General features: G+C 43.6%; 9 protein-coding genes, 1 long non-coding RNA gene and 2 pseudogenes across 10 annotated transcripts; 5 read left to right on the plus strand and 7 right to left on the minus strand.

Moving 5' to 3' along the window:
- The first annotated feature begins 11,526 nt into the window (after window positions 1–11,526).
- On the plus strand, window positions 11,527–13,444 carry LOC127763257 (uncharacterized). Its single transcript, XM_052287907.1, has one exon. It carries the CDS (start codon window positions 11,546–11,548, stop codon window positions 13,283–13,285), a length of 1,740 nt encoding a protein of 579 aa, XP_052143867.1. The 5' UTR covers window positions 11,527–11,545; the 3' UTR covers window positions 13,286–13,444.
- Window positions 13,445–17,477: 4,033 nt separating this feature from the next.
- Window positions 17,478–21,912, minus strand: LOC127763255 (70 kDa peptidyl-prolyl isomerase-like). Its single transcript, XM_052287905.1, has 12 exons — window positions 21,448–21,912; window positions 21,228–21,314; window positions 20,125–20,385; window positions 19,961–20,035; window positions 19,798–19,878; window positions 19,525–19,719; window positions 19,154–19,419; window positions 18,941–19,066; window positions 18,709–18,855; window positions 18,502–18,629; window positions 18,022–18,142; window positions 17,478–17,917 (listed from the first exon to the last, which is right to left on the minus strand). The coding sequence occupies exons 1-12, from the start codon at window positions 21,797–21,799 to the stop codon at window positions 17,708–17,710; spliced, it is 2,049 nt and encodes a 682-aa protein (XP_052143865.1). The 5' UTR covers window positions 21,800–21,912; the 3' UTR covers window positions 17,478–17,707.
- A 4,163-nt stretch (window positions 21,913–26,075) lies between these two features.
- Window positions 26,076–27,010, minus strand: LOC127763262 (putative germin-like protein 2-1; annotated as a pseudogene).
- Window positions 27,011–28,376: 1,366 nt separating this feature from the next.
- On the plus strand, window positions 28,377–29,137 carry LOC127763261 (putative germin-like protein 2-2). The gene is made up of 2 exons (XM_052287909.1): window positions 28,377–28,512; window positions 28,602–29,137. The coding sequence occupies exons 1-2, from the start codon at window positions 28,377–28,379 to the stop codon at window positions 29,135–29,137; spliced, it is 672 nt and encodes a 223-aa protein (XP_052143869.1).
- A 6,935-nt stretch (window positions 29,138–36,072) lies between these two features.
- On the plus strand, window positions 36,073–37,769 carry LOC127762082 (putative germin-like protein 2-3). The gene is given in 2 exon segments (XM_052286438.1): window positions 36,073–36,525; window positions 36,527–37,769. Coding segments are annotated over 2 exon segments (672 nt in total). The 3' UTR covers window positions 36,746–37,769.
- A 109-nt stretch (window positions 37,770–37,878) lies between these two features.
- LOC127762081 (uncharacterized) lies at window positions 37,879–51,513 on the minus strand. Its single transcript, XM_052286437.1, has 9 exons — window positions 51,241–51,513; window positions 50,964–51,137; window positions 50,661–50,792; window positions 50,132–50,271; window positions 42,704–42,853; window positions 39,063–39,164; window positions 38,647–38,817; window positions 38,461–38,540; window positions 37,879–38,195 (listed from the first exon to the last, which is right to left on the minus strand). Exons 1-9 carry the CDS (start codon window positions 51,440–51,442, stop codon window positions 38,138–38,140), a joined length of 1,209 nt encoding a protein of 402 aa, XP_052142397.1. The 5' UTR covers window positions 51,443–51,513; the 3' UTR covers window positions 37,879–38,137.
- A 5,296-nt stretch (window positions 51,514–56,809) lies between these two features.
- On the minus strand, window positions 56,810–59,236 carry LOC127762083 (uncharacterized). Its single transcript, XR_008015361.1, has 3 exons — window positions 58,644–59,236; window positions 57,863–57,929; window positions 56,810–57,781 (listed from the first exon to the last, which is right to left on the minus strand). It is a non-coding gene; the product is annotated as an uncharacterized LOC127762083 (long non-coding RNA).
- A 5,349-nt stretch (window positions 59,237–64,585) lies between these two features.
- Window positions 64,586–74,509, minus strand: LOC127762080 (uncharacterized). Its single transcript, XM_052286436.1, is given in 13 exon segments — window positions 64,586–64,835; window positions 65,123–65,202; window positions 65,290–65,460; window positions 66,245–66,346; window positions 67,803–67,946; window positions 70,118–70,240; window positions 70,397–70,483; window positions 71,608–71,747; window positions 73,023–73,079; window positions 73,082–73,153; window positions 74,018–74,188; window positions 74,326–74,391; window positions 74,471–74,509. Coding segments are annotated over 13 exon segments (1,275 nt in total). The 5' UTR covers window positions 74,493–74,509; the 3' UTR covers window positions 64,586–64,795.
- Window positions 74,510–81,492: 6,983 nt separating this feature from the next.
- LOC127762547 (putative cyclin-dependent kinase F-2) lies at window positions 81,493–92,110 on the plus strand (annotated as a pseudogene).
- Window positions 92,111–92,734: 624 nt separating this feature from the next.
- Window positions 92,735–96,427, plus strand: LOC127762075 (uncharacterized). The gene is made up of 2 exons (XM_052286429.1): window positions 92,735–94,050; window positions 96,177–96,427. The coding sequence occupies exons 1-2, from the start codon at window positions 92,735–92,737 to the stop codon at window positions 96,238–96,240; spliced, it is 1,380 nt and encodes a 459-aa protein (XP_052142389.1). The 3' UTR covers window positions 96,241–96,427.
- A 1,481-nt stretch (window positions 96,428–97,908) lies between these two features.
- LOC127762548 (heat shock protein sti1 homolog) lies at window positions 97,909–99,057 on the minus strand. Its single transcript, XM_052287050.1, has 5 exons — window positions 99,052–99,057; window positions 98,747–98,848; window positions 98,345–98,515; window positions 98,186–98,265; window positions 97,909–97,966 (listed from the first exon to the last, which is right to left on the minus strand). The coding sequence occupies exons 1-5, from the start codon at window positions 99,055–99,057 to the stop codon at window positions 97,909–97,911; spliced, it is 417 nt and encodes a 138-aa protein (XP_052143010.1).
- A 5,442-nt stretch (window positions 99,058–104,499) lies between these two features.
- Window positions 104,500–105,438, minus strand: LOC127762549 (uncharacterized). The gene is made up of 3 exons (XM_052287051.1): window positions 105,264–105,438; window positions 104,977–105,108; window positions 104,500–104,715 (listed from the first exon to the last, which is right to left on the minus strand). The coding sequence occupies exons 1-3, from the start codon at window positions 105,436–105,438 to the stop codon at window positions 104,705–104,707; spliced, it is 318 nt and encodes a 105-aa protein (XP_052143011.1). The 3' UTR covers window positions 104,500–104,704.
- Window positions 105,439–111,604: the final 6,166 nt, after the last annotated feature.

The following is a 111,604-nucleotide window of genomic DNA, read 5'->3' on the forward strand; positions in this document are numbered from 1 at the left end:
CCGGGGCGGCGACGGCGGCGCAAGGCGAGGCGACGCTCAGCGTGGCACACGGCGCGGCGCGACGGCACCGAGGGCGGCGGCGCGGCGGCACGAAGGCGGCGGCGTGGTGGCACGAGAGCGGCGGCGCGGTGGAGAGGAAAGAGGGGAGGAAGAGTGAAATGGAGTGGGGGAGAATGGAGAGGGGTGGGGTCTTTATAGGGGAGAGGGGGAAAGAAAGAGAGGGGAGAGGTGACCAGCTTAATGGCGACGTGACGGCGACGGCGGAGCGGGGCTCGAGGCGACGGCGACGCGCGCGGCGCGGCAGCGGCGCGGGGCGCGAGGCGGCGACGGTGACAGCGACGACGGCGACAGCGACGGCGAGGAGACGGCAACGACGACGGCGCGGCAGCGGCGGCATGGGTCTCGAAGCGGCAACGGGACGCGATCGAACACCTAGCGGGCAATGAATAGTGACCTCTCCTATTTATCCCTATTCTAGCTTGTTCTCTATATAAATTTTATTCTATAAATCGTAATTTTTGCACAAATAAAGTTTACCCAATATTTGTGTTATTTCAACCAATGGATTTACTCTAGATTAATTTTACCCATATTTTATTTTTATATATAATTTTCTTGAATTTAATTAGAGTTAATTCTTATTCCATAGCACTTAAATTTAATTGATACAAACATGGTCACAATAATATTTTATTCATTTCTATCCTCACCAAATCTGTATTTTAAATTATATTTTAATTGTTTATTTTTCCCATTTAATTTTAGGGTTTATTCCTAATGAATTATTCCTGTTTGCGACCTATGAACTCCGAAATCAAAATCCAATGAAATAGGCGAATAAAATCGGCATGATGCAATTTATTTTAAAAGTTTTTGAAGACCCATAATTTTAGAGTTTTGATTTTGTTGGTCGGATTTTCAGGGTGTTACACTTCGGGACCCTTGCTCGAGGATGATTCGACCTCCATAGCTTCGATTCGCCATCAAAGAAGCACAAAGCCACCAGCTCCCATCGCCGCCGCCGACGAGGACCAGAACACCAGACACCAACATGGGAGGCAACACTAGCCAAACCCTAGGACACCAGACTAACTAGAGAAATAGGACAAACCTGACTATGAACTACTAGGGGAAGGTGGCCGGACCCCTCGTCCAACCCTCGCCGACGGCGAACCGCCGGAATCGAAGGGGAAGAGGGGCCGGAGGGGAGAAAATTTGGGGAGGTTACTGTAGAGGAGGAGGGGAACGAAGGGGGTCAACTCAACAGAGAGTTATAACCCGAGAGAAATAGTTCGTCCGCCTCCTCGTCTCCGTGTATGTGCTCATCGGGTTCATATGGGGAGGTGGCCTGTCACGCCCAGAAATTTAGCCCAAATTTCCAGACTATTTTGTGTATTAAATCCCTGTCCAGGACCAGCCAGGGTACACAAAACGACAAGTAATATACAGTTCCAAACGTAAATAAAGCATAAAATACTTACAGAAGAGGCACTTAGTCCTCACACCAAAACAAAAGCAGCAGCAGCGGAAAAAGGCGATCCTAGCGGGGCTTCAGCTCCACTCCACAGGCAAAACTCAACTGGGGTCTGAGCCTTGGTCTTCTAACTTCGTCTTCAGCTCAGAAGCACTACACTTCTGAAAAGGGGGAAATAATAGCAAGGCTGAGTACAACTACCGTACTCAGCAAGCCACACCAACGATGCAGACGTGCAAGGGGATACAAGGATGGTTTGTGGCTATTTGCATAAAGGCGGTTGTAAAACATTTTATTGAGCAAAACAGTAAAACTCTTGAGTAATTAAAGTAACATTAAATCTCCACTGATCAACGCTACACCACGTTGAACAGGCCCAACCAACCCACCTGAACTACAGTGTATTGGGTCGATTTACTAAGTGTGAGACTAATCACGGTGAATCTGGTCGACCGCCCATAACCGCGGGCACGGCTATTCGAATAGTTTTACTCTGATCAGAGGTGTACAACTGTACCCACAAGACACAGCCCCACGACACGTTTCCGTGCGCCGACATGCCACCACGACATACCGGAAAGAGGCCGTGACAGGATCCTTCGCATAACCCCCTCTAGCCAAGCACACCACACCTCAGGTTTCACCCCCGTCCCCAGCGGGCAACGGGCAGTCCCCTCTCGTGCCTAGGTGAATCCGGAAGCGACAGAGGCCGTCGCAGGGCCCGCCCCGCTCCATCACGCCCACCCTTGCCTGGATGCGTCGACTAGAGGAAAGCTACACTACAAGCCCAGTCGTTGCCCACGCTGGCTTGTGGTAAGTACGATAAGTTCTTCTAGGGCATCCCGTGAACCGGTCCTTAACTGCCACGGGTGCGACCAGCAAAACCATGCACCCACAGCCCACCATTCAGTCGCATTTTAGTTGGATAATTACGACCATGAAGCATGGCCAGATGTCTCGAGCACGCAGCTCATTCTGATACTAAAAAGGTCTAATACTGTAATTATCCCATCAACTGAGCTAGTGGTAATTAAGCATGGCTAAGCATATAGTTCTAGCTAGGTCACATAAGTAACATGAGCTAGTCGATTTATTACCCAAACTTGACAAAGGACAGATATCAAGTAAACATGGCACAAGCGAGCAGATAGGTAAAACCCTGACCCCATGTAATTAGCAAAACATGCATATTTATTTGCAAACAGTAAAACATTTATAAATTGGGATCAACATGCTCAAGGGGAATGTGTGACTTGCCTTGCTTCTTCAAAACGATCTTCCGAACTCTTTTCCTCGCGACCGCGGACTTCCGAAACGACGGATTCTACACGCTGGCACGTAAAACGAGGAAAAACTCTAATAAAAACCAAGAAAACAGTACATAAAAAGTAAACAAACATGTAGAGCTCAATTTTAGATGAATTTTGCAAGTTGAATGGCCCAATTTGGAGTTCGTATGAATTAGATATGAATTTTAGAAGTTTTGAGCCATTTAAATGAATTTCTAGAATTAAACTCGATTTATTGCGCAATTATTATTTATTTTTACCAAGGAAATGGACCTCGCTGACGTCAGCAAGGGGTGAGGCGCGGACCACGTCCACAAAGGGGGCAGGCCCCACACGTCAGCGGCACGGCCCACCGTGGACTGAGTCCACGGTGGCGATCGGCCACGCGGCCGCGCACCCGACGGTCCAGATCGACCAAGGCCGATCGGACGGCTAGGGACGGCCGGGCGGCGCGCCCTGGCCAGCGCGCACACAAGGCTGGCGGCGGCGGCGGCCGAGACCAAAGCGACGGCGGCACACGGGTCGGGCGACGCAGGGAGCGGCGGCGCGCAGCGCGGGAAGCGGCGAGAGGAAACGGAGGCAGTGAGGGAGAGGGAGGTGGCGGAGCTCACCGAGGGGCACGGCGATGGCGAGAGCAGCCGGTGGAGGGAGGCGGCGGCGCTCCACAGGTCGACAATGAGGAGGGGCTCCCAGCGGCGGAAGGCGGCGACCGGGCGGCGGACGGGGAAGAGCGGGACGCGGCGAAGGAGGCGATACGGCCGGCGCGTCGCCGCGACAGCCGGGGTGATGGCGAACGGCGACCGGAGACGGAAAAAAAGTGGCCGGTAGGGTGGCGTGGTGGGGAGGTGGTTCTGGTGGTGGAGGGGAAAAAGGATGGGCGGCCGGGCTTGCCCTCATGGTGGTGGATCTAACAGAGGCAGTGGCGCGGCTTGAGGTGGTTGAGGATGGCGGCTAGAGGTGGCCGGAGGCGGTAGGCGGTGGTGCACGAGGCGGCGGTGTTCTGGAGGCGGAGAGGGGAAATGGAGTAGAGGCCGGGTTGCGGCACGGCGCCGCGAAGCCGACGGTGGTGGCGGATTGGCGCGGCGGTGGGTGGAGCAGCGGTGGCGGGCGGCCGGAGCTCGCCGGAAAACGGCGGTGCACGGGAGCGGCGTGGGGAGGGAGAGCGAGAGCGCGGCTGGCTCGGGTGAGGAGGGGAAAAGAGAGAGTATGCTCCGGGGTTCATTTTTATAGGGTCGAAGCGGCGGAAACGGGGCCGAGAGGGGCGGCAACCGGCGGGGAAGTGGGCCGCCGACGTGGGGTGGTGGCGGCTCGGCCGGCGCCGGTTTTTGTGGGACGAGCGGGGGAAATGGTGGAGGACATGGAGAGGATCGTGCCCACGTCGTTGGATGCGAGCTCGGGTGCGGGAGGGCGCCGGATTTTGCGGCGACGTGGGCGGCAATGGCGGTTGGGGTTGGCCGGCGAGAGGTAGGAGGAGGAGCTGACAGGTGGGGCCCACGGTCCCACCTGTCGGCCGGATGGAGAGAGAGGAGGGAAACCGGGGGACGTAAAGCAGACTTTCGCAAGGCGCGGGCCGGCCGAGAGAGGGAGGAGGCGCGCGGCCCACGGGAGAGGAGGGGAAGGCTTGGGCCAAGCCCAAAAGGGAGGGGAGGGGATTTTATTTGTTTTCTTTTTTTTAATTGATTAAATGAACTTTGTGCTATTAAAATTATTTCTTGAGCTCCTAAAATTCACGGGAAATTTCAGAGAGTATTTTAGGGCACAAAGAATATTGCAAAATATTCCCGGCCAATGATTTTTAAGGGAAAATTTTAATTCTCCCATTAATTCACTCGAATAAATTGCTTTAACTTTTAATATAATTTCTTGAAATGCATTATTAAATGATTTTTAAACCCGAACGAAAATCGGGGCGTTACATGGCCTATAAGAGCAAGTTTAATAGTATAGCCAATTACTGGCTCCAAATCGTCTATAGTCAATTTAATAGCCAATTTTCCCCGCAAAAAAAATTTAATAGCCAATTCATTCATTATCTAAAAAAGCTAATTTATACAATAGTTACATATAAACATAAACTACAGAATTAATACCTGGTCCCGCCTGTCATGCACACATATTTTGTAGTCTGTGCTGCAGCTGGCTATAAATCTGTAGTCCGCTTCTTTTCTCTCTCCTCTTTTATCTCCTCGAAATAAATGTGTTTATAGCTGGCTTATAGTTTGCTATTGTACCTGCTTTAACTTGTCGGTGAGCTAGTAGAGACGAGGGGGATGGAAGAAAGCCCTCAGTAATATGGGTCCCATGGTTATTTTTAATTTTTTTTAAGTAAAACAACCATGTAATGTAAGCTCCACGTCATTATGGGTAGACAAAGTTAACACGCCACATCAGACAAAACCGTTGTATAAACCGGCAAAGGAGATGATTTGATATGGGTTTTGAAGTTGAAGGTGGCTTCCCACGTGGTTTTGCGGCAGAAGGATGAAAATTAAACTCGGTCTATAGTTGAGGGAGGAGGTGACATTGACTTATTCAAAAAATCTTAAAACGGTTCAGCTATCCATCGGCATGCGGCCGTAGGCCGTGTCACGAGATGGCCTGGCCCAGGTGCTTTTGCCGATCGAGCTGCTAGCTAGTAGCTATCCCGCTAAGGCGCCTCATATAGGTAAGGAATAAGTCTAAACCGGATATTTTATCCGCTAAGGAATATTTTGTCTCGGTAAACTATTGTCTTTGATCGAATCACATCTCTCAACCATAAAACCGGGTATGTTTTATCCTCCAACTTCAAAAACCGATACCAATCAACTTCTTTGATGGTTTGTTAAGGGGTTTTTGGTAACGTAGCAGGTTTACTCATTAAGTGAGCGTAGACTACTATGAATCCACATGTTAGAGCAAGTTCAATAGTATAGCCAACTACTAGATCTAATTTATCTATAGCTAATCTAATAGCCCATTCATACAATAGTTACATACTACACTATTAATACCTGATCCCACCTGTCATACACACACTGTGTCTTAGAGTCCGTCCTACAGCTGGCTACAAATCTGTAGCCCGCTACACTTCTCTCTCCTTATTTATTTCCTTAAAATATATTTGCAGCTGGTTTATAGCCTGCTATTGTACCTGCTCTTGGTACCCATTCTTCTCTACCCTTTTCTATATTTTCTCTCTCTATTTTTTTTCAACCAAACCGGCAGTGCAGGGGTGGCTGACTGGCTGGCGAGCCCCTCCGAGCATGTTTGCCCGTCCATCGTCCCCGTAGCTCCGAGAGGCCGCCGCGCGCACGGTAGGTCGACTGATTAGGGACGGAGAGGCACTTGCACTTGTTCATTGTCAAAAGAGGCCATAGGCACGGATGGCGTGCCCATCGATGTTCATGTGAGGTTGTGGTTCAGACACCGTACGTCCGCCCTGACCCCTGACACCATCATGGGAGGGAGCAAGGATCTTGAAGAGACCTCAGTTGCAGATCATGGCGCGGCCACCAATCACGAGGTTGTGGGCTTGGGTGCCGCCCTCCGCGACGCCATCTTGGGAGAGGGCAAGGAGCTTGACGAGGTCACGAGTGCGGGACGACACAGCCAACGACGTTCATGAGGGCTCTGAGTCAAGGTCACCGCTGCCTGCTGCTCACTAGACCTCGGCCATCTCATCGCCTGCCAAGAGAAACAAGGAAATAAGAGGGAGAGCTGAGGTGGAGCTGTTTTTTTTTTCCCTTTTGCATGTGACTTATGTGAGCCCCATGGTTTTTCTATTTTTGTTTTCTGGGTAGAATTGCCACGCAAGCACCACATCAATATGTATGAATTAAGTCACACAAAACCACTTAGGAAGTCAATTTATTACACCAGTTTTGATAGTTTGGGGATGTTTTATACCCGGTTTTTATAGTTAAAGGATGTGAAGCAATCTCGGCCTATAGTTGACAGAGACAAAATAGATTTATTCCCATCGACAACACAGCCCACCGTATCCCATCGACCGAGCCCAGCCACGCCAGCCAGTGCACGCCGCACACGCATCATCGACCCGTAGGGATGGCAACGGGGCGGGGCGGGGCCGGGTTGGGCTGGAACGCCCCTGCACCCGACCCCCGACTTCACCCCCGCCCCCAGCCCCGACCACTCATGCGAGTCAAAAACAGAACCTGCAACTGACCCCTTGGGGCCCCGCAACCTGACCGAGGCCCCGTATTGGGTAACATCTCCATCCAATCAGCGCAAAAATACAACACAATCATTCACAAATCACAAATCACAATATAGAGGCAGCAGTAACGGGCACCGTTTCATTCACAAATCACAAATACATCTCAGTCTCTGTGAATTGCCGCCTGTGCGTAGGTGAAGCTCGTCGTGAATCGCTGGCCACCATCACGCCTGTCCCCTCGCCGGCCGCTGCAACCTTACCGCACCCTTGCCTGTCTCGCCGGCCGCCGCACTCTGTGCGCCGCCGCCGCCCCTTGCTGACTCCAGAGGGAGAGGTGGAGCCGTGGAGGGGACGAGACTCGTGATGCCGGCGCCGGACGCTAGAGGGGAGATTAGAGAGGATGGGAGGGGAGAGGGTGGCTGGCGAGGCGGCGACGCCCTGCACCGCCACCTGTTTGTCTCACTCATGGGAGGGAGGGGATATGGGGAGAGACTGAGAGATAAGGCCGAGCTAAGGTTTAGTTTTTATTATATATCTCAAATTTTTTGGTGGGTTAGGCTTTTTGGCCTTCTATGGGCTATATTTTGAGGGTTTATATACACCCCTAGGCCCCGCGGGTCACCCACGGGTGAAATATGTCCCCATCCTCTCCCCGCCCAAATGCGGGGCCCCATCCCCGACGCCTCCGTGGGTCGAAAATCACACCCATCCCTGCTCCTGTAGGGGCGGGTCCCCGCGGGGGAAATTGCTATCCCTATCGATCCGGCACCCCGCAGCCGGCTGGCGGAACGACACTAACTGAGTGGGGAATCTCAATGGCGTAATTGACCCCGTGATTTCCGCGGATGGTGCAGCTGCTGCCACGGAAGAGCAGGAGGGTAAACAAACCTCCATAATGATAACTTTTGCTTGCGTTTTACTACACCATTTTTTACGACCTGTTAACTCTCTCATAAAAGGTTTGATAACATTTTTTATTTAAAAATTTAGTATAAATATGTAAAAGTATAAACCAAAAGTTTTCAAAGAAATATTAAATTTTTATTTAATGACAAAACAAGTCAAAAACAAAAGAAATGGCATATTTCAAATCGGTGGTTTCGCCATATGATCGCGGGACATACAGCCACACACTTCTATCTCTACCCGTTGGATGAATTGATCCATGGCTGAGAAAAGAGAGGGAAATTTCAAATTTCAGTGTACGTTTTTCTGGGTGCACTTAAGAAAGAAGTGAACTGTTGCTTTTTATATTAGTATAGATAATCTCTTCTGGAATAAATCACACATATGGTTGCTAAACTTATGTAAATGTATCATCTACTAGGTTTCTAAACTTTCACAATATATTTTTTTATCTTCGAATTTATCTTGTATGTCATAAAGGTCCAAACAGGCTCCAACCTATTCAGTAGGCTAACATGGCATGACATGGTGGCACATACATGTTGGTGTCGCATCAACGTGCATGGAGTGGGTTGGAGCCCGTTTAGTCCTATATGATACCCAGGATAAATTCGAAAACCCGAAATGTATTTTAAGAGTTTAGAAACTTATATATGACACACCCACACAAGTTCACACAAGTTTAGAAAATTGTCAGTGCACTTCACTCATTATTTTGGGTGCTATGGCGCGCTATATATATATATATATATATATATATATATATATATATATATATATATATATATATATATATATATTTATTTATTTATATACCAGCTATATTAGTTTTTTTTTCCAATTACATGGCAACACACTGCTATGCACACAATAACACACTCACATTCCCACGAATGTGCCCCCACTCTCTAACGCATGTTTAAAAAGATAAAACCCAACATACATTTTTGATCTTACTAAAATACAGTCGAAAACTCACGTGCATGCGCCTAATATAATTTTAACACAAGATTAGAGATCGACAACTTAACCCTGTACGGCTATACCAGCTATATATTAGTTTTGATACTTAATGGAATGGGTAAAGTCCAATTTTGGCTCGTAACCTTTTGTTAGAGTTCGCTTCTTAACGCTGGATCAAAAGCTGATTATTGTTTATTCTCTACTTTCAAACCCGAATAAAGAGCTTAAAGTCAAGTTCATATGGTCTTTACCACTACCAGAAAAATCGTTTTTCCAGGCAGCCAAAAATCATTTTTTTCAGGTGGGAGGAAGGCCCACCTGTACGTATAAGCCTACGAAAATAGTTGATTTTCGCAAGCGGCCCAACAGCTTGCCTGCGAAAATCTTTTTGTAGGCGGCACCTTCATCTTTGCAGGCGTCGTATCCACCGCTGTGAAAATATTTTTGGCGAATAAAAAAAATGCCACTCCACCCCCCCCCCCCCCGCCCTACCCACGTCCAGCCGCGCCGCCACCGTCGCCCCTCCCTCCTCCGGCCATATCTGGGAGGAAGGGAAGGGATCCACCGCCGGGAATCGCTAGCGCCTGGAACCGCGCAGCCACTGCCGGGAGGGAGGGAGCGGAGGGAAACCGACGCCGCCTCCTCCACCAGATCTGGGAGGAAGCCGATGCCTCCTCCACCCCTCTACGTCATCACAGCCGGTAGCCACCACCGCCCTCCCCCCTCACGGCGGAGCCGCCAACGCCTCCTCCACCCTCCGCGCCGCCACCACCTAGAACCGCCGCCACCACCGCCCTCTGGCTAGCTAGATCCCACGGCGGGAGAGGAGAGGTGAGGTGAGGTGAGAGGGGAGGGAGAGGTGAGGGAGAGGTGTGAGGGCAGCGTGCTCTGACTTAGCATTTTGGTGGGTAGGTGGTGTTTTTAACATGTTTAACCTTTTCGCAGACAGACCTCTTAAGGTATCGTCTGTGAAAATCGGACCACTTACAAGGGCCATCTGCAAAAATAAAGGTATTTTGCTGGGGTCCGCCTGCAAAAGTAGATTTTCGTACGCGGACAACGATCTCGCCACACGATTGTCATTTTCACAGGCGGCCATTTAGCTCCGAGAGGCATACTCGCATGGGAAAAATGTCATCGTCTCGAAAAATGGTTTTTTAGTAGAGTACGTCGTGGGTAGTTTTGACAAGGGATAACATGATGGCCAAGCGCAATTGGCAAGTAAACATTGTTGGTTTTTTCACAAAGATGGGACAATATTATATTTGTTTTATGAGTGCAGATTTGCCCGTTTTGTGTGGTGCATTATACAAGTAGCTACAGGGCTTTTTCCGCCTCGTGGTGTATCCAATATGTTTGGTAATTGGCTACAGGGAATTAGGAAAGACTTGAAGTCGCTTATCCTGTTAGGGGTAGCCACTATTTGTTGGACAATATGGCTTTGCAGGAATAATATGGTATTTGATAAAAGAAAAATCTCTTCTCATTTACATATTATTTTTTTAACTTTCTACTTCCTTCGTACCTGGGCAATCCTTCAAAGACTGGTTTGCGGATTTGGTTGCAGCATAGTGTTAGCACTTGAAGCATGTGATTAGGGAGTGTTTTACCCAGGGACATGGATGGCGGTATAGCCTTAAGATTGATGCTCCCTAATTTTTACTGCTTTCTTTCTCTTGTTACAAACTTTTTTTGTGGGCATGTGTATGCTTTGGTTGTGTGCATTTTAATTATGCAGAGGCTAGGAGTTTTCTTAGTATCGTTCGATCAACTTGATATAATCATCTCAGATTAATAAAAGCTTTCTTTATTAAAAACATGATCGTAGTTTTTTTTCCGCTAGTAACTAGAGAGTTTCATTTACATGTAAGTAAGTGATGTCAATGGTAATAATCATGCGTAATACTCCTTCCGTTTTATATTATATAAGTCGTTTGACTTTTTTTAAAAGATTTTCTAGGTTTGATCAAGTTTAATTTATAAAAAGAAATAGCAACATATACTACAGTAAATTGGTTCATTAAATTTAATATTGAATATATTTTAATACAATATTTGATTTGTATTGAAATTGTTACTATCTTTTGCTACAAACTTGATCAAACTAAAAAAATTTGACCAAGTCAAATTAATTATAATATAAAAAGGAGGGAGTACGAACTACGAAGCTTTAGCGAAAATCAAGGTCATTTCAGACATAACCACGGTAAGATAGGGTCGAAGGTGTTATGAAACATAACCATAGTCAGCTATTTAAACATAACCATAGTTAGTTTTGAAAGTTGGGTTGAGAAAAAGGCATCGGGAATTTGGGATAAGTTTAAAGGCAAATATAGAGTTGATAACCTTATCACACACCATTTCCCCTTCATGTTCGTATAGTAATTTGCCAACAATTCGTCCCTGAATACACCTGGTTCACGGATTACCTGCGGGCTGCGGTCTAATAATCGTCCACACCAGTTGGCTCACCAAAGGCAGCGTCCACGCACAACACCCAACCTCCTCTGCTGCAGAATTGCAGGGTTGATACGGAAGATTCCGGGGTCCCCACCTGTCAGCCTCAGCACCAGGGCTGACGCAGCGAGCAAGGCAAAGCAACCTCGCATTCCTTGCCGCGGAGGTGGGGCCCACCTTGCCACTTGCCCGCCGTTCAGGCCGGCCAGCTATAAATACCCGCCGCCTCCGCCTGCGCCTTCGTCTTCCTCTCCCCAAGCCATTCGGCAAAAGCACTCTCGAGGGAAGCGCGCATCCATGGCGCTCCTCTTCCGCATCTCGCTCCTCCTCCTCCTCGTCCCACTCATCCCCACCGCCGCCGCGTCCCACCACCACTCGCCGGCGGGAGGAGGAGGAGCGGCGGTGCCGCTTCACCCGCGCCGCCACCACCGCTCCGTCGCGAACACGGCCACGGCGCTGTTCTACCCCGCCCCTTCCATGCACCAGAACCACATCGAGGCGGAGGAGGGCCAGTCGCTGCACGTGCTCGCCGACCCCTTCGCCGCCGCGCCCGCCGCTGCCGAGGCTCCGTCCGGGGAGACCGCCATCGCCGCGGTGGGAGCGGCGGCGGAGGAGGCGACCCCTACGCTGATCGACGACTCCCCGCAGCAAGCAGCGGCCGCATCACCACCACCACCACCACCACCTCCTCCTCCTCCTCCTCCTCTCTTCGCCAAGCCGGATCTGGACTCCACGGCGCCACCGCAGCCGAAGGAGGAGGGCGTGGACGGGTACGGGTCGACGACGGCGACGGCGACGGTGACAGCGGCTCCGCCACTCGACGAACCTGCTGCGGCCACGGCCACGACCACGACGACGCTTCCGCTACCGAGGTACAGCCACGTAGCGAGCCCTCCTCCGCCTCCAGTCCACGCCGGGGTCGCGGGCTTGGGCGACGAGCAGCGCCTGGAGCAGCTGGTGAGGGTGCTCTCCTCGCTGGGGTACAACGAGATGGCCTCGGCGGCGCTGCTCCTCGCCAACTCGGCGTTGCTCGCGGCGTGGCCAGGGTCGATCACCGTCTTCGCGGCTCCCGACGTCTTCCTCCGCGCCTCTTGCCCCATGTGCTCGCGCCGCCATGTCCTACTGGAGCACATCGCCCTGGGCTACTTCCCCTACACCGAGCTCGCCGCCGCCTCCACCGCCAAGCTCCCCTCGGCTTCCCCGGGCTTGTGCCTCAACCTCGCCTCCGACCACGGGCCGTTCGCCATCCACCACGTCAGGCTCTACGTCGACGGCGTCGAGGTCTCGCACCCGGAGCTCTACAACGACGGGCGCTACGTCGTGCACGGCCTCCACGGCTTCCTGCCGCCGCTCTCCCACGGCTCGTGCTCCCACGGCTCGAATCATCGCCACCACTACCACTACCAGTACCACCACCACCACCACCACATCATCGCCAGTTCGGCCGCGTCGTCCGCCGCGACCGCCGCCTCCGTGGTGCGCATCATGATCCGGGAGGCCATCGCCCGCCTCCGCGACAGCGGCTACGGCTTCGTGGCGCTGGCCATGCGCGTCAAGTTCGCCGAGCTCGAGAGGTTGGCGAACATGACGGTGTTCGCGCTCGACGACCAGGCAATCTTCGTCGGCGGAGGCCACGACTACGTCTCGGCGGTCCGCTTCCACGTCGTCCCCGGGCACCGCCTCACCCACGCCGACCTCCAGGGCCTCCACCCGGGCACGATGCTCCCCACGCTGGCCGGCGAGGGCCAGAACCTCGTCGTCACCCAGGGCGCGTCCGGCTCCGGCTCCGGCCCCAGAGACGTGCGCATCAACTACATCCCCATCAAGGACCCCGACGTGGTGATCAACTCGCGCATCGCCTTGCACGGCGTCTACGTGCCGTTCCCGCGCCTCCACCTCGCCAACCTCGCCGCCGCGGTCGCCCTCGCCTCCTCCAACCAGATCAACGCAACCTGCGGCGTCTTCGGCGACTGCGCCTCCGCCGCGGCGACCTCTACCACTGTTCCGGCTGCTCACCGCTACGGCGAAGGGCAGTGATCGCGTGAGTGCGTCTCTTTCGTCCTCTGCTTCTAACTAGCTAGGATTTAGCACCTGCCGGTTTTGTCTGTCTCTGATTAGGATGAGTAATGTGCTGTGATGACATGTCGTGCTACTGCCTGTACGGTTCTCGGTTCATGCCATGGATCAGCAACTGCTTGAAATGAATGAGATCTTGAAAGAATTTTCAGCGGCCATGCTGATTTCGTTTGAGCATTTACAGAATCTCATTTCTCTCTGCTGATCTGGTTGCTCTGTTTTTATCTGCTACTCTGCTACTTCTGCTTGCGCTGTTTCGTTTTGAAGCTGCTTGCTAAAATTTGTCTCCTGATGTGCTATGCTAACTTAGTTTCATGCATCATCACTGCATTCCCCTTAGCACATGTGGTTTACGAAGTGGTTCTAGTTGTTTGTCTATAGCTTTTCTGACATCCTCTGCCCTGTTGGAACCGTGATGCTTAATCTAGGAAGTCTGAATGTTCTGTTAAAGATGCGAATAGAATTCTTGATCGACTGGTCAGGCTATATCAAATTCTGCAATTGTAAACTAGACCAACTGTTCAATTGTCTATCACTTGCTCTGTTTCGGTGATGAAATTGGTAAGTGGTTGCATGCATTTTTGCGCTAGGCAAATGTGCAACCTGCACATAGCGTGTTTAGTTCATATGAAATTTTGGCAATCCGTGTGAGTTGTTGGTTTCTTATCTTATCTGTGCAAGAAATGTGCAAATTCATTAGGTAGTATTTTCTGAAGCTGTGTTGAATGGTGTAGCTTCATTTCCCCTTTGTTTAATATCAGCTGATCTGGTTGACGTGTCATGAGTTCGTGAATTGCGATCATGCTTAGTGCATAGCACACATGGATTAATGTGTATAAATGTTTAGTGAACGTACTGATACTGATACATGAATCGTTTTACGTGCTGTGTTGAATTTGTGTTCTCCTGATGAGTTATTCTAGCTTCCTTTCTGCACCACTTGATCATCACTTGTGAAGTGTTGCAAATAGCTTGCAGTTTGTCCGTTTATGTGTAGTTGAATTTGCAGGATCTTGGCGAGTTTTGACATTTTAATGTTCAGTACAGTTTCTGATTGGCCAGGTTCTATTAACTTCTGAAATAATTAACCTTTTGAGGCCTTTAGTATGTTCTGGTTTCGATCATTTTATCATAGCTTCGTTGAACAGTTGGGTGTATGTGCAGCAGGCAATGTGCAACCTGTACATGCTTGTAGGCAACTATGTTTGTGTTTAGTTCAGCGCAAAGTTTGGATTTTGGTTGAAATTAGAGATGATGTGACTGAAAAGTTGTGTATGTATGACAGATTGATGTGATGGAAAAGGACTGAAGTTTGGATCCAAACTTTGGATCTAAACACAGCCTTTGGATCGTGCTGATTAAATTGGATGCAGTAGTAAATGTCATTTTGTCTTTCATCTGTTTAAGAAGTAATAATATGCTTCAGGCTTGAGCTATACCATGCTCCGTAACTTTGCAAACTTCATTTATGTTCCGTAATATGATTTGCTTTTCAACTTTTTAGTCATGTACTAACAATTTAGTCCAACATTTTAGATCATGGACGTGCTTAGCTGAATAGATGGTGGTTTTGAGGCAGAGTTTCAATCAGTAACCAGTGCCTAGCTAGTAGCTACTCTTCTTAGGTCCTCTTTACAATAGTATACATCAAGCGTCCTCTCTTAATCCTCTACGAATTTGAGCATGCTCTATTGCCTTTCTATGCCATGCGTCGTTGATCGGTTGTACTGTCACTATATCGGAGGGAAACTGTTTTAAACACTCGGATGAACGTCTATCCGTTTCTTACATGTCATCTAAATGGTTATGAAAAATTTTCAAAAAAATTAAAAAATTGGCATGATATGTTAAGGGAGAATAGCCACTATGGTCCTTGAAGTTTCACTATGAGATTGTTTTAGTCCCTGACCTTTCAAATTGTCCAAGCAAGCCCTTAAACTTTATCATGTGGGCATATACAGTCCTTGGCCCATCGAAAATTGCCACGTGGGCATGTCATGTCATCTTCCAATGCAAATATATGATGAAATACCCAATTTACCCTTACACCTATCATCATAGGGAAAAGGGAGATAAAGAAAAGGAGAAAAATAGTAATAAAAAAGAAGTAGGTGATCATGCATATTAAATATCCGTTAGAGTTTTAACATTGAAATGCAGCTACTTACATGAAAATTATTTGGCATGATAATTATATAATATTTAGTGGTTGTAGCTAATTTAACTTTGTATTAGCATAATCCAGTGAAAAAAGTTTGGCATATATCCAGTCACATTGAATAAAGTTTGTAAATTCATTTCATTATTTTTGTATGGTACATGGAAGGGTAAATTGGATATTTCACCATATATTTTACATGAGAGCATAACATGGCATGCTCATGTGGCAATTTAAGTGGGTCCAAGGACTATATTAGTCCACATGACAAATTATAAGCACTCGTTTGGACAATACAAAAGGTTAGAGACCAAACTGATCCTGGAGCAAAACTTCAAGGATCATGTTGGCTATTCTTCCATAGGTTAATATGTAATATATCATCTCACAAACATGTAAGTTCAAATTCAACTTCTACAAGTTGTAACAAAAATAACAAATTTAACTGTGAACATACGTATACTAGTTAGAGTTTAATTTGTTATTTTTGTTTTAACTTGTAGAAGTCGAATTTGAACTTGTATGTTTGTGAAGTGATGTATTACATATTAACCTATCTAATAATTTTTTTAAAAAAGTTTCATAATCATTTAGGTGGCATGCAAAAACGGGTGGACGTCCATTTGAGATATTAGAATCCATCTTGATATATTGGAAGGGTAAATAAATACTCTCTCAACTGTATGTGTTCTACCCAGTTTCTGATCAAGCATCTGCTTGAATGGATGTTTTGATCAGTGATTTGGGGGCGTATACTTTCTACGGTGATTAAATTTATTTTTTAGTCTGTTATAGGATAGAAAATAGAGTCCGGGCGCACGGTCAGAGACTTCGATCGTGACAGGATTTACCTTTCCGAAGAAAACCGTGAAATTTAACAAACCGACGCGGGACGAAAGATTTTGGTAGATTTTATTCAAATTCAATTTTGAAATGAAAAACCATGAAAAAAACTCAGGAAAATTCCTATATATACTATGATATTACTAGTACATATGGCATAATTGTTTTTTTTCAAAGAATATTGAATTTATGTGAACTTTTTTTTATGGATTTACGTAGGGGTGGCAGTTTCCCATCGGGCCGAGGATCTAGCGGGACCCGCCCCTACAGGGGTGGGAGCGAAGGAGAATTCTCACCCGTGGGTGAGTGAGGATGGGGCCCCGCAAAATTCCGGGGATGGGAGCGGGGATTGGAATTAACCCGTGGGTGATCTAGAGGGGCCCCAGTTTAGACCCGGATGTGAGTTACTTCTCTGAAAGTAGCTCATTGCAATAATATGGACTCACCAAGCTCATTCAAAATTGACATATAAAAACTCAACACCCTAGTTCCTCTCAACCGTAATCCCTTTCCTTTCTTCAACCAATCCACATCACCGGGGTATTGAAATTTCATCATAATATTATTCAGTGTATTGCAATATTTTTATAAAGTATTAGCTTTATCCCGGTGATGCGTGGCCCCGGTCACCCACCGGGTCCTCTGTGGGGGCGGAGACGAGTGATGTTTTTCACCCGACTTCCTTTGCGGGGCCGGGCCAGGGCTAGGGATACCCGCATGAGGACGGGGGCGGGGGCATTCCAACCCAACCCAGCCCCGCCCCGTTGCCACCTCTAGATTTACGTGAACTTGTAGAACGGGCAGAATGGGGAAATTTGAAAAAGAAAAAAAAAAGGCCTCAACTTGCGAACGAATTCAGTTCTCTATTCTTTTTTATATCACTCATAAATGAATTCAGTTTTGCTAGAAATTCGAAAGTCTCAGTCACCTAACCAAGAAGAGAGAAACGCTTGCCCATCAAAAGAGAAACGCTTGAGAAATGAGATGACCAGTAGCTGGAGGATGTGAATCGCTAGATGCTGATCGGAGGGCTGACTGGCTGAGGACACAAATCGACTGAGCTATAGCCGTCCCCAAAAGAATTTTAGTATTTTGTTAAGTACATAATGGTTGAAGCGAACTTTCAGTAACTTCTAGTATCATACACGAGAATAGTTGAACTTTCAGTATCATTTTTTCCTTTGTATGTTTCAATCACTCGAACGTGTCTAGCTCACAGGTGCAGCTGATGCAATGCTTGCCTGTCCTCTATACATATTGAACACAACAGCAGCCACGGAAATAACTTACCGTGAACAGTAGTAGTCGACTCCGATTGTGAAGCACAGCTGGCAGACGGACCTCTACAGCCGGATGTAAAGTAGACGACAATATACAAGAATTTAACAGTCGATGCAGTCTACTTCAGGAGGTCCGCTGCGCATGTAGAAAGCCACACAGACCGCCACCAGCAGCACCACCGGAATGAGCAGCCTCAGCACCAGCCACAGCATCGACTCCTTGCTACCGTCACTCCTCGTGAACAGCCTTCTCAGCAGCGCAGTGAGTGGCCATAGGCCATGCTTCTTGCTTGGCGCCTGAGTTGTGCCTCCCTTCAAGCAGCAAACCAGCAACAAACAGGGACCAATGGTCAAATTCGGTGGATGAGGTAGTAGCGCAGGCACAAGATGGCAGGGTGCCAGAGGAGGGAGCTTACTTCGGTTTCCGAGTCTTCAAGCTTGCTTAGCTTCGAAATCATGTTGCCGTACAATTTCGTTTCCTTCCTCTTCTGCTCCTTGACCTTCTCCTTCAGCCTCCTGTACCCCATCTTCACATCCCTGGGAAAATGATCCAGCGCAAACTTTTTTATGCATAAATAACATAATGTTATCGATGTAAGGAACATGTGATTTCTGCATGGAATTGCATCATGTAATAGAATATTGCTTTGGCTTGATGGGAATGAGATATAATAGCCCACTCCATATGAACCATATCCAGGGATTAAATGAGATGTGAGGTCATCATATGACAGATTCACAATCCAGTCATATACGACTCCAACAAACAGGCAAAGGAATAAAAGTAATTAGATCATCCTAAGAAAATGGCCTTTTTAAAGATAACGTCAGTATGGCATATGGTTCTTCAGGCTTCAGAGTAACATTGATCAAAGCCAACTGGACCAGGGTATTACCTGTTGTCTGGATCTATTTCTAGTGCTTTCTTGATATCCAGTTCTGCCAAATCAAAGTCAACAAGATACATGTGTGCCTGTGCCCTTCTGTAAAAAGCCTTCACATTCATGCTGTCAAGCTCCAGGACCTGAGCACCAACGTATGGTCAGTCAGCTTATTCTTGTTAAAATTATGTGAGATGGTCATCATGTTTTTATTCATAGTACCTCAGTACACAGTTCCTTTGCTTCCTTGTAGTCTTTAAGCTTCAGCTTACATGCAGCATTGTTGAGCTTGCAACTCACCTTGAGTGGTTTGGACAGCTGCTTCTCTTCTTCACTGAAGGAGCTGTCATACTCGATGAAGTTTAAAGCCTGATATAGAGCAAATCATACTTGCATCAGTACAGTGTAAAACAGGTTTAAGTCTTTCTTTTAAACAAAAAGCCTGATGTGTGACCTTTCCATATCTCTTAGAAGCCCTGGCATACTTTTCCATCTTAAACCAAGCATTCCCTTCATCTTTCTTCTTTGCAGCCGCTTCAATCTTCTCAGTATTCTCCTTCATGTCCCATGATTCTTTCTCCTGCACAAAAACAGCATATGAGGTTTAGATTTTCATTAGCAATCAGTAGATGTTAAGTCAGAGATACTGAAATTAAAGGTTAGTTACCTTATCGAAGGACACAAGCTCCACCTCATAATAAACAGTTGAATTAGGAGGGACAACAGACAAATCTTGTCTTGTCTCATCAGATCCAAACGCATACTCTGGTGGAATAGTCACCAATGCAACTTCTCCTTTCTTCATGCTAAGTACTGCTTTGTCAAGCCCTTCAACCACTTGTTCTTCATCAGTCTTAAACTCGAATGGCTCGTCACCATCATGACCTCTTGTGACAAATATGGTACCATCCTCTAACTTTCCAATAAGTTTCACTGCAGAGTACGAACAATATCATTTTTTAACAAAATATCATTAACAGTGGTTTCACTCAAAGATTATCATGTAATAGAAAGAGCTCAACACATGAGACCACATACCTCTGACAAGTGTGCAATCACTGGGACGCTCATAGCCTTCACCCTCATGGAGGATCTTCTTGAGGATTTTCTTATCATTACCAATCTCAGTGACTGCCTTCCAGGACACCAATTCAAGATTAATGTGCAATGTAGCATTAGGGGGTATTGCAGCTTCATCTCTAGCGGCTGGCCTGCCTTGCTCACCGAAGCCATCTATTCACCACAAAAAATGAGACACTATTGCTGCATTGGACCAAAGAAGTCTTAGCCATATTAGTTCTGAAAACTCACATTGTGGTTTGACTGTGAGGAGGGCCTTCTCATTCTTCTTCATAGTCTTCACAGCCTTGGATATGGCAGGACAGAAATGCCCTAAAAGGAAAACATTCCTATGTGAGAAACTGACCTTTCAAAACTTTATAATACAAATGTTCAAAAATGGACAGGATCGTACCATCTTTCACGGTGAACTCGACACCATCAGATTCTGCTACAACAGTCCCATCCTCAAGCCTCACCTCATACTTAACTGTACCAAGCAAAGGAATACACATATAGCATATTTTGTCCCTAAAAAACGCACTTTGCCACAACACGGGAGAAACATGAATACTGTACCAAAAACTTCATCGCGGTCTCTTGGGTTCTCCCACTTCGTGCCTTCAGCTAGTACCTTCTTCAAGATGCCACCGTCCTTGCAAATGTCCTTGACACTTTCCCAGGAGATAAGCTCGACATCAAACTGCAGCGTGGCATTTGGAGGGATAACTGGAGGGGAGCCATCCTCACCATATGCAAGCTCTGGTGGAATGGTGAAAATAGCATTCTCACCTTTCTTCATGGTCTTAATGCCCAAATCCCATCCCTTAATAACTTGGCCTGTAATTAGAGAGTAACATCATCATTTACCTTATAATATACTGTTTGCTAAATACTCCCTCCTCTCATAATTATATGATGTTGTTGGTGGTTATATTGCAACATTAAGATGGAAAATACAAAATCATGAGCCAGTGGCCTCCTACATGAAACTAACTTAAAAGGGAAAATTTTCCTTGTACAAGGAAGCTTAAATATACAAGAAGAAATTCAAGCAGCTAGATTTGTAAGGAAAAAGAATAAGCCACATCTAGTGATTTACAAATAAAAGTTGCAATCATCTAATGCTCTCCTGTCACACTAATGAAGAGATCACCTCATATATCTTTTCAGCACCATTGGAAGGGTCATCTAATGTCTGATCAGTCATCCATGCAACTTCGTTATGTGAGCTATTTGAAGATAATCTGGTATCCTAGTAACTTGTAAAATTTTTACAACCAGTCCATGATACTACTGTTTCGGAAATCAGCACAGTAACGATCTGATCTACTACAGCTGCTTCTCATTTATGTTACTGTTATATACCCTAGACCATTCATGTAGTGATGAAATACACTACATGTTAAACCTAGTCTTGGTAATTAACAGTCAAGATCAAACTCCTGAAGACGAAACACGCAACAATCACAGGCCGAGCAGAGTATTGTAAGTGAGTATGCCAGTTTTTTCTGCCAGCCTGCATCCTACTTGGTAGGTAGGAGTAGTAGCAACTAGCAAAGAAAATTCCACTTTTCAACAAGAACAATTGCGAGATTTGAGTGCTACTAGTAGTAGAAGAAAGGGTCGCTTTGATCCTAGCTTGCAAGACGAAATGGGATCCGATCGGATCGATTTGTTACCTTGGCCCAGGGTGAACTTGAACGGAGCATCGCGATCCCTGCTGGAATCGAACTTGGTGCCATCCAACAGCGTCCCCGTGTAGTGCACTGCGTCAGCGTGCGCCAACCCCCACACACAACACAATCCATCACAAAAACACCAGGTCAACGACCATCTCAGCCCAAAAAAAAAAAAAATCCAGAAATCACCAAAAAAAAATTCCTGAGAAGCGAAACGCACCTTGGACCTCGTCGCCGGCGTCGGGGCGCTCCCACCCCTCTCCCTCCTTCACCAGCTTCTTCCTGAGCCCCTCCTTCCCGATCTCCTTCTCCTCCCCGACCTCCATCTCCGCCGCGTACGGCCCCTCCCCTCCCTCCTCCCCACCCGCACCTCCCCCGCCGCCGTACAGGTCCTCCATGCCCCCGCCGCCGAAGCCGCCCAGTCCGCCGAGGCCGCCCATCCCGCCCAGCCCACCGAGGCCGCCCATCCCGCCGAGCCCACCGAGGCCACCCATCCCGCCGAGGCCACCGAGGCCGGCCATCGCGTCCAGGCCGGCCATGCCGGGCGGGTAGCCGAGGTCGTCGTCGTCCATTCCCCCCGCGCCGATGGGAAGCTAGCGGAAGCTTCTAGAAGGGGGACGTGCCTTCTTGCGATTTCCGAGACTGATGAGAGATTTTCCTTTTTCTTTTTATCGCGTGCGAAAGCAATGGGGGTATAGCAATAGCAGTGTGGGTTCTAGAGAGTTCTTGGGAGTTAAGCGGGGGATCAGTCAGTGGCGGCGACTGCTACATCGCGCTTGACGATGACAGGTGGGGCCGGGGTGGTGGTGGGGACAGAATGTCAGTGACTGGTGGTGGGATGTGACGCGACTACGCGGGAGTCTGGAAAATGGCAGCTTCAGAATAGTAGTACTGTACAAGTGTAGAACCTTCTCTAGAGAGTGTAGTTAACGGCAAGCTTATGCCAGTCGGTGGGAGGGGGGTCGTTGGCCGTTGTGGAATGTTCTGGAATGACTAAAATTTGTGTGGAGTTTAAAATATGTAAAACAACATGATACTTCGTGTTTTGTTGCGGAATCCATAAATTAATATATGGGAATTATAAATTAATATATGCGAATTATTGTACAAATGATTGATAAATGTTGAGATGTTATTGACACGATGTAGAGAATATGATGTGCCATGCTTGTATAATTTAAGATGTTTATAATAGTAGTACTCCCTCTGTTTCATAATATAAGAGATTTTTTTCTTATTCGTCTTATTCAAAAAATTTTAAAATTATTATTTATTTTATTTGTGACTCACTTTATTATCCAAAGTATTTTAAGCACAACTTTTTGTTTTTTATATTTGCACAAATTTTTTGAATAAGACGAGTGGTCAAATAATGCAAGTAAAAAGTTAAAATCGCTTATATTATGGAACGGGGGGAGTAATTGCTAGTGGGTGATGATTATACTTGCATGTTGAGTGTTAATTTTTAATAATTGCTAGTAGGTATCACCTATATAAAAAAAGATAGATAAATGTGGCTAAATATATGGAGGGTTTGTTTGGATCCAAGCCAAAAGTTTGCCGATTCATTTTTTTAGCATCACAACCATTTGTCTGGTTTACTATTAATGTTTCCCCACACTAATGCAAATTCTATTGTATCAAATTTGAGAGGACAATACGTACAAAGGTTTTGGCACTACCAAAATATGGCAAAATTTACTACAAGATACTTAAAAATGTGTGGTATTTGCTGGTAAATACTGTAAAAACTCAAATTTGCTCGAGGACATTTAGATATGGGGTAATTTACCATATGACTGTAAGGCTATTAAAATATTATTTCCTTTAGAGCTCGAGAGAGAATTTAACTAAAATAACTTTGCTACCATGACTTCTTCCGCCCATCCAGCCAGCAAAAGGGATGGCAAAATCTTACCGACAGCAGAGGAAGCTTCCAGTGGCGACAAGGAATAGAGAGTGGCAGTGATCAGGATGGCCGCCTCGAACTTATAGTTTTTTACTTCCTCCATCCCATTTTTATCACCCCTAAGGTTTTGTGAGATTTTTTTTTAAATGATCATCTAACAAGCGTTTCTTTGTTTGTTTATTTGTGCAAAGAGTAAATGTACATCATGGAATGTATTGTATGTAACCAATTAAGATTAATTTCTATTGGTACAATGGCATGCAATATTTAAAACATTAGCAATCCATGAGACAAGAAGCGATGAAGCACTTTAACTAGTTAACTAATTTGAGAATGATAAATATTTTCGTATCCTTAATCTTAGTGTCATTTGCTTAGTGGGCGATCGAATTGGGATGGGAGAGTAGTGTCTACCCACAAATATCACACTTTTTAAGTATCATGTAGCACATTGTGTCATCATTTTCTTAAGGCTAATGGCGTCCTCAGCCTACTAGTCATATTTCTTGCTTTTCTTTCTTTATTTTACCTGAGAAGATATGAACAGTTATCAACATTTTAGGTGCGTTCTTTTATGCTAGCGGGATGATCAGAGAAATGCGCATGCAAACGGTGTGATTTTGAGTAAAAAAATGAATTCTAAGATAACTACTTTAAAAGTCAGTTTTCAATTTAACAATATACAATTCATTTATTAGTCCTCTTAAATAATTATCATAGATCATTCAGTTATTCAATCATCCAGCACAAAACAACAACTTAAAATGTTTGTTTTCGTAACCACAATTTTATCTCACGTTGCTATGGCAAAAATTTGTGAGTTAATTAGGCAAAATTGTCACAAAATTTTGCGAGCCAATTAGACTGTTTGGTCGGTAGCTATACTTATGGAATATTTTTATACTTCACTAGGTACACCTCACATGTCAACGATATAGAAAAGGAGTGGCGAAGTTAATTACCTATTGCTAGCCAGAGGGTGGTTCCAATTTTTATTATCCAAATCTTTGTCAAGTTAGTGAAAAAAAATATGACATGCTTACTTAACCAAACATCGTCCCCTATATATATACCACGCAATGCGCCAGATAGTAGCCACATTCTCCACATAGGGAAAAAGCAGATGGTGATTCCAGTGCTGGCTAGCTTGAGAGAACAAGTTAATAATTTGAAATTCCAATTTTCCTTATTGCCAGGCCGGCCTGTCCACCTCAGTGTATTGCAAGCTAACTCGATTTTAACCATCTCCTCAGAGTCCAGGCTGTTAAATACTTAAACGTACATGAGGCCACATGTTAACCTACGGAGGGCGGCTGGTGCTTGTCAACTAGGTGCTCTCTGCGCTCCCATCTTACATAATGGGAGCAATGCTTCTTCCAAAAGGAATCATTGACGCCATTAATAAATGCTGTCGCGCTTTCTTCTGGACAGGCGAAGATAGTTGCCACGGTGGGGACTGCAAAGTGGCGTGGGATGTTGTTTGTTCCCCTAAAGACAAAGGCGGGGTTGGCATCAAAAACCTCTATGTTCAAAACAAATGTCTTCTTCAAAAATTCCTTGTCCGGCTACAAGAACCTGGGGACCCTCCATGGCTACTCTGCTTCCGGGAGAACTACGACTGGTCTGCGACTGTTAACCTTGGCGACCCCGTCCCTCGCCCAACCCAGATCTAGCGTGATATTTCATCTGGGATCCCAGAATTTCGACGACACACTTGTACGATCCTTGGGTGACGGGACTTCCATATCGTTCTGGGATGATCAGTGGATCAGACAGCCCTTTGCCCCTTTGCCCACCACTTCCCTGCCATCCATTTTCACTGTACTCGGCCAAACCTTTCAGTCGCCCAAGCACTCTCGTCAACCGACCTTCAGTTGTTTCTTTGCCCCCGCTTATCAAACGCAGCTTTGCGTGAGCTTCAGGAGCTCCGCTCTCTTACCAACTCGCTAAGTGTCATGGACCAACCAGACCGTCGGCTCACCACCTCTTTTCGTCCACCCTCCATGCTTGCAGCTTACTCCCAGTGTTTTGGGGTAGCTGCAACAGACCCCTTCTGGAAAAATATTTGGACGAATTTTGGTCAGACGAAGTGCAAACTCTTCCCGTGGACTGTACATAAATGACGGATTTACACTAATGAGCGCCGCTTCCATAGAGGAATTGCACCCTCTCCTCAATGCTGCTTCTGCGACTACGCCAAGGATGTGGAACACCTGTTCCTTCGCTGCATGAGGGCTGCTCGGGCCTAGGCTTCCATGGGCTTTGATGAACAACCAAATCTTCAAGGAGTAGATGACTCCGCCTCCCAAGTCAGACGTAGGTGCATCGATGACCTTGCGCTTCCGCTCTGGGTACATCGCTGCCCAAAGCGACTCCGCCCGTCGCTCAGCTCCTGGGTGAATAATCTTAGTGGTGTAAGGAATAATTGAGACCCTTCCTTTTCCCCCACCCCTTGTAAATATCTTTATACTTGTAATTGGACGTCTTATATTTTTAATAAATGTTCAGGCTGGTGTTAATCACCTGCTGTAGTTTCCTTAAAAAAAACTCTGGAATAATGAACTCAGACACAAATTTGACTATTTAAGGCAGGATTGATCATCGTACTGTGATCTGACTTCCACAAGGAGAATGCTACTGCTAATTACTTGTGTTCATCGGACTATGGTGTGAACATGTCTAATTTACATAGCATATACAATTATTTTTTAAAGGAGAGCAAAAAGCTTTGTCTAGTACTATGTATTAATAGAGAGGGAGCAAAAGTACAAAGACAGCATATACATCAACCTGTGGAATTTCATTAGATAGGTAAATACAAACTTGATCACAGCGCAGTTCCCTATTACATTTTTATTTCACAAAGTTCAATATAAACTTACTGATGTGTTACAACTTGCAAGAATGAGATGTACAATACAATTAAGTATAACGTAAATTAACTTAATTTAATGTAAAAAGAACAAATGAATCATCACCAATGGATAAAGAAACAACTTTGTTTAGAAACTTCAGAACTGAGCTTGAATCCGGTCTACTATCTTCTTCTCCACCTGAAAGGCCTTGGCAAGGATATCATCTGAGATGAACGGCTTCGATCCAAACACCGCATTTGCTATGGTGATGACTCCAGGGTTCTGGCTACTTAGAGCCGCAAGGGCTATAACATCTTTTGTACCATAGTTGAACTGAAAGTGGATCAACCCCTACGGAAACACGAATACGTCCCCCTTGTTAAGAACCTTGGTGAACAGCTTGTTCTCGGGGTTGAAGGTAACGAAACCGACGTAGAGTGAGCCCTCCAGTACAGTCAGGATCTCGGTCGCACGTGGGTGAATGTGCGGAGGGTTAAGACCATAAGGCGCATAGTCGACGCGGGCCAAAGAGATGCCCAAGGTGTTGAGCCCAGAGATCTGGGCGACGTTGACTCCTGTCACGGCCGATCCCTGCCTGTTGCTGGTGTTTCCAGCCATGTGAAGGCCGGAGAAGAAGAAGTCTTCCACGGTGATGGCCGCTGGGTCCTTGCATGCAAATCCATTGATTAGAACTGCAAGTTTGCCCAAACATGTAGAATAGTTCAATCGGATTAGTTAACAACAAAATTACCCTGTTTAACCCTAAAGACATGTACACGCTATATTACTGATTTAAATGCACATATAAGTAAAATATATGGAAACTAACTATAGCATGTTTGCAGTATTACCTTGCGACATCTTGTCAGCGACGCAGAAGTCCTGGAGTTGGCTGGGATCGGAGGCGAAAGCATTCGAAATCGATACAGCCAGGAGGGCAAGGAGGAAGAACCATGTTGAGGCCATTAGGAGTTTAGGACACTAATCACTAAATCAAGTGCGTGTCAATTTTAGCAGGAAACAAAAGGATGCAACGCAAAGTTTCTTGTGATGTGATGAACTGATGATGATGCTTTGCTGTGTGCTTCAAACGGGGTGAGAGATACCCAGTATATATAGAGATGGAGTAGAGTAGGAGGATCAAGCTGGCTTGTGCTTGCTCTGTGTTGAGAAAGTTAATTGGATGTTTAATATGTATTGAGGTTTGAAGAAATGGTCTACGCCAATTCTCTGGTAATTTGGAACAAGTCTGAATAAACGTGTTGTGGCCTGCCTGCAGCAGCGGCTACAGCAAATTCAGTAAGAAGCTAATATAGCTTCTGACTGATTCTTCATCATGTGTAAATTGTGCTCTCTCCAGGTGGACTCGATGGTAACGGCACCTGCTTAAACAAATTACGTCAAGCAACAATTTAATAATGGCTATGCATTACGCGTTCGTCGTTCGGTTAACAAATTCTGTTTGGGAAAACTACGTTTTAATTAGGTATCATTATCATTGAGAAAGGCATGCAGCAGTTAGCACCACAACAAGGTGTGGATTAGTCGATGTACTCGGTTTCAAGGCATGCAGAGTCTTAATAAATTTTGATATGGGAGTCCCTCCTCTTATATCCAACGTTTAATTAGGCATAATTTTGTAGATAGTATAGGCGTGTAGTCAATCCTCTGTCATTTCGGTTGGTCGAAGGAGTTTTAATCCCGTCTTCTTGGAAGGAAGCAAGCAATGAAAAGCAAGCATTATTATTTACTTACGTGCATTTTTCTCCGGAACAAATATGGTGTTAATTTTAATTGCTATGATGAGATAAGAATATTACAATGGAGATCGGACCATTGTCAATCGATGATCAGGCCGGCCGGCAAACAGCAAACCAGTAAAGAATTAATATGATCCATATATCCACCTTGGACAACATTAATAGCCACGGCTGCTAAGTCTGCAGATACAGTACTCATCCATGGCTTAGACTTCTTCAAGCACAAAGCATGTATGATAACATTAATAAGATTTATTTCAGGATAGATAGGTATATGTATCTGCAGACTGCAGGTTGCCCATCCACGCAATGTTATGTATTTTATGTATGACGCCTTCTTCCTATCTAGCTACTAGCTAGCAGTGACTCGTTCTTGGTGCTGTACGACGCATGCATGGCATGCACAGACAGACAATATTCTCTGTCATCACAATCATCACCAGAGATTTCAGAGTTCAATAGGCTATTCTGAAACCTGAACTCCCCCTATAAATACCAGCTTTCCTCTCAATCCATGACATTCTTCATCATCAGTTCATCACAATATATATATCATCAGAGCAATCTGCTATACCATAAGTATTCTTTTCTATAGAGAACTCTCTGCCTCCTCCAGGCTCCAGCTATGGCTGCTGTTGGCGCCTGCTTCCTCCAGCAGCTTGCTGTCGTTGCCCTCTTGGCTCTGTGGTGCTCTCATGGCGCCATCGCCTCCGATCCTGGCCTTCTTCAGGACTTCTGCGTCGTCGACAAGATGTCTCAAGGTACTCGATCTGCAAGAACTCCGCATATATATACTGTAATTTTGTGTGACTGACCATACTGATGATTCTGTTCACGGATCCATATGCAGTGCGTGTAAATGGGTTCCCTTGCAAGGACGCCAAGGACGTTGTCGCCGGCGACTTCTTCTTCTCCGGCCTCCACATGGCCGGCAACACCACCAACAAGCAGGGATCCAACGTTACCACCGTCAACGTCGCACAGATCCCGGGTCTGAACACCATGGGCGTCTCCCTCGTCCACATCGACTACGCGCCCAACGGCCTCAACCCGCCTCACACGCATCCACGTGCCACCGAGATCCTGACCGTTCTCGAAGGATCTCTCTATGTCGGCTTCGTGACGTCGAACTCCGAGAATAAGTTGTTCACCAAGGTTCTTAACAAGGGTGATGTGTTTGTGTTTCCACAAGGATTAGTCCATTTTCAGTTTAACAATGGAACAAACAATGCTGTGGCTCTTGCTGCTCTGAGCAGCCAGAATCCAGGGGTGATAACCGTGGGAAACGCTGTTTTTGGATCAAAGCCATCTATCTCGGATGATATCCTTGCCAAAGCCTTCCAAGTGGACAAGAACATCATAGACCGAATCCAAGCTCAATTCTAGAGAATATGGGGCATATATATGACATCCACTAGTGTGTTCTTTTATTGTTCAATTGTAGAATGTGGTTTTTGCTATTGATGAATTGTGATATTATCTCGTGTTGAAGGAAATGTGTTCAAATTTGAGTGTGATTCATCTGAAAGAAACTTTGGCTATGTAAGTTAAAGAAAATAAACCAATCTTTCAGTAAGATCCTCTCTATAGAGTGGCCTCCTCAGAATATTTTTTTATTACGTATACACTATCTATATTTTTTGGAACTGATATATACTATATCTGACTAAAGCCAAAATTGAAAGGTTGCCCCAAGTCCCTTGAGATTATTGACAATCACATTGAGCCTTCCATACATGTCATTCACACTCTCATCGGGTAAAATGGCAAATGTCTCATATTAAATCTTGAGAAAGTGAAGCTTGGCATCCTTTTACTCACTTGTACCCTCATAAATTTTAGGCTCCATGTTCCAGATCTCATAAGCTATCTCAAGATTGCTAACTCTATCAAAATCCTCTTGGTTCAAGGAGTTGAACAAGACATTTATGGCTTGGACATTGAGTTGGAGATTGCGATGGTCAACATTCTTCAAGTCGTTGCCGGTGATAGCAAAACATACATCAATAATATTTCAAATGTGGAAGCTCATAGCCTTGAAGTGAGTAGACATCTTAATTTTTAAAGTATAATAATTTGTTCCATTATATATGGAAGCCTTCCCTACATAGTTCACCTCATGTGACATCTTCTCTCTAGACAGCGAAGCCCAATCAAGAGAGACCTAGCTCTGATACCACTTGTGGGATTGAGATGTCGACTAGAGGGAGGAATAGGTGATATTAAAAATAAATTACACCTAATCAAAACTAACATAACTTGCTACGCTTGGCGAAGGATAAGACTAACTAAGCAACTAGATTATGTTTTGCAATCCTAGGGTGATAGGGGCTCAAGTATGTTTCTACGAATGTAAATTGCACAATAGTAAATGTAATAAATAAATGAGACAAGAGACAAGAAATTTTTCACCTGAGGTTCGGAAACTCGCAGGCTTCCTAATCCCCATTGAAGCGATCCCAACTTCACCGCTCAAACCACGAAGCCACCGAACCCCTTCGTCAAGAGGTGGGCAAGGTGGGAGCCAACCCCAAAGTGGACTAACCAAACTTCGATCACTAAGGTAGTTTATTTCCTTCACCCCAAAGGCAGTGAACTCCAAACCACACACAACCAACACCGAGCCTCTTCCACAATCTTCTCGGAGAGGTCATCGGACAACTTCTCCAAGCCGTCTAGGAGGTGGCAACCTCCAAGAGTAACAGGCAACACCTGACTCGGAGATGATCATGTGCCGCACTAGCTCTAACAATACAATGCACTTGTCTTGGCTCAAACAACACCAACAATGAATGAACAAATGCTCAAGAGGCGTGAGAGTGAGTACAAGGGATCTATGCAAATGAATTATGTGCCAAGAAGATCCCCTTGGTGCTGGTAGGGGAGTATTTATGCCCCCACCCACAAAAACTAGCTATTCGGGGTGAAATCCCCATCCTCAGACATGCCTCCATTTTAACATCTACAAAACTAGCCGTTACACTATTACAATGCATTTAATGCATGGGCGATGGCTAGCCGATCTGACAGCGATAGGTCCACCAGTTAGATTGGTCGCAGCACGGTCACTCTGGTGTTGGCTCTAGCAGCTCTGGATCACCAAGCGGAGGCCATCACACCAGCTCATTGGCTGCCCGGTCAGACCGAGCCCGACCCAGTCAGACCGTCAGGACACGCCGATCAGACCGGTCTCAAACAGAAAACATGAAGAATAGAATTTGTCAAACCAAACCCTCATGCAAATAACCTAATGTGGCATTTTGGTCACTTCTGCGCTGAAGTATTACCGTTCTTGATAGTATGGCAAAGCTAGAAATAAACCTAGCAAAAATTCGATCGCCCAACACCGCGCTCGATTAAAATAAAATGCTAGATTTATCACCTTTATCTCATTGCCTTGCACCATCAATTTTAATCCGTTGTAATCATCCAATGTATGTACATCATGTGGTCCTAACTGAAATATATCACTCAAATAGAATAGTTAGTCTACTAAAACCAAAATTAACAACGGGGTCCTAGATGCTTTAGCGCCCTTGGCAAAGCTTCATAGTGGTAACAGCTAGAACCTAGAACAGCTGAACACAGTGATCATCACTTTGCTTCTTAAGAAAGATGCACCAACTTTGATCAAACACTTCAGACCTATTAGCTTGATACATAGTTTTCAAAGCTGGCAGCAAAAATAATGGCGACAAGGCTTGCGCCAAGAATGGGGGAATTGGTGGCGACAAATCAGACGGCTTTCAGTCAAAAATTTTGTCATAGTCAAAGGCTTGGCGATGCAGTTTCACAAGAGGAAAAGCTCGATGATTTTCCTAAAGATTGAAGTCACGAAGGCTCTAGTAGGAAAAGTAATACCATCTCTGTTTTTAATATATAGCCGATATTGATTTTACGACAAATATTTAATCATTCGTTGTATTTAATTCTCAACACGATCTCTTGGGGTTTCCTGCTAAACATGCTGAGAAGCCGTGGGTTTGGAGCCAGGTGGCGCAGCTGGATTTCTACGCTTATCCTCGCAGCTGAAATATCAATTTGCGGTGAATGGAAAAGACAAGGACAGATTCAAGCCTGTGAGGGGATTGTGACAAGGCGATCCTCTGTCGCCTCTGCTCTTCGTCCTGGAAATGGACACACTATTGGGTCTCCTGGCGAAAGCCACCTCGTGGGGATTGTTGGCAAGTTTGGACGTTAGATGACCGATCCCCCAACACCTCTATCTATGTGGACGACATTGTAATTTTCTTCCGACCGATGGAACAGGAGGCACGAGCTATTTTCGCAATCTTAGAACTGTTCGGGAATGCCATGGGGCTGAGAACCAACCTGGGCAAGAGTGCACTTACACCGAGTCAATGTGATGAGGACAGCACAGAGATTATCAAAAGCTTGTTCAATTGAAGAGTGGAAGTGTTTTCAATTGTTTACCTTGGTCTCCCTCTTTCGGTTAGAAACCAACAAAAGCAGAGGTGCAATCAATTCTTGATTGGCAATCAAAGAAGGTAGCAGGGTGGAAACCCAAAATGCTATCACCCGATGGAAGACTGTGCCTCATCAAGTCGGTGCTCACGGCGCTTCCTATCCACTTCCTTTCTGTGCTTTAGCTTCCAAATTGGGTAATTAAAGAATTTAACAAGAAATGTCGAGCCTTTATGTGGAAAGAACAGGAGGAAGTGAATGGTGGCCACTATCTAGTAGCTTGGGTTGTGGTGTGTAGCCCAATTAAATGTGGTGGGTTGGGCATAATGAACCTGGAGTTTTTCGGCCAAGCACTTCGACTAAAATGGCTAGCACGAAGACTAGAGCAGAAGGGGCGCCCTTGGACTCTGGTGAACTCAAAACCAACAGCCGATAAGCAAGATCTTTTCAGGGCTGCGAGCACTTTAAAGGTCGGCGACCGGAAGGGCATTGATTTCTGGAGAGAAGGTTGGCTGCCCAGTGGAAGCATAAACATCCATTTTCCTGTCTTAGCAATTTTCTCGGCAGGACAAAGCTGACAATGGCACAAGGGTTAGTGCAGCATTGTTGGGTACGTGATCTCAGGGGAAGCTTGTCAAATGACACACTGATGAAGTACTTCATGCTTTGGGACAAAATCAATATAGTACAATTACATGGGGAGGTTCAAGTGCAAGAAGAGGATCAAGAGTCCATCAGATGGAAGCTAACAGTGGATGGGATGCACTCAGCAGCATTGGCTTATGACATGTTCTTCATTTCACGCACCCGCTCTCTTAGTGTTGATCTGATTTGGTAGGCAAGAGCACCATCGCACATCAAATTCTTCATGTGGTTGCCAACAAAAGGAAGATGTCTCACGACAGATAATCTGCAAAAAGGGGTGGCCGCATGGGGATGTGTGTGTCCTGTGCAATATCTAGAATGAGAGCTGCGAACACCTATTGGTTTCATGCCGTTTCACGAACAGGGTTTGGAGAATGTTGATAGGATAGTTGGAGGTGCAGTTCCTACTGCTAGAAGAAGGGATCGAAGGGCTGTCAAAGTGGTGGCAACAAGCCCGGCTAGGTTTTCAGACGGGCTACTGGGAGGCCTTCGACTCGTTGTGCATGCTTGTTTGCTGGGTGGTTTGGAAAGAAAGGAATGTGTTTTTAGACGGGCTACAGGGAGGCCTTCGACTCGTTGTGCATGCTTGTTTGTTGGGTGGTTTGGAAAGAAAGGAATGTGTTTTTAGACGGGCTACAGGGAGGCCTTTCTACTCGTTGTGCATGCTTGTTTGCTGGGTGGTTTGGAAAGAAAGGAATGTCAGGATTTTTGAGCACAAAAACGGCACGGCGACGTAAGTCTACATGGCTATCCAAGAGGAAGTCCTCATTTGGAGAGAAGCCGGCGTGTTCAAAGAATGAGAGTAAAGCTCAGGGAAAGCCTTTTTGTTTTATTTTGGGGTCTTTGGCTTCCCGCTGATCTCCCACTTCGCCTGTTTAAAGTTGAACTGTAACTTGGACTCTTGCTCTTTCTTCTTAATACAATTCGGTCGGTCGGCTGATTTTCAGCCGATTTGGCAAAAAGCATATGAAAGTCAAAATTACTGATAAATGAAAGGGTTAGTTATAATCCACTTGCTGCATTTAAAGTTATGAAGGAGCCGTCACGTAAGCCACATACGACTACATATTCGATTTTTTGGACGATATACGACTACATATTTGATTTTTTGGACGAGATCCCCAATAAGTTGCAGGCAAGCCATAAGTGCTCTTGCCTGCAAAAATCGCTCTCCTGAGAGATGCGGCCCCTTAAGAGATGCGATGCTAGCCCATATATCCCCACCCAGCCCAAGCTATACCCATTTGTACCCAAAGTTTCTCTACAAAACGAAGCAACAAATAGGTGGAAGGTTTTCTACTTGAAATCGATCTTCCCATGCAGTTAAACCGGCTGCATGACAAAATGATGATTTTCGTGGACACCTCGTGCAGGCGGGCCGCCCAATTACATGCAAAGATCCATTTTGGATGCCTGTAAAAAACAATTATGTAGTAGTGACATCATTAAAACTGTCTTAACCATTGGTTCGATATATATCTCTCTTAAATATATGTCGTCAGATCAACATTCGTGTGTAATACAAATGAGGCCCTTATATCTGGCAGTTAATTTTGAATTTTAACAAACAGTTTCTACTATCAGCTATAATAAAATACTATTACCATCATTTAATTTCCCAAATTCCTCCATATATGTACATCTAAATATTAAAAACAAATCCAAGACAGCACTGGGGTAATTATATATTAAGGTATAACAATTTGGTACGTGGATGTAATAATTTAGTATTTTTAAACAGATAGAGGACTAGCTAGTAGAATACACATGATATATCCTAAGTTTATAATTCTCTCCTAACGATACAATAGAGATAGTGAAGTGGTCTCTAAATTATACTTCCTCCGTTTCGTATTATAAACATTTCTAGTATTACTCATATTTATATAAATGTTAATAAATTTAGACATAAACAATGCTAGAAGATCTTATAATATAAAACGGAGGGAGTATATACAGAGAGATCGGGAGAAATGGTCTTTAATTCGCTAGCGCTAATGATATATATATATATCTCCATCGGAATATGTCTACATACGTAATTAATGTACACTCAGAACATGTCGAACCTGCAGCAGCTGTGGCACACTGTTAGCCAACAAACATTCAAACAGCAAGTCAAGCGAACACGAAAAAGCTCTCGTATATGCTGATGAGCCTGACAAATCGATCATGAATCTGGTTTAACTTTTAACGCTGTCACGCATCACCATATGCATGCCATGAGCCAATTATCCTTCATTGAACATAAACTAATTTAGCGTCGTATTTCCTAATTAATATATATAATTTGTCGTCATTATACACCGTTGTTAGCCTCCACCTGGAGGTTATACGTATAGTATTCACTTAGCTTTCTGTCGTGAAATGCAAGCGACCTGTTCAACAATTATTAGTTTCCTCGTAATTATTCTATTCTAGCCGTCTTCGTGTCTATTATATCGACATGATGCATGCACGCCGGCTGCACAGATAATTTGGGAGTATCAAAGAAACTACTGCAAATTTTTTGAGTAAAAAAATTTTTAGATGTAATTATAGTATAATTGAAATGTAATTACTCCCTCCGTTTTAAAATGTTTAACATCATTGATTTTTTAAGTACATGTTTGACCATTTGTCTTATTAAAAAAATTTGTGAAATATGTAAAACTATATGTGTATATGAAAGTATATTTAACAATGAATCAAATGATATGAAAAGAATATATAATTACTTAAATTTTTTTGAATAAAACGAATGGTCAAACACGTACTAAAAAGTCAACGGTATCAAACATTTTGAAATGAAGGGAGTATATTGTAACTACATTTAACTGTATTGTATCTGTATTATAACTACGATATAACTTGTATTATAACTACGATATAACTTATATAAAACTTGTATTCAAACTATAGTTTAGCTAGCTAGAACTGAGATCTTACGTGCGACGTGTGAAAATTTCTTTCTAGTAATTTTTTCCCATCCTGCACAAATCTCAAGGTAATCCGATGATCACAAATCCAAAAATTTGGAGGGAAAAAGAATTGCATAAGTTTTCTAGCAAATTAATAACAGATCGACTTGGCTTCCTAGCTAGCTAGCTTAATCAGTTTCTATAGCTAATCCTCCCTATAAATAGGCTTCCTCGCCATTCTCACTGATCACACACATTCACAGAACTTAGCAAAAGTTAAGCTCGTATAGCTGCTTGCTAATTAATTTATGCTAATTAGTAGCTAACCTAGCTGATCGATCGAACGAAGCAATGGCCGCCATTCGCGCCTCCTTCCTCCTTGCCGCCGCCGCTCTCCTGGCCTTGTGGTGCTCTGACCATGGCGGCGTCATCGCCTCCGATCCGAGCCATCTCCAGGACCTGTGCGTCGCGGACAAGGCGTCCACGGTGCGCGTCAACGGCGTCGCTTGCAAGGACGGCGAGGACGTCGCCGCCGAGGACTTCTTCTTCTCCGGCCTCCACATGGCCGGAAACACCACCAACAAGCAGGGCTCCGCCGTCACAGCGGTCAACGTCGCGCAGGTCCCCGGCCTCAACACCCTCGGCATCTCCCTTGCTCGCATCGACTACGCGCCTCACGGTCTCAACCCTCCTCACACACACCCTCGTGCTACCGAGATGCTCACCGTGCTTGAGGGCTCGCTCTATGTTGGGTTCGTGACATCCAACCCCGAGAACAAGCTGTTCACCAAGGTTATCAATAAGGGGGGATGTGTTTGTTTTCCCTAAGGGGCTCGTCCACTTCCAGTTCAACTATGGGACAACCGATGCGGTTGCTATCGTCGCACTGAGTAGCCAAAACCCCGGGGTGATCACTGTAGCCAATACGGTGTTTGGACCAAAGCCATCCATCACAGATGATATTCTTGCGAAGGCCTTTCAAGTAGAGAAGACAGTGGTAGACCAAATCCAAGCTAAGTTCTAAGTGCTCAGGGTGATGTGGATCAAGATCAATGTGTTTATGGAGCAGCTTATGTTTTCTCTTCAATTGTGTTGTGTCCTCTTTTATTAATTCGATTATATTTTGTGTTTATTGAGTCTGTTGTGGCCTTGTTATGTTCTCTTATTTCTGAAAGTAATTAAAGCAATTTTCTTCTTATAGTTGGTCGTCAACTTCTCCTTAATTGTTTGTGTGTGACCCTGAAATAACTGTTACTTTTGAAGATTAAAAGATTAAAAATATGAGATGGATGTTAATTCAAGCATGAGAAAGATATCATGTGCTTCTGGCTTTAGGTGCTCACACATTTTAAAACAAACACTTGGTAACACATTTAATATTTGGTGCCTTGGGGTGCCATCCATCACCCCCACAAAACTAGGTGCCAAAGCATAAGAAATCTTCAGCATATACAAATGGACAAATGCAAGTGAGGTCATGATTAAGTTATACTAATATGATTCAAAGGAATAGAGGGTTTAATCTTTTCGAAGAAAAAACTACGGCATGTACAACTATGGTTTTACCTTAAAAAATGGTAATTGAATTAGAATTGCAAAGTGGGAGAAAATAAAGTGGACAAAACAAACATAAAAGAAAAACCTATGAAAACAAATCAAACCTGACAAAAATAGAAACATTTTTCGAATTCAAGAGCACTAAGAATTTTCAAAAAATGAAAAATGAGTATAACTTTCATCGTCGAAAGAACTAAAAGTGTCACATCCAGGGTCTAATACGGTTCAAACATCTAACTACATGTAGACTGTAGAGAAGATGTTGCATTGGTAGCCGCCCAGCAAATTAATAAAGGAGGTGAGTATTGTACTGCTCCGTACCTCCGTATTTTGGGACGTATAGGTAGTACCATAGGGAATATTCTTAATCTAATTTTTATGTAACTATCCATTTAGATTTGAACCTTTTAATATCAAGAATTCAAGGAAATTTACAACAGAAGTAGTTGGGGTGGCAGATTCACTGCCACCACCGTGCAAAGGACCCAATGTGCATGCTGCTCTGCTTGTCAATTGTGACCAAGAAATAAAACACTTCAGGACTACCAACTTGTATAATTACATTGGAAAAAGGAGTAAAATTTTATGGTCCAAGCTGAGTTTCAATTCATGAGCAAACTACTAGTAATTTTAGACAGTATTTACATAAGGATCACAGTGAAAGGAGATATATAGGTTTTAATGGTTCATCTGGACACGGTTGATGAGCAAAAGAACGTACGTGTAATTAAAATTACCTAAACCACTATGGTTTGTCTAAGGCATCGGATGCATATCCTAAAAACCAGTAAAAGATAGTAACTCCAATCTTTAACTGTAATCCTGAACAAGTTCAGCATCTACGTGTGCCATGATGGTGTTAATCCAAAGGTTCCATATCGACGCTGTCTGACATCTTCAAGGCTTGCAAAGCCTCGCTGCACAATTCCAATTAGAGTGATAAGCATGTTTTCTAAAGGACTATCATGCTTAGGAATGTCTGCATAATAAACACATCATAGGGAAAAAAAAGGGGGCACACGGAGCAGCAGTTGTGTTATTTGGGCATGTTTAATTCATCTGCGGTTCAAAATCTCTATGGTTTAGCTCCTCTATGCAGTAGATCAGTTGCAGCAAGGAATAGAGTGCGAACAATGAGGTTATCAAACAATATCTCAGTGTAACCAAAGGGACAAAGGATACCTTAATGCATTTTTCATCTCAATATTCTCTGGTTCCAACTTGAGACCATCAAGAAATGAGTTGTATGCCTTTTTGTAGTCCTGAATGCATAAATATCGGAACATAAAAAATGATCTGTCAGAAAACGTTTGAAAGACCTCAACAAAAAAAAAATGTTCAAAAGATGATTTGAACATTTTGTCCCACCTTCAGTAACATTAGAGCAGCTCCTTTACGGTAGCAGGCTTTCGGCCAGTCTGGTCGCATCATCCTGCAAGCTTCAGCATCCATCAAAGCCTTCTTCCCCTCACCCAAGTGAAGCCAACAAAGGCTCCTATTTGAGAATAAAGATGCATCTGTAGGATTGAGAGCAATAGCCTACAACCAACAAACAGATAAGAAATTAACACAAACAGTTAAGATTGCATGCCTTACCACAACTGACCAGTGACATCTTAGCTCATTATTTATACCTGGCCGAAAATATTCACTTTCAAATAGTCAATCTACTGTCTGTATTTAATTTAAAGATATAAAACTAAAACAACGGAAGCTATTTCAAATGTCCAAGGTAAGTTAGATTGGAAACAGCTGCATTTTAACATGAAAGTGTAATGGTGTACCGCAGTATAAATGTTCATGGCACCAAGATAATCTTTATTCTTGACTGCTTCACGGCCTTGGAATTTTCCCATATCAAGCGTAGCTTCACAAAAATCTTCCTCCTGAAACATAGAGAAAAATCAAATGAAATATAGGTTCATTACCACAATTATCCGTTGCCCACACTCAGTACTCAGTTGTGTCAGTTATTATATTTTATCCTTGTGTAGGTGCAAGATGTCAATATTATGTAGTTCCATTTCCAACACAAGAAAAGTCATGTGATTGTTACAACTCACTGTTTTTATCGTCTTACTTATTTATAACTCCACAGTACGTATCCTCTACAAGCCAAGAAGCACCCACTAGTATACAGTAGCGGTGAGTCATGCAGACATTGGGAACTTTCAAGATGTTTCTAATGAACATATCTAGAAAAAACATACTCAAGTAAATTTAAACAAAACTAGTGAACTCCTATAAATTTTTCTTTTGCCACTATAAATGTGTGAAATTAATTCTCGCATAAAAAAAGTCGCAATTTTCATTTCAATAAATCCACCCATTTAGCTTGTCACTACTGTCAGTCAAGGGTTGAATTGTGCTAACAAGGGCATAAAAAGAAGTTTCTGCCCCTAAATCCAAAATTTGGTTTTGCCACCAGTGATAGAGGTGCCAAAAATTATGGAAGGAAATTTCTCAATGTCATAATTTTAGGAGGCTCTAAAAACTAATGTTGAACGTGCAATTAAAGTCCTTATAGCAACATGCTGAATATCAAAAGGTTTGAAGCATTGTTTTAACAAAGAAATACTAAAATTTGCTTCCATATTATTTTTCTAACTTTCAAAAACCCTCAAGAATCGGCCGAAGGAGGTGCGAAAGGGGATTAAATCTTTGGTGACCCAAGTGGCTTGGGAGATTTGGAAGCACCGCAACGACAGTGTTTTTAATGGCACCAACCCTAGGAGTTGCGACAGTCTTGCAAGTGATAGAAAATGAGGGTAATCTTTGGTGTATTGCAGGAGCTTTTGCCCTTCAAAAGCTCCTTAGTGGAACGGCAAACCTGGGCAGCTAAGCTCTCCGGGTGGTCTTGGGTAGTTGGGTGTGCGGGTTTCAGTAGGAGGGCTCGGGTCCTCCTACTTTGTAAAAAATATCTTTGTTTTTGTTTTTTCTTCCCCTTAATGAAATGAAATGCAGCTCTCCTGCGTTTTCGAGAAAAAAAAACCTCAAAAAATACCACACATTCTGCTAGACTTTTTACAAAAGCTATGGCATCACAACCACTTGTGTCAACAGGGGCAAAGGAGGGGCAGAGGGAGACCAGCTGGCCTCCCCCAACCATGCATTTTATGTTTAGTACCTACTAACTAATTAATCCTTTAATTGCATGATTATGTCAAGCAGTTTGGTGTAGGCATTCAAGCTTCCAACACCAACTACGTTTACATGCCCAAACAAACTAGTAGTATAGGCCTTCGCCTATGGTGATTACTGCATCCTGAGCTGTGCATAGATTCTAACGCAAAGAAATGCAATGACGTTTCAACACATACCATTGTCCACTGCCAAATATCCATTTCTTTGTAAATATTGTTAGATTTGCCTCTCCACTTTAATTTAGAATAATAAAATCTTTACCATCGTGTACTTAGCAAATTATAATAATAGGCACGCGGGAATATTCCTTTGTATGGTCAAAACATATAAATATGTTTATATGATTTACTATCCATGTAAAAATGCTTGAATTTTGCATGTATTGTGATTTTTTTATAGATCATTGTCACGCAAATAATTAGTTTAAGCACCCCCCCCCCCCTCCCTAGTCCAAATCCTACTGGGAGACAAAAACAAGCTTGGAGAAAGAAACATGGTGATCTTTCACTTAGCTTACAGTAGTGGTATAGGAGAAACAAGAATGGAATTGGGAGTGGCAAAAGCGAAATGGACAGAATGCTTATGGCAGAAACAGTAATGCGCACATTTGTAGGCGTAGGAAACTAGTACAAGGTGAAGGCAAACTTAGGAGTAGGACATGGTATGTTCATCAATGCTAAATTGTTAACAACGAACATGACTCTAGGGTTCTTGTCTTCATGATATTATGTATTTATGCCATATAGGTCCTGAGTTTTGTAATATCTGTCATTGTCTAACTAAAAACATGGAGGTCCACATGTCTGTAAGACAACAAGTGATATCCCCCTTATAATTCTTACTAAAGGGGACCCACTAGCAAAGCTTTAAAAGTCACTAAAGCATTAGAACAATGCTTATGGCAGAAACAGTAATGCGGCACATTTGTAGGCGTAGGAAACTAGTACAAGGTGAAGGCAAACTTAGGAGTAGGACACGGTATGTTCATCAATGCTAAATTGATAACAACGAACATGACTCTAGGGTTCTTGTCTTCATGATATTATGTATTTATGCCATATAGGTCCTGAGTTTTGTAATATCTGTCATTGTCTAACTAAAAACATGGAGGTCCACATGTCTGTAAGACAACAAGTGATATCCCCCTTATAATTCTTACTAAAGGGGACCCACTAGCAAAGCTTTAAAAGTCACTAAAGCATTAGAACAATACACCTGAAGGACCGAAAAGCAAGATGTTTTGAGATCCCATGCCGAACAGCGAATTGCCATTTGCTAGATTACAAACCACATAGAATGGGAAATTGAATATGCAAAAAGTAGGTACCCCCAAGTTCAGTAAGATCAATGTAGACATCATACATATGACTATTATTCCTTCTCTAGAACAGTCTTTTCTTAAATTGCTATATCCATCAATAAAAATCAAAGAAGGGTAACTCTGCATAAGATATTGATAATGCAAGGAGGTCAAAATATCCAACTACCATCGCACAAAAAAATTGCATATGCACTACTGACAGCTCAGTTACAGGTTCTATATAAGTTAAAATACATAAATACACATTTCTTTCAGCTAAATTTGCTTGCTCATAAATTGTGCAGTGTACAATACCACAGACGAATGTTTATTTGTTGTTTAGGACATTGACAGTCTCCAGTGCACATGTTTGACAATTACTTTTCTAATTGTGCATTCATGAAAATCATTAAAAACTACACGGAAGTAAATCTAATAATGTCATTTTTCACATATCAAATATTGATGTTTATACATATATTAGTGATTTAGGATTCCCTTGTTTTACTGCACACGCTCCAAAGGAGGGAGTAACATTTGTTAAATAAGGTGTCTTTAAACTAGAGAGTTTTTGTTATGTTCCTTCAAAAATAAGTCATTTTCATTTCGTTTTTTTGAAAAAAAAAATCATGGTCTTACATTCCATGTTTAGGAGATATACTTTGTTGTGTAGACGCTGACTTGTAAGTTAAAAAGTGGGACAAGTTAGTTAGGGGGCTTGATCTAAGGCAGAATAAACAGCACATAGAGGTTTGACATGGAGTTTAAGACCCTTGCAGAAAGATGATTACCATGCTAAGTATTCACCAAATAACAATCAGCATATTTCTTAGCCATGAGCTTAAGTTCTTTTCAGGAAGATGGTTTAACTGCTTTCGGGTCAGGGGCATGAATTATAGAAACCATAGAAGGGGAAATCTTTCACCAAGATAGTAGTAAGCACACACGCCACTAACACACAATGGAGTTTTCAGATCATACCTTCACCTCAGGTAGTGACTTTACGTGATTAATGATTCCATCAACAGTCCAATCAGGCACAGACTGAATACGAGAAGTGACTGGAAATAGGATCTCAACAGCTTTCCACTCACCGCAGCGTGCAGCAACTTCTATAGGCATGTGTCCAAGCTGTTAAGTGTCAACACAATCAAACAAGAAATCTTACGTCAAGCGAGCTTTCCTAAACAAATACAGCTGAAAGTCTTACGCATAAATATTGACATATGTCAGGCATTGATATTGTAAAGGTGTCCGAGGAAATGCTGCTTGCTACTATCAGCTCACTGGCAGTGAATGCAATTTCAGTTCAAAATTTTGGAAATTTCCAAAATATCGGTAATTTCGGACCCCATTGGCAAGTCATTATCTCAACCAAAATTTTCGGTTTTTTCATAAATTTTTGTGAGTTTGGTCAAAATTTATTCCATTTCAGTCAAATTGTATTAAAATTTCAAATAATTTTGGTCCAAAAAGTGCCGAAAAATCCAGAAATTTCAGGAATTTCGGTGCTACCAAAATGGCCAAAATTTTCAAATCGAAAGTGAAACCTCTGCTCGCTGGAGAAAATTATGCAGATTTATAGAGCCACCAACAGAATCATTATTCAACAGAATCAACAGATTTATCGCAAGCAAGGTCTCATCCTAGTATACATCTTGCATTATTTCAAAAGTGAAATCTACCATGAAACAGACATCTTGACTAAAAGTTATCTAAGGATGATGATTGTGCATCTCACATAACAATACAACTAAGCCACTAAGGTCTACCAGTTGAGGACAACCATTACATGCAACAGGTTAGAACTCTGATATTGGATCAACATGACCAATGTCTGAGCGTTTGGAATGTAGTTCTCATACAGTAAGAGAACTACATGAGCAGAATTGCTACACGCTTGCGCTATTACAAAGGACCCAAACCTGCATAATTGCTTGTATCAATGTATGATCCGATGCTGTTCATAAATTGGCTGAAATATTCAATGCATGCATGGATTGCCATGTCAGGCTTTCAAAATAATTATCAATATTTAGAAAATTATGCCAATACTTCAAGATGCGTAACTTGAGAATTGTGATTGACAGATATAGTTAATAAATAAGGGGAGTGTGTCCATTCATGACAATGATTCAGTTTCCCAAAGTGGAAAGATTAAACAAAGTTGGACACCAAGGAAGGGCTTGGTGTAAATGGTTTTAAGAAGAAAGAAGTAAATATTCCTGGTGAGCGTGCTCGACAAGAATCGAATTGAACCCGGGCCCCCAGGTGCATGCCAGCAACCCCTGTCACTGCGCTATGAACGCATCTCAAAATGAGTCTAAATTTACAATCCTCAAGGTAGAAGAACTTACACAGTCACGAACATTAGGGTCTGCACCAGCCTCAAGTAAGCACTTTATGATGTCAGTTAAGCCCTTAGAAGCAGCAGTTATTAAAGGTATTTCTTTACCAATTCCTTTCACATCTGCGCCAGCCTAACAAAAGAAGTTTTTATTTCCACTTAAGTCCGAACAACATGATTTTTGTTTATGCTTCTACAGAGTAATCCACTAGCACTTGATGTAAGATAAAGAAGGCATACCTCAATCAGGAGCTTTCCACGTTAAATCTCGTGTCTTTTGTGATTGATCTATTGTTCTTTATCGTTTGTTCGTCTATCGTTTCCTAACAAGTGGTATCAGAGCTAGTTCCCAGATTAGGGTTTCACGATGGCGTCGATGAAGTATGATCTACCGCTGCTAGACTACAAGACGAGATTCTCGCTGTGGCAAGTCAAGATGCGGGCTGTTCTGGCGCAAACTTCGGATCTTGATGAGGCGCTGGAAAGCTTCGGGAAGAAGAAAACGACTGAGTGGACCGCTGAGGAGAAGCGGAAAGATCGTAAGGCTCTGTCGCTAATCCAACTTCATCTATCTAATGATATTTTGCAAGAAGTGTTGCAGGAAAAGACTGCCGCAGAACTTTGGCTCAAACTGGAATCGATCTGCATGTCTAAAGATCTAACCAGTAAGATGCATATCAAGATGAAGTTGTTCTCGCACAAGTTGCAGGAGAGTGGTTCTGTGTTGAACCACATATCGGTCTTCAAGGAGATCGTTGCCGACCTAGTGTCGATGGAGGTACAGTTTGATGATGAAGATTTAGGTCTTTTACTGTTATGCTCACTGCCTAGTTCATATGCAAATTTTCGTGACACCATACTTTTAAGCCGTGATGAACTAACCCTAGCGGAAGTTTATGAGGCGCTCCAAAATAGGGAGAAGATGAAAGGTATGGTTCAGTCTGATGCGTCGTCCTCTAAGGGCGAAGCATTGCAGGTCAGAGGTAGATCTGAGCAGAGAACCTACAACGACAGCAATGATCGTGACAAGAGTCAGAGTAGAGGCCGTTCTAAATCCAGAGGTAAAAAGTTCTGTAAGTATTGCAAAAAGAAAAATCACTTCATTGAAGAATGTTGGAAGCTGCAGAATAAGGAGAAAAGGAAATCTGATGGTAAGGCCTCTGTTGTTACCAGTGCTGAAAACTCTGATTCAGGAGATTGTCTTGTTGTTTTTGCTGGTTGTGTTGCTAGTCATGATGAATGGATACTTGATACTGCATGTTCGTTTCATATCTGCATTAACAAAGATTGGTTTAGTTCTTACAAGTCTGTGCAGAATGGAGATGTTGTGCGCATGGGAGATGATAACCCACGTGAGATCGTGGGCATTGGCTCCGTTCAGATCAAGACTCATGATGGCATGACACGCACGCTGAAAGATGTGAGACACATACCAGGGATGGCGAGAAATCTCATCTCTCTCAGCACACTTGATGCAGAAGGATACAAATACTCCGGTTCAGGTGGAGTTATAAAGGTATCGAAAGGTTCTCTTGTTTACATGATTGGTGATATGAATTCTGCAAACTTATATGTCCTTAGAGGAAGTACATTACATGGTTCTGTTACCGCTGCTGCTGTTACTAAAGATGAACCTAGTAAGACTAACCTGTGGCACATGCGTCTTGGACATATGAGTGAACTTGGTATGGTAGAATTGATGAAGAGGAACCTGCTGGATGGCTGCACTCAGGGTAACATGAAGTTCTGTGAGCACTGTGTTTTTGGTAAGCACAAGAGGGTAAAATTCAATACCTCAGTTCATCGCACCAAAGGTATACTTGATTATGTACATGCTGATTTGTGGGGGCCTTCTCGTAAGCCCTCTCTTGGTGGTGCTCGTTATATGCTTACCATTATTGATGATTACTCTAGAAAAGTGTGGCCCTATTTCCTGAAACATAAAGATGATACATTTGCTGCTTTTAAGGAGTGGAAAGTTATGATAGAAAGGCAAACTGAAAAGGAGGTAAAAGTACTTCGCACTGACAATGGTGGTGAATTTTGTTCAGATGCTTTTGATGATTACTGCAGGAAGGAAGGCATCGTTAGGCATCACACCATCCCGTACACTCCACAGCAGAATGGTGTAGCTGAGCGCATGAACCGAACCATCATCTCCAAGGCTCGTTGCATGCTGTCCAACGCTCGCATGAACAAGCGTTTTTGGGCAGAGGCTGCTAACACCGCCTGCTACTTGATCAACAGGTCGCCTTCTATCCCACTTAATAAGAAAACTCCCATTGAGGTATGGTCTGGTATGCCTGCTGATTATTCACAGTTGAGAGTTTTTGGATGCACTGCTTATGCTCATGTTGATAATGGAAAATTAGAGCCTAGAGCTATTAAGTGTCTATTTCTAGGTTATGGTTCAGGAGTAAAAGGATATAAGTTATGGAATCCTGAAACTAACAAGACCTTCATGAGCAGGAGTGTTGTTTTCAATGAATCTGTTATGTTTAATGACAACTTGCCCACAGATGTCATACCAGGTGGTTCAGATGAGGAGCAGCAATATGTTAGCGTGCAGGTGGAGCACGTGGATGATCAGGAAACTGAAATTGTTGGTAATGATGTTAATGATACTGTTCAGCACTCACCTCCTGTTTTGCAGCCTCAAGATGAACCTATTGCCCATCGCAGAACAAAGAGGAGTTGTGGAGCTCCAGTCCGTCTTATTGAGGAATGTGATATGGTTTATTATGCTTTTAGTTGTGCTGAACAGGTGAAGAATACTTTTGAGCCAGCCACATACACTGAAGCTGTTGTTTCTGGAGACCGTGAGAAGTGGATCTCAGCTATGCAGGAGGAGATGCAGTCTCTTGAGAAGAATGGCACATGGGAGCTTGTGCACTTGCCAAAACAGAAGAAGCCTGTTCGTTGTAAATGGATCTTCAAGAGAAAGGAGGGTTTATCTCCTAGCGAGCCTCCGAGGTTTAAGGCAAGGTTAGTAGCAAAAGGTTTCAGTCAAATTGCTGGTGTTGATTATAATGATGTGTTCTCTCCGGTTGTAAAGCATAGTTCAATTCGCACATTCTTCAGTATTGTTGCTATGCATGATCTTGAGCTTAAGCAGTTAGATGTGAAGACAGCATTTTTACATGGAGAGCTTGAGGAGGAGATATACATGGACCAGCCAGAAGGGTTCATAGTACCTGGTAAGGAGGATTATGTTTGCAAGTTAAAAAGATCTTTGTATGGTTTGAAACAGTCTCCTCGTCAATGGTATAAAAGGTTTGATTCATTTATGTTGTCACATGGCTTTAAGAGGTCTGAATTTGATAGCTGTGTGTATATTAAATTTGTTAATGGATCACCTATATACTTGCTGTTATATGTTGATGATATGCTGATTGCTGCCAAGAGCAAGGAACAAATCACTACATTGAAGAAACAGCTGAGTAGTGAGTTTGATATGAAGGATCTTGGTGCTGCTAAGAAAATTCTAGGTATGGAAATCACTAGAGACAGAAATTCTGGTTTGTTATTTCTTAGTCAGCAAAGCTACATTAAGAAGGTTCTTCAGCGTTTTAACATGCATGATGCAAAGCCTGTTAGCACTCCTATTGCACCACATTTTAAATTATCAGCTTTACAATGTGCTAGTACTGATGAGGATGTAGAATACATGTCTAGAGTTCCATATTCTAGTGCTGTTGGTTCTTTGATGTATGCCATGGTTTGCTCCCGGCCAGATTTATCTCATGCTATGAGTTTGGTTAGTAGATACATGGCTAATCCTGGTAAAGAACACTGGAAAGCTGTTCAGTGGATTTTCAGGTACCTCAAAGGCACAGCTGATGCTTGCTTGAAGTTTGGCAGGACTGATAAGGGGCTTGTTGGATATGTGGATTCTGATTTTGCTGCAGATTTGGATAAGAGAAGGTCACTCACAGGTTATGTGTTTACCATTGGTAGTTGTGCTGTGAGTTGGAAGGCAACGTTGCAGCCTGTTGTTGCCCAGTCTACCACTGAAGCAGAATACATGGCTATTGCTGAAGCATGTAAAGAATCAGTTTGGCTGAAAGGATTGTTTGCTAAGCTTTGTGGAGTTGATTCTTGCATTAACTTGTTTTGTGACAGTCAAAGTGCTATATGCCTCACCAAAGATCAGATGTTTCATGAGAGGATAAAGCACATTGATATCAAGTACCATTATGTTCGTGATGTAGTCGCGCAAGGTAAGCTAAAGGTATGCAAGATAAGTACTCATGATAATCCTGCTGATATGATGACAAAGCCTGTTCCTGTTGCTAAGTTTGAGCTTTGCTCAAGCTTAGTTGGTATAGTGGTTTAGCCTGAGAGGCTATTTGGCGCCGAAAGTGTTTTTTGTCTTTGTTGTGTTCAGGGTGAAGGATTGATTCATGTTACAAGAAGGAATTTGTCTCAAGGTGGAGTTTGTTGAATTGTGATCCAAATTCATTTGCACTTAATAAAGGCCAGATTCATGTTACGGATCATCATCCCTTTTTTAGGGTTCCACTATATATATACCTCTTGTAAGCCGCCGTGCGGCGATGTAACCTCACCTCAGATATAGTGAAGATATTTTGCTGGCTGGCGCCCGTGGTTTTTTCTCTCCTATTTTGGGAGGGTTTTCCACGTTAAATCTCGTGTCTTTTGTGATTGATCTATTGTTCTTTATCGTTTGTTCGTCTATCGTTTCCTAACACATTTCAGTGAGCCAGACTCGACAGCAACAAAAAGAGGTGTATAGGCACCCCAAGATACCTTCTTGTGCTGTTGAAAGATTAATAAAAGTTCAGAAACTCAGATAAGGACAGACTGCAGGTGGTCATAAAAGGTGGGAAATAACCATCAATAGAACCAACCACCAATGCAAACATACAGGCACAAACAGATATGATAGTTGGCACAAGCTTCAGTAAGAACCAAAGAAAAAATAAATCCAACTCACACAACATCACAAAAGCATTTGAGTTTATGTATTGTTTTATCATCCGAGTTAGTATTTTGCACTAACAGAAGTCTAGGAGCAGATATGCAAACTAGGATCTGTTAGGAGTGCATGAATTTAATAGAAATTTCACACCGACCAGATCATAATTCTAACATAAATCCTGCTATTATCCCAGTTCTCCCTTGTTTGGCTGCAGCCTTACCAACTGCTACTGTTCAAGCCCATATATGCCACGATATCCAAGAGTTTTATCTAGTTACAATAAGGTCCAAATTTGAACAAACTACCTATCTCTTAGGAGATCATATATTCTGGTAATCATTCAAGCACACGTTCCTTTCCCGCTAGATTCAGTTGTGCTATAGGTTGTACTGGGTGTTGATTTTTCAATCCAGTGTTTGGGCCTAAGAATTTATTTATAGGCATTCTGAAAAACATTTTTGCCTAGTTTTACGTTTTAACAATAGTGATTTTAAGCAGGTATTCAGTTAGGGTAAGCTTTACTGAAAACGCTGTTTGGCTGAAATTCACTTTATGTTAAAACTGATTTTGTTGTATACCTTCCATTCCATCCAAATATATAGGGTATATTTTATCATGCACAAAGACCTAGGAGGCATAAAAAAAACAACTAGAATACACCTAATTATTATTTTAAGTTCTATATTCAAGCCATGCTTGTAAGAAATACGAAGTAAATTTGACTAATTATTAGGAGTCTAAAGGAACATGACTCTTATTTTGCGTATGAAATAATAATACTAATGGCCAAGACTATTAGAAAGATGCACCCAATAATTTGGGACAGAGGTAGTACCTAACAAGGTTTCAGAGGTCTGTGGTCAGGAGCAACTAAGGTTCTTATAAATTTTAACAAAATCTGATTTTCTAAAACACTGTGTCCAAATAATTCAGTAGACATTGCTATAAAAGCAAGTAGATGTCTTCATTTCTACCATCTTCCTTGGTTTAAATAACGCTTGAGGTGGATGACTGAACTAGAAGAAAATTACTGAAAGAAGTACCATCCAACAAGCGCCAACGTGAAGTTTGATCATATTAGAGAGCAAGTTGGGGAAGGAATAAATGCAGTGACACTTACATCTGCATGGTGGTCTAATAAAATCTTCACAACAGCATCCCTCCCATTATAAGCAGCACAGTGCAGTGCTGTCCCACCAGTAGTCAACGAATCAATATAAGCTCCTTTAGACAGCAAAATTTCAACTATTTTGCACTTTCCTGAATAACAGAACAGGATATAGGATAAGTAGAGTAGGAAACGCAAAAGATGAGAAGACATAAGTTCAGATCATCTAATACGTGATCAACAGTTAGGATTTGCATACATGAGAAAACTAATGTTTGTTCATGTTGACTACTAAGCTACAACATGGAAAAACAGAATGGATTACTAATTATTCCATGGAAATTTCAAAACACACAAGGTTTGTGAGAAGCTTTAGCACGGACTGACAAGATAAAATGTGTGGTGCCCTCAATTTATCCCCAAACTATGGCATGTTTGTTACTTCAATCCCTCTTAACGCACAGAAATGAACAAGCAACAGCAAAACTTGAGAAGCTGGCTTACATGTTGATATAAACAAAGCAAGAAACACAGGTTATACCTTCACCAGCAGCAAAATGGAGAGCAGTAAGTCCATCATTGTTGAGCTTTTCAGTATCAGCCCCATGATCAAGAAGATACCGCACCATGTCCTCATTCCCACAATTGATCGCAAATGTCAATGCCGTTTCACCTGTCAATTAAGGACACAATAAACCAAGGATCCTGACACATTTTTTTTTGCCACCAATTTGAGGGAACAACCAAAAGCAGCGAGATCAAACCGGCCGCTAAATGCAAACTTGAATTGATACTCAGCTATCCACACAAAATTAGGCACTCTTGACGTGAGGCACGCACGCACCTTTGTTGTCGACGGCGTCAACATCCACGCGGAGCTCCTCCACAAGATACTGGCAAACGGGCAGCTTCTCACGAGCGGCGGCGAGGTGCAGCGCGCCGAGGCCGTCGCTGTCCCTCACGGCCCCAACCTTGTCGGCGAGACGGCCTTCCCCCTCGTCCAGTGCCCTCACCACCTCTGCAAGGGACAAAAAAAAAAAAGAAAACCAAAATCAGCACCGAAACATCGACGAAACGGAGATCGGAGAAGGAGTGTCAGTGCCCCCCGCATTGGCGCGTACTCCTGAAGATGCGGAGGTTTCCCTCGAAGGCCGCATGGAGGAGGACCTCCTCGAGGAGAGCCTTCTCCAGCGGCGAGGCGGGTGCGGGGGAGGCAGCGGCCGCGGCGGCGGGGCTAGGCCTGGGGCGGTTCGGCGGTGTGGATCGGGGCGGGCGGCGGGCGGCGGCGGCGGAGGAGGAGGTAGGGAAGCGAGGCGGCGCCATGGTGGACGAGTAGGCGACGCCGCGGCGGTGTAGGGTTTTGGGGGCGGGAGATTTGGGATTCGGAAATGGGTTTGCGGTTGCCGCGAGGAGAAAATTGCATATCTACCATCACATAAGATTGACTTCGCAGAAATACCATCACTTAAATCGGCTTCGCTATAATACCACTCCTAACTAGAACGGCTTCACCAAAATACCATTTTAGACAAAAATGACCCTGGTTCTTCTTCCTTCCTCCAATGCCGGAGGAGCTCGTCGGCAGCCACCGGTGCCACCTTGTCGGCGATGATGGGGGCGCTGCCCTCCTCGTCATCCCCACCTTTTCATCCTGCCCACCGCGCTAGGAGGAGATCGTAGCCGACATCATCAACGTTGATGGGGCCGAACTCATAGGCGACGGAAGCAGAGCGGACGAACTCACCGGCGATGGGGTGACGCGTTGAGGTGCGGCGGAAGAACTCGTTGAGGATGGGGGCGGTGCGTCCAGGCAGCAGATGAACTCGCTGGCAATGGGGATGATTCGTCGAACTTGCCGGCGACGGAGGCGGCGCGTCGCGGAGACTGAAGGCGTTGGGGGCCGCGCAGCTAGGTGAGGCGGACGAACTCGCCGGAGAAGACCACCGTCGTCCACTCATCTCACCCGCCGCTACTGCGCCACGCACCATTGCTGTTTGCTCGTGCCGGAGGTGGAAGATATAGATGCAGGGTCATTTTTGTCCAAAATGGCATTTTGGCGAAGCCGTTTTAGTTGGGAGTGGTATTCTAGTGAAGCCGATTTAAGTGATGGTATTTCTGCGAAGCCAATCTTATACGATGGTAGATATGCAATTTTCTCTGCGGTGAGATGCCTAGGCGGGAAAGAAGGAAGGCGAAGTGGAGGGGGGCGTGGAGCGGAGATTTCGTTCAGATTAGTTGAGTTTTTTTCTGAATAGAGGGAGTATTTTCCCTTTAAATTTTTTTTTCAGTTACAACCTTCGTCTCAAATTAATTATAATTATAAATTATTTAGTAAAATTAAGGTTTGAGGGAAAAAAATAATACACTTTTTAAATGGTTTATAGGTAAAATGTGTAAGATAATTGAAGGTAAAATAAGAAGAAATTTAGATGAGAAGTAATTAATGGGATCATTCAGTATTCTATTGGGATAATTATTTTGGGATTACGGGATAGAGGTAGGAGTAGTACTACCTCCGTCTCAAAATAAGTGCAGTTGTGGGTATTCATGTCGAACGTTTGACCATTTGTTTTATTTGAAACATTTATAAAAAATTTTAAAAAATTAATCACACATAAAATATTATTCATATTTTATCATCTAATAATAATAATAGTAATCATAAAAAATATTAAATAAGACAAATGACACTTATTTTGGGAGGGATGGATTATTTTTGAATGAAGAGAGTACTTCCTCTGTCCCAAAATATAGCTATTTCTATTACAGCACCTTGTCCCAAAATGAAGCTATTTTTTCACCTACCTCTTCTTCTCAACCAATCATAACTATTCTCCTTCGACTACTTTTTCTTTTCAACCAATCACACATATTCTTCAATCATTATTACCCACTTTTTTAATACACGTGCCAATCTTAAAAATACCTATATTTTGAGTTGGAGGAAGTAGCTGATTATTGATCGATCTAGCAACGATCGATGTGTATGAGCAGTTTTGACGGTGGGGGGTCCATACGTTTCTCGATCCCTTTGAGATCGGTGAGGAGGATCGACGAGCTGGCTACACTAAAAAACAACTTTTGAAATAAATTTGAACACATACTATCTAAATGTGTTGTCATTTTTTTACGACGAAGTGGCTCGATCTAGCAGGCGATCGATGTACACACAGTAGTTGGCTAGTTGCTGCAAGTTTGCAACCCTTCTTTATCTTGATGGACCTGGATCTGCAAGAGCCTGCATTATTGCCATGAAAGATCGATATAGTTCACAAGGAGTATATACATTTATGATGTATAGATTAAATATGGATCAATGATTAATGGATTATTGGTCTATAGGACCTGACAAATGATTTGTTGCTTGAACATTTGGACTTGCTGGCTTACGCTATAACACCTTCATGAAATTATGTCAGTTTTGGATATTTTCGAGTCCAACCTTAATTTCAATATATTGAAGAAAGAAAAAAAAAAGATTGCATATGATCACTACTATGAAATTTTCACCAGTGCACTCTCCTTCCTACCCTAAAAAAAATCCACAGGCGTCCATTATAGTGTGAGGATGCAGCGATGAATGGTGCGTACGTGTGCTCCTGTAATCTATATCTATACTTCTAATAAATTACAACCCACCAACTCTAAAGCTTAATATCCAACCATACCACATTATCATCCACTAGCAATGATTACATATTCAACATCATACAAGCATGCAACATCATCTACAATCTATTTAATTCTACAAATCAATATGCAAGTATATCCAATCATCACCTCTCAAAACATTTCCACATTAGGTTTTATAAATCTATCTATCATTATTTTTTTCTTTTTTACTCCTAACTCGATTGTAATGAAAAGCGCAGGTAATCACCTAGTCCCTTCTTTCTATAAAGGTAATGCCCACTTACTGCAATTAAGGACCTAAAGCTCAAACATCAGGTTTCCACGTTATCATCAGTTGTGAACCGTTCTCAACCGTTGGATGAAACGCATCATAGTCTAGATGGAACAGAGCCCAATCCATGTCACTTACAGTCAGGATCGTATCGTAGACACTACAAACAACCACAAGTTCAGGTTTGGCTTTGAATAATTTATTTGCATGATTATTAGTAACAAAGCCATAACCCTTTTTAAGAGTCCATAGCCTTCATTCGGTGATGTGACCAACAAGTATATGCATACAACCAAGCATGACAAATATAAAACATTGCTAACGGATACATCGGATGAATGGAGCATTTACAAGATATTAAAGTCCAATGAGTTTTGGAATCCAGTTCGGCCTCCGGAGACAGTACTGACTTCAAACGGACCTAGCGCCTGCCAACTCCGATTTGGGTGATATTGGACTTCATGGAAAGCTTATCTCGCTACCTTTCAAACGCATCCAGTCTCATGTCCAAATTCATCTCGAGTCAACGGGAATCGCTAAAACAAGACAGTGCTGTTGCTGAAACCGAATTTGAGCCTTGGGCCTTGTAATATACTAGGCCCATCTCGGAAGTGTCTCTCTCCACCTCCACGAATTAGCACTTAACCCTAGCTTTATTTTCCTCTATAAATAGCTTTGTACATCCTAAAAAATGATTGGGTTTTGTTTAGTTGAATTTTTCCAAGTGCCATTTACCTTGTCTCTAGTCCTCGTTCGATTAGTCGGCGACTATAGATTCAGAGCCCCCAATAGTTGGTGTGTTGATTTGCCAGGTCGATTAGATCTACCACTTCAATCGCAACTATTCCTTTGTGCTTAATCACCTAATCGCAATATTTAGATTGCATCTTACCTTGTTCTTGCAGTGTTCTCTCGTTTGCATTGCATCATCAACCGCGCGTCACGGTTGGTATGACATCGTTTGTGGTGTAGCGATTGCATGGCGTCCTAGACTTGTTTTGGTTGGTAGCCACGTCGCAAACATCGCACTCGATTAAAGCGAGAGTTATCCTCTCACCAGAAGATCGGGCCACAAGAGAGTGTTATCATTTGGTATCAGAGCTGGCCCTTTGTTAAGGGGGTGGGAATGATGAGGACATCCTTCACTATTACCCACTGGCAAAGACGCCAAAGTCGGATGGCGACTGTGTGAGCCTCTAAATAATCCCACCATACTTAGCTTGGGAGGAGGAAGCCACCTTAAAAGGGAGAGCCACCCTTTCCCTATTGGACTAGAAAAGAGTGATTGGGCCTTTTCCCAAGTGGATGTGCCAAATAACCGTTGGAGTTGCCCTAGAGCTTCAGTTGCCTGGTGAGGACTTTGGTTTTGTAATTTTTTTTCCCATCATCCACTATACAGCCACAACACTTTTCCGTTCACTAAACCATAGATTCATGCCTTGCAATTATCATCCTGTTTGCATTATTGAATTTTCGTCCCTCGTCGTGTCAGTGCTGGTCATAGCTATTGATTAATCTTGGTTTTGAGTTAGCGACTGGTTGTGTCGCCGGTTTAGAGTCTCCTCATCGTCATCTGGTTGATTTGTTGCTGGGTTCCTTGCCAGGATCAGTTTCGGTTGTAATTAGCGTAAAAGATCAGATTAGATGCCTTATTTTACGGCACAAGAAAACAGTACCGAGACCGAAATTTCCTGCGCACACATATATGGATGCATGATTTTCTTTGAGAGAGACACGATACTTCCTTGCTGTGCACCCAGTAGCCTGCATGCATGCACGAGCTCTCCTAGGCCGATTGGCACTAATAGCTACTATACCTACTAGAAATATTGGCGCGCTACACCGCGCCTGACCATGATGCCGCTGAATTGAGTATACATAATTGCTCAAACTGGTTCAAGAGAATTAACAATTGAACATTGTATTAAGCATAACTGTCTCGTAATATATTGAAGAGACTTAATTACCATTAACTTGTACACACAACAGAAGGCTGTTTGCAAGTTTGCTTTGGCACATATATCTGAAAGTAGAGAAATCAACACATTGTGTATTGGTAAACTACAGTGTTCACTTGATGGTGAACAATCAGATCATCTTTGTATTGGATCAGTGTTAAGTACGGTTAAGAATTGAATACTTCCTAGTAGTCTTTCAATACAAATTAAGGAAAAGAGATTAAGCAGCGATCAGATCAATGCTTATCAATGACATATAACATCAATGCTTGCCAATGACAATAATTTTAAATCAACAGATTAAGATACTTAAATATCCCACATCTATAAAAAACCACATCACTTTTCAGGAGTTCTATAATTTCTCTCCCATATCAACTCTGGTGAAAAGGAATACTATACTAATTAAAAAGCTTTGAGTAGCATCTATATTTATCACTGATGCTAGGTAGTTGTGATACTATACAAAACTTTGCTTGTTCGAATTCTAAAAATGCTCCAACACAAATATTTCCATTCTAAGGAAGAAATGAATGAGCGTATGGTTGGATTGGAAACTGTAACCTGAACTCTACATATATACAACACAACAAATTTTGTAGTACTAAAAAAAGCTAGCAATATGCTAAAGCGGGTGAGAATACTTGTTGTTTCTATACTGGCTTTACCTCAATGCAAAATAGAATGTAGCGGTCGGAGAAGCTTTCTGGGATGGATCGGCATGGTAGAGAAGTGTCACTTTTATCCTGCCATCACTCCTTGGTGGACTATTGAAAGTCACCTATGCCAAGGAGGAAGAAATTGGGGGGGGGGGGGGGGGGGGAGGGTGATTGATGTACAGCTGACCTAGAGACGGGAAGGCCGGGCAACAAATCATCAGGTAACGATGGCGACTGCGATGAACTTGTGCCAGTGACCTACAACAGTCTAAATGCATATCATAGACAAAAAGGGGCGCAAGCTAGTGTATATTATAGCCGAACCATCACCTGACACTGGATATTTGCAACATAAACATTTATTTAATGAAAGATTTAAAAAACAATTCAAGGTAAAACCATAAACATTTATTCAATAAAGATTGAAAGAAAACAAATATTTCAAGGTAAACCTGTGAGCAAAAAAAATGATTTAACATGGTCAAGTCTGATTCATTCTACCCTAGCACAATATAGTTAAAATCTAGAAACATCTGTAGACACTTAAGACTCTTTTAATTTGCATTCAGTGAGACATTATCAATGGATCGTAGGCCCTCCAGCTAGTATGTCTTACTATACCTCTAGCTAAGAGGAAGAACCAAATTAAGGTACACAGACTTTAATATGCACCTCATGCAAGGTGGTGTAAACCAAAAAAAGTCCCATGGCTTCAACATAGGTCAATGATAGCTAAAATTTTAGTTCTAAATAGGTCATGATGACTTTATAATTTTATATGTTGTTTTAAAAAGTAATTGATTCTTATGGAGGAAAAACAGAACTCACATAGACATGTCACACTTCATATGCAATGGAGGGATACCAGAAGCTTAAAAAGTAGTAATAAAAAACAGTAGGGCATTTATATTATGATCCTAAAGGCTTTGAGATGGATCCACACTATTTATGTTTCTAAGTGTACATCTTATGCAGGCAAAAAAGAAGCACAAATATTAATCTCAAAGCAGTCTAAAAAGGAACTTTACCTTGGCAAGCAAAGAGAATCATTGCATACATTTGAAAGGTATCCTAGGCTTGATTAAATGCAGGAAAGCCCCAACTGCAAGCAGGGAACCACATGGGGGCGTCCTTGTTGGCACTGCAAAAGAAGGGTTGCCGATTGGAAGAAAATCTTTGGCAAAAGAGATGAGGTAAGGGCCAGAGAAGAAATTGGAGGTACCAGGAAGCGACGCCGCGAGCACGGCCTTGCCAACGTCGACCTTGTTGTCCAAACATCCAAATAGAAGCTACAATAGTTGGCAACATAGTATTAAACATTTACAACAAAAGAGCATCGAAACCTCCAAATAGAAGATACAATAATTGGCAAGTGCAACTGCAAGGCGATGCTTCTATATTTTGTGTGTGTGTGTTTTTGTGTTATCCATATGGAGCACAATGACAGCAGACCATCACAAGGATAATAAAATAGATCATGTACACATATATATAGTCCACTCATGAGTGGGTAGGCCACGATAGTGAATCAAAAGGAAGCGCAACTTCCTGAATCCACAAGTTCTCTTCACAAATTTTATTGCATTCAGATTTAATGTGACGAATTAGGGATACGGCTATTCGACATCTTTAGGGGCCATCTAAGTTGCTGGTTTTTACTTTGTTAGGTGCAACTATTCTGATGAAGTCTTAAAAAGACCTAATTGAAGCATCTTAAGTTGGCCAATAGCAATATAGCATCCAAGAAGACCATGACAGCAATATGTGTGTTTGATCAAAGTAGTATCAAGTAAATCATCATACACATTCATCAAGATATAAAAAGTACAATAGAACTGGCATGTTTAATATTATGGGATCCACAATGGTTTAGTAATCCTATCTTCTAGGTTACAAAATTGTGAAGAGAAAAAAACAAAAACAAATGCTCCTTGCACCTACCTCCAAGGGAAAAGAGAGAAGAGGGACATGGAGGATGGGGAGCAAGGGAGTTTAGGACTAACCTGTGGAGGGGAAGAGTGGGGTTGTGGATCAACGGCGGCAAATACCACCGGCGGCTTGTGCCGACGCCTGGCACACAGTAAAGGCAGTTTGGACGGAGGCGGCGACATCAGGATCGGCATCGGAGGAGAGGGCAGCAACGGCGGCGGAATAGAGAGCGGCGGCGGCGGTGGCGGTGACGGAGAGCGTGAGAGGGCAGGGCAGGGCAGGGCGAGCCCACGTTGAAGGTGTAAAGAAGTGAGGAGAAGAGGGTGAGGAGAGCTGGAGAGAGGAGAGGAACAGAGCGGAGGAGGCCAAGGCGGCCACCACTTTTGTCATGTGGCATCGGGAGCAAGGGCGGCGGCCGCAGAGGGACACGGCGGCGGCCGGAGCAGCACGGTAGAGGAGAAGGGAGCTGCGGCGGCGACGGCGATGGCGCTTGCGAGCGGAGGAGGCAGGCGTCTGGGCGCCGGATCCGCCGGCGAGGAGACCGGGGTCACCGGATCCGGCGGCCCCGGCCTCCTCACTGGGAGATCCGGCGGCTCATTGGGAGGGAGCGGCGGCGGCAGCACGGTAGAGGAGAGGGAGCTGCGGCAACGACGGCGCACACGAGGGGAGGAAGCAGCGACGGCGCACGCGAGTGGAGAGGCGGACAAACCGACGCGCGTGGGGAGAGGAGAGGACGAGCGGCTAGGGTTTGTACCGGTTCGCGAAATCCAGGCCGTCCGTCCACAATCCCACGATCGCACGGGCGTGGAAGGGCCAGCACAGCGGGACACGTGGACGGCCAGATCAACCCTACGGCGAGATCGGACGGTGGACAGCAACAGGACCGGTGCATAATTAACCGAAAGGGGAAGGGTTTTTTTTTGCAAAAATCGCTGATGTGGCGCCCCTAATCTTCCAGCGTTCCCACGATGTTTAAGTAAACCTACATTTGCTTGGATAATTAAGTTGTACTTTTTTTCTTAGACAGCTATTCCATTGATAGCTGCCGCTTGTTAAAAAAAAAGAAAAAGAAGAAATAAAAAAAAGGCAGACGGTGCAAAAAAAAAAAGAAAAAAAAGAGCCGCACCAAAAAAATAAAAAAGAGAAAAAATCAGAAAAAAAGGAAAGTGTGGAAATTTTTTAAGTCTATTGGTTTCCTTGGAGAGAGCGGTGTGATAAAATAGAGTTGTTTTTAGTCCGAGTGTTGATCATTTGCTTGCTTGAGCTAGGATTGAGTCTAGGCTAGGCCAGCAATTTTGACGAGTACTTTGGACTATTATTCAATTTCGTAAATCTGTTTGATTTTTGCTATTCTTTGTGATATAGTTAAGCCTACCAAGATCCACATACTACTAACCTTTACAGGTCCGGCTTTGCAATCGCTCCACTCATCAAGCATGTCATTGTGCTACGAACCAGCCACGGTGATTGACTTGCTTTGCATTCTTTGAGAACATTATAAGAATTTGGTATATGCTTGAGTGTTGAGTGACTTGCAACCCCACAAGCAAAATTTGTTGTTAATAAGAAGTTACATGCATCTGTTTGTTTTTCTTGTTTTCTACTAACAATGATAGGTGTGTATAAAGAGAACGGGATTGAGCATATAAAACATTGGCTCGGGATTGAGCATATAAAACATTGGCTTTCACATCAAGAAGAGGTACATAATGAGGTTTGTGAAAATAAGATATCATTGCCTTCATTTGTTGGTAAGGTTTATCCTCGGGACTATATTGATTGGGAGTTAATAGTAGAAGATGAACTTGAATATTATGAATGGTCCGAGGAACAAAAGATTAAGGCAGCAACAAGTTCTTTTACTTCTTCTGCATCTCTTTGGTGGAGTGATATTTGTCTTGTCGGTAATAAACCTGGTTCTTGGAATGACTTAAAAACAATGATGAGAGCTAGATTTGTACCCGATTATTATATTCGTGATTTACAAAAGAAAATGCAAAAATTGAAACAAGGGAATAGAACCGTGAGAGAGTACCATCGGAAATTTAAAATTTGTATGTTGTAAGGTGGTATAGAGGAGTCTAGAGGAGATACAATTAAAAGATTTTTACATGGGCTTGATTTAAAAATTCAGCATAGGCTTGAAAATAAAACACATAGCCATGTTTTTCAGTTACTTTTGCATGCTTGCGATATTGAAAGTCAGATTGAGAAAAAAACAAAAATGCCTATGATACATGAGAATATTCTTGTGCCTTCTATTGTATATAACATCGTGCAGGAAGGTAAAAACAATTTTGAAGAAAAGAAGAATGAAGCACCTAAATTAGGTCAAGAGAGTGTTTTAGGTCAAGAGAGTGTTTCAGGTAATTTAACTGATGGTCAACTGGACCAAGGTAAGAAAGATTGCGATATGCTACAATTGTCCACTAATTATGCTATGTTAGAGCAACCTCTAGTGGAACATATTTCTAATTTGCCTTTATCACAAGCTAAAAATTCAGATTGTGTTGATATTGATAATGCTTGTAATGAAGAAGAGTTGTGCAATGCTTCACTTATATACATGCCACAACTAGTGAAAGAACACGTTACTTCTATTTCTGAATATTTGGTTTCCACTCAAAATAAACATGTCTTTGTTATTGCTGATGACCAAGAAGAGCTGAAATTATTGTCTTCTTTATGTACTTTAGGTTATATCGAATTTGATGCTCCTTGTGATCTAAATACCTTAGAGAAGAAATTTTATGATTTTCCATGTTTTTCTTGGAATAATTATCATGTCATTGGTAAATATAATAATAGAGGAGATTATATGGTGCATCGTGTTTATATATGCTTAGATGTGAATACTCCTTTAAATATGGAAAAATGTGAGAAACTAAATGGATCGTATAACATTGTTGCTATTCGGATAAATTTACCTAACCCTATTTTGAAGATCGATGACAATATTCAAGAAGGGGAGTGCTGTGCACCATTAGATTCTATGGTCAAGTCACGCTATTATTTTAAGAAATGTTCATTAAGTGAGGTGAGTTGGTTTTCTCTTTATGTAAATTGTATTTATGAGGAACAAACGATGCTACACAATAATTTCTTGTTTGCTATTTCTTCATGTGATTTCTCCTACGACGCCAATTGCAAGAAGAAACCGAGGACGGTTTCCAGACAAGGGAGGATGATGTGACCATCAAGTATATACATACAACCAAGCATGAGAAATATAAAACATTGCTAAAGAATACATCGGATGAATGGAGCATCTACAAGATATTAAAGTCCAATGAGTTTTGGAATCCAGTTCGGCCTCCGGAGACAGTACTGACTTCAAACGGACCTAGCGCCTTCATGCCAACTCCGATTTGGGTGATATTGGACTTTGTGGAAAGCTTATCTCGCTACCTTTCAAACGCATCCAGTCTCATGTCCAAATTCATCTCGAGTCAATGGGAAACGCTAAAACAAGACAGTGCTGTTGCTGAAACCGAATTTGGGCCTTGGGCCTTGTAATAGACTAGGCCCATCTCGGAAGTGTCTCTCTCCACCTCCACGAATTAGCACTTAACCCTAGCTTTATTTTCCTCTATAAATAGCTTTGTACATCCTCAAAAATGATTGGGTTTTGTTTAGTTGAATGTTGCCAAGTGCCATTTACCTTGTCTCTAGTCCTCGTTCGATTAGTCGGCAACTATAGATTTAGAGCCCCCAATAGTTGGTGTGTTGATTTGCTGGGTCGGTTAGATCTACCACTTCAATCGCATCTATTCCTTTGTGCTTAATCACCTAATCGCAATATTTAGATTGCATCTTATCTTGTTCTTGCAGTGTTCTCTCGTTTGCATTGCAGGGATCATCAACCGCGCGTCACGGTTGGTACGACATCGTTTGTGGTGTAGCGATTGCATGGCGTCCTGGACTTGTTCTGGTTGGTAGCCACGTCGCAAACGTCGCACTCGATCAAAGCGAGAGTTATCCTCTCACCAGAAGATCGGGCCACGAGAGAGAGCGTCATCACTCGGGACGAGCAAAGGTTAAGTGTGGGGGAGTTGTTGACGGTTCTTAAATCATAATATCTGACCGTCAATACCTGCATATAATAAAATAAAATATGATATCTAACTTAGTGGTATGGTTTATTACTAATCATTTCACTAGTGTTGGTATATATTTGGATGCAGGTGACAAACTACCAAAGTTGAGAAGAAATATACATGAAGGAGGATAATCAAACTCATATCCAAACTTATGGAGTTTTGGACCAAAAAACCCAATTAAATACCTCTAAATGAGCCTAACCACCATGTCAATGGACTGAGGCCTCAAAATCAGTGTCCATGAGGAAAAACAGGGCCAACGAAGCTAGCCAGGGTTCTGCTGAACCCTAGGTTCGGCCGAACCCTGGGTTCGGCCAAACCTTGACAGAGGCCGCTGGCCCAGGCCCAAGTTTAGTTCAGTAGCAAACGTCTCCCCCAATAACGGTTATGGCCGTTTTCACCGTGGAAACCGTCATCAACTGGACACTTGGCAAGAGGAGAAGGAAGATGCTCTTTTGATGCTATGGATGATCTCCACACTCCCAAGACACCTCCACCTATAAATAGAGCTCATCTCCCTCACTTCACACACACAACTTTGAGCTGAATTACAAGAGGCTTTATTGTATCTTTTGTACACTAAAAAACATGTAGAGAGTGAGGGGAAGCTCTGAGGAGTGCCCGGAAGTTTGACGCTCTATACGACTTCTACCTCAACGAGTGTAGCTTTCTAGGAAGAATTCTGGAGGAGTACCAGAGCTGCCGTGTACACTCTGCTCCGGGTTCGGAGAAACTTCTACTAAGTAAGCATTCGGGATCATTTGTTATGTTATTTAATTACTTAGTCTAAGGCCCTGTTTGATTCAGCTTAGGATTATTATAATTTGGATTATTAGGATTAAGCTGAAACAAACAGATAGCTTATTATGATATATTATTATAATCTATAAGCTAGATTACTATAATCTGGTAAGCCACTCTAAAGGTGATTTTTTTATATTATTGGGTGGCTAACAACTAACAAACAGATAATAATCCAGAGAAACAAACAGCTAGCAGCTTATTCTATATCGGCTTATATAATCCAGCTTATAGTAATATAGTTCTATAATCTATATTAGAATAATCTTAAACTGAAAGAAACAGGGCCTAAGTAAAATAGATTTATATCTTTGCGGGTTAATTGTTTAGTATTCGTATTAAGTGCTATAGTACTATGACTCTGGATAAATAAGGAAGTTTCTGCGCAAGTATTAGAGTAGTAATTAATAACTTAGACTTGGTGTCTAGGTTAGAGATTAACTTTGTTTGTTTAGGTTAGAGATTAACTTTGTTTGTTGTGTATCCCACGGATTTGTCAGAGGTAGACGGCAGGTGGTGACAACCCTGAATCCCATCCCAGTAATTCTCCATGTTCGGATACATCATAGAGTTATAGCCGGAACAACGCTGGTAGACCAGCAGGGGTCGATGCCCGAAGTAACAGATAGGAAATTACTTCTTCGATAGTCTTAGCCTTAGGTAGATTACACACGTTCCCTTAGTATGATATCCTTTTATGGTTACTCGAAGATGAAGTGTTAAACGGTATTTCGTACGTTTGCGGATTTATCTGTAGTCGTAAGGAATACCAACATGCGGGGTGGGCTTGTGGTCGTAAGGAATACCAACATGCGGGGAGGGCTTGTGTCACGATGAGGCGTCGGCGGTGGCACATGAAGTGATCGGTGTGGAAGATCAGGCAGAGGTGGCCATGTCAGTGGCAGTGTACCTCTACCTCGACGTTCTGTGTAGCCGGCGGCAATTAGGTTCATCGGAATATTATTGTGTAGTAAGTGCAGAATATAGGATTCCTGTAGATTGAACACGAAGTGCCGTCTACTGATGTTCATGTAACCATTCCTGTATTTGTCGTGCAATTATTGTGGATGTAATATATATATAAAGTTTATTATACCAATTGCTTGATTATACTTGACTGCTCGACGTCCAACAAAATACTCGTAGATTGGAACGTCACATTCAGTGATAATAGTTGCGATCAGTTTTAGGTAAAATTTACAAAGCCGTGCCAGTTGCAAAAGGTTTTTACCAGGTTCTTGTTTTCCGGACTCCAGATTGAGTTAATTACATAGTACAAGTTTTGAGTCTTTAACTGACATGTAATTCTTGAACTGACAGGTAATTCAGGCAGCACGAGATTTCTTCAATGATTTGAAAGCCTCCCTGCACAATAAGATTAAGTCAATCACTGTAGTAAACAGGCATCACAAAGAAGAGACATGGTACATCCAAAGATGAGATGATCATCTACAGGCTTTACAAGATTTTATCTGATTAAATTCATCAGGAAAAGTCAGCACATGTATCATACTCCCTCCGTTTCACAATGTAAATCATTCTAGCATTTCCTATATTTATATTAATGTAAGACTTACATTGTGAAATGGATGAAGTATGTATCTACAGGCTTATTTCCAAAGATTTCACATGGACAGAGATAAATAGGTTACCGTAGACCATTTTCAATCTCCATATTCGCTGGGTCCAATTTAAGACCATCAAGAAATGCATCGCAAGCCTTATCATAGTCCTGAAAACAAAATAAGTGTTGCATATAAAAAACGATTTTGCCTGAGAAAAATATCAGCTTGGAAGTAAAATAAATATTACATCTCACCTTCAAGAACATGTGAGCAGCCCCTTCCCTGTAGCAGGCCTTTGGCCAATCGGGACACAACATCCTGCAGAGGTGAGCATCTGTCAAAGCTTTCATTCCTTCACCCATCTTAAGCCAGCAAATGCTCCTATTCGAGTACAAGGTTCCATCTTCAGATTCAAGATTCATCGCCTAACAGAAGGGGAAAAAAAAAAGCATACCAACAGTTATCACAATTGTCAATTGGTACTTGAATCCAATCCAATAGAGTGATATGCCCGTTGAAGTGGTTGTATAACAGATGTACAGTCTGGTGTGACATCAGTACAACTGAAGTTCTCCAGCAAATCGACATTGGAGCATAGCAAATATATATCATATTAGATTATCTTCAATAGCGAAACACAAAGACAAGTTACAAAAAACCCTATTTGATATTATATAACAAAGATTGCCAGGAATGCCAAATAGAGAAAAAATGATAGCAACATTGCATTGGCTCATTATCACAATGAGGATGGCTTCTTTAACAGACCTCTCAGGAAACTAGCATTTTAATTTACTCCCTCCATCCCAAATTATAGTAACTTATTATGGCATTCAGAAGTTGTCCATAAATATAGTGACTTTTCCACCTACTTTCTCATCTCAAGTTCTTAACCAATTACAATTTACAGCCATCTCGCATTTGATTTCTCCACCTATCCTCATCTAAACCAATCAAAACCATTTCTCAACTCAACCTTAATTTTTGCTAAAACTCACAGAAATGATTATATTTTGGGACAGAGGTAGTATAACATAAATGTAAAAAGTTCAAGAAAATTGAAAATTAAAGCAGTAAAGGAATCAATTAAAAACATGAATTACACTACTATTTGAATTCTTGCTAGAGACTGAAAACTGTGCAGGTCATCAAATCATGAGTTCACACACTACACGAGAGTTTGGTAATAGAATAGGGTGAAACACATACCATAGTGTAGAGTTTTGTGGCAGCAAGATAGTCCTCTCTCTTGTATGCCCTACTTCCTTCTAACTTCAGATCAGCTGGTCTTATTTTGTACATGGGGTCATCCTGAAATTATAAAAAGAAGCAGATGATACTAGTTGAGGACAAGCATGTGAAGGCTAATCAATATGTTGATTTTTAGGTCATCTTACATTCCAAGATTCAATCTTTGTATATTGTGAACAACAAATACAGTAGCTCAACAATATATAGGTTTAGTGGTAGAAAGGTTCCACTAGCGTCCAGTGTCCACTAGATTCATATTTTTGAACATACATTCATATTGTCTTAATTTGTACTCCCTCCGTCCCTAAATATTTGATGTCGTTGACTTTTTAAAACATGTTTTACCGTTCGTCTTATTCAAAAAATTTAAGTAATTATTAATTCTTTTCCTATCATTTGATTTATTGTTAAATATACTTTTATGTATACATATAGTTTTACATATTTCACAAAATATTATGAAAAAGACGAACGGTCAAACATGTTTAAAAAAGTCAACGACGTCAAATATTTAGGAACGGAGGGAGTAGTTATTAATGCTATCTTTTTTGGAATGACTTGTTGATGATGGTGAGCTCTACATCCATCCCCTTCACTTTACAAGATATTTGAATAGATATATGCAAACAAAGAATCTTTTGTGAAGGATTGCATCATCTGCATATGGCTATTTAAATTTACTTTCATAGACAAGAGGAGAATTTTTTTAAAAAAAAGAAGGAAGGGGTAGGGGAGGGGGAGGGAATTTTAACAGCGTATGGGCTGGGTCACATGATAGTGAGACAATGGAATGGAAAACAAAAATCTCAAATCCACCTCAATAGAATGCACATCCCAAATCTTCACCAATTATATTGATCTGACAAGTTCAGTTTGGTTGCACAGTCATACTTGAAAAAGGCAAAAATAGTGAATAAAAGGCAACACTTCAAGTAGCTAGTAATTGAAACTTCAAGCAGCATACCAAGAGACAGCATATGGATAATTGGCTTTATTTTTCTATAATTCTGTCGCCCCTATCAGCAGAGATTTATGGAGATTTTGTATCAACCTTGAGTCAGGGTGATATATCTTAAGAATTTATATACAAAAAATGCTCTAGTGCAAATTACCCAGTCTTAATACTACTAAGCAGTAACTTGTAGTGAATCTGCCACCCACCCACCTCCACATTGCTTCCTTAGGCAAAAGTACATACCAAACTTTCCATAATCTATATGCTATTTTTTAATTATTTGGCCTTATAATCACAATATAATATCAACATCAATGTATTATAGTATATAAATGTAGCATACGAGTAAAGTTTACAGTCCCTCTAAAAATAGTAATAAATTTTTAAATCAGCAAGTGTAAACACCATCAGTCCTTGAAAAAAATAGACGGGCATGTTTGCTGCAAAATCACATTATACTAAACAGTACTAGGATATGTAGGATCTCATTTTATTATCCACAGCAAATGCAAGGTATTTAGGTAGCAATATTAAACATTACAAGGATGACCTAATTCATACCTGCACATTTTTGTTTACATAAGTAATTATCCCATCAACACTCCAATCATACACAGATGGAATGCGAGAAGTTACTGGAAGTAGGATCTCCACATCTTTCCGTCTGTTCTGAAGTGCAGCAATTTCTATGGGAAGCCGCCCAAACTGTTTCAAAATGGAACAGGACAGTTTACTAGGGCGAGATATATTAACATAAGTGCAGAAAGGTATAAACGTGCAATGCATGAACCGTGGCAGCACAAACAAGTGAGATGCACCCTGTAGTGCTACAACATCTTACTGTGCAACTATAAGCATATAAATATCTGACTAACTGAACTACTAGATGAGATAAATATTTGCTTATCACATCACTAAAATCGCTGAATGACATATTCAAAATTATCTAAGAAGATACCGAGTTATCTAAAGCTCAAAATTAACAAATATTAAGCATTTGCAATTGCAAAATTAACTGTTGGTATAGTTTACTGCAATAGCTAATTTGCAATATAATATCATCTGTGCAGCCAAGCAAAAGGAGTGCTGATTGCATTAAAAATTTCTGGTGAATGCACAAAAACCAGCGCACAGATCTACCAAAAATCCAATAAGTCCATGTACGACTTGAAAAGAAAATATCTTTTTTTTCTGAAAAGCTATAAGATTTATATCATAGAAGTAGAACAATAAAACATTACAGCACATGGAATACATACAAAAGAAGACTCCCAAGAATAAGCAAACAAATTGCAATCAAATTGACATTATAAATCTACACCATGCCATCAAGTTTCAACCATATCATAATAGACAACATGCTACCTGTGAGGCTGATGATGGAACTTTTGATATATTAGTGCAGCATTATTTTATGGGGCAATTGCATCTATGCCCCCACTTTCAAACTCAATTGCTGTTTTACCCCCACTTTTTAGGGTTTGCAGTTTTACCCCCACTTTTTGAATCTGAACCAGCCGTCTACCCTCACTTGTAACAGCCGTTTGACGGTGTTAGTTGTAGAGAAAAAGGACATTTATACCCTGGGTGGTTATTGCATTTCTGCCCTATTTTTTTTTCAGCTTGTGTGATTTTGCCCCTATTGTGTGATTGTTATAAATAATTCAAATATGAGCATCTCTTGTGATGTTTTTGTACTTTAACAAAAAAATCACAAATACAAGCCAAGTACAAAATTTGAACAAAATTTTGACACAACTAGCACAAGGCACTTATATAGCATTACAAAGTGTCCCATACAAATATAGCACATTAGCTACTTTCTCAGTAAACGTCAATTACGAATTACATATTGTTGGGTCTATGTAGTATGTACTCCATTCACGTCATGCTAATAGAGTAAATTGGGGGAGTTAGGAAGGAAATGGCATCTCTCGCGTCCAGCCGCCACCTAACCCCTAGGAGTGGCTGCCACCGCGTGGAAGGAAAGCAAAAGGCCTCACTGGGTGCACGACCTCACCGCCGCTGCCGCCGCCGTGCGCACGCCCTCGCCGCGGGAAGGGTTCCCTTTCGATTTTGATTTTGACTCACGCACAGGGTGGGAGGAGAGACTCAGTCCCTATCCATTCCCTTAGGGGCACAAAGGTAAATTCATATTTCCTAAAACCTTTTTTTATTTCCTTTTGTATTTCTTTAACACAAAACATGGGACCCACCAAACGGCTGTTACAAGTGGGGGTAGACGGCTGGTTTAGATTCAAAAAGTGGGGGTAAAACTGCAAACCCTAAAAAGTGGGGGTAAAACAGCAATTGGATTTGAAAGTGGGGGCATGGATGCAATTGTCCCTTATTTTATAGTTTAGCTTAGAGATTGCCTGCATGAGATCAACTGTTTGGTAAAAACGATCATGTGAAGTTCCTCTGAGAACTATCAATTATATGTAAAAAAAGATGTTGCATGCATAAATTCAGCTTGACAATATAAACCATCTAATAAATGTGTACTACAATCTGAAACCAATCCAATTATAATTGCTCAGTTGTGTACCTAGAAATTATATGCATGTGCATGTCTATGGAACAAGTAGGATAGTTTGAATTCAGACATAAAATTAACAAATTATTCTTAACTCATAACAGAAAAACTGGATTAGCGAGTTTCTTTAAGATGGAAAAAAGAATGTGACGAACAACGTATTGTGTTAAAAAAAACTCACCAGATAACTATCAATAGGGCATTGGACATATATAGTAGATGAGATCACAAAATAGAGCATCATATAAAAGTATGAATATCAACAATATAATTTCCACGAGTGAAAGCAACCATCCAATAGAGTAAAGAAAATGCAGTGCAGAAAGGAAAAGAGAGTTACTTCATCAGGCACATTAGGATCAGCACCAGCCTCAAGTAAGCACTTATAGAAATCAGTTAAGCCTTCAGTTCCAGCAGCAATTAAGGGGGTAAAAGTACCAGCACCCTTAATATCAGCACCAGCCTAACAAAAAAAAAAATATTGCAGATACCTTCCCTAAATAAGCATGTCATAATTTATACAATATGAAAAATTAAATATCCACCAAAGTACTGCCTCCTAAAGAGGAGTTCAATAATGTGATTTTTCAGTTTGGATGTAAAAAACACAGTATATCACCTTAATCAGAAGCTTCACACATTTCAATGAGCGAACCATAAGCGCCACGATGAGGGGTGTATAAAATGTGGAAAATACCTTATTACACTACAAGATAATTAAGAAAAATCAGTACGCAGACATGACATATGTTAGCAGATGTTTTGCAGACAAAGAAAGAGATATTAACAGAATATCAAATAAAACCATGTTGCCAAAATCATAAATAAATTTACAAATATCTATATATCCTATATAGTTGGCACCAAAAACTTAACATGCATTGAGCCACATTATCTAGAAAATAGTAGCCTTTGAATCCTCTCATGTTTTGATCTCAACCATCCATTTGTCATATGCATTTACAGTATAGGTAATGCAAAAGCACATAAACCATATGCACACTGTTGGTGAGCTAACATTAATCAACACAGTAGGGATTTACTTTTTTTACTGAACATAAAGATTAGAGTAAAATACACTGGTGATCCTTAAACTTGTACGTGGGTGTCATCTAGGTCCATAAACTTGAAAACCGCATCTTTAGACCCATAAACTTGCTGAATGTACCAATGCCAGTCCAAAATCTGACGTGTGCCACAGGATGCTAACATGGCACCTTCACCAATGCCACACCGACTAACAAGTGGGGCCTACCCACAAAATTTCTACACCAAGGCTCTTGGTCCAGTTTTTTTTGGGTCAGACTGCTGGTCCGACCTGGATTTTGTAACTGTGGTGGCAAGTCAAGAAATGTTTCACACTCAGGTAACCCCACCAAAGTTGCTCTTCCTCTGTCTCCATTATTAGGGTGAAATTCATCATCCCGTCTTCCAACATCTCGATTCCTTTATGTAACCAATCACTATTAAGCAAGTTTTCATTCAACAGATGGAGGACAGGGGCGCTGTAAAAATTAACAAAGACCTCAATGCTATCTACCAGTTTAATACCTCATCTAATCTCAATGACCTTGACATTGCACTATGAACAGTTTTCTTTTCAATTTATCCCTATTTACAATTAAATCATTTTAATAATTATTTTGTTTGGGTTTGAAAATACTCATTTCATCCAAATGACCCGCTCTTTTTCATGGTTGTTCTTTTCAGGGTAAAAAGTGGCTCACTTATGACATTTGACAGCGATAGACATTTTCTGCCAGATCAAATAATGAATCTTTCAAATGTAAGCAGCAAGCAAGGGAAGAAAATCATATAAGAAAGCTTTACATCTGCATGGTGGTCCAATAAAATCTTCATACAGCCATCATGACTTTTCACGGCTGCAACATGCAGTGGCGTCCCACAGTCAGAAGATGAATCAACATCAGCTCCTTTCACTAGTAAGACCTTTAATATCTCGCAATTTCCTGAATTAGAAATGTTGTGTATACAATAGGTCACTATTATGCATTATTGTAAATGTGTAGCAGGGCAGAATATACAGCAAGCTATTTGTCACTCCAACAGTTTTACTGGTGAAATCTAGTTAATTTTATTACCTATACTAGAGACACTACCTTTTCATCTAATGTCCAGTTTACATCATGTTCTAATTGATGTCCTTTATACCAGGAGAATAACAAATGGGCTCATGCTCACATATTTTGACAACTAATGATGAGAGCCAAGTAGCCAACAGTTATAATACTGATAGAAGCAGTTATGTCCCCAAATTTGTAATAGTCACTCATCAACTATCTCCTAAATGCAGTAATAGTATTAGTTAAGTTGTTAAGTATATTATTGTTTACAGGCTCCAGCAAACTAATACAGTAGTAGTTACTCTCCAATGACATGCATATATTCCCTACCAAACTAGTTAAATGTACGTCACAATAAAATTTGTGTCAAAGATTTAGAGTTGACAACAACGAAAGTCGCTCCTTGATTACACATATATAGCTGCCATTTGAGAGAAAAAAAAGAACTCCACTATGGCGTCTCTAACATACCTAGTACATATCATTATGCTCATCGTATAGAACACAATTGTGTAAAAGAAATGCTAACAAGGTACTTGTGAAGGATATGTGATCATTTTAAAAAACAAAGGATATCAACTTCAATGGACCTACACTCTCTACTCTATCCCAATTCTTGTATTCCCTTTTCTTTGGCTTGCTATAACAAATTAGGGAATTAGCGACAAGGGGAAAAGGGATTAGGAAAGGAAATGATGACATCACATGCTAAAAGAAGATGGAGAATGCAAAAGGGCCACAAAGATTAGAAGTTAGAACTAGAGTTCTACTCCCTCCGTCCCAAAAAATCTCAACCTAGGACTGTGATGGGACATAATCTAGTACAATGTATCTGGACATGCTTCTGTCTAGATATGTTGTACTAGATTATGTCACATCCCAGTCTTAGGTTGATTTTTTTTTTGGGACGGAGGGAGTAAAACACTAGTGGCAGTGACATTAGTTGCATAATAATTAGCATAACCATTGATAACAATTTACATGCTTTGGAGTTAAGGGGGGTATTTCATACTTTTGCGATAGTTGAGGGGGCTAAAATTGGATTTAACCCTTAAAATTTTACCCACAGACTTCTCCAAACTAGAAACAAATAATATAAAAAAAACAGTGGTGTGCAGCCATGCATGCATAAAATAAGGGACCATATGCATTGAAAGGGACCTTGTTCAACTGCAAAATGGAGAGGAGCAAGCCCTTGTTCATTGGGCTTATCAGGATTGCACCATGATCAAGAAGATAACTCACAGTATCCACAATCCCACCCAGAACTGCATAAATCAGTGGCGTAGCACCTATTGGAATCATTGAAAAAAAAAACAAATCAGGGTTTCTTGTAACAAACAAAAGAGATCAATCCACACTGATCACTTATCAACAAACAAAAGATAGGAGGTTTGTTGATAACGTGATGAATCAAGTGCATTCTGTTGATATCAGTTTGATAAGTACCAAAGGAACAAAATTAAAATAATAAGGTGCTGTTTGGTATTAGGTTGACTTATGATAATCATGTTTGGTATAATAGCTTTTAGATATTTTGGTGTTCAGAAAACTTATTTTCTTTTAAGCAGTGTTACAAACAATTATATTATTGCATCCTGAAAATCCGGAACAATTGAGAAAGAAACATGACAATTAAATAACATATCATCTAACCATAATTAATCTATAAAACAAGGCATAACAAACATAAGTTTTTCCATGGCAACTTAAAAAAATAAGCACAATGATGCAACAACTAAGCCTAAATAAAAAGAACTAGCACAAAGAACAACCAGATATGGCCTACAATATGTCCAGATTACACAATACAGTAGAAGATGTTTAAAAGATTATTCACCAGAATCAATAAATTACTTGCTCAACTTAAGCAAACCATTTCAGAAATTGTTTGCTCAAATTAATTACCTTGTCCAGTTGCGTTATGACTATAACAGTACAAGTAACCAAATTTGCCATGAATTAAACACATCAAAGTAACGTACATCCAACCCAGCCCCCCCCCCCCCCCCCCAACCCCAAAACTCACCCACCGTGCGGCTCCAGTGTTGCAAAGTTACCACATCCCACAATACCACAAATGCCATAGCTCTCAAATTTCTCAACCTGTAAAAAAAAAATCTGGGAAGTCGCTTTCGCTAAAACGAAGAGATTACCTGACTCGTTGGCGGCGTTGATGTCCACCTGGAGTTCCTCGACCAGGTACACGCACATCGCGGTCCTCCCGTTGCGGGCGGCTTGGTGCAGAGCCCCAGCGCCGCGGTACTTCACGGCCTCCACCGCCTCCTTGAGGCGTCCTTCCCCGCCGTCCAGCCTACTAGCAATCCCTGTCGAATCAATCCCAACCCCCCAAATTTCCCCAACCCAAAATCAGCCCCCGATCGAGCAACCAAAACACGGGAAGTAGAAGGCAGTGAAGGATCGGGGCCCGCGGAGCGCGCCGATCGATCCGAGCCGCACGCACTCTTGAAGAGGCGGAGGTCACCGTCGGCGGCCGCATGGAGGAGCAGCCGCTGCGTCGCGCCGGTGTCTGCAGGGAGGAGGAGGAGGAGGAACAATTAGCCCATGGTTAGGTGAAGCTTTGGGGGCTAGGGTTTAGGGGTGCTCACGGCACGCGTGAGGCGGCGCCATGGCAGTGGGGGTTTTGGGAGGCGGGAAGGCAAAACCGGGGATCACGCTAGTGGAATTGTGGAAATGGAGAGGAAGAGACGAGGAACCCGTGGCAGACAGAAACAGATCCACTTTGTGCAGTCTGCGCTCACATGTTATGTTAGTGGCACAACTACAGACTGCACACAAAGTCAGAGGATCTGTGGCCCACATGTTAGTGGTATAACTGCAGACTGCATAAAGTCAGGGGTTCTGTCTCCTCTAGGAGTGTACAACGTTAGAGGAGTCTCCTCGTCACACAGACAAGTGTACAGGACGATAAAATGGGGATTATTTTTGCTAAAACGTTATCTGGTTAAAGGGTTTTTCTTTGTTAGAATGTCACTTTTACGGTTTTGACAAAATTACATTTTGACAAAATTACACTTAGGCTTCGCTCGATTCTTCAAACTGGAGAAAAAATTGTACTACACGCGAAACATGATTAATTAAATATTAATTATTATAAGTTTTAAAAATTGGATTTATTTGCTTTTTAAAAACAACTACTACATATATTTTTTTAAAAGAATACATCATTTAACAGTTTGACAAATGTGATAATAATTCTTTTAAAAGAAGGCATTATTTAATAGTTTAAAAACGTGCTAATGAAAAACGAGAAAACTGAAGTTTGGAGTTGAAGAATACAACCGGGCCTTAGCCTCCTCTTCTTCCATCGATTCGTAAGAGTATCTCCAACAGCCTCTCCAAATCGGACTCTCCAAAAACCTATATTGCCAGCTCTGCAATTGATTTGTCAAGCCAAACACATTCCTTGCTCCAACAGCCTCTCCATCTAAACTCTCCATTAGGGCAGTAGCAGTGCGCCACACGATTTTTCTGATTCGTTTGCCGGCTAGATGAAGAACCCCATTAGCTACATACTCCACAGTGCAAGTTACCTACCTACGAACTACAGAGGGTCCCACTAGTTTCTTTTTCACTTTATTTCCGGTCTCTCTCCTCTCCTCTTCTCCTTTTCCCATCTCTCTCCTCTCCTCCTTTTCTTCGTCGACACTGGAGAGCGCGAGCGGCAGGGCGGCATCGGCGGCGTTGGCGGCGGGGTGGCGACGGCGGCGAGATCCACCCTCCCCCCTCTCCTCCCCCAAAGCGGCAGCGACGGCGGCGGGGCGACGAGATCCACTCCCCTCTTCTCTCTCGAAGCGGCGGCGACGGCAGCAAGATCCACTCCTCCCCCGAAGCGGCGGCGAGGGCGCTGAGGCGGCCACCCTCTTCTCCTCCGAAGGAGGTGGCGACTGGAGGGAGGGTCGACGAGCTCCCCAGCAGCGGCACGGAGTGGGGGCTGCCGTCGCGTTGAGCTCCTCGGCGGCGGTTGATGCTGCCTCCTCCGGCAAGATCCCTTCCCGTTCCCCTCCTCCTCGTTGCCTCTCCTCCGATCCTCTCTCTCCCTTCCCTGTGGCGTGTGCATGACAAAATGTGGACCCAAATCTGTAACTTTTTATGAGGAACTCGTGGCAAGATTTGGCTCCCCGTTCCTCGGGAGGCTTCGCAAAAATCCGACGTGGAGGAGAATCTCCGACCTGGCCTACATAGGCTGAATGCCCCGTCACTGCATCATAAATGGCCTTATGAGCCTATGACACTGGGACCCACACATCAGCCTCTAAATACACCTTTCTTTCTCCTCTTTCTCTCCTCTTCCTCTTCTCTCGACACTCTACAGCGCAAAGGCTGGCGACGGCGGCGGTGGCTCTCTACGACGACCTCAGCAACGGCGACCTCGATGATGACATGTGGAGCGGAGGCGGAGGGGGCCGAGGTCACAAGCGCGGCACTAGATGACGGCGACGGCGGACGCGGCCGGGGCGGAGGCGGACGCGGCCGGGGTCGGAGGCGGGGCAACGACAACACCTCGCCGCTGCACTCCCTTCATGCCCTCGACGTCGGCGGCCGGCGAGCAGGAGGCCATGGCAACGCTCGCCGTCGTGCCGCCCCACCGCCGCATCCTTCGCTAGCAACCTTCTCAGGAGTCAGTACGCGGGTAGTGCAAGGTGAGAGAAAGGCTATCCGCGTGGGATCCACGAATAGCAAGTCTGTTTGGGCTAGCCAAGTTTGGCTATTGAGGAGAGGAATTTAGCCAGTCATTTGACTTAGCCATTCTAGTAGAGATGCTGTTGGCTGTTGGAGTGAGATATTTTGCTAAAATGGCCAAAATTTAACTTAGAGAGTTTATTGGAGAGTCTGTTGGATATGCTCTAAGTGGCTGCGTTTGAGCAACATTTGATCACGGTGGCACCCTCACTACATGATGTGCTGGCCCCATCCCCATATGTAGAGCTAGCTTTGGACCTAGACCAATTGCGCGACCACATAGGGCAGGGGGCCATCATACCCAACCCTCAGTTCCCTCAGCCCCCACTCTCGCAAGCAATGCCTAGCTAGCCCAATACTTCTGCTTCTTGGCGGTCTCGATTGGCAGGAGGAATTCAGGGAGGTAGCGAGGCGCACGTCGCGTCCCCTCAATGACGCATCGTTTCAACTAAAAAAAGGGAGAATCTAGTTGTTTTGCTTCCTTCCTCGGCAGTCAACTCTAGTTCAGTCCGGCAGCAGCACCACCGCAGCAGGAGGACGCTCACGTCGGGACGCCTGAAAATTAGGTTATAGGTTAGGCATTCTCTCTTCTTATGTTGTTAATTCTTATTTGCATCTATTAGTTTAAAAATGGGACGATAATTTGTTTAATTTACTTCCCAATTTCAGTTGTTAGAATGTTCCTACGAAGTATGAAGCATAACATCAGCGGAAAGACTTTTTTTTTCAAAACTGAAATTACTGAAAAAAAAATATTTGAGTTCAATTATGTCATAGGAAATTAAATGTCCGAAAAAGTTCTTTTCCATCAGACATTGAATATTTGTGGTCTTCTATTTAAGATATTTATGCTACTTTATTCCGTGGTTCTTTTAGTTATCATTTACACTATCAACATTGTTTATAGAGAATAAAATGACATATTGCAATTTATAACTACTTGATTTATTATTTATCATGTTAGCAATATTTATTTCTGCCACTTTAGAAGATACATTATTATAAAACTTGTTTTTTACTTTATAATGTTAGTAATATTTATTATCCAGAAATTTTCACATCTAAGCACATGCAACCTTCTAATTCCAAATATGAGCAGGTAATGGATGGAATTCTATTTTTTAATCAAGAAGCCCACATGTGTGTGCAGTGGTCTTCCATCGGACTTAATGTCAAACAAAATATAACAAACTAATGGCTGCTGATCATTGGACAAATCACTAGCTCGTAGCGACTTGTTTAGGTCTAATTGATTGTTTGTCGTCAGAAAAGAAAATCTTATTACCATTTGCAATTGGTTGGATCAACCATCACGAGATAGGGCACCGTGCCGTCATGCCGTTAGTCTCGAGCTTTCTTCGTCTTTTTTTTTCTTAATCCATATTTGACTTGGATGTTGTTTTCGTTTTGAAAATTGGAACTGTAGCGGCCGGTTGAAATATAATCCATCTGCTTGGATCATCAAAATCATAATATTATGTGTGCTAACAAATCTTGATTTGTTTCACATAAAAGCTGCATCAACAAAGGGTAATTGTAATACTAGCGAAACATGTTAATGGATCATTTGCTTTGTGCCTGCTAGCTAGTTTGATTAGAAACAGAATTCAGGACAATTTCAGGACAATACATGCTCACATTTGGAATTATGAGGTTGCATGTGCTTAGATTAAAAAAAATCGGCTTATTATCCGACACTATGTGCTGTAGGACTGTCCATCGTGGCACCGGATTATCCGGTTAGTTCTAATTTTCACAGGTTCTTATAATTGCAGGAAACGTGTATTCGGCCTCCTATATGCGATATCTACGATACTCAAGGGCCAAGGCACGTTCGATTGGTATCTGAGCCAATTAATGAACTTTCAGCTGCATGCCCTCTGAGCTTGTCTCCTGCATCCTCCTTGCGTGAGGCCGTGACGGAGGGAGACGATCCCATGTTGATGGCATTCCCGTAATTTCAATCCTGTTGCAACGCAAAGGTATGACACTAGTTTAAAAAGGGTTAATCGGATCTATGTCATTATAAATTTGCTGATTTTAAAAAAAATTAGTACTATTCGTGAAAACTAGGTGGATGCCATTATACTCTTTTAAAATTAGAACCATGCCATTTCATCATATTTTCTATCAACACCTTGGTCAGCACAACAGGCCACGAGCAACGACCAAGCCGCTTACCTATCAGTGCTCTCGGCTTGCCACTGCCGCACCGGCGACCTCGTGCTAAGCTCGCACTATCGCCATTGCCGCTGTCGACGAGTGATACTCGCGGACCGGATGTATAGAGTATTGGGGTACGTTGGAACGAGGGTCTACGTAGTACGACGTCAAGCAGACAAAAAACAAGGATTATATTGGTTCAGGCCCCTCGTCAGTTAATAGCCCTAGTCCAGTTTATATGGGATTGATGACAATGAGAACATATTACAAAGAGAGTAGTCGAAACAGATGGTACCGATGAGATCGTAGTCGAGGGATTCGACGAGATCTCCCGGCGACTTGGCTCCGTGTACTTCGGCTTCGTAAACTTTGGTGGGGGTGCTGGCGATTGAATTGGATACCCTGAACCCCTCCCAGGGGGTCCCTTTGATACCGTGGATCATCTTGCCCCCCAAGAAAGGTTTGAGGATATCGGACCTGTTACGGTATAACAAAAACTCAATCCTTTCCGAGTAGGACTTTGGAAATCACTTGACTCGTATAGATATTTTCTATAATCTGTAATGGTTTCCACACGACATTTACGGGAAAAATCCGTATACGCGAAGGTATACCTTATCAGTATATTCCATAAGTCATAGAATAGGAGGTGTCTGTAACCCTGATAGTAGCCCCTGACTTCAACTCAAATGAATTCATGTTGTCGTTCGCAACTTCTCTTATCAACGGCTTGTCGTACTCACTAGACCATTCTCGGCATGGACCGAGAAGATAAGGAGTTATCGACAACACTAACGGAAGTCTGTCTGGCTAATCATGAATTTGAATTGAAGTCTGAACAATTGCCCTTAACGGGCCTCAGGATTTTTCGGCGGCAATCTCTCTCCTTCCTCGAAATTCGAAATGTTGGGTAGTGCGCTTATTTAAAGGGATTCTAGGATCCATTTCAAGTCTGTTTGCCAAAAAGTTCTCCAACCTTCCAACAGTCTCGGACCTTTTGTCTCCCCAGATTCCCTAGACTTTTCCGTCTTGCTCCAGCGATCTTCCTTCAATGGTGAACCTTGGTATTTCTACCTCCGATCTGGCAACGCTGGCGAAGCTCTCCACTGACGGAGCCCCTCCTCCAGAGCAGGACATGGCCAGAGAAGAAGGAGGTACTGCCCCCTCCCCTGCCCTAGGTCGTATGGTAGTAGTAGAAGATTTCGCTCGTAGTGGCTTTCTACTGCCGCCGTTGGAATTCCTTTTGCTAGTCTTGAACTTCTACGGCCTTTCTCTCTTGCACCTCAACCCCAACTCCATCACTTTCTTGAGCATTTTTACCCATCTGTGCGAGGCCTACATCAGGGTAGTGCCCTTCTTGGATCTTTTTCGCTTTTCCTATGAACTCCAGTGGATGGAAGCCGGCAAAGTATCGAGATGTTGCGGGTTTCTCCTGCGCGATGGCATGAAGGCGAGATACATATCTCTCCAGTGCCATACATCCCAGTCCAAGTGGCGGTCCAGGTGGTTTTACCTCGAGCTAGAAGAACTCGATCCAGTTCTTGTTGTGCCCAAGAACCAACCTGTTCGACAAGACTGCTGGACTTCCAAACCTCCCATGACCCCTTCACTTGAAGCCTTTGCGAACTTTATCGGAGATTTGCGAGAACAGGGGCTAACCGGATATGAAGTCGTTCAAGACCTCGTCGCCCGACGCATCCAGCCACTGCAAGCCCGTGCCCATCCCGCGTTTGATTATGAGGGAGCATCTGACGTGACGCGGATATCATCGCGAGGTACTCGTTCTCGCGTCACAATCCCTCCTGTTTCTGGTGATAACATTTTTAAGCTCTATGCCTGACCTTTCTTGGCCTCATCCTTGTGTTGCAGCTCTCTGCGCGGATGTCGTGACGCAGCGGGTCAAGGACGTTCTGATCAGTCCTGCATCCACGGCCGAGGAGGTGCCGACCCCGTTCTGTGACAAACCAGCTCCGACAAGGCAGCCGCCATCAACATGCGTGAGAACAAAATATTTTCTGCACTTCCTCCCAAGGATGAACCAAAATGACCTCAAGCTCTGCAGGTCCTACCGCTGACGGACGTCATCGGCCCTCTTGTTGATCACCAGGCTTCCGCCTCCCTCAAGGAGGAAGTCGTGGAAGAGGTTGTTGTCGCTTCCTCTGCCCCTATCATCGCGGAGGGAAGTGGAACCAAGAGGAAAACCTAGGCCAGGACAAGCGGCGCTGCCAGATCTCGGCAGAAGTCCAGCGGTTCCGAGGTAAGACTTTAGCGTCCCCATTTTCCCAGTTCCCGAACTTTTTGCTATCCTGATTAGGACACCAGCGGCCTCCCTCCTCCTCCGAAGCGGAGGTCTGTGAAGAAGATCGCTGGCAAGTAAGTAGAGTTGTTTGATTCCTTCTGTTGTCACGCCTATGAATTCATTGACGATGCTTTCTGATATCGGCAAGAAACCCTCGGCGATCTCTGCCCAGAGCGGCGACGAGGTGGCGAATAGCAGGACTACTGTTGTCGCCTCTCCTTGCGTGAAGTCTGCGCCTGCTGCCGCCGAGTTTGCTGGGCCCGCTATCGCGACTAGACTGCGGTGCCACCGTCAGGTCCACAGGACTGGTTCGACATGATGGCCGAGTGTCGCCGCCTCTTCGAGAACACTTTTCGGGAGGTTGGGGCTCAGATGGACTGCCTAACGGCCCGCGCGGTGTCGTCGGATGGGAGGGTGGTGCAACTGGATACGGAACTTGAAGTCGCTCGCGACGACCTCTAGAAGATGAAGGAGATTGTGGCTGGCAACGAGATGCAGCATCTGGGGGTGGAGAAAAAGATGAACGACCTTCAAGACCACATCTTCTCCATCCGCGACCAGCTCCGGAAGAGTTTCACCAGCCTGCACCAGCTAGCCTTGGAGTGCGGCGTGAAGTCTTCCATCCCTGCGCACCCCGACGAGACCTCTCTGACATCGGCGTTGGGCGAGCTGGCGACGAAGATGGAGGCCATCCCGTCGAAGCATGCCGCCAAGGTTTCGGAGGAGATCTCCAACGGGATCCACACCGGGGTTTGTCATGTCCTCGCTTGTGTGAAGCTGGCTCTCCCTAACGTCGATCTTAAAGAGATCTTGTCAAAGGGGGCCGCCGATGCACGCACGAGGACGTGATGGCCGATGTGGCGGATCTCGGGGAGACTGCCCTCCCCCTTTTCGAGGAGTAATTTTTTTCTTTGCTTTGTTCTTCTTCTGTGTGGATACTTTTGTGATGTCCCTGGTGGAACGATCCCCTTCTCTTAATGTTCTCAACTTGTTAATTAGCATGTTTTCCTTATCGTAGAGATGTCGATTCCGAGGACGTCCACCAAGGCGGACGTCCCGATGTCGATACGACGAACTAACCTTCGTTGGGTGGAATGCCTTTGTCGGACGTCGGCGTGTCTAAGGGCACATATGCCGCACTTGGCTCTCCAGGTTTTGACATGGCAGCGCTCCTATGCGAAAATTCAGGTGGGATATCTTAGGATTTTAGCTCCCGAACTTTTACTTGTTATGGAGCAAAGTTCCTTGAACCCTTGCCTTTTGTAGATCTCAAGGGCGCACTCGCCGAGCGAGATCGACAAGTTCTATAATGGAGGACGAAGTTTGAGGTGGCAGAGCTCGAGCGGTCTGTGGTGGTCGTGAAGAAAGATCAAGCCGTTGAAGCGCTCCGAGGACGCGAGGTCTGGTTGAACTCGTATCTGAAGAGCTGTTGCAGTGCTATGTCGGAGATTTGGTGACAACTCAAGGTCGAACGCGCAGAGCCCAAGGAGACGACAGCCGAGTATCTATCCTGGATGAGGGGTGCGTGTGTCCAGCTGGAGGATATCGGACGGCGGATTGAAACTGCCTGAAGGAGGAGTGCCGCCACGCTAGCCATTATGCCGGGGGCCACGCACTCGCCTGCATCCGAGACCAGCGTCCTCATATGAACCTTGGGTTTCTTAATGAGGGGTTCGGCCGTTCTCGGTTATCAACGAGCGAAGTCGACCATCTGGCTCGTTCTCTTGCTCCCCTCGCCGAGAAAGTCTTTTTGTCAATGGATTGGCAGTGGCCTTCTTGGTAGGTGTTATTCCCTGTAGAAAAAACGTCTAGAGGAACGTTTGTAATATAAGTGTTAAGTTTTTTTTGTAAATAGAACGGAAATCTACCTACTTAGAGTTTGAACAGTGTATGAGATATGCGAGCATTGCTCGTTGTTCAGGCTATTTTTGCCTGTTGTCGAGTTGGGTACTCTCCCTAGCCCCCAGTCTTGTCCTCGGAGAAATCTGTTGTCGGAGAAGAAGGCTTGATGACCCGAAACTTGCCTATTTGAAAACGCGATTACCTAGCCCCCAGCCGTGAGGTTGGAAAAGTCAATTTCCGGTTACACAGCTTGGTTAATGCGCCGTCATTGAGCACTCTTACATGACCAGGTCTGACAGGGTCGTTTGACTCTTAGTGTCCGACAAGACCTTATCTGCTCTGGGCGTCCCCAACCGAAATTATCGTAGGTTTCTCGGAGGCTTGTCGGACTGGCGTAAAGGGACATTAGGTTCAACTTCAATTGTAGGTGTTGTCGTGGTAAGGGATCTCTGGGTGGAACACTGTCTCATGAAGAATTCAAAAGGAAAATACCTTTCTTGAACTTTATTTGATATTGGTGAGATACATTGGTTCTATACATAGAATTTACGTAGTTGATCAATGTTCCAGGAGTTGGATAACTCGCAGCCCTCGCCATCTGCAATCTTGAACGCGCTTGGTCGTAAGACTTGCACCACCGTGTATGGTCCTTCCCATTTGGGCGAGAGCTTATTCCGCCCTGCTTGGTTTTGAACTTGTCGGAGGACGTAGTCACTGATGGCAAGTGTACGAGCTTTGATGCGTTTCTCATGATATCGGCATAGGGCCTGTTGGTACGCGGCTACTCGGATGGCAACTCGTTCACGATGTTCTTCGAGTAGATTCACATCATCGCTTCGTCTTTCATCCTGTTCCTCGTCGAAGTATTTCTGTACTCGTGTGCTCTGATGTCGCAGCTCCGTGGGGACCATGGCTTCTGATCCGTACATGAGGAAAAAAGGTGTTTCCTTGTTGGATGTTGTCAGCGTGGTTCGTACGGCCCATAGTACAGACGGGAGTTCTTCTACCCATTTTGTGTCGTAGGCCATGAGCCTATCGTACACGCGGGTTTTGATATCCCTTGAAGTACTATAAGGAGGAAAAGCATTGATTTTTTAATAATCTGCTCTGCTTGCTTGATTGCCCTTGTGAGTGACTTTAGCTTCAAATGAAAAAAAAAAATCCATGCCAACACTTGGTTCTGTTGATTATGAAAAAATCGAAGGGCATGTGCGCTTTAAGGAGATGTTTGATAGACAGAACTATTTTCAACCTTTTACCATCTTTACTTGTGCTGCATTAAGTAGTTGTCCCTAAGTTTATGGGTTTTAACTTCCTATGTTGCAGATTTGTGGATACTGAAAAAACCATTTATCAACTAGTTGGAATTATTCAACACATAGGAACCCCGAGAGGGGGTCATGATTTTGCATATGTGAGAGCTAGCTGGCAAAATGGAGGGTCAACAGAAGCAAAGTGTGGGAGCTCCAAGTCCTGGTTTTATGCAAGTGTTGAAGATATTAGAGAAGCTTGCTTAGATGAGGTTCTTAGAATCGTAGTTGTGAGGTTTATATGTTTTTTAATGAAAGGGTGGGGACTAAAACTCTTTAATATCGTGTTTTGATAATAATAGACATGTTTCTTTCGATGCAATACATGCTGATGTTCTCTATTGTTTCCAGTGTTCGACCAATGTTTCTCAATATTCTGCCAACTCCACTGGTGAGGTATCTCAGCTCACTGATATCAGCATGCAGCCCTGAACAGGAGCTCCTGTTATTAAATCGCCGCCTCCTCCACCTCAAGTTCAAATTAAACGGTGGGGGTTCCAGAGGGATCTGAATCGTAGTGGCAGATCTAACATGGGACATGGGGGTTCAGTTGAACCCCCAAACTTTTTGGGAACCATCAAATTTTTATTAGTATTTTCTAAGGTTAAGGCAGATTTCTTGAACAAAAGCTAGGGTTAATGCAAATTTGAGAAAAAAGTGTGTGGATAGAGAGAGATGGGAAAGAGGATGTGCGTAATGAATGGGGCGGAAGCAGCAGGACGAAGGACGGTGCCCTGACCACTCGAGGGATGGATGGGGATCGGCGGCAGGCAAACTGACAAGGAGGGTCAGGATAACTCACGCACAACAGAGGCCAACTATAGTGCGAGGGTAATTTAGTAATTGCGTCTAGCACTCAATGCACCCGGATTGCACATCCCATCCCTACCCTACCCAAATGGTGAAAATCTGAAAAATGGAGATAATATCCATTAGTCATAATCCTATTTTCCAAAGGAAGCTCTTGGGGCTGGACCTTTGAGACAATGGATTTTTATTTTAATTTTTATAGGGTTGAGATGGTGGATAAATATTAGGTATGCTTAGGCATTGCCCGATTAGGAATGACTCACCAAACGGGTCATGTCATGTCGATCCACGTGCTGAGGATGGAGCCTAGGCACTACCCAGTGAGATGTCGAGTCGTGTCGTATCGGCCTTGCACGATTAGGGTACGTGGGTTGTGTGGACACCCATTAACCCAAATTTGATATATACCAAGAAAAAAAATATGAACAGAGTCGGTTTGATCCTCCTGGCCTACATTGACGAGCGCCCACCATCACTTCCTCTGCCCCGAGCCCTTGGCTTCCTCAATTTTTCCGTTCTCGTTTCCTCATGGCTCCTGCTCAAATGGAAGTTGTTCGATAGGTGACTGTTCACCAGTCAGTTGCCATGGTGCCGCACAGGCAAGGGTGTGTCATGCCATTCTTGACCCATGTCGTGCACTCGTGCTGGTTCACTACATGCACTTTGGCGTGTTTGCACGCTAGGCCAGGTAGCAACCCAAGCACGAGATGGCTAGACCGGTCGTGCCTGCGTGACCCACAGCCAAATGGCCGATGCTGTTCCTAGGCCATGAACTATACATGCGGGCTCGAGCGAAGAGGGAAAGACCCAACCCATTTGATAACCTATAGAAGGATTTGGCAAACTCATAGCCATTCTTATGCTTATATGAATGAGATCAATTAAGACACCTCAGTCGCACTAAATTAACTTGATTAGTGTATATGTTCCCTTCTTCGATTACACTCCAGCCAAGACCAAAAATAATAATAATAACACCCCTTTCCCCAAAATAACATGCAAGCACAATATAATCTAGAAAACATATCCATAGCGTTGTCTGAGACAATTTATTTCAATGTCCAGAATGAGGATAAACCGATCGCATGGAGATATACACATGAAAAATATTTTCTCACTAAATCAACACTAATTAAGAGAGTTAATTATGAGAATTAATCTCAACTGGTAGAAACAAAGGGATATGGTAGACATTATTGCAACTACACCAAGTGGTTTTAGCAATGACTCTAGGGGATCCACACCACACAAGGAGTCGGAGTCGATGCTGAGCAGATAGGGAAATATCCTCAAGGAAGGCACCCAACATGACGATTTTCTCGTCCTTCTTAGGCTCAATCACACAGGGATACATGGCCACCTGGGAATATGAGATATTGATACATTTTCTAACATTTTTCATTGATTTTTCCCTTTTACTTATATGTTATTTAAACTAATATTTTTAATCAAATAGATAATTAGATTTTAACCCAAAACAAACATATTATCAAAATATATCAAATGTTAATTTTAATGAAACTAATTTGGTGTTGTACATGTTAATATTTTTTTAATATAAACTTAGTCAAAGTTAAGTAAATTTGACTAGGAAAAAAGTGCAAATGGCTTATAATATGAAACGAAGGGATTAGTAATTATCATGACATATTATTACTATTAGTTAGTAGTAATTTTTACATGAGTTACTAGTAATTACTGTGACATCAAGTTGCTCAACTATGAGAGGATGGAGACGCTCGGGGCGGGCCGTACGTCGTCGTGTACAGGGCTCGCGACCGCCGCACCGGCGAGACGTTGGCGGTCAAGTGGGTGCACCCACGGTGTGGCCGCGACCACGGCCAGCCGGCCGACGTCGAACGCGACTGCCTCGCCGCATGCCGGGGCCACCCGTACGTCGTGCAGCTTAGGGACGTCGCCGCTAACCCGTCCAACTGGGACATGTTCCTTGTCAAGGAGTTCGTCGGCGCCCGCAGCCTCCGCGACCTCATCGCCGGCCATGCCCGTCGTCGTCCCTTCTCCGAAGGCGAGACCCGCGCACTGATGCGGCAGCTCCGCGCCGGCGTCAGGACAATGCACGCCGCCGGCATAGCCCACCGCGACATCAAGCCGCGCAACATCCTCGTCGGCCCGGGCGGCGCGCTCAAGATATGCGACTTCGGGATGGCAACCACGGCAGCGCCGCCCTACGAGAGATTCATGGTCGGCACGCTCCACTACAACACACCGGAGCAGCTCGCTGGAAAGGGCCAGTACAACGCCCAGGCCGTGGACACGTGGGCGCTGGGCGAGGTACTCGCCGGACTGCTGGCCTTCTACGACGACGAGCGGATGATGGCGGAGGCGGCGCTGGAGCACCGGTGGTTCATGGAGGAGGCCGACTCCCCCACCGTCCTGGAGGGCCTCGCCGGCTTAGCTTCATGATAGAAGATTTAGAGTAGAAGCAATTGTAAGGCGTCGTCAAGATCGAACACCATTGCATGTCATGAACCGATTCTTGTGCTGTAATGTTGGTTCTTCTGTAAGAGTAGGACACCATTAGCATTGCAGTAATATGTGCAATAGTGATTTATAAGTAAAGTATTTGCTGGAAAGAATCAACGCCATTGTTGCTCAATTTCTTTAAATAATCAATGTAAGCTTCTCGACGTGGCTGCTCCTTTAGTTCCCTAATTCTTAAGCCAAAACTATATGATGGTGTCATGTTCTTGTTTGAAACGGGACATCCTTAGTTCCTATTACAACGGTATTAAGTAGTGTTGTGTGTGCCCTATCATACGGTCACCAAGATATTTTTAGTTTTTATTTTTTACTTTTGGGACTGTCCTAATATCAATTGATACCAACTGAGTATTATGTATCAGTTCTTACCGACTAAGTATTAGCTAATACCGTGAGAGTATTAGTTGTTATCGGCGTGATATCAGATCTTATACTGGTGAGGTATCATGTTTGGTAGTGAGTAATTATCTCGTTGCAAAACGAGATACCATGCAATAACAACCCCCTAATTCTTAACGTTTTGGATAAAATTAGAATCAAAATGCATTGTGCTATCGTCATTTTTTTTTAGAATGTCCATGTAAAATAGCTCCTCTTCGCAGCTAGAGAGGAAAAAAACAGAGAAGATGCACACTATTAATTGCATTGAGTGTCAAGATTATAATTTTACACACCAGAGTCAAATTAACAAAAGAAAAATAGTTTAGTTCGTAACCAAATAATATAAATCCATCACAAGTACTGGCCGAAATTGTATGATCACAGAACAATCCAAACCAGAAAATTTCTCCCCTGCAAATACTTCAACATGACAAATCAGACCAGCAACTCAGCAAGGGGAATCAATTTGGTAATATGTTCCTTAATTCACTGTAAATGTTATGTGATCTAGTGATGGGAAACATTGTAAGATATCTAATGATATGGACACTAATGAATCTGAACACGTATATAAAACATATATATTGATGAACGATAAATTTAGGTGAAACCAAAAAAATCTTACAGTATTAAACAGAAAACAGAGAGTAACGCAAAACTTTGCATTCATTTTACTACATATAAGTGACCACTTCTGTACATGATAGATAGAATTAGAGTTTTGTGTTACAGATGTACAACTACAGACAACATACCCGGTGGGTGGGGGTGTTACATGTACATACACAGTGTACACCATACAAGCATGAAGGAAAAAGTATAATTGCTATGAATTCAATCGACAGTAAGATTTTCCAGTATGACACACATATTTACAAACGAAAAATAATTTATAAATAAAAGTTTTATATAATATGTTCTTAACTATCTAAAAGCAAAGCCTAAAAAATAAACTACGAGATTAAAAACCCCAAAATCAACTTAAAAGTAAGATTGAAAATTTAAAATTTTTGCTTATAAGCATAAGCGAATTCATGCATTCAGCCGAGCGGAATTCTATTTAGCAAATAAAATATCTGTTCCATCTGTTTTATATATTAAATCACTTTAGGTTTGTCCCAAACCAATAAAATTTAAGTTGATCAAGTTTTTTAAAATATATAGCAAAATCTCCAATATAAAATAAATATACTATAAAAATATATTTAATAGTGGATTTAATTAAACTAATTTGATGTTTTGGTCCTTGTAGATAAATATACCACTCGTCCACAATAGTATATTTGTGTGTCACGCCATTTAGAAAGAATGGTATAAAATTAGAAATCCTCAAATTTTTTTGGCATAAGTATAGAACAATCACCCGAGGAGTGAAGCCTGCGAGATGGTGGTAGTGTGGCCGTCTCGGCAGCCAAACCGGGTTTAATCACGCAGAAACCGGATGAACCGGTTTTTGTTTGAGCCGGTGAACGCCCCCGCTTTGACCCAATTCCCTCGCCAAGTTAGTCAGAGAGCAAACTGTGGCCGTCCATCGAAGAGTCGGAGATCACGTGATGATCGTCCGATGCCCACCGATTCCCCAATAAATCCACCGCCATGGCGCCAACCAAATCACACACTCGCCGGCAACCGGTGCTACGGCCCGGCCGTGGACATGTGGGCTCTGGGATGCATAATGGGCGAGCTCCTCACCGGCGCGCCACTGTTCGGAGGCGACATGATAGAGGAGGAGCTTCTCGCCGACCTGTCGGACAACCTTGGGGACCTGCTCAGGGAGCTGTTCGAGGATGTCCTGCTGGAGCTTTCACCGGCGAATCTGTCCGGGCTGCTGTCCTTTGATCCTGAGAAGAGGCTGACGGCGGCGCAAGCAATGGAGCACCGGTGGTTCGCCCAAGTTCCCAAGAGAGCAGAGTTTACTGGCTTTGACTTGACTCTCAATTTGGAGGCACTTCAAGTAGAGCGTCTTCAGCAAGCAATCAATGGGAAATACTTAAAAAATACTTCCCGAGTGTTTGGCAAGATGCTTAGGAGGTACTATGGACGGTAATTGGATTATCGCCCTAAGACAAAAAAACATGTTCTATGCTTTTAGATTCACATTATTCATAAAAAGGCAGGGGGGGCATGTGTTTACACCCAAATTTAGCACCTAGGAGTAAAATAGGAAAAATTGCCAAAGTTTGTAAGTCTGCCGGTTTTCCTCTGTGGGGCCGGTCAGACCGCCGGGTGAGGGCCGGTCAGACCTGCGGTGTGTGGCCGGTCTGACCGGCCGAGTTCGAGTCCGGGTCTGTTTTTGTCGGATCTTGGGTTTTCTTGCTCGGGAAGACATGTTTCGGGTTTTCTTTGGATTCTACCCCGAGTTGGACGTGGAGGAGGGCCTGTAGAAGGCAAGACCAACCACTATATAAGGGTGTAAGGCCGGTTCATTGTAATAATCAATCTACAATCAATCAATCTAATCATTTTTCATATTGCTTTTAGTTTTCTCTTAGTTTGTCCATCTTTGTCGATTTGCGCTGTAAATCGTCCGCCGCTGCTGCGAGAGTGCAACACCTTTTTGTAGGTTTGTGTTGATGCGAAAAACACACACTGGCTTGGGATATCTACTTAGCTCCAGTGCAGGTCCAAAGGTTGGTGAGATGCGGGCGTGCCAGTCAGTTTGATCATGTAACTGACAAGATATATAAACAGTAGATCAAACAGCCGATCAACTGACAAGCCGATGTAGTAGTTCCAGCCGATAGCAATAGGGTTTTCAGCTATCGGCTATATGTAAAATGTATATAATGATATGAAGGCAATCGGCTGATGATAATATAATATAGCAATATAATCCAGTATAAACCAATCGGCTAACAATATGATAGAATAAGCACTGATCCAAAGGTTAAAGCATACATCGGCTGGAGGTCCGATGTCATAAAATCCAAAACGATTAGATAAATCAATGAAACCTTTATCGCAATCGGCTAAATCCAATACGTATGCAATCCTTGTAAGCCGATGCAACATCCAGATAACTCATCGGCTAAAATCCGATGGAACCCTTATTGGCAATCAAGAAGCAGGCTAGAGATTATGGTTCTAAGCACGACTTAGTAGATCAAACTTAACTGATGCAGCACTAAGTATGAAAAGAAACATAATATCTAGACAATCGAGCCATTGACTGAGTTTTCAGGGTGGTAGATGTCTAAGCTAATCTAATCTAGCAACGCGATTTAGCCGATATCGGCAGAAACCCTAAAACGAGAAGCAGTCGATAGAGCTAAATCGATATGCTAAGACTAGATTAACAAAGACATATGATAAATAGGTTAGCAAATATACCATCCAAACCAGAGCAATCCAAGAGGTCGAATGTACTGATGCAGCCTTGAACGACGTCGATGTAAACGATACAATTGCCTGGGCCGACGGAACGCAGGACTTACCCCTTCGCCGGAGATCGAAACCCGATGCAGCCCCGCGTCAGGTGCCAGGTTCCGTCGGATGATAAGTAAAAACCTCGGTAAAGAGGGTGGCGATGTGCCGAGAGTAGTTGTATTGATCGATAGATTGATTCATTACAATGACCCCGAGTATACATATTTATACCCGTGGGTTGATACAAGTTCTTGTCGGACAAGAAAGAAACTTTCCTAAAGATAAAAGGAAAACATAAAGTCCTAATCGGATAATAAACACACTTTCCTAAAGATAAAATGAAACTAACAAACTATTCCTAATTAATAGATAAACTGCCTTGCTGCATCTTTTTGGACTCGGACTCTTATGGATAAATTCCTTTTAGTTGATCCGACTCCATCGAAAACACGGTTGCTGGCGATTTGACGACTCCCATCGGCTGATTCCATAACTCTGAAGCCGATACTGACTCTAAGCCGATGATGACTTTGGGCTTACCAAATTTCGTCGTTAACAGTTTATCCTGAAAACCTTCCGTTTTGCCCACGAGATGGGTACTTATCTAGAATCGGCTCCGCTAGCCGGTTTAGTTATCAAAACCCATCTTGGTTTAGCTTTTACTAGATTGAGGTGGTTAGTGACTCTAGGATCACCGCAAGGCGTTTAGGTGCTGCAATCGTGCTTGTCAACTTGTCACAGAAGGTTGCCAACAAGTCTGTGTACATATTTTCAGATAGTCTGTGTACTATACTGAAATGGTTTACTGGTAATCAGGCAGCAGGCAACGCAACACCAAGAAGGGAAGGGTCAGGTTCAAGGCGTCTGAATAATTCCCAAACGCCTCTCATGCCAGAGTCGCCTCACTTGTTATATATTTGAACAAACATTATTACATAATGAGTTTCGTGTTGCGGGGCAGCAGCTGGTTTCGCGACCACTGTCGTGCCACAGTGGACGTGTGCGGCAGGTGAAGCACCTCGCCCTCTTGCTGAAACGGGGACGACTGGTGCGACACGAAGAACGGAGCGGCGTCCGGTTTTTTTTGTCCAGGAGCGACGCGATGCAGCGGTGTGCAAGCTTGCATCTCGTGCAGCGCGGCGCACAGGCGGCACTCGGCTAAGCCGTCGGCTCGACAGCGGCTAGGGTTTCCTCCCGTGGCTCGGCCGGTTGCGGCGAGTTTGCACCACGACGGTGGGTGCGGAAGGCGGCGACGAACTCGACGGCGACGGGGGCAACTCGGGCTCCGGCGGTCGGCTGCGGCGCAAGAGACGACGACGGCCGGCTCCGAAGGTGGATGGAATTGAGCTGAGTGCCACATCAGTTGAAACCGCCATCCAAATCACCGAGGAGCTTTACGTGTCATGTTTACTATAGCGAACTTATCCCTTCCCTTGTTGTATCCGTCCTTTGTTGTCCCTCTCTAGGGTTTCCACTTCCTTCCTGCTCGGATTCCCATGGACGGCCCGTCGGGTTGGTTCATGAAGGTCCCTCCGCCGCTCCACACCGTGGATCCGCCGGGCTCCCCTCCTCCTGCCTCCATCCTCCTCGAGCCATACGGCTACTTCAGCGACCGCACCAACCACACCACCGCCAGGGGCCTCACCAGGGACGGCAAGAACATCGTCGTCACCTTCTGTACGGCCACCCCGCCGCGCGCCTCCTTCTTCACCCTCCATTCCCCCGACGACACCAAGTGCTCCGCCTTCGCCGACGCGCCCGACGCCGTCTGCTCCGACCACCACCTCCTCCTGCTCCGCATCCCCATCTGCCTTGAGGCCACCCAAATCTACGCCATCAACAACCACTACTTCGTCTACCACGCAGGCGGCGACGGCGAGCAGCGGCTCACGCCGGTCCCCACGCCCCCGGGCCTCACCTTCGCCTTCCCCAACAGTGAGGTCGTCCTTCTGCGCCGCCGCCGCCGCCGCGACGCCTTCTTCCTCGCCGCGCTCCATCGCCCCACCCTCTGTCGCCAGTACACCCACGAGCAGTTCGATCTCCACCTGTACAGCTCCGAGACGGGGGAATGGAGCACCAAGCTGATGGTGAGCGTCGACGCCGATGATGATGATGATTCAACCAGCTTCAGATTTTCCTACGCTAGCAAGGCGATTGTTGTGGGAGGGGAGCTCGGAACCGTGGGCTGGGTCGATCTCTGGCATGGCATCCTCGTCTGCGACATCCTCCTCGACAACCCTCGCCTCCGCTTCATCCCACTGCCGCCGCCGCTGGTGCCCAGGCAACTCAAGGGAGACCCGATGTTTCTTCGCAACATCGTTGTTCTTGAAGGGTACATCAAGTTCTTTGAAATGTACAACCACACCACCGGATCTGCCTCTGCTCAAGGTTGGGTGGCTGCAACGAAGAAGATGAAGATTTCGAGCATTGCATCTGGGAACAGCAGCAGCAGCAGCTGGGAGGACGACTGCGCTATCAAATTCTCCGAGATCCCAGTGGAGAGCCTCACATTTGCCCAGATGCTGCGGCTGCAGCCTAATCTGAAGCAGGGTACGGGTACAACGAGGCTAACTTTGAAGAGACTCCACGCTGGTTATCCTGCGCTGAGCTTGCACGACAGTGATGTTGTCTACATCATGCACACACCTGATCCCGACGAGGAGGACAAGGCGTTGGTGATTGCTGTTGATATGAGGAACAAGGCTCTAAAGGGTGTGGCTGATTTTGGCTTTGGAAGGCCTGTGGGCTACGGTTTCACCTACCTTCAAACTGGGATCTCCAAGCATCTCAGCAATTGTTCTTCTTCCTCCAGGTAATTTTTCTTTTGAGTTCTCTAGTTTGAACCAAGCGCTTACAAACTAAACTTACTGACCTTGATCGACTAGCAGCAGAAGAATATTATGCATGTGGGCAATGCTAAAAAGTCTTACATTGTAAAACGGAATAAGTATTTGCAACTAGTATTCTTTAGAGCTGTTTGATTTATTGTTTCCCAATTGACCTGTTTGTTTCTAGATGCTTAATATATATTGTACTTGCATTGATACATCATATTATCATTTATGTTTCCATCCACAAAACTAGCACTTCTAGCTCCCCTGCCACTACGTCTACATTTTGTAATTTCTTTCTTTTGATGATGTATAAATAAATGCTTCCTATCAACAGCTACAAGATCACAGACTGAATGTCTTGACTTCAATGCATTAATATTATTCCTATCATGTTCAGTAAAACCCTTTCCCCTGGAGTTTCTGCTTATAATGCGCTGCACCTGAAAGATCATATAGTTTAGTTTTATGTTCATAAATCATGACTACTTCCTCCCTTTCAAATTAGTTTGCTGTTCTAGGTTTGTATGAAGTCAGGTATTTTTAATCTTTGACCACCAGATTCACTATAAGAATACTTTCATATATATAGTCCACATGTCATTAAACTACAAGGATCTAACAATTAATGGTTAAAGATAGACATGTTTGACTTGGGACAAACCTAAAACGGCAGTAATTTGAAACGGAGGGAGTAACAAATATCTACTACGTCTGTCCCAAAATATAACTTCTAGAGTTCAAAATTTGTCCCAAATATAGCAACTCAGTACTTATAAAATGTGACTTTGACCATTAAACTACCCCTTCTACCATTTTGCTTCATTATAGCCCCATCTAATTTTGGCCTACACGGCTACACCTCACTCGTCCTGAGGTGGAAATCAAGTCTTTTACCCCCTCTCCTTAATAGCTGTTCCATAGGCTAAAACTTGATATATTTTGGGAAAGAGGGTAGTTCATATCTCATAGCCAGGATTCTACAGCTTTCTGTGTTTGCACCTTGCACACCATGTTGTGTTAATGTGCACCACTAAAATAACGTTTATTTCTAGTGGTACACATGCCTACTTCGTATTTTTTGCTTTGCTCTTTAGAGTTTATTATTTTTCATCAGAACTAATATGATTTCCATCAAACATGACATGTGCAATATCGATACACTAATTGCCTAACCTTGTATTTTCACCCCAGCTAAAGGGCCAAATGATCCCAATAGTTTGCTTATTTTTGAGGGGATAATGTTACACGCCCTTGCTGATCAGTTGTTTCATAGCCATGATTTATCCATGCGTTCCATTGCATGCCATATGGTGTAAAAGTTTGGGACATATTATTGCCAAAAAAAATGTGTACCAATGAAGCGATGTTTTCTTCTGGTACTTGAACATGATTTGCTGTTTGGGTTTCATTCTTTTTAACTGGAAGCCAAAATTATTTCCATAACACATACAATAAGAAAAAATATAAGCTAGTTCGCCTAGCCTAGCAGTTGCTCGTCCTGGCTAAGGATCCAAACAATCCCATGTTGCATCCTTTAGGAGGGAATATAAGAGTTGACGACCGTCCCTAAAAAATGCCAATACATCGGCCCTGTTTGAGATAAATTGATGGACTGATAGATAATCTGATTTTTGTGATAGCTATTTGAGGGTATAAAGGAATGAATTAACTACTACAAATTTGAAAAGTTGCAGAAAAGTATTCCAAGAAAATTTAATTTTAAAAACTTTTGCACAAAACGCACCGCCGTTTAGGAGCTTGGGAAGCATGCAAGCGAAAATCCAGAATCAAAACAAAAAGAAACTCAACAGTTGGACAAAGAGATTGTACGAACAAAAATAGTTATGTTAATGTAATTTGCACTCTCTTTGTACAGTTTTTCTTTTCTATTTATAATAAAAATTAACCGTGGGAGCTTCCCCCACTGTTTCCCGATAAAAAAAAATAGTGATGTTAATTCTGCTGTCATAGAGTGTAGGAAAGTTGTTTGTCCACCACATGTGTTTATCATTAGAATTCTATTTGAGGGCCTTTTACTTTATGATCAATGTAATTGATATAATAAACTTCTGCATATTTTAACTAAGATGCACTCTTGTACCAGGGATGGAATTTTGGGAGCAGGCGAGAAAGAAGTTCCAGGTGAGGGTGTTGCAACCGCAGCCTGACTCTTAAGGTTTGAAGCAGGGCATGGCCGTCAAGCAGAGTGGTGGTACTTATTATTATAGCAAGTTGAAACAATGCCCTTCACACCTCACCCGTGATGGCTAGTGTTGCATTATCGATGGACTTGTATTACCTTACTTCTTTTGCATTATGTGAACTATGGTGCTCTGGACTATGTGGTACGGTAGCCATGTGACGTCTCATATATCTTGGTAAAAAAACAAAAGGTACAAACTGTGCATTTACAATTAATCTCAGTGTCCATAATTAGTATATGGATGTCAGGGGAATATATGACTTGGACAAGATCAGCACCAACTTAAATGGGGGAGAGAAGAACCTGTGATTAGCAAGCTGACGATGAGGGTAGAGCCAGCAGCAGATCAGATCAAGAGCACAAGCACATGATCATGAGTACTGGATCGTCATTAGCACGAAGTAGGCAGGCACTATACTCGAGTCATTACCAGTAGCAAGGTAATTTCCACACTCCCAGATCCCAAGCAGTAGATACACGCACATATATGTACAGATAATTTACTTGTTTGTCATCACTTGTCACACCCTGCCACCACCAATACCCCAAAAATGTCAACATGAATAAAATGGGTTAGAAATGGGCAATGAAATGGTGAAGGAAACAAATCTTCGGAGCATGTAAAATACACTAGCAGCACTATTATGAGAAGCAGGGTAGGTAATAATAAACCTAAGAATGGTACTTTACTTTAGTAGTTGAACTTGAAACTACTTATAGCGGTAGAAAGTTAAAATAGTACTACCTCCGTTTCAGGTTAAAGACGTTTTGACTTTAGTCAAAGTCAAACTACTTCAAGTTTGACTAAGTTTATAGAAAAAAAAATATTTTCAACTCAAGACAAATTTTATTATAAAAATATATACAATTATTGATTTAACGAAACTATTCATATTATAAATATTATTATATTTGTCTATAAACTTAGTCAAACTAATAGTTTGACTTTGACTAAAGTTATAATGTCTCGTAGCTGAAACGGAGGGAGTAGTCTGGAGGATTTATGCACAAGAGGAAAAATTTATACTGCACAGAGGTTCAGCATAACATATCCCGACACCCGACTGTATGCTCCCAATAAACCTTGACAGAGTACGCTAAAATGAACCTTGATGAGGTCTAGGAGCTGTGGGTTGGTAACCAAATTAATTTTCTTCCTAAAACATATCACTAGCACATATCATTAGATAATCATAATGTGGAGTAAATGGCATAGCAATTAGGGACTCATGGACTGCCAGAGTTGTGCATGCTGCTCTTCTTGTGAACTGTGAACAGCTATCACAACATGGCATGCTGCAAGCGTTTGAATTCCAGGGCATCTGGTCAGGCAGCAATATACTTCAGGGCTCCAACAAGTTGTATATATTTATATTGGTAGATATGGAGACCGAAGATAAACAGTATTTACATCAGGATCATAATCACAGTGGAGGGAGATTTACGGATTTTGATGATTCATCAGGGCGTACTAACAATAAAACTTACATAGACCGCTATCTTTTCTCTAAGGCATCGGAAACATATGCAGGTATCCTAGGAACCAGTAAACTGTAAAAGGTAGCAACTCGCTTCTTTAACTTTAGACAAGTATACTCCTTAAAAAGCTCCCCATCTATTTTTTTCGATAATGTTAATCCAGAGGTTCCATATCAACGCTGCCTGACATCTTCAAGGATTGCAAAGCCTCCCTGCACATTTCCAGTTACTGAGATGAGTATGTTTTATAAAGGGCCATTTCAGTGTAGCTGAAGGGACTAAGGTTACCTTAGGCTGTGTTTAGATCCAAAGTTTGGATCCAAACTTCAGTCCTTTTCCATCACATCAACCTATCATACACACACAACTTTTCAGTCACATCATCTCTAATTTCAACCAAAATCTAAACTTTGCGCTGAACTAAACACAACCTTAATGCATTATTCATCTCAACATTCTCTGGCTCCAACTTGAGACCATCAAGAAATGAGCTGCATGCATTTTTGCAATCCTGAATGCATAAAGATTAGAACATACGAAACGATCTGTTACAAAATCTTCAAAAGATGATCAGAGCATTTATGTCCCACCTTCAGTAACATTAGAGCAGCTCCTTGACGGTAGCAGGCTTCTGGCCAGTTTGGTTGCATCATCCTGCAAGCTTCAGCATCTATCAAAGCCTTCTCCCCCTCACCCAATTTCAGCCAACAAAGGCTCCTATTTGAGAACAAAGATGCATCTCTAGTATTGAGAGCAATAGCCTACAACCAGACAAGCAATTAGCACAAACAGTTAAGGTTGCATGCCCTACCACAGTTGACCAGTGACATCTCAATACATTATTTATACCCGGTTGAAGATTCAATTTCACATTCAATCTACTGTCTGTATTTTTAGTTTAAAGATATAAAATAATGTGTGATATTTCAAATATCAAAGGAAAAATTATATCGGAAATAGATGCATCTTAACATGAAGCTGTAATAATGTACCTTGGTATAAATGTGCATGGCACCACGATAATCTTTATTCTTGACTGCTTCACGGCCTTGAAATTTTCCCATATCAAGCATAGCTTCGCAAAACTCTTCATCCTGAAACATTGAGAAAAATCAAATGAAATATAAGGCTCATTACCACACATTATAGCCCACATGCTCAGTACTCAGTTGCATCAATTATTATATTTTTATCTTTGAGCCAATGAAAGATGTAAATATATTTTTATATAGTTTCATGAAGCAGTTGCCAAATCAACGCAGGGAATCATGTGATTGTTACACCTCACTATTTTTACCGTCATACTACTGCTAATTTACAGTTCTACAGTACTGATGTTGCCATATTATGTTCTTTACAGCATGCCAAGAAGCACCCACTAGTATATAGTAGCAGTGAGTCATGTAGACCTTGGAACTTTCAAGATATTTCTTATGAACGTATTTAGAAAAAGCATACTCAAGCAAATTTAAGACAAACCAGTGAACTCCTATATTTTTTGCTTTTTCCATTATAAATGTGTGCAATATTAATTGTCACAAGAAATTGCATTTTTACTTTCAACAGTTCCAAATGTCTGTAAGACAACAAGTGATCCCCCTCTAATAATTCTTACTAGTGGCACCCACTAGCAATATTTTAAGTCACTAAAGCTTTAGAATAATGTACCTAAAAGACCGAAAAGCGAGATGTTTTAAGATCCCATGTCCAATGGCCAATTGGCATTTGCTAGATCACAAACCACATAGGATGGGAAATTGAACATGAAATATGTAGATAATCCCCAAGTTCAATGAGGATGGGAAATTGAACATGAAAAATGTAGATACCCCCCAAGTTCAATGAGATAAATGTTAGACATGTATGCTCTCTAGAACAGTCTCTTATCGTAAATTGCTACATCCATCAATTCAAAACAACTTGATGATGCAAGGAGGTCACAACATCCAACTACCATACTGCTAAATGCTTGCATATAATATGCCATGAAAAATTATGCCGTATGCATTGCTGACAACTGAGTTGCAGGTTTTATATAAATTGCGTAGTGTACAATACCATAGACGAATGTCAAGAACTACCTCAGTTCTTTTCTTGTTTGTTGTTTTGGGCATCTATAATCTAAAAAAAGTCATTTCCTTTCTTTTCTTTTTCTTCGAATTCAAGTTCTTTCTTTGATCTCATATTAGGATATAAGTTGATTTCTAGAGTTTAAAACTTGTCCCAAAATAAATTGATTTCTAGCCTCTTGCCTACCCTCGGTCCACAAATTGAGAAATTTTATACCTTCAATACCCCTTACTTACCCATCCACCAATACTACCTTCCTATTAAGGTGGGAAACTTTAGTCTTTTCCCCTCACCACTAAAGTTTTCTCAGGACACGAGGGTTTCATTTATTTTGGGAGAGGGACTATACTAGATATACTCAGATGTAGAAGTTGATTTAAAAGTTCAAAAGTACAGAATATTGAAATCGATTTGACAAGTTGGTCAGTGAGCTTGATCCAAGCAAGAAAGAACAGCACACAGAGAACACAATAAGGCCCCCTTTGAATCACAGGAATGAAAAAACGGGAGAATAGGAAAAACATAGGATTCTGATAGGAATACAAGTATAAAACAGAGGATTGCAAAACACAGGAAAAACATAGGAATGACCGTTTGATTGAGCCGCAGGAAAAACACAGGAATTTGAGGAGAGAGAAAGACTCAAAGGATTCTTAACATGAGGTAGAACCTCATGTTAAATTTCCTTCAAAATTTGCATGGGAAGAGGCATTCCATAGGAATTTTATAGGATTCCATAGGATTCATTCCTTTGATTCAAAGGGCTATATAGGAAAAATTCCTATAGGAATTAAATCCTTTAAAATTCCTATGAATTTCCTTTGAATCAAAGGGGGCCTAAACTGGTTTACAGGGAGTTTAGCCCTTACAGAAAGATGACTATCATGCTAAGTATTCACCTAATAACAATCAAAATAATTTCTTAGCCACTTAAGATGTTTTTCAGGAAGAAGGTTTGAATGCTTAAAGGTCAGGGGCGTGAATATAGAAACCATAGAAGGGAAAAATCTATCTCCAAGATAGTACTACAAGTCAACATGCACGCCAGTAACACAATGAAGTTCTCAGATCAAACCTTCACATCAGGCAGTGACTTTGCATAATTAATGATTCCATCAACAGTCCAATCGTGCACACACGGAATACGAGAAGTGACAGGAAATAGGGTCTCAACATCTTTCCGCGCACCACAACGTGCGGCAACTTCTATAGGCAAGTGTCCAAACTGTCAACAACACAATGAAACAAAAAATCTTATGCCAAGATAAATACAGCTGGAAGAAGTTCCTAAGGTATTGTAAAGGTGTCTGAGGAAATGCTGCTTGCTATGATCGGCTCACTAGAGATAATTATGCAGATTTATAGAGCCACCAACAGAGCCATTGATGTAGAGCAAGGCCTCATCCCAGTATACAAATTGTATTATTTCAAAAAGAGCAATTTAACATGAAATAAACTTCTTGACGACGTTACCTAACAATGAAGATGATTGTGCATATCTGTCATACCTAGAAATTCACGAACCAGAATTTCTAAGCTGAATGTGCATTAAATCCCTGTCCAGGACCAGCCAGGGTACACAAACGATAATTGTTGACATACAGATCCACGTCTTACAAAAATAGAAAAGATTACAAATGCAGCGGAAAAGATAACAGCGGGCTAAACCGGGAAGCTTGACTTCAGCAGCGGGGCGACTCCACTCCATAGGCATCCCTTGACGGCAGCGACGAAACCAACTTCATCAGGACAGCTCCCACTAGGAAGATCTTTAGCTCTGGTGTGGAGGAAAAGAGAGCAAAACTGAGTACTACCCACTGTACTCAGCAAGTCATACCGGAAGAGGAGGTATGATGCAGGATATATCCAAAGGAGGCTAAGGGTTCATTTGCATAAAGCAGGCGTTTAAAAACAGTAGTTGAAAACAGTAAAACAATTGTAGTAATTAAGTAGTATTAACCAATCACTGTCCAACGCTACACCATGTTGCAACAGGCCCAACCAACCACCTGAACTACACCAGTTCATTAAGCTAGACTAGGGGTGAGACTAATTACGGTGAATCTGGTTGATCGCCCATAACCGCAGGCACGGTTATTCGAATAGTTTTACTCTGGCTAGAGGTGTACAACTGTACCCACAAGACATGATTCCACACATGTTGCCATGCCCCGAAGTATCACCATGATACTGCAAAGGGGGAAATCCTGACAAGACCCTCCGCATAACCTTCCCCTAACCATCCACACCACGCTAAGGTTTCACCCCACCCCTCAAAAGGCAGTGGGTGGTCCCCTCTTGCGCTGCGGTGAATCCGGCAGCTGGACAACCGGACACCCCGGCCGACCCAACTCCATCACGCCCACCCTCGCCACCGGTGCCTAGGAAAGGGTCGAGCTATACTTCAGATCAAGCAGTTACCCACTCCCGCTTGTGGTAAGCACGGTAAGTCTCCCAGGGTTTCCCGTGAACCGGTCCTTAATTGCTATGGGTGCGACCAGCAAAACCATGCACCAACAGCCCACCATTCAGTGTATTTTAATTAACTAACACCATTGCGGTGGCACCAATCCAAAGCTATGCTAATAGCCAAAGTCTATGTAATAATGTGATCCCCATTTGTGTACTAGTTGAACTAAGCATGGCTAAGCATTTCCTAAACCAACATCTAATCATTTTGATACCTAAGTTATCAATGGCATATGGTAAACAATATATGGCTGAGTAATAGGACCCATCCCACATGACATTGAAAAAGAATGCAACATTTAATAGAAATGCAGGATATTTGTAAATAGGGTACAATATGATCAAATGTAATACATGACTTGCCTTGCTCTCGCACTGATAAGACTACAGCAACGTCTTCGAGATACCGCGGATCGACGAAACGGCCGAAAACTACGCGACAAACAAAGCACACAAGCAAAACATGCTATAAGACTACTGAAACAGGGAACAAAACCATTTTTAATGGATTCTTTGCATTTTTATGAATTTACTGAGACTTGAATGGACTTAAACGGAGCTCGGATGAATTACTTATGAATTTTAGAAGATAAACTGTGTTTTTACTAATAAAGAAAAAGTCCTTAATTATTTATTTCGCAATAAATCCCCAGGGCTGACGTCAGCAAGGAGAGGGGGCGCCGACATGTGGGCCCCGCACGTCAGCAGCTCAAGAGAGAGGGAGGGGGCGCCGGCATGCGGGCCCCATGGGTCAGCGGCACAAGGCGGCCGGTCCACCGTGGACCGGGACCACGCGGGTGGTCCACCGCCGGTCCACGGGACCGACGGTCCAGATCGGCCGGGAGGCCGATCGGACGGCACGGCGGCGGCTAGGCACAGCTCGGCTTCAAAACCGGCCAGCCAGCCATGGGGAGCGGCGGCGGCGCGGACGGCGCGAAAGGTGGCGACGCTCATGGGAGGGACGAAAGGAAGAAGGAGAGGGGATCCCTCACCAAGGCGATGACGGCGACCGGCGCGGGAAGAGACGAGCGGCGGCGGCGGTTCGGTGAACGGTGGACGGGGTCGGGCACAACCTGGGAAAGGCGATGACCGGGTTAGGAGAAGGGAAGGATGACCACGGCGACTAGAACGGCCGGCCGGAGTTGGGCGGAAATGGAGAGCTCACCGGCGTGCGAGGGAAGCGGCGCTCCGGCGACGTTTAGCGGCAAGCGAGCGGCGGCCGAGGTAGCTCTCGCGGCGGCGGAGCTAACGGCGGCGGCGGCTTGGCGCGGTGGAGGCCCTAGCAGCGACGGCGCGTGGCCGGAGATGGCGGCGGCGATGGAGGCGGAGGAGCTCGGGTGCACGCGCGAGGGCGGTAGAAGGCGTGGGAGAGGACAGCGAAATGGTTGAAACGAGAGAGGGAGCTCGGGTGAGGGTTTTTATGGGCGAGGGAGGGGCGGACGTGGCCGGGGAGGTGGCCGAAACCGCCGGCGACGTGGGGTGGAGAGAGAGAGAGAGAGTGGGGTGGGATTCGAAATCGAATCCCGCCCTCTCGAGCGTGCGCGCGGGGCGGGAGCGACGGGGCGTGGGCGGCGTCGTGGGGAGGACGCGGGAACGGCGCGGCGTGGGCGCGGGAGGAGCGGAGGAGGTGGAGCGGCAGCGGCGGTTGCCGGTTGGGCGCACGGCTGGAGGTTAGGGACGACCCGACAGGTGGGGCCCACCTGTCGGCGTCCCGAAGGGAGGAGGGGGCGCGGGCCGGCCCAAGAAGGAGATGGGCGCGCGCGGGCGGCGGGGTGGACTGGGCCGACGGCCCAAGAAGAGGAAAAAGGAGGAAAAAGAAAAAGAAAAGGAAGAAAGAATTTTTCCTGGGATTTAAAATTGCACTTTGGTGATTTTTAATTGGTTAAAATTATTTCCAAGGCTCTGAAAATTCCACTAAAAATCCTGTTAATATATTGTGACATGTGGAACTCAAGAAAAATCCCACAATGCCAATTCCAATTATTAATTGCATTTATTAATTAAGGAATTAGCTCTAGGTTAAATCAAACCAATTTCTTCGGACGATTTATTTAACAAATTTTTAAAGCAAGGAAAAGAGGGAAACTTCCGGCAAGGAAAAGAGGGAAACTTCCGGGCGTGACAATCTCACATAACAACACAACAACGGTCTACCAGTTGGGGACAACCATTACATGCAACAGGTTATAACTCTGATATTGGATCAACATGACCAATGCCCGAGCCATTCCACATTGTAGTCCTCATACAGTAAGAAAACTACATGAGTAACACTGCTACACACTTGCACTATTACAAAGGACCCAAACCTGCATAATTCCTTTGTGTCGATCATGTCATTTTTGTATTGTATGATCCAATCCAGTTCATAAATTGGCTGAAATTTTCAATATATGCACGGATTGCCAATACTAACTATTCCCTGAAAATGTAGAACACGAGGTTTTTGAGAAACTATTGCACAGACTGATAAAATAAAATGCGTGTTGTCCTAAATTTATCCCCAGACCATGGCATGTTTGTTTTTCGCGAATGCGCAAAAGAACTGCACGTCAATATATTAGAAGAAAGTAGAGTTTAGTTACACGACGGCATGTTTGTTACGTCAATCCCTCTTGATTAATCAGTAGAAAACAACTTCAGAAGCGTGCACGCAAGATATAAATAAACATAGATTATACACCTTCGCCAGAAGCAAAATGGAGAACAGTAAGTCCATCGTTGTTGAGCTTTTCAGTATCAGCTCCATGATCAAGAAGATACCGCACCATGTCCGCATTCCCGGAATTGATCGCAAATGTCAAGGCCGTTTCACCTGTCAACCAACGATACCAGAAACCGAGAAAAGCCTGACGCAATTGTTTTGCCACCAATTTGAGCGCACGATCAACCAGAGTAGAGCAATGCAGCTACACTCAGCTATCAACATAAAAACTAGGAATCTCGAAGAGAGAAGCGCACGTCACACACCTCTGTCCTCGACGGCGTCAATATCCACACGAAGCTCCTCGAGCAGGTACCCGCAAACGGGCAGGCTCCCACGGCCGGCGGCGAGGTGCAGCGCGCGGACGCCGTTGCTGTCCTTCACGGCCCCCACCTTGTCGCCGAGGCGGCGGCCGTCCCCCTCGTCCAGCACCCTCGCCATCTCTGCAAGGGACACCCCGGCCCGAACCCAAATCAGCGACGAGACACCGACGAACGAAGCGGGAGATCGATCGGAGAGGGGAGCTCCAGTCGGAGTTGGCGCGTACTCCTGACGAGGCGGAGGTTGCCGTCGAAGGCCGCCTGGAGGAGGACCTCCTCCAGCGAGCCGGGGGCGAGGGCGGCGGCGCCGGCGGCTGCGGCTGGGGGGCTGGGCCTGGGCTCCGGCGGTGTGGATCGCGGCGGGAGGCGCGCGGCGGAGGAGGAGGGAGGGAAGCGAGGCGGCGCCATGGCGGGCGGCGGGGTTGGAGAGGGAGGCGGCGGCGGTGGTGGTGGTGGTGGTGTAGGGTTTTGGTTTGCGGGGTTGGGGATTCGGATATGGGCAAGTTGTGGCGGGAGGCGTACGCGGGAAGGAAGGAGGGAAGGAGCCAAGCAAGGAAGCGAGGCGGACGGAACGGCGTGTGCCGTATGCGAGTGTAGCGGACATTGCGCGAAATTTTCTTACTTTTTGGACTTTTTTTTACTTTTTAATTTTACTAGAAAAATGTCCGGGTAAATACTTTTTTTAGTGATATACTAATAGCTAAGTAATAAATTGAAATATTAGGATCACTATTTATACACTAAAATTGAAAAAGTTAATAAAAATCTTAACATTGGGATCGCTATAGATTATAATTAAAAAAATAATGAAAACATTTCATGGGTTTTTGGCCGAAAGCCTTCCTTCCTTTTCAGGCTAGGCTAGTCCGCTCCCTCTCTCTCCATTTAGTCTGCTTCTCTTCGACCCTACCATCTTCAACTTCCCGAATATGCTACCATCTTCAACCTCCCGAAGATAATCATGTGCAAAATTGGTCGAGGGTTTTTATCCACTCGATCTTCTCTTTCCGTTTTCATCAAAATTAGAGCGTAAAACTCGGGATTAAAATGACCGGGAAGATTATCGTCATCATCGGCAATTGTAGAACAGAGATTAAATCCGGCAATTAAAGCCGAATCTAAGGGAAAATCATGGATATTTTTGTAATCAAATTGGAGGAGAAAACACATGATCGATATGGCGGCAGCGTGGCGCTAGGGTTCACTTCGGGAGGCGTGCGGCGAACAGATGGGTCAGATGGGATTATAAAACCGGATAAGAAAAACAAAAAGCGCACGGGAGAAAAAACCGGCGACAAAAAAGATTGAGGCGCGCGGTGAATAGATCGGATTAATAAAAAGGAAAAAAACCAAAAGCCTTAGCGTATGCGTATAAAATACTCTTTTGCGTGCAAAGAAAAAAGGGAAAAAAAATACCGGTGCCAAAAAAAACACCAAGCGGACTTTTTTTTTATTGGGAGATTTTTTTTCCCTTTTTCTACATGAGTCGGATAAGAGATGTTTTTTTCTTTTTTCTTACTGACAACGACGAAAGCTTTTTTTTAATCACTCATTAAGTCGGACTTTCTTTTCTTTATTTATTTACCTTTTATAGTCGGAACACGGATGACGTACCAAAGTTCAAAGTTCTGACAAAAACGCCTTGAACTTTTATAATAAGTAAAGATTAATAAACCTTTCCAAAATTATTTCTGAAAACTAAACCTCTTGGCCAGCGTATCAGTATTATTTTACCACGCCAACCACGACGGCATAGTAAGAGACTGGCATGGCAGAATAACAGTAACACTAAGACCATTATATGTTGTGGAGTGAGACAACGATGAAGAGATCATTGCGACGAAGCCCTTTATGATTGCCACCAGTGACCGCCGTGGAGGATCCACCACGGAAGCACCCCGTGAGCATGAGGCGTTGTGGAGTTGGGGATGGTTGTTGTGAGCCATTGCTGATCGTGGAGTGGGATATGAGGAGCGAAGCGTGGTCATTGTTGTTGTGGAGGGACATGGAGGCAAGGTCGTAGTAGTTGCAGGGGAACACGGAGACGTGTGGAGTCAAAAAGCTTTCGATCTGGACTTTTATTTGATGCAGATAATGGCAATCTCGGTGCCATGTGGATGACGTTGAGGGCGTATTGAACTCGGCGTACATGATGGACGATAAAAAGGCAAAATAAGCACCATGAATTTTCTTTAACAGTTTTATTTTGGTAGAAATTAATAGATTTTTTGCTTCGAAACATTGCCGCACATATAAAAATCACAGTTCCCTTTATATTATCACTTTCCCCAGAAACTCTAGATATATCTAAAAAGGGCTAAAAAAATACAAAGCCAAGCCAAGCCGAGGAAGAACCTGAGTCAAGCAGAGCCTACTCAACAAGCTTTGTGTCACGTCCCAAAACGACCCTAAAATATATCCTTAAAATTATGTATATAACAATTAAAATCAAATTGAAAGCCTCCAAAAATTAAAATGTGTAAAGTTAAAAGTCAAATAAGGCTTGGAGGATTTTTATATATTTCCTAAAAGCCTAAAATGTGTAAATAAATTTTAGTAGAATTTTCAGAGCACAAATAATAATTATGAAGGAATAAACAAAGTTAAAAAGGTTTTATAAAAAAAAACCCTCTCTCTCTCAGCCGAATTCTGCCCATCCCCCCTCTCTCTTCCCTGCGGCCCCTCCCCGCACGCGCCCCGCTGACGGGCGGGCCCGCCCGCCACCCTCGCTAACGGGTGGGGCCCACCCGTCATCACCCTCCTCCCGCCGCTCCCTCCGCCCACGCCTAGTGCCGCCGCCGCCTCCAAATCCGCCGCCCCCGGCCGTTCCCGCGTGCAATTAAGAGGGGGGAAATGTTTCCCGTGATTCCCTCTCTCTTTCCCCCCATTTTCCCCTCCCCCTCCCACATTCAAACGGCCGGATTTGCTCCCGCAAATCTCAGCAGCGCCATTGATGACGACCGGGACACCATGCCGGTTTCCTTCCCCTCCGGCCGCCCTCTCTCTCCCTCGACCCTATTTAAACCCTCCCCGCACCTCCCTTCTCTGTTTCCGCCGTTTGCCGCCCCTTCTCCCCGTCGAATTCGCGCCTGCGCCGTCGTCCCCTCTCTCCGCCATCGCCGTCGACCTCCGGCGGGCCTAGCCGCTCGCCGGGACCGTCCCCCGCCTCGGCGTCGCCTCTTCCAGCTTCGCCGCACCGCCGCCGACCCCGTCCACCGCCTCGCCGAGCTCGCCCACCACTGGAACGCCGCCGTCCCCGTCGACCCGAGCCGCACCACCGTCTCCCTCCGCTCCAACCGCCTCCTCCGTCGCCGCCGTCGCCCGGGGTGAGCCGTGGACCGCCGCCTCCTTTCCCCCATCCCTTCCTCTCTCTCGGCCGCCGCTCCGCCGCACCTATGGCCACCGCCGGCGACCATAGGGGCGCGGGCGCCGCCTCCCACCGGCCGCGCTGACGTGGCCACCTCCAGGCGCGCCGTGTGGCCGCCGCGTGGGGCCCGGCCGTCAGCCGCCCGTGCCCTCGGGTGCGGCTGACGCATGGGGCCCACGGCGCCGGCCGGTGTGAGCCTGGGTGCACCTGGTCCACCGTGGACCGTGAGGCTGCCGCGTGGGCCCCACTCCCGTGGACCCGGTCCGTGCACCCCCTCTCCTCGACTGACGCAATAAACTCATTTTTAATTAAAATTTAAATGAAGAAATTCGTAAATATTCATTTAAAGAGCATATAAACTTCAAATGGCCATAACTTGGTCGTTTGAACTCGGAATTGGACCGTTCAAGTCTCTAATTTTTCCTTATGGAGTCAAGAACCCATTTTTGTGCTTTGTTTCTGCTTGTTATATGGAGTTTATTAGAGTAAAAGCCTTTTTCCTTTCCGTTGGTCGTGTAACGCTGCAACTTCGGAAGATCCGCTCTACGTGGAGGTTGAAGCCGACGTTTGGGAAAGCGAGCAAGGCAAGTCACATCTCCTTTGAACATATTGTTGCCCCATGCTTTAAAATTATTTTGTTTTGAATTAATGCATTATCGCTTTATTTAAATTCCCGCGTTATCACTGTTTTACTTAGCCATGCCTATTGACCTCTGTTATGACCTTATTATTATTGTTATTGTTGTTATTACCTTGCTCACCCTAGAGTAACCAAAACCTCACTGGTGTGTACTGTATTATGGTCACACTAGTACCAATTTTAGGTAGATGCTTCACCATTTAAATTAGACAAACTTTAGGTGGTTTTATAATTCTAGACTTTGGGAGTTCTCATATCATTTGTACCTTATGGAATGGTTGGCTTATGTGGAACTGGACACACACCTTCTCCTCTGTTCAAAACCCCAAAAATGGTTTTAGGCTTGGCTCGAGGTGCATGGTTTTGATAGTAGCACCTCGGCCGCTATAAGGACCGGTCTTCGAGCCTCTGTTGCAAAGCACTACCGTACTTCCACATGTCTAGTGGGTAAGGCATAGTTTGTGGCTCAGTCTGGTCATGGGCAATAGTACACGGATAGGGATGGATGAAGTCAGGGCTCGATGGACATCTCTAGGACAAATGAAGGCTACACGAGCTACGGCCCGGTAGTCGAGATGTCATGGCACAGGGCCAGTGTCCTGCTGCTACGGGCTCACCCTTGGTTACCTGTCTCGGGATTCCGACCATAGCCAGGGTTGGGTCGGTACTCTTGTTTATGGCTAGGATGGGTTGGGAACTATGTCACGTCTTCCGTCCGTATGCCATGGTGGTATGTGGCGCGTGGTTACACGTGAGAAAGACATGTATTGTGGGTAAAGATGTACACCTCTGATCAAAGTATAATCTATTCGAATAGTCGCGCCCTCGTTTATGGGCAAGCCTAGCAATGTACCCAAGTTAGTGGTTTATTTCTTAAAACTTGCTTAAACAACTAAAAGGTGATATGGTTGGCCTGGGTTGGCTTGGGACGAGCTGGGACCTGGGTTAGGACCTAGGTCTGGTTGCCAGTTCGGTCTGAATCATCATAAGCCTTAGGTTAAGGCAGGTTCGTGTGGGTTCACGGCCTTGATTAATAACACTGTGTAGCTTTAGGATCGCCTTTACAAAATGGCCCTGAGCAACTAAATGTCTTCTAAATGTTGTTTACTGCAAATCCTAACCCCTATGTTATAACCCCCTTGTACTCCGTTGCATTTATTCTGCATTTGTGGGTGTGTCCTGTTGAGTACGGTGGTTGTACTCAATCTTACTCAATTTTTCCCCAACCCAGAAGAGGAGTTCCTAGAGGATGAAGGCTTTGGTGTCTAGCTCGTGTCTGCCGTCAAGCGCCTGTGGTCGTCGCCCTAGTCTTCCGCTGTTTTTCGTTTATCTTCGAGTGTGTTGGGCCTTCGTCGCCCATGTAATAAATTAACTATTTACGCTTCCGCTTGTTAAACTCTGAATTGTATCAACTTTTAGTGTACCTTGCCTCCTGGGACAAGGAATAATACACGCACGTATGGAATGCGTGTTGGGTTAATTCTGGTCATGACACTTTGTACCGTAGCATGCCATGCGAGCCCGAACTAGATCCACTTTCCAAATATGGAGCCAAACCCCCGGCCTATAAATTTAGACCTAATCCTAGCAAAGATTTAAATCATCTATATTACTCCCTTTGACTCAAAATAAGATACAGTTACTTATGCTGTCTATTTTTGGAAGGGTTAAGATTGATGTAAGAAATGGTTGTTGTTGGTTTAAATGATAAAGTATGTGAGAAAAGTAAATAAGAGATGGTTGTGATTAATTGAAACATGGAAATAGATTGAGAAGAGATAAATCTAAATGCTAAAAATAGCTACATATTTTGAGACGGACGATGGATTGAAAAAGAAATCTCAATATGACATGTCAGCTCAAAATGACTATACCAACGGAAACATGATCTAAATTTGGGTGCAGTAAAAGATACTAGCCGTCCATGGTTTGGAAAATCAAAACAAAATCCTTATTCATAATATTTTTTACAGTACAAGTACATACGCCCACAGTACATGTACGCCCACATATATGAACACACACACTATCTACATGAGCACGTCCAAAAAACTGGACCAGCGTATCTTGAGTTTGACGAAGTCAACACAGATGCCTCGTTGTCGATGGATATGTCACATACCTCTAAAATAATAATTAGTCATAAATACGAGCACCCGTAGGGCTGTCAAAAAAGCTTGAGACTCGCGAGCTGCTTGAGCTCGACTCGTCCAAGGCTTGATTCGAGCTTGGCTCGAGCTCTATACAAGCCAAGCCCGAGCCTCTCACAAAGCTCACAAG

This window comes from Oryza glaberrima, chromosome 2 (genome assembly GCF_000147395.1).
Source record: "Oryza glaberrima chromosome 2, OglaRS2, whole genome shotgun sequence".
Taxonomy (NCBI): domain Eukaryota; kingdom Viridiplantae; phylum Streptophyta; class Magnoliopsida; order Poales; family Poaceae; genus Oryza; species Oryza glaberrima.

Bases quoted from the DNA above. Each gene is read 5' to 3' on its own strand.
- LOC127763257 (XM_052287907.1), top strand. From the start codon at position 11,546: ATGGCGCTCCTCTTCCGCATCTCGCTCCTCCTCCTCCTCGTCCCACTC.
- LOC127763255 (XM_052287905.1), bottom strand. From the start codon at position 21,799: ATGGACGACGACGACCTCGGCTACCCGCCCGGCATGGCCGGCCTGGAC. The intron at 20,386-21,227 runs GTAACAAATCGA...CTCTAATTACAG, and splicing joins CAAGTTCACCCTGGGCCAAG to GCCAAGTTATTAAGGGATGG. The intron at 18,630-18,708 runs GTACTATGAATA...GTTGGTGCTCAG, and splicing joins CAAAGGAACTGTGTACTGAG to GTCCTGGAGCTTGACAGCAT.
- LOC127763261 (XM_052287909.1), top strand. From the start codon at position 28,377: ATGGCTGCTGTTGGCGCCTGCTTCCTCCAGCAGCTTGCTGTCGTTGCC. The intron at 28,513-28,601 runs GTACTCGATCTG...ATCCATATGCAG, and splicing joins CGTCGACAAGATGTCTCAAG to TGCGTGTAAATGGGTTCCCT.
- LOC127762081 (XM_052286437.1), bottom strand. From the start codon at position 51,442: ATGGCGCCGCCTCGCTTCCCTACCTCCTCCTCCGCCGCCGCCGCCCGC. The intron at 51,138-51,240 runs GTACGCGCCAAT...TGTCCCTTGCAG, and splicing joins AAACCTCCGCATCTTCAGGA to AGGTGGTGAGGGCACTGGAC. The intron at 38,196-38,460 runs GTATCCTTTGTC...GGAATTGTGCAG, and splicing joins GAGATGAAAAATGCATTAAG to CGAGGCTTTGCAAGCCTTGA.
- LOC127762075 (XM_052286429.1), top strand. From the start codon at position 92,735: ATGGACGGCCCGTCGGGTTGGTTCATGAAGGTCCCTCCGCCGCTCCAC. The intron at 94,051-96,176 runs GTAATTTTTCTT...CTCTTGTACCAG, and splicing joins AATTGTTCTTCTTCCTCCAG to GGATGGAATTTTGGGAGCAG.
- LOC127762548 (XM_052287050.1), bottom strand. The intron at 98,266-98,344 runs GTGGGACATAAA...TTATGCATTCAG, and splicing joins CTGCTCTAATGTTACTGAAG to GATTGCAAAAATGCATGCAG. The intron at 97,967-98,185 runs GTTGTGTTTAGT...GGAAATGTGCAG, and splicing joins GAGATGAATAATGCATTAAG to GGAGGCTTTGCAATCCTTGA.
- LOC127762549 (XM_052287051.1), bottom strand. From the start codon at position 105,438: ATGGCGAGGGTGCTGGACGAGGGGGACGGCCGCCGCCTCGGCGACAAG. The intron at 105,109-105,263 runs GTGTGTGACGTG...GTTGGTTGACAG, and splicing joins TGACGCCGTCGAGGACAGAG to GTGAAACGGCCTTGACATTT.